The sequence below is a fragment of the Oryctolagus cuniculus genome, chromosome 3 (assembly GCF_051225735.1).
Source record: "Oryctolagus cuniculus isolate XC-2025 breed Fujian yellow rabbit chromosome 3, ASM5122573v1, whole genome shotgun sequence".
Lineage (NCBI taxonomy): Eukaryota > Metazoa > Chordata > Mammalia > Lagomorpha > Leporidae > Oryctolagus > Oryctolagus cuniculus.
This window is the reverse complement of record NC_142869.1, coordinates 22,799,942-22,942,126: the sequence shown is the minus strand read 5'-3', so window position 1 is coordinate 22,942,126 and position 142,185 is coordinate 22,799,942. Positions and strand designations below refer to the sequence as shown.

Genomic DNA, 142,185 nt, shown 5'->3' with positions numbered 1-142,185 from the left:
AAAATAAAGTATCTTAACAATATTTTGTTGTGAAGATTAAATGAGATAAAGAATATAAAGTGCTTGGGACAGTGTCTGACATATTGTAAGTGTTCGCACCATTATCAAATATAGCATGGTGGGACAGGCATTTGGCAGAGTGCTTAAGATGCCCCTTGGGATGCCCACATCCTATATCCTGGCTCCACTTCTGACTCCAGTTTCCTGCTAACATAAATATTGGAGGCAACAGGTGATAGTTCAAGTATTGGGTCCCTGCCACCCATCTGTGAGACCTGGACTGAGTTCTCAGCTTCTAACTTTGCCCTGATATAGCCACAGCTGTTGCCATCATTTCTGGAGTGAACCAGTGGATGAAAGATCTCTCACTATCTCTTTCTGAGTGTCTCTCAAATAAATAAAATTTTTGAAAAATCTGGTATGGTTCCTATAGTTTCTACTTGCTTATATAATTGGGAGAAGAAGCTGGCAGAGATTGGATGAAGAGAGAATAATTCTCAAGTCCATCATGCTTCCAAAGAAGGCCAGGTCCAAAAGAACAGGTGAGTGACCATTCTTTAGGCTCAGGGAGCACTGGGTATGATCAAGCCATGTGGTGCTCTGGCATGACAGTTGGGACTAGTGACTCTTCTGCCTGCCACCTGCGTGTTATATCAGTTAGGATCTGCATAGGAATCAGATGACACACTCAGAGACTTTCTGATGAAGGTAATATTTACAAGTGTGTAGGTAGGATTAAATGGAACCAATGGAAAGTATTCAGTTACCCAAGAAGATGCCGTTAGGAAGTTAATATCATCTCTAGACCTGAAGGAACCATGGGAGGAAGTGGCATTATGGGGAATCACCTAAAAAAGCACTAATCATGGTGAGATGCAGTCATTGTCAGAACTGTGACAAATTAGAGAAGGAGCATGAAGAAGAAATATTCAACTCTCTTCCCTTACTCTCTCTTATTCCTTGATGTCTCTCATTGGCCAAACACTACTGAGGGCTATAGATGATGGAGGCTTGGTCTTAGGTCATAGAAATTTGCTCCCAGGCAGACATCATCTGGAGTTGGGAGAAAACAGTGTGGCTATGCTCCAGCTCTCCCTCTCACTGCACTGTTCTCAGCTTCCACCTCCTCTTTTCCCATATCCTTCTCTGCCCATCCTGTTTTTACTTGGTTAGGTTGACTGAGCTTCATCTTAGGTAAAAAGTGCTGCCTGGATGGAAGCAATTAAAGCCACAGGACTTCCACCCACTTTGTGGAATAAGCAATTCACAGACACCAGCCCCAAGTTCCCCCAGGCAGTCTAGTGATCTGCTGCTGCTGCTAAGTTGAGTTGAAGGAGAAACACAATTCTATCCCATAGTTTCTCAGTAAGAGGACTGGAGTCATAAACATCTAAGGATTTTGTCACTGCCCAGCTGCCCCACTCTACTTATGTGCTTTAGGTAGTGTTGACTCAAGTATAGCTGAGGTGACCTAAGCTTAAGCCAATCATTGCATTCCACTTTCCTGTAACCAGGATTCAGATGGCTCAAAGCTAAAAATGTGATGCAATAAAGCAAAAGGAGATTTTGCTAGAAATGCCAGTGCAAAGAACGTTTCTCTCCAGGTCTGGCACTGCAGAGATGATGGTCTAAGCCAGAGCTTCTCAACCTCAGCACTACTAACATTTTTGACAAGATATTTTTTCTTGTGGGAGGGCTATTTTATGCATTATTGGCTGTTGATAAACATATTGATGTCTACCCACTAGAAGCCAGTAGCATCCCCCTGTACAGTTAGGGCAATGAAAAAGGACTGTGAATATTGTCAATAGATCTTACTGCAGCAACATCTCCCATGCCTGAGAACCACTGGACTAAGCTAACCATGTAAGTGTTGGCCAACTTGTCAATGGGTGGTTGAGGAATAGGCATATGATGCAATTCTATCCCATAAGCCATGAGGTCTACAGGGAAATTCTGAGAAATATTTCCTTTTTCCAGATAAAGAAGAGAAGGAAGATATCGTTTCACTTCTTTTTCTATACATTGAAGTGTCTGAATATGACACCTAGAATCTCAACAGTCATTGGATGACCATGAGGGAAACCTGAGAGATGACCTGACAATGAAAATAAGAGTGAAAAAAACTTGGCACCTTCTTGAGGCACTTAATTAACCACTCTGGATTACATTACAATCTTTGGGTTTCTTGTTTTGGGAAATGAAAAATTTCTGTATTGTTTAGGCAACTTTGAGCAAGATTTTCTCCTGCTTGTAAATCAAATTATCCCAGTTGACACAGACTCAATATGGATGTATGTAGCCATGGGAATTTCTGGAAGTTCTCTTCTAGTCATAAGGGAGATTCTATCTAAGAATTGAGAAAATACAGAGAATGTAGAGCAGAGAAGGGAGAAAAGAAGAGGATCATAGAGACAAAGACTCAGACATACAAGACCATGCCTTATCTTTGCTTGGCTTTAGTCCCTTCAAGTTGGGTTTTCAGGGCCCACATTGTGGTATAGCAGGTTAAGCTGTGACCTGCAACACCAGCATTCCATATGAGTGCCAGGTTCAAGTCCCAGCTGCTCTACTTCTGATCCAGTTCCCTGCTAATGTGCCTAAGAAAGCAACAGAAGATGGCCCAAGTACTTTGGTCCCTGACACCCAATGGGAGACCTGAGTGGAGTTCCTAGCTCCTGACTTCAACCTGGCCCAATCCTGGCTGTTGCAGACATTTGGGAAAGTGAACCAGCAGATGGACAATCTTTCTTTGTCTGTCTCTCTCGCTGCCTTTCAAATAAATAAATCTTTTTAAAAATTGCTTTAAAGTTGGGTTTTCTGTCTCTTGCAACAAAAAGTGACCTAGAGGATAAGAATATATCCTCAAGCATCAGGAAGTCCTCTCAGAGCAGAGAACAAATATAGAGACTTTGGATGTCATTCTACTCAAATTCATCTGAACCCTTTGGTTGTGTCCATATGAGCAAATAAAGTAGAATGAAACACAAGCAACATTCTCACTTTTCCAAAATACAACAAAATGCTTCTGTGTAAGATATTAATAGAACTAAGAAAAATGTAGGCTAAAATTCTGGGCACCAGTTGTAATTTCTTTCTTTTTTTAAAGATTTATTTTTATTTATTTGAAATACAGAGTAACAGAGAGAGGAAGAGACAGAGAGAGAGGGTTTCCATCCGCTGGCTCACTCTCCAGGTGGTTGCAACTGCCAGAGCTGAGCTGATCTGAAACCAGGAGCCAGGAGCCTCCTCTGGATCTCCCACATGGGCGCAAGGGCCCAAGGACTTGGGCCATCTTCTGCTGCTATCCCAGGCCATAGCAGAGAGCTGGATTGGAAGAGAAGCAGCCAGGACTTGAACCAGTACCCATATGGGATGCCAGCACTTAGGCCAGGGCATTAACCCTCTGCAGCACAGCGCTGGCCCCACTAGTTGTAATTTCAAACTTGATTGAATCATTGTAGGTATTGCATAGATCATCTAGGCAGACACTTGATGCACCCAAGTTGTCTGCCAGTAGTACTCATGGGAACACAGGCTTTCAAACCTTCTTGAAGCAGCCCTGGAAGGCCCTGGGATGAGCAGGACCATCACCATCAGCTGGGTCACATGGCCACTCTTCAGGCTGACTCAAGCCAGTTTGATGCTTCTGGGGCAAAATTGCCAGGGACAGCAGATTGGGAGAATGTTCTCTCCCAGTGGCAAGAGGCATGGAATTTTTGTGCCACCAAAAATTAATCTAAACTTAAAGCTGACACACAGGTGGAGTAGGCGGGCTTCTGTGATTTGATGGCTTTGTCAGCCTAAAATACCTCCTCTACCCACCTGCCCAGGATCGCCTCCCTTGCTATCAAGCCTACATTGCCTACCATTAGATTTGCTGAGGCTTTAGATGACAAAGGATGGGACGTGTTTCCCAGCAGATCACCATTAAAGCAGGTTTCCTGGGAGTGGAAAGGAAGCCCTTGAGCCTGCCCCCTTGCAACACAAAGAGCTAATACTGCCAGAACCTCAGAGAATACAGGAGCAGCCTGCTTTACAATTTTGCCTCTTGCTGAGACACAAGCCACTCAAGGCATTCATGCCCCTATGACCAGGGTCTTGAGAAATTGGGCAGCAGGCTACATAGAAAACAAGGCAGCAGCCCTGCAAGTGAAGTATCACATGCAGCCTCTCCTTTGCAATCACAAGGAAACTGGCTTCTTCCCCAGGGGTGTCTGCTTCTCAGGTAGAGAGCTCATCCATGTGCTTGGGGCAGATATCAGAGTGGTCCCAGAGTTCTGCAGGCCCTCCAAGCATTGCTGTTTCTTCTTAAGTTCTTCAAAACTTCTGGTCACCCCTTGGCCAGCCCCAGAAGAAAATTAAGAATCCAATGTGTCAGGCCCTGGCATGCAATTGAGGAGCAAAGGGATGAAATATCAGGAGCAGGGGTCAGCTGTCTGGGAGAGTCACAGTCCCATTGATTGGTTTTGTCTACCCCATTCCAACAGGTGGAAGCATCGACTCAGCCCTGTCAGAGGCTGGAGCAAAGTGGAGAGACTGACAGGGAGGGTCAGCAAGGGTCTGCCAGGCGGCAGAGTGATTAATGATCCTGGGCATGAGTTGCAGACAACGGCCAGAAGAGGGGAGAATAGTGTTGATGGGTTGTGTGTTGTGCTGAGAATTTATAAGCGCTGGTTCAAGGGGAAGCTGTCTGAATTCTTAACAAGATACTTGGTATAGGACTTGCCAGTCAGAATCAGATTGAGCACCTTGATTTTGGCCAGATCACTCATCTGTTCATTAACAAGGGACACATGGATATGACTGAAGACCCCAGTTGGAGGAACTGATTAACATTAGACTACTTTGTGATTATCTCATCTGGGCCAGAGACACCCTGGAGGTGGGATAAGTAGGCCTTGCTTTTGAAATCAATAGACTTCCCTCATTGTCAATCATCTAAGCAAGAGTTTAATTTGCTGTTGGCTATAAGGATATAAATAGGAGGGGCTTATGTTGGAAAGAAAAGAAGTATTCCTTTTCTCTAGAACAGGATGTCTTTCCAGCTGGCATTTGAAGGCCAATAGAGGCCTGGGTTCTCTCCTGGTAAGTGCAGGGGCAGGAGAACAGCTGTCCTGTTGTTAAACCTAAGCAGACCAGGAGCCTAGAAAGGAAGTAGAGTCTAAGGATGAGCCTGATATGGGGCAAGAGATTTTGGTTATTCTGTTTTCATTACTTCTTCTCAGTAGTCCCAGAGTTAGAGAGAAGAAGTTTCCTTAAGAAATACAGCTGTTTTATATATATATGTATATATATTAGAGAGAGAGAGAGAGAGAGAGAGAGAGAGAGAGAGAGAGAATCTCCCCTCAGCTGGTTTACTCCCCAAATAACCATAAGGGGTGGAACTGGGCCAGGCCAAAGCCAAGAGCCCACAGCTTCTTCTGAGTCTCCTATATGGGTGAAGGGGCCCAAGCACTTGGACCATTTTCTGCTACTTTCCCAGGCACATAAGCAAGAAGCTGGAAAGGAAGTGGAGCATCCAGGACTCGAATTAACATCCATATTGGATGCCGGTGCTTCTGATGGTAGCTTAACCTGCTGTACCACAGCACCAGCCCAAAATAAATAAATTCCTTTAAAACAAACAAAAAAAAGACTTGTGGTCAGCTTTGTTGTGTATCAGGTCAAGCCACCACCTGCAGTGCCGGTATCACATATGGATGCTGCTTTGACTCCCAGCTGCTCCACTCTGATCTAGCTCCCTGCTAATATGCCTGGGAAAGCAGCAGAAGATGGCCCAAGCACTTAGGTCCTTGTACCCATGTGGGAGACCCAGAAAAAGCTCCTAGCTCCTGGCTTCTGGCTTTGGCCTGACCCAGCCCTGGTCTTTGTGGCCATTTGGGGAGTGAACCAGTAGATATAAGATTCTCTCTCTCTCACTCTCTAACTCTGCCTTTCAAATAAATGAAATAAATCCTTTTTAAAATAAAAATATTTACAGCTACGTTTCAGTGATGCTATAGTGGGCAAGGGGGAAGAGTGACACCCACTTTGATCAAGCAACAGAGCAGTGCACTGCATCCGCTCTCTTGAGGCCACAGAAGTGGAGTTGGCAGCAGTGGCAGGGCAGCGGTACCCAATCAGAAGGCGACGAAAGTCAGTAGATGAGGCAGTGGCTAGGGGACAAGGCAGAGTGAGATAACCTCTTGTCCTTACTTCTGGACATGTATAAGGCAGCAATCCAGGGAACTTTCTGAAATGCTTTGAGAATCTCTGGGGGCTGAAGTCTCTGCTCAAGCCACTGTGCTTTGAGATACTTTCTCTTACACATGGAACATGTCCTGAGGGGCCTGACATTGTGTTGGCCTTCAGGACAAAGTGGATTAGCCATGACCTCCACCCTCAGAGACCTTCCCCTGCCAAATCACTTTGCTCTGTCCCTCCAGTGCCTGGAACCCAAACCTGCCGGGGAGAAAAAAAGGCATGCTGAATCCTGGCCTCAGAATGACCACTTGTTTTCCTGTGCACCTTTCATGGTGCCAGGCTGGTAGTTTGACTTCAGGAACTAGAGGCTTGTAGGATCTTGACAAGAGGTTAGACAGCATCTGGCTCAACTCTCTGATTTCCCAGACATAGAGATGCTATGATTGAGTCTGGTGGGAAGGAGGGTTTCAGACCTTCCCACTGATACAAGTGATACTTTCTGCAAGTTAATATCTGAGCATCAAACTCACTCAGAGGCATAGGGGAGGAGCTGAAGGCTGTGGCCAAGTGTGCAGGCAGAGACACCAGGATTCAAGTCCTACTGCCAGCTCAGGGACCACAGGCATGAACCTTCTAAAGACTCTATTTCCTCATCTATAAAATTGGGACAATGATGCATCAACTCTCAGGGAGTCAGTTGAGAATTAAATTTTTTAAGAACCTGAATCAAGGGCTTATCTCTATGTCTGAAATATTTTAAATACTCCAAAGATTTCAATAATAAAAAGAAAGCTTTTTTTTTTTTTTCAAAATCTGCAGGGGTTGGTGTTGATTTGCCTTTTTTCTGCCTCAAAGCTCATGTTAGCTATAAACTCTGCTGGTTTTAATATCATCAGTCATTACCAGTTGATGACAATATTCTTGTTGAAGTTCGTGACTCTTCCATTTTTCTGCAATTCTAGTGCTTTTCCTACATCTTACAGAGGATTGTAATTATGTTACAACACTCAAAGCAAAAGATAAGGAAATGTTCCAACTATCTATTGTTCATTACAAATGACCCTAAAAATCAGTGGTTTAAAAGAACAATTGTGTGTATTATGTCTCATGAGTTTATGGGTCAAGAATTTGGCAGGGCTCTGCTGGGTGATTCTTCTGCTCCACTTAATATTGACAGGGGTGATACTTGATTGTCAGATAAGCTGGGATAGTAAAAACCAAAAGTGGATTCACTTGCATTTCTGCTACTTTTGTGCATTTGATGGGAATTCTGAACTCAGTTAAGAAGGTCAAGGGCTTTTATGTAGCCTCTCCAGCATGTGGTTTAAGGTAGACTTCTTTGTTGGAAACTTGGGACTCTATATGCCTGTGCAATATGACCTAGCTTCAGAATTCCAGAACTTCAGTCCTACCACATTCCATTGGCCAATCAAGTTCCTAAAGCCACAACAGATACAAAGAGAAGAATTAGACTCCACCTCTCAAAGAGTAGCAAAGGATTTATAGCCACTTTTTAATTTATCAGAGGAATAGGAACATACAAGAACTAACTGACATTTTAAACAACAAAAAAAGAACAGTGGCTGAGAGTAAGAAACATACATGATTGCTTATCCTTTCTGTGGAAGGACCTCTCTGAGCATTATAGAATTGAAAAGAAAGCAGAAAGAAAAATTCTGATAGAGTTCAAACTTCATTAATTTTAAAAACCATCGCAAACAAACAACAACAACAAAAAAATAAAGCTTGTCACTCTTATAAAAAGAAACCCAGAAAGATAGGCTCTCCAAAGAAAAGAGTTTATTTGGGGGCCGGTGCTATGGTGCATTGGGTTAACACACTGGCCTGAGGCGCCAGCATCCCATGTAGGCACTGGTTCAAGACCCGCTGCTCCACTTCCTATTCAGCTCTCTGCTATGGCCTGGGAAAGCAATGGAAGATGGCCCAAGACCTTGGGCCCCTGCACCCATGTGGGAGACCCAGAAGAAGCTCCTGGCTCTTGGCTGCAGATCGGCACAGCTCCAGCTGTTGCAGCCAATTAGGGAGTGAACCAGCAGATGAAAGACCTCTCTCTCTCTCTCTCTTTGCCTCTCCTCTCTCTGTGTAACTTAATCATGTGAAGATGAAGGCAAGGATCAGGGTGATGTGGTAGAAACCAAGAAATTCCAAAGACTTCCAGCAAACACCAAAAGCCAGGAGAGGCATGGAATGCGTTTCAGCCCTCAGAAGTAACCAACACTATTGGCACTTTGGTTTCAGATTTCTAACTGCCAGAACCGTGAAAAAATATGTTTCTACTGCTTGAGCTACCTAGTTTTTGGTACTTTATTATGATGGTCCTAGAAAACTGATAAAGGTTTGTGATCCTATCCACCAAGCTGGCAAGGTAACAGTCTTCTTAGAACTTGGAACTGAGACAATGAATGACTGGGCCAGTGAAACTGAAAGATTACAGAAGCCCCAGGACAGACATGGGGACCACATGGGAACTAAATGGTCTGCGGAGAGCACAGTGGAAGACAGGATGCAGAAATGCCAAAGGAGGGAGGGCCTAAAGCCTAGAGGCAGAGAGAGCAGCCCCAGTGTCTGCTGGAATCTGGTCTCCTTAATCCCAGAGGCATTCTGTGCTTTGTGGTTCTCCCTAGAGTCCACTGCAGGCTTTCATTACTATCCCATTGTTAGGGTCAGCCAGAGTGGAGGCCCCTTCCTTGCAGTTCAAAGGGCACAGATGAAAGCAATCAGGAAGGATGCAGAGAGAAATGTTAGCGTTGGCATTTCCAGAAGGCGGTTCCTATTCCCTTCCTAAGCCTTATTGTTTCTAATTTGTCTATGAGGAACACATACCACATTTCTCATGTTTTAAGCTGACTGGATTAATTCATTGAATCAGTTACTTAACAGATAGTTATTGAGAGCTCCCTGTATGCTAAGCACCATTCTGGATACTAAGGAAACAATGAAGAAAATCCAAACAAACCTTTGCCCTCATGGAGCTAAAGACAGAGAAGTAAAATATTTAGTATGTTCACTGGTGATAAGGGTAATAGAGAAAATAACTGGGGGATGGGACTTGCAAATGAAGGAAAGGATTTTCATTTTCAAGATGGTGACTGGGGGAGGCTGCATTGAGAAGCAAGATTTGAATCAAGACTTGAGAGACGGGGCCAGAGCAGCGGCAGAATGAGTAAAGCCACTGCCTGCAGTGCCAGTATCCCATATGGATGCTGGTTCAAGTCCTGGCTGCTCTACTTCCAATCCAGCTCTCTCCTATGGCCTGGGAAAGCCGTAAAAAATGGTCCAAGTTCTTGGGCACCTGCACCCACTTGGGAGACCCAGAGGAAGCTCCTGGCTCCTGGCTTTGGATCAGAGTAGCTCTGGCCATTGCAGCCAATTGGGGAGTGAACCAGCAGATGGAAGACCTCTCTCTCTCTCTCTCTCTCTCTCTCTCTCTCTGCCTCTCCTCTCTCTGTGTAACTCTGACTTTCAAATAAATAAATAAATCTTTTAAAAAAATAATTGAGGGATGTAAGAGGCGCAAGTCAAATATCTAGGAGAATGGTTCAGGCAGAGAGCCCCACAAAGTGTCTGAGGCAGAAGTGTTTCCAAGAACATAATTGTGACGGGAGCAAGTGCCAAGGAAACAGGATGACCCATATATCCAAGGCAGAATCTAAGAGTGAGAGGACTAGGAGGTGACATCAAAGATGTAGCTGAAAGGAAGGGGACAGAACACCTAGGGTTTTGTCCGTCATTGTGAGGAGTTCAATTGTTATGTTAGGTCATTTCCTTACTGGACTGTAAATTTTCTCAAAACAATGCCTGAAAACAATAGCAACTCTGTATTATTTCACAGTTTCAGTGGTCCAGGATCTCTCAAGAGATTGTAATCAAGAGATTGGCCAGGAGCTAGATTCATTTCAGGGCTCTTGGCTAGGGATGGAGGATCTGCTTCCAAAAGGGGCTCACGTGCCTGGCAAAGTGGTGCTGGCTGTTGGCAGAAAGCCTTGGCTCCTCACCACATGTCTATCTCCACAGGGCTCCTAGAAAGTGTTCAGGACATGAGGGCCGTCTTCCCTCCCTGACAAGTGATCCAGGAGTGAACAAAGTAGAGGCCTCAAAGTCTTTCATATCAATGCAATATTTTATACTCAACATGCAATTTTTTGCAATATTTCATGAAGTGCACAGGTCATCCCTACTCACTGCGGGGGGGGGATGAAATAAGAATGTGAACAGCAAGCAGCGAGCACCACTGGGGACCCCTTTGGAGCTGGCTGTCACAACTATTCTATTCAAAGGACAACTTCCAATCTATACAGATAGAAAAGTTCAATCACATTCCCCTTTGTAGGGTTTACCTGCAAACAACAAGATCAGCAAGGTACTCCTGGAGACCTCAATACCTGCGGGACATGGCTCTTCTCCAGGAGCTGCCATCTGTGGGACTCGGTTCCCACACCCTGCCCCTCTCTCCTTTCACAATGCCAGATTCCAGTGAAGGGGAACTGGTGAACTTGAATTGGGTCGGGAGTGTCCTACCCCCACTTGGGCAATCATGTAGGGACAGGAGAGTAAGAGTACAAACTGTACAACTGAGGTTCATCTCGCACATGACCTTAAGAACACTCCCAAAGAGTGTCCCAAAGTGTGAGCTGAGCAGCCACCCTCAAGAAATATTTTCTACAAAGATCATGGGCATTCTGTACTCAGGTGGTCTACTACTGAGGTTGTACTGTGAGACTGACTTTCCTATTCGTTTATGCATATGCATGCAGGTTTTTAGGAAGCCATTTCAACAGTGGGCATTTGATCTGGTGGTTCAGATTTTGGCTGGAGTGCCTGGGTTTGGTACCCACTGTCGTCTCCTGACTCCAGTTTCCTAGTTTGGACCCTAGGAAGCAGTGATGATGGCTCAAGTGACTGAGTGCCTGCCACCTATTCAGGAGACCTGGTCTGGGCTTTGGCTCAGTTATTGCAGGCACCTGGAGGAGTAAACCAGCAGATGGGGGCTCTCTGTATCTCCAATAAATAAAAATTAACTTTAGACCATTTTATTATCATACCTAACAAAATAAACAATTGCGTACTCTCCATTAAGATGCAAAATCTCTTGATTTGTCAAAGTGGCTTTTTTCTTTTAATTTTGTTTGATTTACATTTAAAATTTTTAAGATATAATTTTCTTTATTTGAGGTGCAGAGTGATGGAGAAAGACAGAGAGACACATCCACTGGTTCACACCCCAAATGGCTACAACAGCTGGGAGTGGGCCAGGCTGAAGGCAGGAACCTGGAATTCTATCCAGGTCTCCCACATGAATGGCAGGGTCTTAAGTACTTATGCCATCTTCTGCTACTTTCTCAGGCACATTAGCAGGGAGCTGGATTGGAAGTGGAATGGCTGGGACTCAAACCAGTGCTGGTGTAAGGGATGCTGGCATTTTAGGTGGCAGCTTAACCCACTGCGCTACAATGCCATCCCATACATTTTAATTTTTAGTCTAGTAAGGCATAACCACATAGGGAGAATTTTGGAAAAATGTGGAGTGGTTTTGGTGGCAGGGGGCAGGGCAGGGGGCTCACTCCTGACAAGTAGAAGCTGGGACCCCAGGCAGCTCAATGTTTTGCAATTTGTGAGACAATCCTGCAGGGGACTTACCACATGTTCCACCCAACTTTCAAACCTCCTGCTAGGTATTGATAGAGGTGAAAATTTACTTACAGTCATCTGAGCTTTAGGATGTAACTTTATTTTATAGGTAAACAGACTTTTGGGAAAAGAAGTGTTGCAGTTTGGCACTGTGGTGTAGTAGGCTAAGCCTCCACCTGCAGCGCTGGAATCCCATAAGGATGCTGATTGGTGCCCAGCTACTCCTCTTCTCATTCAGCTCAATAGAGGATGGCCCGAGTGCTTGGGCCCCCTGCATTCATGTGGGAGACCCGGAGGAAGCTCCTGATTCCTGGCTTCAAATCAGTCCAGCTCCAGCCGTTGCAACCGTTTGGGGAGTGAACCAGCAGATGGAAGACCTTTCTCTTTGTGTCTCCTTCTCTAACAGTAACTCTGCCTCTCTAATAAACAAAATCTTTTTTGAAAAATAGCATTGCATATACATTGATAATGAATATGAGAATGAATGTACTGTGTAGTTAAGGGAAGATCACACATCCTTTGTTCTGCTCAGCTCTTTTTTAAAAAAAAAAAAGATAGATAGATAGATTTATTTATTTATTTATTTATTTACTTATTTGAAAGACAAAGAGGCGGGCACAGAGAGATATGCCACTGTGGACCACAGCAAAAATAGGACTGCAGGGATTCACAGGGAGGAAACATTTAGCAGCCTCCCTCAGGCTATCAATGCCACCATCACCCATCAGAGCTTGTCATTTATAGCTTTCAGATTCATCTCCCATTTCCCAAGCACCTCCTCAGTGCCAGCCACAGTGCCAGGCATCCCACGGCATTGAAGTAGACATTATCATCCCCATTTTACAGATCAGGAAACCGAGGCTCCACCTCGACAATATAGACAGGGCTCTGAAACGTCCTCCTAGAACCCTCATCCTGCTTTTGGGAAGTCAGCCTGACAGAGACCTGTCTCTTTTTCCATTCTCTTCATCACTTTTTATGTCTGTGCAGGCTTGGAGAGAAAGGGGGGCCAGAAGGAGTTCTGGCCAGATGGCAGGGTAATAAATGACTCTGATTTAATAATTTGTTGCTCTCCTCTTAATTAAAAGGCTTTTCCCTAAATGGCTTGCTGATCACACAAACAGCACACACGGGTTGGGCAAGGACTCGGAGCCCAGGGCAATCTAGACTGAAGGAGAGTTAGAAAAAGAGGTGCCAGATGGACAGAAGAAGCCCACCCTGTGTGTAGCGGGGTGGGCTCAGCTTCAGGGGCTCCCTCCTCTTCAGATTGGAAATGAGTTCAATCCAATGGCAAAGCCTTGGGGAACTGGCTCTTCTCTGGGGTCTGAGTGTGTCTGGAAGCCCACTTAGCTGCAGGCTTTTAAATTTCTGGAATGAAGATACAAGCCTCATTTCAACTGACACATGGCTTTGTCCTCAGTTTCTCCAACGCCCTGGATGGCCTTAGGGTGTGGCCAGGTGGCCTTTGGACCATTTTGCATATGTGATGTTGCTCATACACTTGATACACGGGGGCTGGGCGAGGAGGGACTGGAGGCACCCACTGTACCATCAATATCTGCATCTGCAATCAGATGATGCTACTAAGCTTCCTATTTCTTCTGTACAACTGCAATTTATAAGCTTCTACAGCTAGAATCTGCTCTGCAGCAATTATCATACTGAAGCATATTTTCAAAGCTTCAGATATAATTAGGACACATTATTGATAAAGTGCTAGCTAAAGATTAGGCTTTGAGTTTATGTATGACAGATTGGTTTTATTAGTATTGATACTGGGATGGGTGTTTGGCACAGTGATTAAGCACTACCTAGGCCATGTCAGAGGGCCTGGGTTGAATTCCTAGCTCCACTTCCTGCTAATGTGCACCTGGGGAGGCAGTAGGTGACAGTTTAAGTAATTGGGTCCCTGCCACCCACATGGGAGAATCATATTGAGTTCTGGATTCCTGGCTTCGGTATGGCCTACTCCCAGGTTTTGTGGTCATTTGGGGAGTGAACCAGCAGGCAGGAGATTCCTCTCTCTTTATGCTTCTCAAAAATTGCAGTTTTTTTTTTTTTAATGTAAAAACATGTTGTGGCTGGCACTGTGGCGCAGCCCTGGCCTGAAGTGCTGGCATCCCATATGGGTGCCGGTTCTAGTCCCAGCTGCTCCTCTTCTGATCCAGCTCTCTGCTATGGCCTGGGATAGCAGTAGAAGATGGCCCAAGTGCATTGGCCCCTGCACCCACATGGGAAATCCAGAAGAAGCTCCTGGCTCCTGGCTTTGGATCGGCGCAGCTTCGGCCATCTGGGGAGTGAACCGACAGATGGAAGACCTCTCTCTCTGTCTCTACCTCTCTCTGTAACCCTGTCTTTCAAATAAATAAAATAAATTTTTTTTAAAAAAAAGGAATATCTTAACAATAGTTTGGGGCTGGCGCCGTGGCTCATTGGTTAATCCTCCACCTGCGGCACCAGCATCCCAAATGGGCGCCGGGTTCTAGTCCTGGTTGCTCCTCTTCCAGTCCAGCTCTCTGCTGTGGCCCAGGAGGGAAGTGGAGGATGGCCCAAGTACTTGGGAGACCAGGAGGAAGCACCTGGCTCCTGGCTTCGGATTGGCGCAGTGCCAGCCATGGCAGCCATTTAGGGGGTGAACCAACAGGAGGAAGACCTTTCTCTCTCTCTCTCTCTCTCTCTCTCTCTCACTGTCTGTAACTCTACCTGTCAAATAAATAAAAAATAAAAAAAATCATAAAAAAACAATAGTTTGCTGTGAAGATTAAATGAGATAAAGCATGTAAAGTGTTCGGGTCAGTGTCTTACATGCTGTAAGTGTTCAACAAATGGTAGGCACCATTATCAAACGTAGCCTGGTGGGACAGGCATTTGGCAGAGTGCTTAAGATGCCCGTTGGGGGATCCGTGCTTTGGCGCAGCAGGTTAAAGCCCTGGCCTGAAGCGTTGGCATCCCCTATGGGTGCCGGTTCTAGTCCTACCTGCTCCTCTTCCAATCCAGCTCTCTGCTATGGCCTGGGATAGCAGCAGAAGATGGACCAAGTCCTTAGGCCCCTGCACCCATGTGGGAGACCCAGGAGAAGCTCCTGGCTCCTGACTTTGGATCGGCGCAGCTCTGGCTGTTGCGGCCAATTGGGGAGTGAACCATCAGATGGAAGACCTCTCTCTCTCTGCTCTCCTCTCTCTGTGTAACTCTGACTTTCAAATAAATAAATAAATCTTTAAAAAGATATATTGATACTAACTTTGTTTTAAGTCTTTGTCAAACAAATTGATAGGAATTATATACTACTGTGGTTTTAATTATTTTGTCATTATTTTAAAGTTTATAGGAGTGAAGTTGAATATCTTTTCATTTGATTATTTTTATAGCTTTTGCCTATTTTCCTGCTGGGCTATGGTCTTTTTTTATTTGTTGAACTCTTTAGTTAGTAGAGCCATTAAGCCTTTGATTAAAATGTAATTTTTTTCAATATTTATTTCATTTATTTATTTGAAAGACACAGAGAGAGAGAGACAGACAGACAGAGATCATTCAGCCCCTGATTCACTCCCCAAATAGATGCTATGGCCAGGCAGGGCCAGGCTGAGGCCAGGAGCCTGGAACTCCATCTGGGTCACCCACATGGGCGGCAGGGACCCAAGCACTTGGGCCATCTTGCACTGCTTTCTAAAGCACACTAGGGAGCTAGATCAGAAGTGGAGCAGCCAGGACTGGAGCCAGTGCACATATGGGATGCAGCTTCACAGGTGGCAGCTTAACTGGCTGTGCCACCATACCGGTCCTTATAATGTAAATAAAAAATATATTACTTCAAAAAATAATAAAGTGCTGTTTCCTCTTTATTTGCAATTGAGAGTTAGATGGGGATATCAAACTCAAGGGGCTCCTTGAGACAAAACTTTCTTTTCCTTTTCTGTTGCCTGTTTCTGTTGGCATTTTGCACTCAAATAATGAAGACTGAGTTGCAGAGGCTTCTTACTTTGTTCCTTCTGTCTGCATTGTGTTATCAAAAGCACATTGTTTCCCTTGCTGTCACTTTCTTTGTAGCATGTTCTAAATAGGAACAGTGAAATTACTTAGAGGTAGATGTTTAGCCTGGTGGTTAAGATGCCCTCCTTCCACATTGGAGTTGGAGTACCTGGGTTTGATTCCCTGGTTTAGTTCCCAACTCCAGTTTCCTCCTGATGCAGACTCTGGGAGACAGCAGTGATGGTACAAGGTGTTGGGTTACTGCCACCCACACGGGAGACCCTGGCTGAGTTCCTGGCTCCAGGCTTTGGCCTGGGCATAGTTCCAACTATTGCTGGCAGAAGGGACCTCTGTCTTTCTCTCTCTCTCACTCACTCGCTGTATTTGCCCTTCAAATAAATTTTAAAAAATCTTAAATAATAACAACATTTATCTATTACTTACTGTGTTCCAGGAAATGGGTTAGATGCTTTATATAATCTCATTTAATCCTAAGAGGAAGTCAACAAGAGAGTCACAATATGTCTACCTTGTAGATAGGGAAAGCAAAATTTAAAGAGATCGTCTTCCAGACAAATGCAAAGAGCAAAGTGCAGAACTGTGTGTACATCAGCAGGCTCCCATCTGAATAAATAGGAAAGGAGGGTAAGTATATGTTTTTTTACTCAAATGTGGCTAAAATACATCTGGAACATATGCAAGAAATGGATAGCATTTGTTGCCTGCTGGGAAGGGAATGGGACTGCTTGGGGACAGGGATGGGAGCAGTCTAGAATCAAGTTGTGGGTGTACTGAAGCTAATATAATTTAGGAGGCATTTTACAAAAACGCTAACACAAAATCATGAATACAAAGTTAGGTGCATGGCCCTGGAAGGGGTGTAAGCAAATGAGGGTCTCTGAGGCTGCAGTTTCAACAGCTTTATATTCTTCATCTGTTCCTGGCAGAAATGAGACAGTGCACCGTTCGTCCTTCTATGTGGACATGGGGTTTGAATCATGTAAATGCATTGCATACTCAAAACCATATGTTTTTTTAAGCTGATATTCTCTTAAGAGCCATTTCTCCAACTGACAGCATGAGACAGATCTTCTACATTTGTCAAAAATCAAGCGAGTAAATGTTTTCATTTGTCCACAGGCAGGGGAAGATGTGCCTGCAGCAAGCCGGAATGGGCCCAAGGAGGAATTCTGGAACTGTTTCAGAGAGCCAGGTAGTGGGAGGTGGGGACTTGGCTCCCTTATTCAGAAGTCTGAGGAGGTTGAATATGAGCTACTTGCTGGAATTTGCCTCCGTTGCTATACACACGAGTTAAGGTAAAACTAAGGCAGAGGGAGCTAGGCAGCTTGTTCAAGGACACAGATAACATGGAATAGAAACTGAAGCTCAAATATCTTGTTTCAGGGGTTAACATGGGAAAAATAAAATAAAAACTCAAATCTTATTGAACTGCTTGCTAAGAGGGAGCTGAGTTCCTGGAAACCACTGCTGAGAACCAAGGAGGCAGGCAAATAGGATGCTGATGCTCTTCCCAAATGGATCTGATGGCCACGGGTTTCTGTTACTGCAGCCAGGAGCAGCAGCACTGCCTAGAAGGCATTCATGCTCTCAGACACTCACCCAGGGTCATTCACCCTCGTGATGAATGGGACCGTGCCGTCTCCCTGATTTGGTCTGAGTGTGCCTCCATCACATGCAGGTGTGAATCACTGTGTTTGCTGTGGAAAGCCAGACTCGTGGCCTCACCACCCTCAGGCCTGACTCTGCAGCTGGCAGGCTGGCTCTCCACACCCCCCGGGTCATCATGGGCATAAAACAGCCCACAGCTCCCTCTGTGTATCTTTCTCTCATGGACAGGACAAAGCTGACTTGCAGAGAATTTGGAGTGGATACTAAGAGGAATATCCTGACACTAAGAAATCAGAAATTCTGCAGTGGGAAAGAAAACACTGCCTTTTCCCCAGATCCATAGAAAACCCATTCTTTGAGAGGTAACTCAGACGCCATCTTAGTTACAGCAGAGATAGGATGCAGGCCTCAGGGTCTCTTAAATCTTTCCCTACTCTTGAAATTCCTTAATAGCTGAATGGCTTTGTGTGCATGTGTAGTTTCATTCCAGACAGGGGGGGAGCCCCCATTTTTTTCTTTTGAAGACCACCTAGCTATAAGGGGGCGCTGCAGTTGGAATATGATTTGGCTCCTTACTCAGGAGTTCAGACCCCAAAGTCTGTGTTGATGGTCCTGAAAGTGTGGAACCTTCCTCCAACCATGGTGTTTAGAGGGGGGGCCTTTGGAAAGTGACTAAACTGGATCAGGTCGCTGGGTGGGGCCCTCATCACTGAAACTTGGTGGCTCTGTGAGGAGGGACACAAAGGCAGAGAGAGAAGACAGAATCGCACACTCCCTGTCGCTTCCCGTATCATGCTCTGGCCACTTCAGGACTCTGTCAGCAAGAAGCCAGGGACGGAACCAGTGAGGCCTGACTGAGCTTGGCCTGTGACCCTCCCAAACTGTTAGCCAAAAGAAACCTCTTTTCTTCATAAAGTTGGGCTACCCCAGGTATTTCATTGTAGTAGCAAAAAGCTGAGTAATACTGGGGGTGGGGCTTGATAGAATTAGTAGCCATATAAGTAAATATCAGACAAATTAGGATGGTGAAAAGCTGTGGGAGGGAAGACACAGTGTTTAACTTGTAGTTATGCTAAGAATATAACTGAAAACAAGAAGCACTTCAACACATACTACAACTACTACTAAAAATAAACTTTAGGGGCCAGTGCTGTGGCATAGTCAGTAAAGCTGCTGCCTGCAAAGCCAGCATCCCATATGGGCACCAGTTTGCATCTTAGCTGCTCCACTTCTGATCCAGCTCCCTGCTAGTGTGCCTGGCAAAAGCAATCACAAGATGGGCCAAGCCTTGGGTCCCTGCTACCCACATTGGAGACCTGGAAGAAGCTCCTGGCTCCTGGCTCAGATAAGCCCAGCTCCAGCTGTTATAGCCATCTGGGGACAGAACCAGCAGATGGAAGATCTCTCTCTGTCTCTCCCTCCCTATCTCTCTCTTTCTCTGTAACTCTGCCTTACAAATAAATAAATAAATATTTTTAAAAATAAAAACTAGTTTCATGCTGCAGCCAGGTTGAATATAGGGTTAGAAGAGAGACAGAGAATGATGGATGCAGGGTTGACATTGTGGCAAAGCAGGTAAAGCCATAACACGCAACTCTGGAATTCCATGCAGGCACTCGTTCATGTCCAGGCTGCTACACTTTCGATCCAGTGCCTTGCTAGTAGTCTGGGAGGGCAGCAAAAGATGGCCCAAGTGCTTATTCCCCTACACCCTTGTAGGAGACCCAGATGAAGATCTTGGCTTCAGCCTGGCCCAGTCCTGGCCATTGTGACCATCTGGGAAGTGAACCAGTGGGTGGAAGATCTGTCTCTGTCTCTGTCTCTCTCTGCAGCTCTGACTTTCAAATAAATAGATAATTTTTTTAAAAGAGAGAGAGGGAAAGATAAAAATAAAGGAATATACCTTAAAATGAAAAAGAAAGACATAAGAGACAGCACATAAACACTCCACAGAACCATGGAATAGAGAGGGGCTTTGCAGAGGGACAGACAAGCTTTCTGGAATTTTATTTGCCCCCTTGTGGCACTCAGGGATACTGCAGTCAGCCAGCCAATGGCCATCCAACATCACATTTTCACATCTGTATCACAAATGGGAAGCCACGATTGAGGCAATTTCCCAGGGGATCAGTGAAATCACATCAGCAGCAGACCACCAAGCAAAGGCGTGTGGCCCTCCTCCTGCTGTGGATCTGCAGAGCAGCACTGGGAGCAGCAGAAACTGGGACATTTGAGATCTAGTTCTGACTCCCATGGTTTGCTTTCTGTTTTTGTTTTTTAAGATTTATTTATTTATTTGAAAGGCAGAGTTACAGAGAGGGAGAGAGAGGGAGACAAAGACTTTCCATCCACTGGTTCACTCCTCAAATGGCTGCAATGGCTGGAGCTGGGCCAATCTGAAGCCAGGAGCCAAGAGCTTCTTCTGGGTCTCCTACGTGGGTGCAGAGGCCCAAGCAATTGGGCCACCTTCTACTGCTTTCCCAGGAGCATTAGCAGGAAATTGGATGGGAGGTGGAGCAGCCAGGACTAGAACCGGCACCCTGCTACACCACAGTGCCAACTCCTCTGACTCCCATGTTATATTTATACCCTTGAACAGCTGCTTAGCTCCCTTTGCCTTAATTTTATCTTAACAATCAGGAAAGAACATCATTTTCCCAATTCATGTTTCTGTAAAAAACAAACAAACAAAAAACTTGTCCAGTATCCAGAAAAAAATATTATGCCACATCCATTGCCACCAATGGGGAGGTGTGTGTGTGTGTGTGTGCGCGCGCACACTAGATTCAGACAGTCTGGATGCTGGGCTGGAGAAATGGTCCTTGGTTATAGTTTGAATGTGAGTTGTTCCCTTTAAAACTCATGTTCAAATTTAATCTCAGCCAAGATATTAAGAGGTGAGAGCTTTAAGGGGTGGCCAGGGCTCTATACCTCATGAAGGGATCAATCCAAGCATGAAGTGAATGGATTGGTGGGTTATCTGGGGAGTGGGTCTGTTATAAAAGCCAGTTGGATCGCATCTCACACAACCCCAGTCTCCAGCCGCTGGGTGCCCTGAGCCACCTCAGGACTCTGCCAGTGAGAACACCACCAGCAGATGCAGCCCCTTGATCTGGGCTCAGATCTGTCCTGAGCCCCGAGTAACTCTTTTCACTGTAACTTAGGCTATGGCATTGTGTCATTAGCAGCAGAAAACTAAGGCACCCTGCAAACACCCTCCCTTTCCATCTGGCTGTCCAGCCCATCTCTGCAATGGCTTCCTAAAGCCTCCTTCTGTCATGACTCTACTTCCTGCAGGCAGCCAGAGCAACCTTCTGAGGACACACATCAGATCACTCCATGCCAGTGGGACCCCTCTGGGTAGCTTTTCCCATCGTGCTCAGAACAAAACCTAAATTCTGGCCAGCACCATGGCTCAATAGGCTAATCCTCCACCTAGCGGCGCCAGCAAACCGGGTTCTAGTCCCGGTGGGGGCGCCGGATTCTTTCCGGTTGCCCCTCTTCCAGGCCAGCTCTCTGCTGTGGCCCGGGAAGGCAGTGGAGGATGGCCCAAGTGCTTGGGCCCTGTACCCCATGGGAGACCAGGAGAAGCACCTGGCTCCTGCCTTCAGATCAGCGCGGTGCGCCGACCGCAGCGCGCCAGCCGTGGCGGCCATTGGAGGGTGAACTAATGGCAAAAGGAAGACGTTTCTCTCTGTCTCTCTCTTTCTCTCACTATCCACTCTGCCTGTCAAAAAAAAAAAAAAAAAAAAAAAAAAAAGAAGAGATGTGCAATTCGGGACATGCTCAAGCTGACTTACCTCAAACAGTAGAGTTAGAAACATGCCAGGGGATTCAAATTCAATCCCATCGAGGTGGCATGTACCAATGCCATCTCACTAGTCCCAGTGATCAATTTCTGTTCACAATTGATCATAATGATAGGACTAAGAACCAAAGGGATCACATAAACAAGAATAGTGTCTGCAAATACTAGCTGATAGAATCAAAAAGCGAGAGAATGATCCAACATGGGAAGTGAGATACACAGCAGACCCATAGAATGGCAAATGTCCTAACAGCACTCTGGCCTCATAATCAGCCCTTAAGGCATTCGGATCTGGCTGAAATGCCCATGAGAGTATTTCAGGCATGGAAAGCCAAGACACTCTGGGGGAAAAAAAAAAAAAAAAAACCTAAATGAAAGATCTCCACGAGTGAGATCCCAGTGGAAAGAATGGGTCATCAAAGAAGGAGGTACCTTTCTCTGAAGGGAGGAGAGAACTTCCACTTTGACCATGGCCTTGTCTAAAAATGATCAGAGTCAGTGAACTCAGGGGGCTTCCATAGCCTTGGCAGCTCATGACAAGAGCCTAGGGTGATTACTGAGGCCATAAACAAGAGTGTCAATTTGTTAAGTCAACAACAGGAGTCACTGTGCACTTACTCCTCATGTAGGATCTCTGTCCTTAATGTGTTGTCCAATGTGAATTAATGCTATAACTAGTACTCAACAGTATTTTTCACTTTGTGTTTCTATGTGGGTGAAAACTGTTGAAATCTTTACTTAATATATGCTAAACTGATCTTCTGTATATAAAGAGAATTGAAAATGAACTTGATGTGAATGGAAGGGGAGAGGGAGTGGATAAGGGGAGGGTTGCAAGTGGGAGGGACGTTATGGGGGGGAGCCATTGTAATCCATAAGCTGTACTTTGGAAATTTATATTCATTAAATAAAAGTTAAAAAAAAAAAAACACTAAATTCCATGGCCCTGGAAGTGACTGTCCCCTTGCCTCTGCAGCCTCGTCTTGCGCCCCTGACTTCTCTTGTACCATCCTCCAGAGCACCTGCCTCCCTGCAGCTTCTCAAACTGGCCCAGCCCTCGCTGCTGGGTACAGCAGTGCCTATGTTGCCTCTGGCTTAGAAGTAGAGCATCCAGGACTCAAACCAGTGCTCATGCGAGATGCCAGCGCCGCAGGCAGAGGCTTAACCTACTATGCCACCATGCTGTCCCCCATTTGTTTCCTTTCTTCCCTCTTTGATCTGCCTCCCCAACTAGTTCTATGAAGAAATGGTGGCGTTTTTGGATTTTTATGCACGTCCGCAACCCCGCTGCCCTCGCACAGTGTGTTTGCCCTCAGTGAGTCCTTGAATTTAAAAATATACATTATTTATTTGTTTGATCTTATTCAAAAGACAGGAAGAGAGAGAGGGAAAGGGCTTCCATCCTGTGGTTCACGCCCCAAATGTCCACAACAGCCAGAGCCCAAGCCAGGCCAAAACCCGGGGCTAGGAACTCCATCTGGGTCTCCCATGTGAGTGGCAGGGACCCAAATACTTAAACGATCACCTGCTGCCTCTTGCGTATTAGCAGGAAGCTGAATCGGAAGCAGAGTAGCTGGGACTGGAATCAGGCACCCTTGTACAGGAAGTAGGCATCCCAAGCAATGACTTAAGCACCCAGCTAAATACAGGCCCCAGTCCTTAGATTTTTGTCAAGTGAGTATAGTCGGCCTTCTGTATTTGAAAGTTCTGAATCTTAGATTCAAACAAGTGCAGATCAAAAATAATTTTTAAGTTGCATTGTGGACCCCGGGAAGCAGCAGTGACGGATCAAGTAGTTGACTTCCTGTCACCCAAAAAGCCAACTTAGATTGAGTTTCCAGGTCCTGGCTCAGGCCCAGCACTGGCTGTTGTGGGCATTTGGGGAGTGAACCAATTGATGACAGATTCTCTCTCCCTCTCTCTCTCTTTAAGTAAATAATTACAAGATTTCATTACTCATCAACACATAGAGCCTTTTTTTTTTCTTGTCAGGTTTCCCTACATAATACAGTACACCACCTATTTACATAGAAATTGCATTAGATATTAAGTGATCCAGAGATGATTCGAAGTATACAGAGGATGCAAAGAGGTTCTATGTGAGCACTGTGCCGTTTTTTGTTTTTTTTTGTTTTTTTGTTTTTTTGACAGGCAGAGTGGACAGTGAGAGGGAGAGAGAGAGAGAGACAGAAAGGTCTTCCTTTGCCATTGGTTCACCCTCCAATGGCCGCCGCGGAGGCGCGCTGCGGCCAGCGCACCGCACTGATCCGGTGGCAGGAGCCAGGAGCCAGGTGCTTTTCCTGGTCTCCCATGGGGTGCAGGGCCCAAGCACTTGGGCCATCCTCCACTGCACTCCCTGGCCACAGCAGAGAGCTGGCCTGGAAGAGGGGCAACCGGGACAGAATCCGGCGCCCCGACCGGGACTAGAACCCGGTGTGCCGGCGCCGCTAGGCGGAGGATTAGCCTAGTGAGCCGCGGCGCCGGCCTGCACTGTGCCGTTTTACACAAGGGGCTTGAGCTCCTGTGCCTTTGATCCAGGCACTCCGACACGGGACACAGGCGTCCCAAGCAGTGACTTAGTAAGTGCTGAGCCACAAGCCCACCCCATCCTTCAATCCCCTGTGGACACCAAGGGACAACTGTACATGAATGAATGGATGAATAAAGTGAAATGTGTGAGAGTGGAGGAACAGAAAAGTGACATTTTTGCAAGTCTAAGAAAACTGGAGCAGGGTGTCGAGGGGGATGTTTTTGGCACAGGACGTGCATACAGAATCATCCCAGCAGGAAATGTGCCACGTTTGAGAGGGAGGCTTGTGAAGTAAGCACAGCCACCAAGCCCAAACAGTTGAGAAATTCAGACACTTGGAGAACCGGCACACCAAATCACAGAACACGGGGTAGAAATGCGACAGGGGGTCTGTCCTCATAGGACATTCAGCGTCTGGGAGAGAGGAGGGCGTGGAGAAGGTGGACAAGAGGAGGCAGGGAAACCCGACCGTCAGGCTCAGAGCAGTTAAGCCCATCAGAACGGAACAATCGCTAAGGAAGGTGAGTTTCCTGGCTTATAAACCTTCCCATTGCTCCTCTGTGCTTTGGGTATGCAAATGGCTTTCCCCACTGGCAGCATCCGAGGAGGGAACAGCCTCCTTATCCACCCAAAGTCTTGCGCTGCCCCTGAAGTCTACCCCACGCTCAGACTGTAATTAACCCCAGCAGTGACATGCCCATGCGCTGTCAATTCCCTCCCCAAAGGGAATCTGCCCGGGAGGGAGGAGGAAATCCCAGGGCTGTCATCACCAGCAGGGGAGCTCCCGGGAGAGACTGAATCTGCTGTAGACATCCAGACACCTTGTGCTTTGTGCGTTTGATTCCAGCTGTAGGGAGAGTGCAGTTGTGAGACTGAGACGCCCCCTTCCAGCCCCCTTCCAGCCTGGCGTGTGGCATCAGGCATAACGAACTTCCCTGGGAGGAGATTAACAGTCGCTAAGACCATTTCTAAATTTCACTTTATGGGTTAAGAAATGAAAACGAGAAACATTCTCTAGAAAAGTATTAGTCACGGAACAATTCAGAGCATACAAGCTGGAGAATTCATAGACTACAAAGAATATGTCTTAGAGGCAGCCCATATCCTCCAGGGGCCAGAGTCCAGGACAACCAAAGAGACAATACTATGGAAACCTAAGGAATTTGATTTGAACCTGAGAATGAAACACTCACACGGTTTTGGATCCCTTTGTAAACATTGTCATTTAAGATCATATTTGGAAGTAAATTCTGAGCTAAATAGTATTAGGAAGGAAGGCTGAAGGAAGGCAAGGAAGGGAGGGAGGGAAGAACCCTCGGACTTCAGAGAAGTCAGGGTTCTTTGGATGCAAGCAACAGAAACTGACCTTGGTTAAATTATGCTCTCCACTCCTGTCCCCACCTCAGAACCAAGAATACCCTGGAAGACCATAGGCAGGCCATGAAGAGAGGAATCAGGTCTCTGGGATATCAGGGTCAGGTCAGCTCTGGAAAGCTGGACAGCGGGCACTAAGCCATAACCTGCACTCAGAGTTGTGGCTGGTGTGTATCACCCCACTCCCATACCAAGATGAAAGGCGAGAGTCTGGTTGATTCCACTGAAATCCTGCACCCACCACTTTGCAGAGGGTCAAATCCTTTGATTAACACTCTCCAGAAGATGCATAAAATGGAAAGAGACAGTTATTCCCAAGAAAGATGAAAAACAGAGTCCTGGACTGGTGCCATGGCAAAGCAGGTTTAGCTGCTACCTGCAACAGCGGCATCCCACATGAGCACCCCCTGGAGGCCTGGCTGCTCCACCCCCAGTCCAGCTCCTTGCCATTGCATCTGGGAAAGTCGCAGAAGCTCTCTCAGTGCTTGGGCCCCCCATCCACATGGGAGACCTGGATCAAGTTCCAAGCTCCTGTCTGCAGCCATCTGGGGAGTAAACCAGCAGATGGAAGTACTCTCTCTCTCTCTCTCCCTCTCTCTCTCTTTCCTCTGCTCTCTCTGGAACTCTGTCAAAAAAATAAATCTTAAAAAACAAAACAAAGCAGAATCTTTCCACATAAGGAACTAGTGAGATCATGTTACCTATCGGAGGTGACATCAAGACTGCCAAATCTTTACCTAGTATAGAGTTGATCTTCTGTATATAAAGATAGTTAAAAATTAATCTTAATGAAGAATGGGATGGGAGATGGAGTAGGAGGTGGGAGGATTTGGGGGTGGGAGGGTGAGTATGGGGGGAGGGACTGCTGTAATCCAAAAGTTGTACTTACGAAATTTGTATTTATTAAATAAAAGCTTTCTAAAATAAAAAGACTGCCGGTTACACTTGACCAGCTTGTGTCTCCACAAGGTTCCCTCTGGGGTCTGTGGTGAATCCCAGGACAAGACTACTGCTCTGGGAGGAAGGGGTGTGCTTTTATAACTCACAAAGGTCCTGGGAGGAACTAAATTGGGTCTCCCTAAACTTTATAAGGTCAAGGCCTGTCCCTCAGATTAGTCAGCTTGTCATTATTTGAGCTCAGATACTCAAGAGGAGCCCCTTAGGAGAGCAGGTTTATTTCAGCTCACAGTTTGGAGGTGCACAATCCAAGATGAGGTGGCCGCATCAGCCTGGCGCCTGGTGGAGGCCTGGCCAAGGCAGTGCAATGCACAGGGATGAGCTCACGGAAAGCCAGGGGGCAGAGCAACTCCCCAAGCTCACTCTTCTTTCCCCGCCTCTTGTAAGGACTGCCTTCCCATGACAAGCCCCCAGGGACCTCAGGACCTCCCACTGGGCCCACCTTCCCAACTCCGGTAGTGAGAGCAAACCTCCTACCTGAATCCATTCACGCATCAAGTGTGAGACTGGTTAAATATCTGCGTGAGCTTGCAGAGCCAAATCTTGTCTAAACCGTAAAGCCCTCAACATGCCTGTATTTGGAGATAGGGCCTATAAAATGATACTGAAAGTTAAGTGAGGTCAAAAGGATGGGGCTCTGAAATGAAAGGAGAGACATCAGGGCCTGGGCTGTGGCACAGCAGGTTAAGCTGCTGCTTGGGACGCGAGCATCCCGTATGCGTGTGCCAGTTCGTGTCCTGCATGGTCCACTTCTGGTCCAGTTCCTTACTAATGTGCCTGGGAAGGAAGCAGAGGATGGACCAAGTATTTTGGCCCCTGCCATCCCCAGGGGAGACCCAGATGGAGTTCCAGGCTCCTGGCTTCAGCCTGGCCCAGACCTGGCTGTTGTGGCCATTTACGGAGTGAACCAGCAAATGGAAGATCTCACTCTTTCTCCACCACTCTGCCTTTCAAATAAATAATGAAATCTTTTAAAAAGAAGATATGGGCCCGTGCCACAGCTCACTTGGCTAATCCTCCGCCTGCAGTGTCGGCACCCCGGGTTCTAGTCCTGGTTGGGGTGCCGGATTCTGTCCCGGTTGCTCCTCTTCCAGTCTGGCTCTCTGCTGTGGCCCAGGAAGGCAGTGGAGGATGGCCCAAGTGCTTGGGCCCTGCACCCACATGAGAGACCAGGAGGAAGCACCTGGCTCCTGGCTTCGGATTGGCGCAGCATGCCGGCCATAGCGGCCATTGGAGGGTGAACCAACGGAAGGAAGACCTTTCTCTCTGTCTCTCTCTCTCACTGTCTAACTGCCTGTCAAAAATAAATAAATAAGGCCGGCGCCACGGCTCACTAGGCTAATCCTCCGCCTAGCAGCGCCGGCACACCGGGTTCTAGTCCCGGTCGGGGCGCCGGATTCTGTCCCGGTTGCCCCTCTTCCAGGCCAGCTCTCTGCTGTGGCCAGGGAGTGCAGTGGAGGATGGCCCAGGTGCTTGGGCCCTGCACCCCATGGGAGACCAGGAAAAGCACCTGGCTCCTGGCTCCTGCCATCGGATCAGCGCGGTGCGCCGGCCGCAGTGTGCCGGCCGAGGCGGCCATTGGAGGGTGAACCAACAGCAAAGGAAGACCTTTCTCTCTGTCTCTCTCTCTCTCACTGTCCACTCTGCCTGTCAAAAAAAAAATAAAAATAAATAAAAATAAATAAAAAAGATATCATCAGAGTTCTCTTGCTCGCATATGTGCGCTCTCTCTCTCCTTTTTCCCTCTAACTCTCCCTCTCTTGCTGTGTCCGGAGATAACACATCCTGCAAGAGAATTCCCACCATAAACAACACCTGATTTTAGACTCCGTAGCCTCCAGAACTGCAGGCAAGGAAGTGCTGTCCAGTCTATGCTGCTCGCTGATGGCAGCCCCAGCAAAGAAACACAGCAACCAGGTGGAGAAGCAGCTCATCTGGCCTCTATTCCCCCACCTGTGATGCCACATGGACTTCAAAGGGCTTTCTAGATTTAAATTCCAGTGTTCATCAACTATGTATCAATGCACATTTGCCCAATGTTCAACTCAGTCCTGAACCCCTGACAGTAGGAGTGCACTGTTTTCATTGTTGTCAGATAAAATACAGGACACCCAGGTAAATTTGAATTTTAGATAAAGAATAAATCCCTTTTTTTAGTATGTCTCAGGCAATATTTGGGACAAATATTTGGGACATTTGCTAAATCTGGCAATCCCAGCTATTTGTCTTTTGTTCTCCAAACATCAACCCTGTGGAAGAACAGGGATTAGATTTGACTTACCTTGGAATGTCCCCGACAATAACATTCGCCAGATTTTTAGATTTCACAAGTTAAACATTATTTGATTTTTTTCACATGGTTAACAATTTTTTATTTTTGCCAAATAAAGGTATTTAAAATCCTTGCCACTTTACTAAAGAAAAGATCTTAAACACTAAAAACTACAAACAAACTTACTGTGGTGTGAATCCAGCCCCTGAGTTCATGCAGGAGTTTAAACCCCAAAGCCATAAATGCATGGGACTAGGAGGTCCTAGGAGGATTCACGGCTGGTGGCTTTAGAAGGGGTGATTCAGGGCCAGTGCCTCGGCTCACTTCGCTAATCCTCCGCCTGCGGCACCGGCACACCAGGTTCTAGTCCCAGTCGGGGTGCCGGATTCTGTCCCGGTTGCCCCTCTTCCAGGCCAGCTCTCTGCTGTGGCCCGGGAGTGCAGTGGAGGATGGCCCAAGTGCTTGGGCCCTGCACCTGCATGGGAAACCAGGAGGAAGCACCTGGTTCCTGGCTTTAGATCGGCGTAGCACACAGGCCGTAGTGGCCATTTGATTTGGGGAGTGAACCAACGGAAGGAAGACCTTTCTCTCTCTCTCTGTCCAACTCTGCCTGTCAAAAAAAAAAAAAAAAAAAAAAAAAGAAGAAGAGATGATGAGGTGATTCAGATAGACACACCACTGCCTCTTGCCATGTCCTGCACCTCAGGACTCCCACCAGGTGAGGGCGCTAGACCTTGCACTTCCTAGAGTTTGAGCTAAAGGGAACTTTTTCTTTACAGAATTAGCATGCCTCAGGTATTTCATCATAGTGATGAAAAGCTAATACAACCCTCTGCAGATTTTATATTTAATCATGAAGATTTAGCTTGACATAAACATTTATCACATTGTCCTTTTGTTTCTTAGGCAGGTAAAGCTTCAGATCAGCTTGATAGTGTCTTGCTAGCATGTTTGGGAACTTTAGCCATCTGTGTTTAGTTGAAGGGTTTGTACAAGTTCTTGACAGTTTTGCTTTTGCTGCCAAGAAGCTCAGGATCAACCTGCAGATCAACTGCTACGGCTCTTCTCCTCTGCTATCATTCCTTGGCCCCTGAGCTTCCTTCCAGGTCTTTAAACTTTGTTAATGAGTGCTTTTTCATAGAATTTGCTTTTTTTTAAGATTTATTTTATTTGCTTGAAAGACAGAGTTACAGAGAGAGGTAGAGACAGAGAGAAAGGTCTTCCATCTGCTGGTTCACTCCCCAGATGGCTGCAACGGCCGGAGCTGTGCTGATCCGAAGCCAGAAGCCAGGAGCTTCTTTCAGGTCTCCCAAGTGGGTGCAGGGGCCCAAAGACTTGGGCCATCTTCCACTGCTATCCCAGGCCACAGCAGAGAGTTGGATTGGAAGAGGAGCAGCCGGGACTAGAACCTGTGCCCATATGGGATGCTGGCGCTTCAGGCTAGGGCATTAACCCGCTGTGCCACAGTGCTGGCCCCTAGAATTTGCTTTAAGAGTTTCTGAAGTATAGAGATTAAAAAATATAAAAAGTCTTGCAAACAGTAAGGCCTCAATAAACAATGCTGTTGACCGAAGCAAGTAATGTGTCTGTTTAGTGAGATCTGACTAGTTTACTTTCTGAAGATTGTTTTTAGATGGAATTCTTGTGGTGTTGGAGTTTGGCATAGCACACAAAGACATCACCTGTAGCACTGGCATACCATATGTGTACTGGTTCAAGTCCTGGCTGCTCCAATTCCAATCCAGCTCCCTGCTAATGTGCTTGGGGAAGCAGCTGAAGATGGCCCAAGTGCTTGGGCCCCTGCACCCACGTGGGAGACCTAGAAAAAAGTTCCTGGCTCCTGGCTTCGGCCTGGCCCAGCCCCAGCATCCCCACCCTCCCCCTCTTATTCTCTCTCTCTCCCTCTCCCTCTCTGTAACTCTGCCTTTCAAATAAATAAAATAAGCTTCTGATTTTAATTTCCTATCCATAGAATTCTAAAATGTTAGAACTGGAAAGGTAATCACATCTTCCAGTCCAATTCCAGATGTAGTGAATTGGGATTTGGGGGTTAAGTCCCCTGAATTTGTGGGAATTCTGGGATTCAAGACTAGGATCCGCCTGTCTTTTTGCAGGAGAAACAACTGAAGCCCAGCAGAACAAAGCCACTGTAATGTGAGCTGTTGGCAGACACCGGTGAAGAGCACCATACCCAGCTTTCTTAGCAAATTAACTGACCCTGCTGGGAGATAGGAAAAGCAGAGACAGGTGTTCGCTAATGAGTTTCTGTTCCCTTTAGATGGTAGGAAATGGGTGCTGGGTGTTGGGAAATGAAAAGACCTAAGACGATTTGCCTCAGATAAGAGCAACATCTTCTTCCATCTGTTCTGGGATTTTGCAGTTCACTAAACACTTTCCCCACATTATCTTGTTTCCATCCTAACAACAAGAAGATTTATCAAGGTGGGATTGTCGTCTACCTTTGCTTTAGACAAGAAAATAAAGGCGCAGTTACTGTGGTTGCAAGGCCAATAAAGGGAGGTGGAGTTGACATTTGAATACCTACCTATTGTTAAACCTCCCTTAAGTTCATAATACAATCAATGTGTTTGGCACTTAAAACATGATTCACTGTTTCAAGTCACACAGTTCTATATGATTATTAAAAGCAGATTCAGGGGCCGGCACTGTGACGTAGCAGGTAAAGTTGCCGCCTGCAGTGTTAGCATCCCATATGGGCACCGGTTCAAGTCCCAGCTGCTCCACTTCCAATCCAGCTCTCTGGATGGGAAAGCAGTAGAAGATCGCCCAGGTCCTTGGACCTCTGCACCTGCATGGGAGACCCGGAAGAAGCTCCTGGCTCCTGGCTTCGGATTGACACAGAACTAGCCGCTGCAACCATCTGGGGAGTGAACCAGCGGATGAAGATCTCTCTCTCTCTCTCTCTCCCCCTTCCTCTCTGCCTCTGCCACTCTGTGTAAATCTGCCTTTCAAATAAATACATCTTTAAAAAAAAAAAGCAGATTCAAATAATTTAGAAAATAGAGACTAAAAAATTTCAAAGTGTACTCTACTCTGCCATGCTTGCTCCCAAATAGTTTTGGGAGTTTTCAAGTTTCCTCCCCAGATGTTTTCCAGTAGTTTACATTCACGCAAAGATGAGAATTTCTTTTTTCTTCTTCCTCTTTTTCTTAATGGATCAAACTGCACACATTGCCTGGTTTCCTTTTTCTTAATTTTGTTTCCAAATGTACAAAATTGTTTATTTTTCTCAGCAATTTTGTCTCGGTCATGTTTACAAATCCTTCAGTCAAGGTCTACGTCTTTGTTTTTGAATGATTTATGTCTGAAAATAGGACAACAGCAACATTTGCACACGTATTGGTGGTAAAGAAATATGAAATCTACCACTGATCTGATGGTGCAGAGGAACAGATACTGGTGCCCAGAAGTGGGGTGGATGGACTCCGAAAGTCTCAGATACTAATTTTCCCTTCAGAGCAGTGTTGTGATATGTGTTTTGCCGTGTTACAATTTTTGTGGATCTAAGCAAATTGCTATTTTAATTATGACTAATGTCACTATGGTTTCGAGGTGGGCGAGGGACAGAGCCAGTGAGGGACAAGGAGCTAAGGACTGCCAAGAGCAAAGCCATCGGCACCACCCAAATCCTATCTCCTTCTGATTCCACATGGCTGAAGACTCGGCACACCCACTGCCTATCTGCCTCTCTTTCCCTCATGCTCAGGGCACCAGGACACCTTCTTGGAGATCCATGGGCAGTCCCACCTCAAACTCTGCCTCCTTTTGCGTCTTCAGCCAGGCCCTGCCCTGAGCATCAGCCCTACCCCATAAAAAGGACAATTCCAGCCTGCTTGGTGGAAATTCTCTCTCTCAAGGTTGCCCACACTGGCACTGAGTGTGTGCTGTCCCTTTGCCTTTTCTTCTCACCTTTATCTATCTCTCCTGGTTGAATGTTTTAGAGATTTATTTATTTATTTGAAACTCAGAGTTACACACAGAGAGAAGGAGGGGTAGAGAGAGAGAGAGAGATCTTCCATCTGCTGGTTCACTGCCTAGATGGCTGCAATGGCTGGAGTTGTGCTGATCCAAAGCCAGGAGCCAGGCACTTCCTCCAAGTCTCCCACGCGGGTGCAGGGTCCCAAGGACTTGGGCCATCTTCTATTGATTTCCCAGGTCATAGCAGAAAGCTGGATTGCAAGTGGTGCAGCCAGAACTTGAACCGGCACCCATACGGGATGCCAGCATTGCAGGCGGTGGCTTTACCGGCTACACCACAGCACTGGCTCCTGGTTGTATTCTTACATGCTGGAAGATAAGAATGTGGACTAATTCTAGTTGGGGGTCCGAGTCCAGTGGGAACTCTTGAGCCCCCTGGCGCGGGGCGGAGAGTCCCCAGCCCCACATATTTGACAGCACTGACTTCATTTTGAGCGTTTTCTTGTGACCAGCTGTAACTGGCTGACTGTTAGTCACCTTACATTGGCTGGCTGTTGAACCACACTGACAACTGTGCCACAACCTGCAATGACAGAGTTTGGGCTCAGGACATTTCCCACCAAGGCTGGCTTCAGCAGCTGAGATGATGCGCCTCCTGGGGTGGTACATACCAGTGCCTTGAAACTGCCATTTGGGCCACGTGTCACTGTGACTCCATTCTTTGTGAATATTTACTCTGCAAAGGCATGGACTGTCAGAGGCTAAGCTGGAGTCAAAAATGCTTTCCTGCAGTGCTGAGAGCTTGGCAGCCTCTGGATCCAGGGGAGTGTTACCTGGGAGGCACATAGTCCCTGGCCCGTTGGACAATGACTTCCTGGATACATTGTTCGATTAGCACTCTGCGCTGGAATGTTCTTTTACCTATTTCTTTGCCTACGTTTTCATATATTCCTTTTGCTTATTTGCTTCTGTGTGCAAGCAACCAATTAACTCAGGAACTACCTTTGCCTCATTTGGTTTGTTAGTTAAAAGAGAAAAGGACCAGCCCCTCTTAGAAAAATTATAATCCTTGAGGTAAAACTGTCACCAGCTATTGGCAAACCGGCCTACCCAGGCTGATCCAGCATGACGAGGAGCTTTGGAATCAGAGTCACAAACTAGCCTAACAAGGACTCAGTAAAGTTATTATCTAATAGCTCTTGCTCAGTTTTCCTACCTGTAAAATGGGGATAAGAAAACTCTGTTCCATCGATTGTAGTTCAACACAATAACTCACGAGAGCGATGATGGCGACAATGGCAATGATGACGACGACAATAATGGCGATGCTGAGGGAAGGTGGGAGTGTAGCAACAGGTGGGGTTTAAACTGCAAGGTTATCAACACCAGGAATGGATACCTAGGGGCACTTTTTATTAAGAGTTATCAAATCAGTCTGGCTCTCTGGAATGCCCTCTGGGGACGACATGGACAACCAAGCTCCTGTTTTGGAAACTTCAACATCCCAGGCTTTCAGGAGCCTACACTTGGTTAAACTTTTGGGGAAACAGAGAACTACAACTACCAGGATGCAACGGTTCAGGCTCCGCCCAGGACGTTGCGCCATCCTATTTTTCGCCGATCTGCCGGCCAAAACTACAAATCCCAGAAGGCTCTGCCGCAGCGCTCTTCCTAACCGTCTCGACACTCCCACTTTTTGAAGAGAAATTGAGCTCGCGTTGCTCATTGGGAAGTGTAGTTCGGTGGTGACCGAGCGCTCCAGGCCTGGGCGCTGCAATAAGGCGAGCGAACCGGCAGCCCTTGAGTACCCGCTACGCTCACTGTCCGCCCGGAAGAGTAATCTGGTTCGGTGGGACTCTGCACTCGGGGTTGGCTGCGAATGCAGGCTCCCGTTCTAGGCCTCAGCAGGTAAGGAGGAGGACGAGACCAAACGCCAGCCTGCGGGGGGGGGCGGAGAGCGCAGGGTGAATCCAAGCGGTGATAGGGGTGGGAGCGGGGCGTGGCGCCCCTTATCGCGGGGTCAAGGTAAGGCGTGCCCCGGAAATGGCGTGGAACCCAGGTTCCAGCCCAGAGGGGAAGAAGGGCATCCAGGTGGCAGGGTGGCGTTCTGGGTTGGGGCTGGCCGTGGGAGTTCTCGGCCCATAGCCTGGCCGCGCTGGCTGGTGGAGTCAGCTCCGCAGGCCTGGGCCCGGGGGAAAGTTAGCTGGGGTCCGCTGTGCCCCGGAACGGAGCCTCCCCTGCTCTCGGCCCCAGTGCTGGGGCTTGGAGGGGCTGCACGGCCTCTGAGGGTGGGTGTTTTGGGGGCCTTGGCCAAAGGGAGCCCCAGCCAGGCGGGGAAGGTTCACCGAATGCTGTTGGAGGACTCCCTGCCCACCGTCCCAATCGGTGCTTGGCGCTGGACAGGCCATTTACTGTGACCCACTAGCAGGGAAATCGGTGTCCTGCGCCCTGGGTCGGGGATGTGTTGAAAATAGCTCAGCTCGCAGGGTGCAGGAGCTGCAAAATAATCAGGTTGATCCTATTTTGGAGTAACTTCGTATAGGAAAAAATGGAAAACTGTACTGTGCTGAGTTACTACCTGTGGTTATTGATGACTAGTGTGGTTGCAGATCAGTTCTACTTTCCTTGATGTCTTTTTAAGATTCTTTTACAAACTTATTTGAAAGGCAGAGTTACAGAGAGAGGAGAGAGAGAGGATCTTCTTCCATCTGTGGATCACTCCCCAAATGGCCACAATGGCTGGAGCTGGGCCCATCTGAAGCCAGGAGCATCTTCCAGGTCTCTCATGTGGGTTCAGGGGCCCAGGTACTTTGGCCATCTTCCACTGCTTTCCCAAGCACATTAGCAGGGAGCTGGATCAGAAGTGGAGCAGCCAGGACTTAAATCAGTGCCTGTATGGGATGTTGGCACTGCGGAGTGCGGCTCAATCCGCTATGCCACAGTGCCGTCCCCTCCTTTATGTCTTTCTGTAGTGTCTGAATTTTGTACAGTGAGCATGTATTACATTTTCTTTTGTCTTAGCCTCCCAAAGGACTTACTTAAGTGGCATCATGGGGTTGCAGTTTGGAAGGCTTGTACCAGGCCATGTGCAGACTGGCTTACCAAACACAAGAGCACTGAACGAAAGGGGGAGATTTATTGTGTGGTCTGTGTGAGCTCATGCTTTTCTCCTTCCAGCTCGGGAAGAGGCTGTTTTCACAAGTGTCATGCCCTTGGAGGTGGTCTTTTTCAGTCTGTTCCATTATTTTTTCTGGTTTAGTGTTGCCTTTTTCATTATCTGGTGGAGTTAGGTTGCACTGCAGAACTTTCTTGGGAATCTAATAACTCAACTTGACTAGAGCATGGGAAGGAGAAAAATAGTACAGCTAAAATACTTTCTTTTTGTTTAAATAATAGTTTATTTGAAAGACAGAGAGGGAGAGAAATAAAGAGAGAGAGATCTTCCATCCACTGATTCACTCCCCAAATGGCCACAAAGGCCAAGGCTAGTCCTGGCTGAAGCCAAGAGCCAGAACTCCATCTGGGTCTCCCACGTGGGTGGCTGGGCCATCGTCTGTCTGCTGCCTTCCAGAGCACATTAGCAGGGAGCTGGATCGGAAGCTGAGCAGCCAGGACTGGAACCTATACTCAGGGCATGCCTTCTGGTAGCGTTGGTGTCACAGGCTGCACCACAACCCTGAGCCCGGGAACACCTTTCTAACTTGGAGTTGCTTTTTGCTTTTCGTCAGGATCATTATTTGAACATGTACAACTTACTGTCCCCGTGTGTGTTCTTTTCTTACAAAGGAAGCTTTACTGTGTTCTTCAGTTTTGCTCCATATGTGTTTCCTGGGACAAAAGCTTGTTAAATCAAGGCAGGAGCATGGTGAATAAATAAACAATGTTTATTTGAGTCTTCTTTTTTTCTTTTTCTTCCCAGCTTTTGCCCACTTTGCAAATAAAGGTTGAGATTGCTGCATAAGGATTTCCCTGTTAAAATGTCCTTGCCCCTTACAGAGGAGCAAAGGAAAAAGATCGAAGAGAATCGACAGAAGGCACTGGCTCGCAGAGCAGAGAAGTTATCAGCAGAACAGCCCCAGAGTGCAGGCGCGGGCTCCTCCATTGCCGCCGGCCCTTCCCAGTCCACGCAGGGCCCGTCCCAGGATCGTCCAAGGGAGCCTTCTCAGCCGCTGAGCCATGGTGTCATGTTCAAGCAGCAGAATCTCAGTAGTTCATCTCATGGTGACCAAAGACCTCAGAATTCCCCCGGTTTTCATCTCGGCACACCCAAGCTGGCAAAGGAGACAGAGAAGAGGCAAGAAGAGATGTCCACAGCCTGCCACAGCGCCCCAGATCCAGTGACCCTTGCTAGGATCTCCCCTCCGTTAGCACAGAGTTCTCCAAAGGTCCCTAAGCAGCAGCTCTTGAGTTATGACTTAGGTCAAGGTCATTCTCAGGGGACCCAGTCAACACCCTTTGCTAACACAACTCGTGAGCCATTGGCCAACATAAAAAATTTCCAGAAAACTCCAGCCTCTTCTTCCAGACAGCCTCCTCAGGATCCTGACCTGGGGACCAGCACTGTAATGCCGTCCGCCTCGGGGCAGAATCCTTCTGATCCGCATTGTGGTTCAGGGGGCATGACACCCAGGACAGAAAGACTCCAGCAGAAACTGGGGGCCTCCCTCCAAAAAGCAGTCACCTCCCAGCAGGGAACTTGCGTAAGGAGTGGAGATCGGTTCCAGGTGAAGATCGGGTACAATGCAGAGCTCATTGCCGTGTTCAAGAGCCTGCCCAGCAGAAGTTATGGTAATGAGTCTTTTGTTCTTCGGATTTTTTTTTCTTTCTAATTTTAGAGTCTCTCTGAATCTAACAGTTTCTCATAAATATTAAGAGAGTGCATCGGCACATTCTGTCCGTCTAGTTACCGTGTTTCTAGTTGAGCTGGTGTTTCCCGTTATAACAGCCCCTCGAACAGCTGCCGTGCTCGTATGGAGAGTGCACAACTCCTCTGCCAGGTGCTTTGTGTGCGTGACAGCATTTATGCCCCTCAACAGCTTCTGTGAAACAAGGAGACGTGATTTTTGCTTTCAAAGCCGTGGCCCTGGCTCAGCAAGGTTCAGCAACACAGTGAAGTTGACTGGTGTGGAGGTTAGAGCGGGGATGTGGCTACCCGTGCCACACCTCCTACTCCTCACACTGCTTTTCCAGACCGCCCTGGGATCGGGAAAACCCGCCTTCTAGTCCCAACTCTGTCCTTCGGGGCCTTTGTAGGTGAGGCCCATAACTTCCCTGGGCCCGAGTTGCATAGCACTATGTGGAATTTAAAAATTACTTCTGTTTACTATTTGTTCTCTATGGAGATTTCATAAATCAGTAGATGCAGACGCCTGCTGCTCAACTGCTTTGACCTTGGCATCCATCATTCACTCGGAAGACAAGCTCTTGTAGAGTGCCCAAGTACAGATGATAACAGTGCCCGCCTTTTGTTTATTTCAGATCCTGCCACCAAGACGTGGAACTTCAGCATGTCTGACTACAGTGCCCTGAGTGAGTAGGCCCACTGTGGCCCCACGTGCAGGGAGAGCCTGACTTTGGAAACCTCTCTGGAGTGGTGGGTGTGGCCTGGCTCATGGTGTGTTGATGTGGATTCGTTCTGAGAGGAGGAGCATGGTGGGGCCAGAGGCGCGGAGTCACCACACAGACCCCGGGAGCCGGATGAAAGCAGGCCAGAGGCGAGCAGCCCGCAGACTCATTTATTTCAGTTGGTACAGCAGCTTATATAGCCAAGGCAGCCAATCCGGTCAAGGGGCGGTCTATGCCCTAACCAGTCACACCCTGTTGCCAGGCAGTTTCCAAAGCCATCCAATCAGCCTGTTGTCGGTCAGGCTCTGTTGCCATGTGGTTTCTGAAGCCATCCAATCACAGCCTATTGCCAGGCAGGCTCCATTGTCATGTGGTTTCCGAAGCCATCCAATCACAGCCTGTCGCCAGGCAGTTTCTATTGCCAGTGGCCATCTTGGCATGGCCTTCTCATTCCACGACAATGGTGTGCATGATTTTCTAGGGAAACCTTGGAGCTCACCATTGTGATGCTCCTCCTACCAAAACAGCCTAAAGAGGTGGCCCCTTGGGCAAAGGTCATTGACATTATGAGCAAAAGCTCATGGCCAGCAGGGGCTGTCATGCTGCAGGTCATGCTTAGCCCTTGAGTTATGCTCATATTATAATAGCTGTTTTACAGGTGGGGAAATGGAGGCCCAAACAGGCTAAGTAGCTAATGCCCTAACCACCAATTAGATTGTCCAGCAGTGTCAGGCCCTGCTCCCATACCAATCCCCACAACACTCTCCTGTGACTTAGCATGCAAGGAGGGGTGCTGCCCCACAAGCTTCCAGCCATCGCCTCATTAGCCCCTGGGTGTACTGCTCTGTCTAGTGAGATTTTGTTGACTGTCTTAAGCCAAGATTCTTATTTCCTTGTCCTGGTGCCTCCTCCCATCCCCAGCAGCCATTTCTATGTCCTCTCTTTCCCGCCTATTCAAAAAGGGAAAAGATAAGGATGCATGTTTGGATCACTTCTCTGCAGATTTGGGCCTGGGGTCGAATTCTGTGGAGTCATAGTACAGTTTTGGGGTGGGCCTGGGGGGCAGTAGAACAACTGCCTGCAGAATTTCCTGGCTCCTCCTGGGCCTGCACTTCCTGAAATGTGTGGCATTAGGGAGGTATCCCTTTCCTCTGTAGCTGCTCTGGTGGCTTGCAAGGGCTGCCCTGGCACAGATGGACGTTCACTTTGTCACCGGCCAGGTATTGGCAGGGCTGCTGAGACCTCTCTCCAGGGTGGCAAATGGCCTTTGTGCGTGTGAGTCTTTGATGTTCTCTTCTTGTTAGGACCCCAGTCAGACTGGACTAGGGCCACCTAAGGACCTTGTTTAACTTAGCATCCTCCTTAGAGGCCTTATCTCCAAGGCCAGTTGTGTTCTGGGTGTTAGGTCCTAGACGTCGGAATTTTGGGAGGAACACAATTCAGTTGGTGACCTTTTCCAGGGAGACTCCTTTTTTCTTGTTTTGCTTTTTAAAGATTTAATTATTTATTTGAAAGGAACAGTTACAGAGAGAGAGGGAAAGACAGACACAGAAAGATCTTTCATCTGCTGGTTCAGTCCCCAGATGGCTGCAATGGCCCCGGCTGGGCGAGGCTGAAGCTGGGAGCCAGGAGCTTCTTCCAGGGGAGACTCATTTTTCAATCTATTTGTTCAGGGTTAGGAGGTGGAGACCCAGTGCTCAGCATTCTATGATTGCAGATTTTCATACCTGGTACTATTCTCATTGCTCATTTTATGTTTGTGTTGTTCATTTTAAAGCAGTTACTTTTCCACTGTCAGTTTTGTTTGTTTTGTCTTCTTTGCACTTCTGTTCTCTAACCACAGTACTTAGTGACCTTAGATAACTTCTACTTTTGCAAATTCATTTAGGTTTCCTATGTGATATGGTTGCTTTTTGTAATGTTTCCTATGGTTTTTGAGGACAGTGCACAAAACTTTGGGCACAGAATTCTTGAAGATGGATTTTACTAATGTTTTATACCCTTAATCTGATTTCTCCTGAGATCCCCTTGCAACAAATGTAGGATTGTGAATTTGTCCTTATTTCCCCAAGTTTCAGATGGGCTCGTGATTTTTGTATCTTAGATTGTACTTTTTTACCAATATAACGTATGAAGATTGTCAGTCTTTCTGTTATTTTGTTTTTGGTATATCTCTGGACTTTGCTTTCTTTAACCCTACCCCAGGCTTATTGTAGAGCATAGGGAGGTACATTAACATGTAAAGAAGAGAAATTGCCTCCCATAATCTCCCCACTCCATCACCTTAACATTTTGGGTTTGTTCCATGCATTAAGAGATACATGTTTCCTATATGTATGTAATTTTTCTCTTGCCTTTTTTGTTAGATTTTATGTTAATGAATGTTAATAGTTAATTCTTAGTGATGAAAATGTGGGTAACTATTAAATGGACCATTATAACCTTCAAAAATGATTTCATATTATTGAACCTAATACTGTTTTTTGTGTGTTTGTCTTTTCTAAAATTGTTCATAAGAACTACGTGGCTATATAACATTCCATTTTATGAATGGATCATAAACTGGTTACATCATCTTCTTCCTGTTTAACTTTTACTTGCTTCCATTTGTCCCATTTTAAAGCTGACACCTTTGTGCATACATTTTTGTGTTTTCAGTTGTTAGTTGGCAAAGATTCCCAGAAGTTGAATCACTGTGATCACTCCATTTAGAGCTCTTGCTATATGACTGTGTGCCAAGTTGTTTTCCAAAAGGTTTTAATCCCAATTAGCAATGTACTGTCTGGTTTTTTATTCTGCAATCTTGAGAAGTAAAAAATGAGTTTTTATCTCTCAATTCATGAGGCTGAACATTTCTCCAAATACCCACAAATCATTTTTCCTCCTATTGGTTGCCTCTCTATCTTCTTATTTTGTGGTCTTAATATTATTTTAAAACATGAGCTCTGTTTATATTTCTTATAAATATCTTTACTCAGTTGATTTGCCTTTTGATTCATTTTGTGTTTTTGACAGTTTAGATTTATGTGGTCAAATCTGTTGATTTGACAGTCTGGGTTGAGTATTTCTTATCTGAAATGCTTGAGACCAGAAGTATTTCAGATTTGAGATTTTTAAAACTTTTACATTATGAGATATGTTGGGGTTGGGAGCTGGCATTGTGGCATAGTAGGTTAAGCTTCTGCCTGCAGTGTCAGCATCACATATGGGCGCTGGTTCAAGACCTGGCTGCTCCACTTCCAATCAACTTCCTGCTAATGTACCTAGGAAAGCAGTGGAAAATGGTTCAAGTCCTTGGGCCCCTGCACCCATGTGGGAGACCTGGAAGAAACTCCTGGCTTTGGCCTGGCCCGGCCGCTTTCATTGTGGCCATTTGGGGATATGAAATACCTTTGGGCATATGAAATACCTCCATCTCTCCCTCTTTCTGTAACTCTTTCAGAGAAATATGAAATAATTGTAAAGAAAATGAGATAAGTTGGGGATGGGGTCCAGGTCTAAATACAAAATCCATTTATATTTAATATACACCTTATAGCCTGAATGTAATTTTGTACAATATTTAAGTGTACTTGCACTTTGACTGCAATCTGTCAGGTCAACTCAGTTGCGAATTTTCTGGTTTTTTTTTTTTTTTGGTTTTGTTTTGTTTATTTGAAAGGCGGAACAACATAGAGAGAGAGAGAGAGAGAGAGAGAGAGACATCTTCCATTCACTGGTTCACTTCCCAAATGGCCATAACAATCAAAACTGCACCAGGCTGAAACTAGGAGCCTGGGACTCTATCCGGGTCTCCCCCACGGGGGACAGGGGCTCAGGTATTTGGGCCATCTTCCACTGCAGGGAGCTGGATCGAAAGCAGAGCAGCTGGGACTCGAACCGCCAGATATGGGATGCTGACATCACAGATGGTGGTTTAACCGATTGTGCCACAGCAGCAGCCCCAGTTGTGAGTTTCCCACTTTGACATCATGTGAATACTCAAAATGTTTCAGATTTTAGAGCATCCCAGATTAGAGATGCTCACCCTGTAGCAGACAAAATATTGTTAAAAACTGTATTTGTGACTCCCCAGTCCCCTTTCTCATCCTTTCGTTCTCCAACCAGGAGACAGAGTAGGGACCTGGGAATAGGATTAGGTGAAGCTTTTTGTGGTTATGTTGACTTCAGTGGCTTCTGTGACACAGCATCAGAAGGTATCTGCTAAGTTCAGTCATCCTGGTTCAGTTCCTCCTCTCTGTGTTACCCTCTGAATCTTGCTTTCATTTGAAATATTAAAGTAACAGAGGCTTATATGCTATAAAAAAATGAAATTCTCAAAGTCCCAATTAAAGGCACTTGCCTGCCACACATAATTCCTCTCCCTACCCAAGCACCCAAGGCCTCCTAGAAGTCATTTCAAATTCGTCATCTGCCTGGTCACTTTTCCTCTTTCACAGTGAAAGCAGCCGAGCGCCTCCCAGCGGTCACCCTGCAGCCTTTAGAAGGGGCCGGAGGCAGCATGGAGCCCTCCTCCAGCACCAGGGCACTGGCCGGCCTGCCCTCTGCCCCATCCCTCGCCTTCGTCAAGGGGCGATGCATGCTCATCTCCCGGGCCCGCTTTGAGGCCGACATCGGCTACTCGGAGGACCTCATCGCACTGTTTAAGCAGATGGATTCCAGAATTTACGGCAAGTGATTGTTCCGTGTCTGATGCTGGGATGAGGGGCAGTCGGTCCGGGATCTTGGCACAGAATGTTTTATCTGTCTTTGAATATTCGAAAATGACTTTCTTATCCTGGTCTGCTTCTGTTACTGTAACATCTTGGTTGTTCCAGAGAGTGAACCCACAGTGGGGGCCTCCCAAAGAGAGCACCCCACCATTTTTCTCAGTCACCTGATCCATGTCTTTGCCATCCAGCCCCATCTGTTTTTATTTTGGCCTTAGCACAACAGAAAAGCAGGTGGTGGCCATAAAAAGAAATGCCTTTCCAAGGACTGAGACAATAGTTTCCAACCTGTGGGATGCTCTTGGGGCTGTGTTCAACAGAGATTGCTGGGCCTCACTCCCCGAGTTTCTCATTCTGTAGCCCCAGGATTGGAGCAAATGATCTGCTTTTTTTTTTTTTTTTTTTTTTTTTTTTTTTTTTTTGACAGGCAGAGTGGACAGTGAGAGAGAGAGAGACAGAGAGAAAGGTCTTCCTTTTGCTGTTGGTTCACCCTCCAGTGGCCACCGCGGCCGGCACACCGCGCCGATCCGATGGCAGGAGCCAGGTGCTTCTCCTGGTCTCCCATGCAGGTGCAGGGCCCAAGCACTTGGGCCATCCTCCACTGCCTTCCCTGGCCACAGCAGAGAGCTGGCCTGGAAGAGGGGCAACCGGGACAGAATCCGGCGCCCTGACCGGGACTAGAACCCGGTGTGCCGGCGCCGCAAGGTGGAGGATTAGCCTAGTGAGCCACGGCGCCGGCTCAAATGATCTGCTTTTCTCTCTTATTTTTTTTATTTTACTTTTGTTTGAAAGGCAGAAAGACAGAGACAGACAGAGATCTTCCATTCACAGGTTTACTCCCCAAATGCATGCGACAGCTGGGGCTTGGCCAGGCCAAAGCCAGGAGCTGGGAGCTCAATCTGAGTTTTCCACATGGGTCCCTGGGCCTCAGCACTTGGGCCATCACCTGCTGCCTCGCAGGGAGTGCATTAGCAGGAAGCTGGGATTGGAGGTGGAGCTGGGACTCAGTCCAGGCTGAGTGTGGGAGTGACCTGCTTTTCTGGGGGGTTTCCTGGTGCTGCTGCTGCTCTTTCTGGAGGCCAGCAGGGGCTCCACCCCTGCTGCCTGTTAGCATCACTGTCTGCTCTCACCCAGGGAGGCTGTTGGCATGAGTGAGGTGGGGCCTGGGCATTGGTGTTAACAAATCTTCAGATGAGACTGCTGATTGAGGACCACTGGCCAGAGCCAAGCAGTTTCGTGCTATTGTTTGTGAGATGCCTTAAATGCCGCCTGGTCAGAATATGTGGCAGAAGCAGCTTTAGAATTCTGAGCTCCTGTGATGAACATTTAGCTTAGTGGTTGGGACACTGGTTGGAGTGCCTGTAACCCGAATCAGGGACCTGGGTTCAGTGCCTGGCTGCTGACTCCAGACTCCTGCTGGTGTAGACCTGGGAGCCAGTGGTGATGACTCCAATAATTGGGTTCCTGTTACCCCCATTGGTGACCTGGATTGAGTTCCTGGCTCCTGGAGACATTTGGGAAATGAACCGGTAGATGGAAGTGCCATCTTTCCTGCCCCCTGCCACCCCCTTCTCTGCTTCTTCAGAAATTTTTTTGGGAGGAAAAAAAAAAGGAGTCTGGATTCCTGGGTTTTTGTCTTTAGCTTGGCCCCCTGGTGTTCATTAAAAATGGGGATCACTATTTCCTCATTCCTGATGATTCTGGTCTTTTCCTTAGGCAAGTAGAAAGCAAGCCCTTAACACTTTGTGCCTCTGAGATTCGCATTCAGGCAGCATCCTGAAAGAAGGCTCTGTAGAATTATTTGAGCTCCCAGGGGAGGAGTTGGTGCTGGCGGTTAATTATCATTGCTTAGCTGTGCCCACTGTCAGCTTAGGAGAGCAGGCTTTGGGTGGCAGATGCTTGGCCCAGCCTGGTGGTCAGTCCTTCCTCCCTGAGCTCTCAGATGTTTGGCCTCTGCTTGCAGTGTCCCTTAAAGGGTGAATGCAATGATCTGTGTCTGTCTCCAGTCTGAAATGTCAACACCCCATCCTGCCCACGCCCAGCCATCCCAACATCCCAACACCATGGTTGGATTGGCTACCATAGCCATTAGTCGTGGGTTTTCTCTTGTGCTCCTGGGCCACGGTCAGGGCCAAGCTGTTCCGAGGCAGACTCTTCCTAGACTGGTCGCGTCTGCTTCTGGTCCTGCCTCCACGTGGACTTCCTTGCTCTTTCCTGGAACCAACTCGCTGTGTCCACGATCCCTTCATGCTAACCACCTTGCTTTGGAAATGACCCCACAGTGAAGAACTGATTTTTGCTGTTCAGGTCGTATTTATCCAAGCCCAGGCTTTCTTGATTTTCCCAAAAGATACACAATGAGAGGAATGCTTGTTTGAATAATTAGCCACTGTTGGGTAGTAAGTGGCTCACCCTTCCCAGTTAATATTGTATGTCATTTATACTATACTCCACTAGTTAGCTGTTAACATCCTAACAGCCGTACGGATAATTCACGATAACTAGCCTTCTGTCAGTGCGTGCTGTTTTCTAGGTACACTATCACAAGCATTCTGTATCGAAATTCCCCGAAATCCTCAGTAACTCTGTGAGGGAGGAGCTGTAGTGTCCTCAGTTTTCAGTGAGGGAAACTGAGGTGCAGAATTGTTGTCCCAGGTTGCACAGTTGGTAAGAGGCGGAGCTGGGGATTTGCACGTAGGAGGAGTGAGCAGTCTGACCGCACACAGCTTGTTTCCCATGTACAAAATATGGCTGGTACCACAACCTACTTTCTGAGGCTGTCAGCGGCGGCAAGGGCCCCTCTTGACACAGTGCCTGGCCCTACTTGAGGACTGAACGAGTGTCAGCCACGTTGTTGCGCTGTTTTGGACATTCAGGGCATTTCTGGCCTGGGCCATCCCCAATCGTGTGTCCCCGCAGCACCTTTCATCACAACCCTTCAGGCCAGTGTCGTCACTGCCTCTGCCGCTCTGTTTTCCCTGTCTGCCGTAGAAGCCTTGGCATCCCCAGGGCCAAACACAGGACCAGCCACTTCGACTGGGTTTAGTGGAGGTTTACGAAGCCGGAAGTAGATGAGTGTGTTGTTTGCTTATTTCTTTCTTCTCATTGCAGATGTCAAGACCAGGAAGTGGAACTTTCTCTTGGAAGAGCACAATAAACTAAGTGAGAAGCCTGCCTTGCTGCTTTTACATCATGCTGTTGCTAAGCTGTAATCACCTGCCTTGAAATTAATGTGTTTGGAAAGAATCCCCTCCTGCCTACTCTGTGGTAACTGCAGGTGCAGGGCAGGGGAAGGGGGAGATGTTTTCGAACAGCTTATCTGTCTGCTCAGGGGGTGGCCTGCAGTAGCTCCAGCAGACACAGGCCCTCTTCTTCCTCAAGGGTGAGGTGGTGCTGGTAAAACCCCCACAGCCTATGAAACCTTTTTGCTGCTTCTTACCAGTACTGGAAGCGAGGGTCATGGGCTAAGCTAGAAGCCACCTTAGTCTGCTGCTGGCAACAGGCTGTCAGTTAACTTCTGTAACAGCAAGTAGTGCTTCATGATGGGCTGCACTCTGTGAGGTGCAGAGGTCAAGGCCAGTGGACGGAAGTAAAGGGAAGGGGACCTGTGAGCAGTCACCACCCACTGCAGGAACGGGAAGCCAGTTTTGGCTTTTCATTTCTCTTCTGTGCCCTCTGCTTAGATGGGGCGATTACTTCAGATACTCCCGAGAGTCACAATCAACCTGTCCTGCAAAGCCAGTCTCCCTCTGTCTTCCAAGCTATACTGGCTGTGTGGTGGGTATGCAGCCTACATGGGCTGTGTTCCTCCCACGTGACCCTCTGAGGGCTTAGTGGGCTCCCCCACAGTGGAGGAAGCAGTCAGGCCAGGGAGACCTGGCCCAGCCTTGGGAGCTCCATGTCACTGGCTTTCTTGCCTATGAGGCTGGCATTTGAAGGTAGAAGGAAAAGCTGGCTTCTTTCCCACTGTCTCTTTTTTGTGTGCCTTATTGTGTGGTGTCAGGTGGATAAGTTGACATTCTGGGTCCCATTTGGTCACGCAGCCCAAGAAGGGATTTGCAAGCCTTGTGTGTACTGCTGACACAGGAATAAAACACAAGGACAGAGCGTTTGACTCCTGCAGGACAGACTTGCTGTGAACTGCAAGATGAAGTTTGAATATGAGGTGATGCTCACGTAGTAGCAGTGCAAGCATTGATCTGGGACTCTGCCTGCTGCCCTTTGGTACTTCTGACTCAGAAGGAACTATTTGGCCCAAACCGAACCTTCGAGAAGAAGCTAGATCGAGCTCTTCGCTCTTGCTTTCTTGTGTCTGTCTGTCTTTCTTTCTTTCTTTCTTTCTTTTTTTTTTTTTTTTGACAGGCAGAGTGGACAGTGAGAGAGAGAGAGAGACAGGGAGAAAGGTCTTCCTTTTGCCGTTGGTTCACCCTCCAGTGGCCGCCACGGCTGGCGCGCTGCGGCCGGTGCACCGTGCTGATCCGAAGGCAGGAGCCAGGTGCTTCTCCTGGTCTCCCATGGGGTGCAGGGCCCAAGGACTTGGGCCATCCTCCACTGCACTCCCGGGCCACAGCAGAGAGCTGGCCTGGAAGAGGGGCAACCGGGAAAGAATCCGGCGCCCTGACTGGGACTAGAACCCGGTGTGCTGGCGCCGCTAGGTGGAGAATTAGCCTATTGAGCTGCGGCACTGGCTCTTGTGTCTTTCAACCAAGAAACACATCTAAATATGTTAGCTACAAAGGCTTTGTCTTCTTTGGAATGAAAAAAAGCATCAGCGTAAGCTGATGAACATGGCATTGGAAAACATGACCCATGACTCCCATGGTGTTATGTGGTGGTTCCTAATATTTGTGGGCCAGAGAATCCATGAAAACAATGAATTCTTCCCCCACATACCTCTCAGGTGCATTTTATGACCACATGTAATATGTCACTTTTGATGTTAAAATTTGAGTTAGGACTTCTAGATTTTGCATTTTTTTACATGCTACCTTGTCATTACAATGTCCTGTGGAAGAGAAGGCTGTATAGGTTGGAAAAAGCTTGGGCCTGGAGAAAGGAAGCAGTGGCTTTTCTTACTGGGAGCGTGACAGGGAGACAGTGAAGTCAGTAACAGACGTAAGGCTAAAGTTGCCCACCACGTTTGTCACCTGACCCGTCAAAGAATGCAGAAGCCAGCAGGGGCGGCATGGGTGGTATAGCTAGGGTCTCAATTTAATTCTGAGTCCACCGTTAGCACACTGTAGTCCCGGGGGTTTGCGTCTTGTCTCACCCCGGGGTCTCCTTCCTCATGTGTGAAATTAGCTCCTGACCCTGAGTGAGTGAGCCTGTATACACAGCAGTGTATACAGTGTATACTAAGCGGTGACAGTGAGGCCTGAGCGTGGGACTGCTTGGTGATGTGCTGAGAGCCATTCCTTCCAGCAAAGCCAATCTAAGAGCTTTCCTTTTCTCTCTGCTCAAGTGACTTGGGGCCTCTTGCCCACACTGGAGTTGGCATAAGGCCTTTTGTTTTCCCCTCGCTGTCACAGTCCAGAAGGGTTCTCCACAATTTGTTCTTGTCAGCTGCTATTTGAAAACAGTAGCATCTCTCAGCTGTGTGGCTAGCAGCGCTCTGCCAAAGAGCTGTTGTGTGGAATCCACTTCTCAGTGACTCACGAAGCCAGATGGCATGTGCCCATCATGTCCCAGCGCCAGGGGAAGGACAGTGGAGGCAGCTGTTGCCAAGGAGCGATGGCCTCAGCAGCACTGCCCGCTGACCCAACCGGCAGCATGGGAGCTTGGCGGTGGCGGCCGCTGGGAGACAGGGCGGATGCTGGTGCTTCCCCCTCGAGTGGCTGAAGGAGCACAAGGCCTGCAAAGCACCACGTTCCCCGCCAGCTGCATCCTTAGCCTCCTCTCTGCTTACATCAGGTGTCTGAGTTCTGAGGATGCCTGGGCTTGAAATGGAAATGATTTCTGGAAGTGCACAGGGTGCTGCAGCTCCTGCAGTGGGAGGAAATGAGCACGCTCGGGTTGAATTGCGATGCATGAAATGTATTTCTGCATCGGGATGGGCAGTTTATTTTATAGTAGAGCTTTCAGCCTTACCTCCTTTACCTCCGTTCTGTTCATGGAAACTGTTTCCAAAAATAGCAGGCGAGAGGCCGGGCTGGATTTTAAACATCCTGGAAACACAGCAAGTGAATGTGGTCTTAGAAGCTCCGCGCTGTGTGTTCCTACTGGTGTTTGCAGTTTCAGTACTTTAGGAGGATGTGAAGAAAACACATGGTCACACATGACCGTGTAGAATGGAGAACCATCCACTGTAGAATTTTGAATAATACTGGGCAGAAGAGCTCCTTGATTGGATACCCCTCAGTGGGTTACCGTGACTCCCAGGGTGCCCTTGAGAGGGTAGAGGGTAGAAGAGCAAGGGAAGAGCTGTAGGTCGTGGTTCCTGTGATGAGACTTTTCAGAGGAGAGTGGTGAGAGGGAAGACAGTGTTGGAGAACACAGCCTCCGGGCTGCAGGCTGTACCCAGTGGTTTAGTGAAAATTCTGACTGCAGGGATCTTTATGTCCATCATCTTTACTCTCACTTTTCAACGTTTAACTTGTCATCCTGCCCCAGTATCTCTGATTGGGCTCTTTTCTCTGTTCCTCTGCTGAATAAAGTTTTCTTTTTCTTTTCTCAATTTTAAGACCAGGTCAGACTCCATTCTTTCAAGAAGAAAAATCAGTACAGTTGATTTGCCTTCATTTCTGTAATTTATTTTTCCCACTTGGGTTGGTGGTCCTCACTGGAAAAAGAGATCCATCCACGCTTCGTGAGGTTTCAGACAAGCATGCCTGGCAGGAAAGTCAAGGCCCCGAATGCAATGGCAGGTCCAAGTAGCGGCCGCTCTGAGAAGCCGTGTAGATCCCAAGCTTAGCAGGGACTGTAGCGGGCCAACGAGTAGAATCTTGGGCTTCCTGGGCCTCGCGGTCTCTGTCCCACGGGTGAGTGAAAGCAGCTGTAGACCCTCCATAAGTGAATGGCTCGTGTTCCAGGAAAACTGTTGAACAAACCCAAACAGGCAGCAGGCCCACTGCTAGTGCCTGCTGTAGAGAACAGGTAAGGAGCTAAGTCACCACGGAGACACTGCTGGGAGACACCCCGCTCGTGGGCAGATACTTATCGTCATAAAAAGGGTCAGACATGCAGCTTGATTGGTTTGTGGCCTGCATGGCCTCTACCTATTTGTAGAGAGCACTGCTGTCCTCCAGTCTTTCCCAGGAGTACCTGAGACCCTCTGGACAGAGCACAGGGTCACTGCCATTGCCACTAGCAGCGCCACAGTCACAGAACCCATCGACATGAAGTTTAAGGAGAAGGAAGCAAGACAAGATTTATTCCCCTTGGCCAGTGCCATGGCTCAATAGGCTAGTCTTCCGCCTGTGGTGCTGGCACACTGGGTTCTAGTCCTGGTCAGGACGCCGGATTCTGTCCCGGTTGCTCCTCTTCGAGGCCAGCTCTCTGCTGTGGCCCAGGAGTGCAGTGGAGGATGGTCCAAGTCCTTGGGCCCTGCACCCACATGGGAGACCAGGAGAAGCACCTGGCTCCTGCCATCGGATCAGCATGGTGCACTGGCCGCAGCGCGCCAGCCACGGTGGCCATTGAAGGGTGAACCAACGGTAAAGGAAGACCTTTCTCTCTGTCTCTCTCTCTCACTGTCCACTCTCCCTGTCAAAAAAAAAAAAAAAAAAAATATTCCACTGAAGACTTGCTTACTTAGGGGTTGTTCTGGGCTGATTTTTTTTTTTAAGGAATTTGAGTCCTTATTTATTTGAATGGAACTTTTAAAATACCAGTTCAGGTTAGAAAAAGGAAACAGGTGCCAGCTCTTCCCAGTGTTTGTGCAGCCTAGCAAGGCCACTGCAGCACCATGCCCTGCTTGTTTTCAGAGATCAAGGACGAGAGGGGAAGGCAGTTCTCCAGGCTCACGGGCATCAGCCCTCGGTGTGCCCTCCAGTTAGCACTTTCGGAAGCTGGGCTGTAGCAGAATCTCCGCTTTTGCTGTGTCCCAGGGCCCCTTCTCCTCCTCCAGCTCTTGGGGCCATTAACAGGCTCCTGGCTCACCCACCTCTGCTCTTCCTTCCAGTTGAAAGGGTGCGCTGCCTCCCGCAGGTCCAGCTGGATCCCCTGCCCAAGACCCTCGTCCTGGCTTTCGCCTCCCAGCTGGAGAAGACGTCTCTCCATCCCACACCGGACGTGCCCGAGGCTGACCTTTCTGGAGTGGACGCCAAGCTCGTGTCTACTCTGATGCCCTTTCAGAGAGCGGCAGTCAAGTAGGTTCCTGATCTTCCTCTCTCTCTGCTTGGGTTGGATCACTCACCAATGACAGGGCTCTGATGCCTCTCTCATGGAAGCATGTAGGTGTTAACCAGGTGTGCTGTTGCCAAAGCCTTATAGTAACCGTTGCTTTCAGATTCCATGAACTAACAGACTCTGGGTTGCAGGTGAGCTTCAGGAAAGAGGCAGCTCCCAGCACGTGGTACAGGAAGTACAGAGCTCTTTCTCTCTCGTCTCTGCCCTCTTCTGAGTTTGCTCTATCCCCAGCCAGGTGCTGCTCGCAGGTGGTGGCTAGGTTTCCAGCAGCTTCTAGCTTGCATCCCATCAGCTCAGCAGCCCAGCAGAAGCACCCCTTTCCTGATGAGTTTGACACTGCAGTGGCTTAAGTCTGGTGCTGATGTCCAAGCCAGTCCCTCAGGGTTGGGAGCTTGAAGACTTGTTGGTGAGACCCAGTGACAGGCACATCCCTGGAGCAGAGGGCAGGGCCAGCCCCACCCTGGTTGGTAGGACTGAGAGTAGGAAGTGGTGGCTCTGCAGAAGAAAGCCAGGGTGCTCCTGGTGTCGAAAGAGGAAAGCCGTGTGCTGACCCGTCCTCTCCTGCAGCTTCTCAGAGAAGCAAGGCGACTGCTTTGAACTTGCTTTCTCATGAGAAGATGGGAGTTCAAGGAGAGGAAAGAGACCTCAGAAGTCCATCCAGAAACAGTAAGAGTAACAGCTGTTACTGGGCTGTCGGATTGAAAGAGCCCTGTTATCAGTGCTGCGGCCCAGCCTGAAGCCTCACGTGGCTGTTGCAGACAGTGGGATTTTGTTCCCATGTGCCTTTTGGGCGCTGCCTCCCCTTACCTCCCTCCTGTGGCCCTAGCCCTGTCCACCAGCCTTTTCTTCCCTTCCCTTCCCTTCCATCCTCCATCTCTCAGTTAATGCACTTGCTCTCGTCTTGCTTTGCCATGCCAGCCCTTTATCTGTTGAGATCTCTGGACCTCTTTTTTTTTTTTTAATATCTACTTATTTATTTATTTGAAAGGCAGAGTTACAGAGAGGCAGAGACAGACAGAGAGAGAGAGAGAGAGAGAGAGAGAGGTCTTCCATCTGCTGGTTCACTCTCCCAGTAGCCACAGTGGCTGGATCTGTGCTGATCCAAAACCAGGAGTCAGGGGCTTCTTCTGGGTCTCCCATGTGGGTGCAGGGGCCCAAGGACTTGGGCTATCTTCCACTGCTTTCCCAAGCCACAGCAGAGAGCTGGATCAGAAGTGGAGCAGCCAGGACTTGAACCAGCACCCATATGGGATGCCAGTACTGCAGGCAACAGCTTTACCCACTGTGCCACAGCACCGGCCGCAGACCTCGTTTTTGACCAGGCCCAAGGTGGCTGTTCCCTTGATCTTTCTTCTCGGGGCTCCTTCAGTAAAGGTGAGACTTGGACTGCCTAGCCCCAGCCCTCGGGTAGCCCCTGTTTTCTGTATCCAGGTTCTTCGTGGCTAGGGATAGACACCTGTTATGCATGCTGGTCTTGCCAGTTTGCCCCAGTACACTGAGGGGTGATATGTGAGGCACAGGCAAGTGGGCACAGGATGCGTTAGCAGCAGAAGCGGAGCACGGCCACAGCTTTCACCTCGCTCCGTGGCTCTGTAGCTACTGGTGGTACCTGTACCCCTTCTTCAAGCGTTTCTAATGAAATGCCCATCTCATGTTTTATCCTCTGAGGAGGTGGCAATTTGGAATTGGAAGGAATTTTATGTTTTGTTGAACACAATTGAGCACGCCCTTAAATTCTTGGAGCAGAGTCTCTTAGAGATGTCAGCTTCCTGCCAGACCCAAGTGGGCCCATTCAGCAGGTCAGTGAGTCAGGCATTAGAGGTAGCCATGTGCCAGAACTCACTGAGCTGGGGTGGGTGATTCCTGGTTATGAGTGCAGTGTGGTTCCCTTCTGTTCTCCTGGGATGGCCCGGAGCTGTTGTGTTTCTCTGTTACAAGTTTTGGCCTCTTTGTTCCCTAGTGGGGCTGCCTCAAAGCAGGGGAGAAAGGAAAGAGACAGCCTAGGGACCCATGGTGCTTTGAGAATGCCCCAGGGACCAAACCATGTGGAAATGGTGAGTGGGAAAGTGGAGGAGACAGACAAAGCCGCTCCAGGGGGGTGGCTTCTCTGTGGATGCTGTTGCTTGGGTGCTGCCTGTCCTGCCTGGTCACCAGTTCTGCCAGTCAGAGGGTGGGGTAAAAAGTACATCTCCCCACACCTGCCCTGCCCCATCAGTCTGTGGGTGGGTTGATCCCAGAACTGGTCTGGAAGGTTTCCCAGGGCCTGTGCCCAGTTGGAAGGGGTGACATAGCACAGCCAGATGCCTTTCCTCCCCATGGAAGGACCTCGCTGGCCAAGTCACGGGGCTGCAGGAAGGGACACGCCTGTCACCCAGGGGGCCACTGTGGCAGCTGGGGGGTCAATGAAGTGCCACAATAGCTTGCCCTTTTTTTCTTTTCTTTTCTTTTCTTTTTTTTTTTTTTTTTTTGACAGGCAGAGTGGATAGTGAGAAAGAGAGACAGAGAGAAAGGTCTTCCTTTTTGCCGTTGGTTCACCCTCCAATAGCCACCGTGGCTGGCGCGCTGCGGCTGGCACACCACACTAATCCAAAGGCAGGAGCCAGGTGCTTCTCCTGGTCTCCCATGCGGGTGCAGGGCCCAAGGACTTGGGCCATCCTCCACTGCACTGCCGGGCCGCAGCAGAGAGCTGGCCTGGAAGAGGGGCATCCGGGACAGAATCCGGCACCCTGAGCGGAACTAGAACCTGGTGTGGCGCTGCAAGGCGGAGGATTAGCCTATTGAGCTGCGGCTCCAGCAATAGCTTGCCTTTCATCTCCACATCTGGAGATCCACTGCTGGGTTTCCTTCTTTAGCAACAATGTTTCCAGGCAGTGAAAGGCGGAGTCCAGCCTGGAGTTACTGCAGGGAAGGAAGAGAGCTATTCAACAAGCATATTACCGCCAGGTTTCGGAACAGATTCTCAGTGTTGTCAGAGTTAGAGTGAAAGAGGGCTAGCGTTGGGAGCAGGGGACCGCACGTCTAGCACTCACAGTCCTTCTGGCTTCCCACGGATTCATTGTGTGGCTCAGCAGGTCGTTTTTACTGTTTGTGTCGATTCTTTTTCTCCTTTGCATGGAATGATAGTTACAATAGAGACACTTGCTTAGTGCTTGCCGTGGTGCCAGGCACTGTCTCAAGTGCCTTGAGCGATTGAGCCTTCCCCAGCAAGTCACCAGGGTGGGTACAGTTTTCCCCTCCCATCTTATTGTTGGCAGAGCCAAGGTGTGGGGGGCTTACATGGCGTGCACAAAGGCAGACAGCTACTAAGCGGTGGAACCGGGATGCCAGCCCCAGCCCATCTGGCTCCAAAATTGTGGAATCCACCCTCATGTAGCAACTATTAGAAGGGGTCATTGCCTGTGAGGACTTTAGGGTCCTGGAGGCTGCTGGCTGGCGAAGAACCCCTGCTGAGGTCAGTGCCCCCTCCCTCCTTGGCCTCCCAGGCCAACACCCTTGCTCCCAGGAGGCCCGGTCTGTCCTTACCAGTGTCCTGTCTTGGCGGCTCCCTCCCTCTGCCTTTGCACATGCAGTCTCCCTGCTCCTGAGAAAGCCTCCTGCAGTCGCACCAGCTCTTCTTTCCTCCCTGCCTTTTAGGCAGTGTCTGACGTGAGGATACCGCCCCGCTGAGCCCCACCGCGGACTCTGCGTGCTCCTCGTGCACCGCTGGGCCTTGCCTGCCTGGGGCGAGGCTGACTCCTCACGGAGCTTCCTCCCTCAGCTTCCATGACCTCCTCATTCTCTACATCTTCACCCTACCTTTTGGCCACCCTTTCACATTTGTCCTAGTTTGACTGTCTTTCATGTTAAAAAATATATATATTTTTTTAATGTATGTATTTAAGAGACAAAAAGAGAGACAGAGGCAGAGAGGTCCCATCTTGTGTTTCATTTCCCTAAATGTGCACGTCACTGGGGTTGAGCCCAGCTGAAGCTGAGAGTAGAACCGAATCCAGTTCTCCCACGTGGGTGGCAGGAACGCAGTGACTTGAGCCATCACCTGCTGCTTCCCAGAGTCTACTTCAGCAGGAAGCTGGAGTCAGGAGTTAGAGCCACGTTAGAACCCGGCCACTCCAAAATGGGACACGGTGTCGTAACTAGCATCTTAACTGCGCAGCTGAATGCCCACCCCTGCTTCCTTTTTTGTTTTTTAAGATGTATTTGCTTACTTGAGAGGCAGAGTTACAGACAGAGAGAGAGAGACAGAGGGAGAGATCTTCCATCCGCTGGTTCACTCCCCAAGGGGCTACAATGGCTGGAGCTGAGCTGATGTGAAGCCAGGAGCCAGGAGCTTTGTCTGGGTCTGCCACATGGGTACGGGGACCCAACCGCTTAGGTCGTCTTTACAGCTTTCCCAGGCCATTATCAGGGAGCTGGATCAGAGGTGGAGCAGCTGAGACTTGAACCAGTGCCCACATGGGATGCTGGCGTGGCAGACGGATGCTTAACTACTATGCAACAGCGCTGGCCTCGTGCTTCCTTTTTTTATTCATGTATTGCGCCCCTGGTTGTCTGCTGCTCTCTCCTCCTTGGGGAGCGAGTTTTGCTGTGAGGATGGCCCATGCTGAGTGGTGCAGTCGCTTACGGCACCCAGTGCTTACCCGCTTCGCTGAGCCGGATTAACTGACGCCCCAGGAGAATGGACCCTGCTGTTGACGTTCCCTCGTGTGCTTTCAGTTTTGCCATAGCCAAGAGAGGCCGCCTGCTGCTTGCTGATGACATGGGCCTGGGGAAGACCATCCAAGCCATCTGCATCGCCGCCTTTTACCGGAAGGAGTGGCCGCTGCTGGTGGTGGTGCCATCCTCCGTGCGCTTCACCTGGGAGCAGGTGAATTCTCTCTGTCTTGGGAATCTTACCGAGGGTTGCCCTCGGTGTTAAAGTAATAAATAAATAAATAAAAGTCTGCTTTTAGGGAGGAAAGCCAAGTAGTGACTGTCATAGAGACTCAGGTCCTTCTGTCAGCTGATCCCTGCAGCGCCCCTGCTGGCCTGCTGCCCGTACCCTCCAGCCGTACCGCACTTATTCTCAAGGTTTTTTTTTTTACCTCCTTTATTTCCCCTAAATCCCATTGTAGTCAGGTGCAGTGGCCCCCCTGACAGATGACCAGACCGACTCCCATGGGGCTCCACGCGTCCTGCGGGTGAGGTCCCCTTGGCTGACGTCTCGGCCCAGGGTTTGCTGTGGGTCAGCGTTCACTGGCTGCCGGATGCCTTTGGAGGGGAAGGGCCTGACATGAGCACTGAATTATCTCTCACCCTGGAGCTTTTCCTACTGTACATCCAGGAGTCAGAGTGGTTCTGTGACATGAATTGAAATCCCCCCAAGCTCACTCAGCTTAGGAAGACCTCGCTCGCTGGCTGGGGCCGTTCCAAGCTTTGTATGGCTGCCGTCGACCTATGACTCCCTCAAAGTCTCCCTAAGCCGCCGTGGAGAGGAGGCAGCTCCACCTGCTGCTGCTGAGCCTCCTGCTTAGACGTGCTACTCTGACCTAAGATAGACCAAACAGCTTCACGAGTGTGCATCAGAACAGTGCCTTGTTCTTTTCCTGACCTTGTAATCAGGAAGGCAGGCACTCAGTATGTGCGTTGTGTGTGTTAGAGTCCCACTGCACCTTCACAGATTCTGCGGGAGAGTCAGATAGGCACATGGTTACGAGCAGGCCTGGGACTACGAAAGGCCAGCACCCCTGGTATCACAGCAGTGTCAGCCAGGCGGGGGAGCAGCTGGCCACCTAGGTGCTGACATGGTACCTGGAAGACTCCTGCTGGCTCCGGGTCCTGGGTTTGACTAAAGAGGGTAAGATTGCTGGGGGGAGCAGGTGGCTAGGTAGAAAACATTGATGTAAACATTTCCAGTGTCATCAGGGAACACTCAGTTTGCCTTCAGCCCTTTATAGATTTCTTTCTGCTAAGTCGTTTAGAAAATTCTTGAGAAGAGTCGTGTTCTTTTACTGCAGAAGCCTGCTGTGTAGTCAGAGACCACTTAGATGGAACCCACAGCTGCCGACGGGGAGGGGGGTACCATCAGTGGCCAGCGAAAGAGTGGGTGATGGGGGGAAGGGCACCTGTGTGTGGGACAAGGGTTGTGGCAGACACAGGTGGACATGCACGAATGAAACTGGGTTCATTTTTCAGGGAAGGCTGAAGTTGGCCCACCGTGCAGGTGTCACTACGTGGGTTGTGGCTGCAGTGGCAGTTGCAGTGCCAGACCCTCATGTGGGTTTTGTTCTCTCCTGTCACCCCCAGGCCTTCCTACGGTGGCTGCCATCTCTGAGCCCAGATCGCGTCAACGTCGTGGTGACCGGGAAGGACTGTCTGACAGCTGGCTTGGTCAACATTGTCAGTTTTGACCTTCTGAGCAGGCTGGATAAACAGCTAAAAACCGCCTCTTTTAAAGTTGTCATCATTGTAAGTGGCTTGGCAAGGATTTTCTGTTTGTTCTTATTTTATTTATTGGGGGGGGGGGGGGGGGGAGAGATCCCATCTGCTGATTGACTTCCCAAACCCCAAATGCTCACAACAGCTGGAGCTGGGCCAGGCTGCAGCCAGGAGCTGGGAATCAGTCTGGTCTCCCGCATGCATGGCCGGGACCCGATCTCTTATGCCCTCACTGATGCTTCCTGGAGTTTTCATTAGCACGAGGCTGCAGTCAGGAGCCAGGCCTAGGAATTAAGATGCTGGGACAAAGGCATCTTAGCTGGTGTCTCAGCCGGCAGGCCAATGCCTGTCCCTTGGCAAAGTAATTTATCTCTGGAAACCTTTCGTTAAAAGTACTAAGAATTCTGATGTCTTACCGAGCCTCAGTCAGTGTCTAGGAGAGTAGAAATCACTGTGTTTATTTTGTGGGGAACTAGTGTTTCTTCCTCTCAAATCAGGGTTCTCAGCCCGCCTGATGTTAGCATATCCCAGGCAGCTTTTTCCAAAATATGATGAATCAGGCATGCTGGGACTTTCTAGCCCATCTCTTCCACCATGTGAGGTCCTAGGTGGAGCCCACACATGAACTCCAGGCTGCCTGAGGCTCCAGGGACCCACTGGAGACAGCAAGGAGTGGCTCAGACTCACAGCTCAAGCAGTTAATTGATGTCTTCCAGCCACTGTGGAGTCACAGCATCTCTCCCCCTGGGGGGAAAAAAAAGTATGTTTTGCACTAGTATTTTTATTTCTTTTAACAAAAGTCTCACAGATTTGATAGCACACCTGTCAGTTACTGGCTTTCCTTCTTTTAACTGCTCACACGCTTCATAAGGAAAGCACAGGCGGCCTTGGTACCCAGCCAGCTCTGCCAGCACTGAGGGTGTCGACGCAGCTCGCAGATGAAAGTATTGCGGCAGGAGGAGACACAATTGCTGCCCTCAGGGAGTCTGGTGTTATGTTTTGGACCTAAGAACAACACTGTGTTCTTAGCATAAGAAAATGTAAATGTGGACATTTTTTTTCAAAGCTAAAACATCTCTCTGAGTCTTACGGGGAGTCATTTCTGGTTTGGCACAAATTCAAGTGTGGCTTTTTAAAAATGTCAGCCGGCATGTGAAATGAAAAACAGTAGAAGGTGTTCCAGGATGATGGCAGGAGCTCCAGGGTGTGTAGGCAAAACAATACCTTCCTTTCGGGTGTGTTACCTTCCATTGGGTCCTTCATATATGATCGCAGATCCTCCCACCCCAACCCCCCGGAGCAGGTATCCTGCGTCCTTGTGAGGCATCCGCTCCACAGCTGGCGAGCCTGACTGTGAGAGAGGCTACAGGCAGGAGCCAGCAAGCTCGAGAGGAAAGCTGAGTTGCCCCTGGCTTCAGCATCCTTGCTGCTCTGGCTCTGGCCCCTCACCTACCCTGCCATCTGAGTTTGGGCCAGCTGCTTACCACCAGGGCTGGTTTATTCTGCAGCTGAGGAAGAGCCCAGTTCTCTTTGGAGGAATGAAGTGGCCGCTCTGAGATGTCCCAACTCTTAGAGAAGCTTCAGGTTCCGGCTGTTCCTGCAGCCTGTTCCAGTCATGCCCCGCTTTTCACCCGCTGGCTGAACGGGTCCGCTGCCTTCCACGTTTTGTATTTGCTGCAGTTTCTATCCGTAAACACTCTTCTCACAGCTGTCATGAGGGCTTGTCGTGAAACTGGAGCACAGATCTTAACACTGCAGGATTCTGGGGCTGGAAACTGCCCTGGCGTTTCAGGGTCATCATCTCACGTTCGCCCCCCGTCGTGCTTTTGAGGCCTCTTTTATTCCCTATAGCTGATATGGAACAGGAACTACTGGTTCACCTTCAGGGACGGAGCCGGGCCCTGTCTGGTAGCTGCAGTCATGCAGTCATACGATGCTGTTGAGTGCTGTCTGAGTGACAGGACTTCCAAGGGCTTTACATGTGTTAGCCCATTGAAGACATAACAACAACCTCATGCTCTGGAAACTGTTATACCCATTTTACAGATGGAGAAACTGGTACCATAGAGAGGCGATGTAGTTGCTCAGAGTCATTCACCAAGGCATCCGTGTACCAAACCATAAACTTGTCCCCAACGACTAATAATGTGTTAGATGTCTATTTGGGTTTAGCAGCTGTAGCGAACTTCATGTTTGCTCACGCACAGAATGCAGCTCTGTAAGCAATCAGCCTCTGGGCTCCGAACATCACATGCAGTCCCTTGAGGACAGGAGTCCTGTCATTGTCCTCCCAAGTCTGAGTTCCCACAGTGCTCTGTCCACACCCGCCTCAGTGCCAGTGCTTATGTCTGATCAGCTGTTGGTGTGTCTGACATCCTTATTGCACTGCAAGCCCCCGGGAAGTGGCCAGGCCCCCCAGAGCCTCACACAGAACAGGACGCTCGGTGGGTCTTCAGCACTCCACTCTCATGCCCCTCACAAGGCAGTGGGCAGGGTGAAAACCACCAGTCCCACTTCCTGGGTGGGAGAGTGTCCCCGAGAGCTGAAGGGACTGACCCGTATGGTAGAGAAGCTGCCCTCCAGTACCCTGGGTCCTTCCCTAGCCCACAGCTCTGTCCCCTGGATGATGATGTCCCCAGGGAGGCATCTGATACTCAACAAATGCCAGGCCAGCATCAGGCATGAGGTGTGCCCGCTCTCTGTCCACTCAGGAATGCACCTTGTTTAACTACATTGCTGTTTGCTTTCTAGGATGAATCCCACTTCCTCAAGAATAGCAAGACAGCCCGCTGCCGAGCCGCTATGCCGCTCCTGAAGGTGGGTACTGCTGGGAAGAGAGGGAGCCTGAATTTGGACCAGCTGCAAGACCTGCTGTGTTTGCTCGGGTTTGCCGAGGGTCCTTGGAGAGCAGGGCTGCAGTCCATGCCTGGGGCCTGAGACAGAACTCAGCATCGACTCAGGGCATCTGGTTCATTTTCCTCCTGATACCCTGCTAAGGAGCCAACAGTCAGTGCTGTCATCCCTGTCTCAAGTTGAAGACCTATTGAGGGTCACAGGTCGGGCTGGACTCCAGGATCCTCCCCTAGGGAGAGTCTCCAGCAACTCAGGAGAAACTGCCGGTCTCTAAGTCATTTGTAGTGGCAAAGCCATCGAGGCCCTGGGAGCCCAGAGGATGAGTTACACAGATTAAGAACCAGGCTGGGCCGGCGCCGCGGCTCACTAGGCTAATCCTCCGCCTAGCGGCACCGGCACACCGGGTTCTAGTCCCAGTTGGGGCGCCGGATTCTGTTCCAGTTGCCCCTCTTCCAGGCCAGCTCTCTGCTGTGGACAGGGAGTGCAGTGGAGGATGGCCCAAGTGCTTGGGCCCTGCACCCCATGAGAGACCAGAAGAAGCACCTGGCTGCTGCCATCGGATCAGCGCGGTGCGCCGGCTGCAGTGCACTGGCCGCGGCGGCCATTGGAGGGTGGTGAACCAACGGCAAAGGAAGACCTTTCTCTGTCTCTCTCTCTCACTGTCCACTCCGCCTGTCAAAAAAAAAAAAAAAAAAAAAATCTGGAGCTGGTGTCTCGTCAGGAAGTGCTGGCCACACTGAGACTTGTCCCAGTAGCCGAGACCCTTCTCCATGCTGCCCTAAGCCTTTTGGGTTAGTGGGAGGACCAGCTCCCTACATTCCTGTCGGTGATGGTGTGATGGTGTGAGCACTGGCCTCAGGGCAGGTGGGCATGGGTATGTGGTGTAGGTTCAAGTCTTTTTGCATGTCATCTGACGTGCAATCTAGGCTGCATGTGTCTTTTGTGTCTGCTCTGTGTTCCTGTGCCCTACCCCGGACAGGGGCCGGCCCCCAGCTTTTCTCCTGTGTTTGTAGAGTGAGTTTTTCCTTATATTGGGAAAAGGGGAAGTGTAATTAGAAAAGTCCCCGTTCCTCGCATGCCAAGTAAGAAATCTCCCACAGATGACTTTGGAGAAATCCACTTTGTTCTGTGTGGGCTGAGCAGAGTGTAGGTCCATCCTCTACTCTATTAAGACAGCATTTGTGTTGCACAAAGCTTTGGGAGCCATCATTGTGGAACAGTGGTAAAGCTGCCCCCTGGGACATTGCATCCCATATCAGAGTGCCTGGGGTCCAGTCCCACCTCCACTTTCTACCCAGCTTCCTGCTAATGTGCATCCGAGAGGCAGCAAGTGATGGTCCAAACACTTGGGGTCCTGCCACTCATGTGGGAGACCTGCCTGGTCTAGCCCGGCCTATTGTGGGTATTTGGGGAGTAAACCAGCAAGTGGGAGATATTGCTCCCTCTCTCACTCTGCCTTTCAAGTAAATAAATAAAATCTTTAAAAAAATATATATATAGCTCTTATTTGAAAGTTTAATTTTTACCCAAGCTTGGGAAACCAAATATGCTAAATGTTAGTGAAACTTAGTATTGGAAAATTATCTTAATTCTACTGACCACCTGCAAAACACATTTAGGTGCCTACTATTTCAAGCTTTAAGTTTTTTAGGGCTAGCAGGCAATATATCTCTTTCGAGACAGGTTGATGTCATAGGCTCCAAATCTGAAAGTAAAAGTCCTTTACTTAAAAGCTTGATCCTCTGCTCATATTACCTATAAATATTTATATATCACTGGCCATTTGGGGACCCACTAAAAGGAACTCATTTTCCTAGGGTGGTGACCCCTTCTTTTGGGAGACTTTAATGTGTTTTCCTTAGAAAAATATTCTTAGGCCTTTGTACTGTGGACCCAATATTAGAGCCATAACTAAAATTAAATCTAGACCCCTGATTGTTTAGACAAAAGGAATTGCTCAATAGATAGATTGTATCATTAACATTAGAATATGAAAGCTTCGAAGCAGAACCAGCGTCAGTGTCGGTGCAGCAGCTGCCTGGCCAGGCCCGCTGCTGCATGTTGGTGCCTGAGCTCTGTGCCTCTGAGCCTTTGGGAACAGCAGGTTCCTCTTTAATGTCTTGGCCGTATTTCAGAGTGACACATTTGAAAAAAATCTTTACACTTCTAACTAGTATGCTGTAGTCTGTGGTTGCTATAGAATCTGGATGGATTAATCTTTTAAAATAGGACCCATAGGCCAGGCTTGTTCTTCCTGCAGGTGGCTTGAGGCCACTCTCTTCTGTCCCATTGACTTCATGGAATGCTGGACCATGGCAGGGTTGGGATGTGGGAGTAGGATAGGGCATTTTATGCTACTCTGTTAAGTAAACATTTCGTCTCTCTGCTCTGTTTTCACCTAGATTGTAATCTTCGTGCTATTGACATTTTAGGTTGGACAGTTCTTTGTGGTGGGGAGCTGCCTGTGCACTGTAGGGTGTTTGATAGCATCCTTGGCTTCTTCCCACTAGATGCCAGTAGTACCTCCCAGTTGTGATAACCAAAATTGTCTCCAGATGTCGCCAAATGGCCCCTGGAGGGGACAGATTACTGCCTGCCCATCTCGTACTCCTCCACCCATGTTGAGAAGCGCTGATCTAAATACGGGTACACTGGGGAAATTAATCTGAATGTTTTTGGAATAAGAGGCTAATTGGGAGGAAGTAAAGTATGTCTTTGAAAAGCCACATAAGGGCCTAATTTAATACCACTTGATTGTTCCTCTAATGTGTACATCTCTTAGAACTATGTTCTGATAATTAATATCAGAAGATATTTTCAGCAGTATGCTTAATGAGGTAATTAGACTTTATGGTGCAATCTTTTTGCGATCGCAGGGCCCAATCCTGCAGCAGTTGGCATTTAAAGGATGTGTTGTTAGGTTATAAGAAACTGGTACCATTATCTCCTGGGAAATGTGACATCTTTCTTCCCCAACACACAGCTTGCCTAGGCTACTAATACTAAGTAAGGTGTTTGTATTTTTACATGCAGATGTGTGAAAGCAGGCAAGACTGGAAGTTGTAAGAAACAAGGTTAAAATCACCTTTGGTCCGTGCAGGGGAGGAGACAGTTGTTGGCAGTCTGGTTATTCTTCTAACATGTTAGTTGTAGGGCAGGATCATGCCCTTCAGTAGTCTGTCCTGTAGACACAGCTCCTGCACTCACCCCAGTGTCAGGTACTGGGTTGCTTCCCTTTTGTGCAGTTATAAATAATTCTAGAAGTGAACGTTGAACGTCCATATGTACCTTGCTTGCATAATTATCTATCAGAACAGATTTCTACAATCAGAATTGCTGTTTCAGTTTTCATTTTATCCTTTCCTGGAAGCCTCTGAAGTACAGTGTGGCCAGGCATAGTAGCCATCTTCACTCCCATCCAGCCCGTATTGGGGCCTCTCTTTGTGTACACGACTCCAGCAGTGCACATTTGAACAGTGAGGTGTGTTTGGGTTGGTTGGTTTGTTTAGTTTAATTGTGTCTTATTTACCTTGACTTCATTGTTACAACAGTGTAATGACAAAATAAGTCATTTGTTTTAAAGATTTTATTTATTTATTTAAGAGGCAGAGTTACCGACAGAGAGAGGGAGAGAAAGGAAAAAGATCCCCACTGCCTTACCCTCTTTTCCTAACGAATAGCTGTTTTGCTCTTTCTGTGAGTAGTGTACTTTTTGTGTGTCTGTTGACTTGATGAGATGGTATACACTATGTGAGCTTTCTCCTTTTCGTTTTTCTTAAATAGATGATGAATTCAAATGGTGCAAAAGAGTGAATAGTGAAAAATAATTCTTCCTGTCACCTCTGGATCCCCCATCCCTTGGTGTCTGTCCCTGAGGTAGCCATGGTTACCAAATTTTCAGGTTTGCCTCTGTGAAGTAGCCCACTCACATGTAAGTAGGGTTACGTGTATTTTCTTTCTCCCTCCACAGTGTCCTGTGACCAGTTTTATGTCCACCTTTTTCCCTTCACGTATCTTGGAAGTCATTCCATATCCTGCCACATGACTCTTCACTCATTCTTACAAACAGCGTTCTGGGGTCATGCATTGTGGTGCAATGGGTTAAGCCCTATATCAGACTGCCTGGGATCAAGTCCTGCCTTCACATCTAGTCTCTGCTAACGTGCACCAGGGGAGGCAGCAGGGGATGGCTCAGGTACTTAGGTCCCTCCCACCCATGTGGGAGATCCTGATGGAGTTCCCAGCTCCTGGCTTTGGTTTGGTCCAGCCATGGCTGTTTTGTGCATTTGGGAAGTGAACCAGCAGATGGAAGTACTTGTGTTCGCTCTCTCTGGCTCTCTCTCTTTCTGCCTTTCTAGTAAATTAAAATAAATGACTTTGAAGACCGCATCCTGTTGCATAAATGTATTAAAGTCCATATTTTCCATTTCCTGTTGGTAAATGTTAACTTGGCCTCAGCTGATACCTCCCACACAGCAATGACCATCTTTTCATGCAACAGGGAAGTGGGGAGCAGAAAACCTCATCCCCCTACATCTGAGAGATGGCTCTTGGCCTCTCCCAGGGCAGAGGGGAGGGAGTTGTCAACCTGTGTATTCCATTTTCTTCCCTGGTGTGATGACGCTATGGGACAAGAGCTCTGGGGTCCAGTAGTTCTGGATTAGTTCCCTATTTTCATTATGGAGTCAAACGTGAAAAGAAATTACTGGCATTTAAAACACACAGTAAAATAGTCTGTCTTTTCCAGATTAAAAAAAAATCCACCTGAGTATTTAATTTTAGTCTATGTGCTGTGTTAATTATGCCTATCCACAAGTGTTTTGCATGCCTTAAAGTTGAGAGTGGCATTAGTTTAATCAACTATAATTAAACCATTTGAGGTGTTCTTAAAACATTTTGATATTTGCAAAAAAGATTTATTTATTTTTTTATTTGAAAGGCAGTGCGACAGAAAGGAGATGCATTCACTGGTTTACTCCCCCAAAAGGCTGCAACAGCAGGACTGGGCCAGGCTGAAGCCAGGAACCTGGATGTCTATCTGGGACTCCCACGTAGGATAGGAGCCCAAGCACTTGGGCCATCTTCCACTGCCTTCCCAGACTCATTAACAGGAAGCTGGATCAGGAGCAGAGTGGCCAGGTCTCAAATCGGCACTGGCATCATGAGCAGTGGTTTAACTTGCACAAGGCTGGCCCTAAATTTTTATATTTTTGAACCTGTGCGCCTGTAGTCTCACTCTTCTTTCTGTCTGTTCTTATACAAGAATTCCCCTTGTATGTGCCATCTGAATTTTATTGACATCAGAGCAGTGACCCCCCACCTTGAAAGCATTGTGGTTATCCTGCAGAAAAACTTAGTGAAGTCAGCACCTTTCAGACTTTTGACTAGAACTGTCTGTCTTTTTGGAACACGAGCTAGAACCTAGAAGGAATTGTTTCTATGAAATACACTGACCTAATGAGAGACTCAGAAAGGCCGTTCCTCAAGTATCACTGAGTGGCCTCTAGTCAACAGTGGTCATAATTGTGCCGTTTGTCTTGGTCTGTCTTGTTTGTCATGGGGAGCGCTACTCAGGAATAGAATGAACAATACAACTTCGGTGTTCTTCCCAGACTCCAGTCACTGCATCTTTCCTCTTGTTCCTGTCTCTACATCTGCTCTTATTGCTCCTTGGGTAGTGTCTGTGATGTAGCAGTAGTTCTTTTTTTTATTTTATTTTTATTTATTTTTTAAGGAATACAAATTTCATAAGTACAACTTTAGGAATATAGTTACTGTTCCCACCATACCCACCCTCCCACCCACATTCCTACCCCTCCTCCCTCTCCCCTTCCCAGTCCTATTCTCCATTAAGACTCATTTTCAGTTAACTTTGTACACAGAAGACCAACTCTATACTAAGTAAAGATTTCAACAATTTGCACACACATGCACACACACACAAAATTGTTTGAGAACTAGCTTTACAGTTAACTTTCATAATACAACTCATTGAGGTCAGAGGTCCTGCATGGGGAGTTAAGGCACAATGACTCTTGTTGTTAATTTAACAATTAATGCTATTATGTATGACATCAGTGACAACCCAGGCCCTTGACATGAGCTGCCTAGGCTATGGAAGCCTTTTGAATCCACAGACTCTATCAGTATTTAGACAGGGACATAAGCAAAGTGGAAGCTCTCTCCGCCCTTTGGAGAAAGGTACAACCTTCTTTGATGGCCACTTCTTTCCACTGGGGTCTCCCTCACAGAGGTCTTTCACGTAGGACATTTTTTGCTACAGTGTCTTAGCTTTCCATGCCCCTGAAAGCAGCATTTTTTTTTTTTTTTTTTTTTTTTTTTGGACAGGCAGAGTTAGACAGTGAGAGAGAGAGAGACAGAGACAGAGAGAAAGGTCTTCCTTCATTTGGTTCACTCACCTAATGGCCACCATGGCCGGTGCTGCGTGGATCCGAATCCAGGAGCCAGGTGCTTCCTCCCGGTCTCCCGTGCGGGTGCAGGGCCCAAGCACTTGGGCCATCCTCCACTGCACTCCCAGGCCACAGCAGAGAACTGGACTGGAAGAGGAGCAACCGGGACAGAATCTGGCACCCCAACTAGGACTAGAACCCAGGGTGCCGGTGCTGCAGGCGGAGGATTAGCCAAGTGAGCCATGGCACTGGCCCTTATTTTTTTTTTTTTTTAAGAGATTTATTTATTTGAAAGTCAGAGTTACACACAGAGAGGAGGAGAGACAGAGAGAGAGAGAGAGAGTTCTTCCATCCACTCGTTCACTCTCCAATTGGCTGCAGTGGCCGAAACTGTGCCAATCCGAAGCCAGGAGCCAGGAACTTCCTCCTGGTCTCCCACGTGGGTGCAGGGGCCCAAGGACTTGGGCCATCCTCCACTGCTTTTCCAGGCCATAGCAGAGAGCTGGATCAGAAGTGGAGCAGCCAGGACTCAAACTGGTGCCCATATGGGATGCCAGCACTGCAGGCAGCAGCTCCACCCACTACGCCACAGCGCCAATCCCAGCATTTGTTCTTGATCTGCGGACTTTTGGCCATGTACCTCCAAATGATGCTTACCATTCTCCTTGTTTTTCAGGATTCTATGATGGCTTCTGAACAAATTAAAACAGAGCCTCAGTGTCGCTGCCGGGTCATGGTTAACGAGTGCTGGGACACTTGGGTGGTGTGGACTTGGCCTTGTTGCTGATGTCACCTGCTTTCTCCATGTCCTGCCTAAATTGAATATATTACATAAAATCTATTTAAAGTGTCTTTGGGAATAACACTGGGTATAAGATCTGAGCTTTTTGGAACATGATTTTTTTCCTAGTCTGGAGGTCTTGGTCAAGTATGACCAATTAGAATAGTTCTGTAATGCTCAGTTGGGGGAAAAATAATGATGACAGTGGAAACTGATGGAAAAAGTTCTGGACTGCTTCTTGCATGACCTTAAAACAACTTCAGCTGTTTTCTATAGCAGAGCCTTCTCTTGGCCCATTTCTTAAAATCCATGTGTAGTTTATCTCCTTGGATTACTACCCTGGAGTCTCCTTGACAGATGACATATACCAGCTTGTCCTGCAGTGGACCTGCTCTGCAGGGCTTTCCCACCTCCAGCCCGTGAGGACACAGCCCCCAGCCGTGTCTGCTCCTGTGAGGCACAGTCTCGGGGACACCGAGTAAAAATCATTTCCCCACATGGTCCCATTGCAGCTTTCTTTCCTTAACCAGAGGAGTTAACTGTAAAGTGCGTTCTGTTTAGTGTTGATTTGTGCAGTTGTGTGCATTTATATTTTCCTGGACTGGAAGTTCTCAGAGGTGGAGACAAAGAAGTCCTGTGAATCATTTGCAGCTGGGCACGGGTTAGAGGCCACGCAGATGACAGTGGAGACAATTCAGACATGTGGGGGCTGAGCAGGGAGCAGTCTAAATTATTTCATAACTGGGGAGGCACCATTCTGGTTTCTTCTCGGTGCTAGCTTGTTTGGTAGTGTTTTCTCTGCTTTTTAATGCCCACAGAGGTCCATTTACAGTGCTCCTGTCACTGTCTACCCTGGGAAGGTTATGGGAGAACCGACTTGGTGTTAACTACATCCTTTAAATGTCTGGCAGAAGACCCTCAGTTGAATTCCATCCCCTGATGTGCAGGCTGTTTTTGCCCAGGCTCCATTCCCAGGCGAGCACAGTGATGTGGGGAACAGGTTTGGGATGATGGGCAGATTTTCTCTTATTGATAAAACTTTTCATTTTGCCCATTTCATTGAAATGGTCTTACGTCAATGCAGAAGATGCTACAGACATCATTCAAGAAGCTCATTGTTATTTTAATGAGTCTGCATTAAACCATGCAGGAAATTAGAAGGCCTGGGTAATTGAACTGTGGAAAATTACAGCTGGAGAAATTCACAGCTCTCCCATCATAACAGAATTAGGTATCAGGGGTTGTTGAGAGGGCAGAAGCGCTGTATGTTGTATATTCATAAAGAATCATTTTTCTTCCCTCTGTTCCCCATTTATTTATTTATTTTTATGAGGCAGTGTATCCATTTGAAAGCCTAATTTCCTCTCCTAGGTGATTTACTTCATACGATTTTCTTCTACTACTATCATTAAGTCAAGGTTACAGTGGTTAATAAGCTCTTTCTAGACACCCAAGCTCCATAGTAGGAGACCTTCTCAGAGCTGACGAGGATTTTATCTCTAGTATTTTGTGATGATTTCTTGTTCCAATATAGCAGGTCTGTCTCCTTGTAAGTTTTCATGCTCTGTTCTGTCATTTGTAAGAGGTGCGATGTTTGGGTCTGAGCCTCTTTGGGTCAGGTTGGTGACAGGGTCGTGAAGAACCTGAAGTTCATCATCATTGGAACTGACCACTTACCTCCATCTTCCCCACTGCTGAGCAGGCTGCTACAGGCCTGGTCTGAGCTTCAGGTAAATGCAGCCGCAGCCCACTGCTCAAAGTCCTTGTCAGCTGCAAAGTGAGCTTGTGTCGGGATTCTCTCGGATCAAGGCCATGTGAAGCTGAGTCGAGGAAGGCTTTATTTTTCCTTTGAAGAAAATCAAGTGTGGTTTATACATAGGCAGTCCTGGCCCCTTCCTCCTGGGCGAGTGAGTGGGCTGCTCCTACATGTCACTGTCTGCTAGTGAGTTTAACTGGGATGTCGGAAATCCATGCTACAGGAAGTTCACGCCTGTTGCTTTCTCCCTCCTACTTCCTGTTCCAATCCATGTTCTTTGAGTTTACCCCATCTTCCCTGAATTATTTTCAGCTTACAGTGAACATTTATTGATTATTATTCCAGGATGCAAGTGCTACAGAGAGGAAATCAAAGGTGAACACAGCCCAGTCCTTGATCCCCCTGATTTTGTGGGGGAGCCAGAAAAGATAGAATTTAATGGCACATCTTATGTGCTAGGGTCGAGACTGGCACAGGGTGCTATGAAGGCAGCTGGGAAGGACTTGGAGAAAAGGAGATGGCTTTTAACCGCCTGCATCGGCAGCACCAAACCACTAGGTTCTCGCCACAGGCAAGGTTTTTTCTCTGATCCGTGTGTGGAGAGCCACAGAGAGCTCTGGAGCAAGGACGGCCTCCAGCGTTTTGGGAATTTGGTCTGCCTTTGGTTCTGACATGGTTAAATTTGAGAAGTGCCAGCAATGAGAGTGTCCAGGCAAGTGCAAGGTGGTCAGTAGCCTGGATTCCAGGGGATTTTGCTCTTCCTGGGGGCATCCAGCTCCTCCCGCATGGGGACATTCTGAGTTTGCCCCTGTGTCCCTCCCAGTGTTCACAGCACCTATGGCTGTTTATCTTCTAGGTGGCCAAGAGGGTGATCCTACTGTCGGGCACACCAGCCATGTCCCGGCCCGCGGAGCTCTACACGCAGATAATTGCAGTCAAGCCGACCTTCTTCCCTCAGTTTCATGCCTTTGGACTTCGCTATTGTGATGCCAAGCGGGTATTTATTCTTTTCCTTCTTCCCTCGCCCACCCATCCTCCCCCTGGTTTTGACACTGCTCTCTGCTGCTGCTCTGGCCGTGGTGTTATCAAAAGGATACTGGCTGGAGAAATGGGCCAAGATCAGTTCTGGTTTTGCCCCCAGCTCTGGCCCAGGCGATCTCAAAGGTTAGAGGAAATTGATGCACCTTCCTTCCCATCTCCCCACGGCCCCACCTCAGTTTGCAGTGATTCCAGGAAAGAGACTGGTGGCTAATGCTGGGTGTGCTTAGCCCCCAGAGCTGGCGCTCCCTTCCAAGGTCCCAGCTCCAGAAGCAAAGTCCAGCTGCCATCCCGCGAGAAGGGCTCTGGGGCAAGCCAGGGGTGCAGCTGAGCCCTTGGTGGAGGGAGACCGTAGATGCAGTGAGTGAGGTTTGCTTGGCAAGGGAGGAATTTGAGGAGGAAGAAACCATCTCTGTGCAGGCAAAGAGAAAGCAGAGGCTTGGGGAGCGAGATCTGGGTGGCCCCATTGTGTTGCCTTCAGGTAGCCCCTGCTCACAAGCACCGATCCCAGAGCCGGGCGTGCCCGCGGGTTGTCAGCGTGCACATGGTGCCTGCAACCTGCACAGCCTCGTTTCTGGGCAAGTCCATGATGTCACCAAGATTGTCTGCCTTATTGTTTAAGTACTTTTTTAAAAGAAAGAAAACACTTTTCAAGTACTTTAAAATTATCCACTAACATTCAAACATAGTACTTACAAATTGCAGTGCTTAGCAAAGTTAATTGCAAATCATTTTTAGCTGGAGTTTGAGGCATGGGCAGTTTCTCAATTGTTAAATGTATTTGAAAGCTGTGCAGTTCTGGAATCAGATAGGAAATTCTCTTTCCCATGGATCAGTGCGGATCAGATTGATCGAATGTCATTGTCATTGTCGTGGTGCGTCAGAGCTCTTCATGTGGGGTTTGTACCTCTCTCCTATTTGCAAATGATCCACTTCAGGAAAAGGATCGTCTCATCCTTGGTGCCTGGGACCTCAGCCAGTGAGGGAAGGGGCTGAAGACTGAATTCACTGCCTTTAGTGCTCCCCATATTGAGCTTTCAGTCCCCAGCCGCCGTCTCCCCCGAGTAGTCTCCCACCCAGAAACCAGGGCACCATCTTGAATTCTTTGCTTTCCTTCTTACCACCCCCGCCCAACAGTTACCTCCAAAAACAGATGCAAACCATGCCGCCTCAGCTTCATAGCCTTCCTCCCACCTAGCCCAGCGCCCGGTGCATGATACATTTTTAATCAGAGCTTCTTGAATTGCTGTTATTTCTGACATCCAGTTTAAAACCTTTGGTATGACAGTTTTTAACATACAAGGCTAAGAGGTGACAATTCTAGACCATAGGCGCATGATATGCAAATTAATTATCATGTCTACTTGTTCCCAGCATGGTTTTTATATAATGCAGCCCATAAGTCGGGGCTGCTTTTTAGCAGAATTTTCGCCAGCCCCATGCATCGAGAGAGGCTGCCGACGAAGGCACCCCTGGCTGAGCTCGTGTGCAGCCCGGCCCCACGGCTGGCTGAGGGCACTGTGGAGAGCGTCCATTCGGTTTCAGGGGACTTGTCAGAAAGACACAGCACTGGGGCATCCTCTTTCTCCACCCCTGACCATCTCCTTCTACTGTCAATTCAGCAAAGGTCTGAAGGACGCCATCCCTGTCCCCAGGAGTGTGTCAGGCCCTCCCGCCATCCAGAATGAGCAGGCCCAGCCCTGCCCTCGGGGGTGAGGCAGGAGGAGAGAGCTGCTGGGAGTGCGCAGCAGCAGATGTGCTGGGCCCCTGGGCTTCTGCAAGGCCCTGGAAACCAGGCCTGTGTCCAGTGAGACACAGGTGGGAAAGGACAGGGCTTTTACTTGCCCCAGGTGGCGAGTTCTCTGGCCATGTGGCAGGGAACCTGCCTCTGAGCTCGCCGCCTCCCATCAGCTGCTCAGTGAGGCCGCCGTGTTTGCGAAGGATGCCCAGGCCCTGCCGCAGGGGGTTATCAGCCGACCCCAGCTGCCATCACCACCAGCAGCAACACTGCAGTTGAGTTTGTCACATCACACCTGGCTATGCTGGTGTGGTCCACATTGAGGGACCGGTCTGTGAAATCCCCTGTAAATCTCATCAGATCAAGCTGCTCCTGGCATTATGTATCACGCTGTGCAGTGCACTCTATATGCCCTGGGGAAGATTCAGTCCTGTATCCGGCATCCAGGAGAAGTCTGACAAGCTGAGGGTTTTGTTTTTTAATAAAATAGACACCATGTTGCTCGCCTTTCAACGTGTGCCCTTGGAGGGCTGCGGCCCAGACTGTGGAATGCTAGGATAAGTGGTGCTGTGGTTTTGCGTTTTTTCCCCCGTTCTATTCCTGACTTTCTTTCCTCTCCTCATCCCTTCTGTTTGTCATATGTCCTCCTTGGGGGCCATGTATTCTCGCAGGGTCACTCGGATCCTATGAACAAAGCCAGGGGTGGGTGTGAGAAGAGCCCCCGCGAGAGTGGTAACGGGGCTGCGTCTCTGTTCCCTGCAGCAGCCTTGGGGCTGGGATTACTCCGGCTCCTCCAACCTGGCGGAGCTGAAGCTGCTGCTGGAGGAGGCGGTCATGCTGCGCCGCCTCAAGGCCGACGTCCTCTCCCAGCTGCCCGCCAAGCAGCGCAAGATGGTCGTCATCGTCCCAGGACGGATCAGCGCCAGGGCCAGGGCTGCCCTGGACGCCGCAGCCAAGGAAATGACCACCACCAGCAAAACCGTGAGTCCTGCGTGAAGCGGCCATGCGTACAGGTGTCCTTGCTGTGAGGGGCCCCACGGCAGTGACCCAGGTCACTGAAACTCACCCTTCCCGAGCTTTTCCCCAGTTCCCGGGGCGACAGCCTGCCCGCTCCCTTTCAGAACCCTTTGATCTGGGGTGCTGTGCTTGTCCAGAGCAGTGCTGATGAGTGGTCATGCAGGGAGCCCCAGCACGGCAGCAGGGTGGTGTTGTGTATTGTGATCCCACAAAAGAAATTGCAATGTTTGGTATACATTGAGAATTCCCTAGCCAGTTAGTCCTACATGTGTTTGATACATTTATTTATTTATTTTTTAAAGATTTATTTTATTTATTTGAAAGACAGAGTTACAGAGAGAGGTAAAGACAGAGAGAAAGGTCTTCCTTCCATTGGTTCACTCCACAGATGGCCGCAATGGCTGGAACTGTGCCCATCCGAAGCCAGGAGCCAGGTGCTTCTTCTGGGTCTCCCACATGGATGCAGGGGCCCAAGGACTTGGGTCATCTACTGCTTTCCCAGGCCATAGCAGAGAGCTGGATCAGAAGAGGAGCAACCGGGACTAGAACCGGCGCCCATATGGGATGCTGGTGCTTCAGGCCAGGGCTTTAACCCGCTGCGCCACAGCGCCAGCTCCTGTTTGGTACATTTATTAACCCTCTAATCATGCCATGTTATTTACATAAGTCAAAAATAACAAGTGGACATTTAAAACAAAGTTTTAGACCTTTTTTTAAAAAAATTGTTATTTAAAAGATGCAAATTTCATGTATGTCATATGTACAGATTTAGGAACATGGTGATACTTGCCATCCTTCCCTCCCTCCTGCCCTCAAACCTTCTAAACCTTTTTTGGTTTTTAAAGATTTACTTATTTATTTGAAATGCAGAGTTACAGAGAAGCAGGGGCACAGAGAGAGAGGTCTTCCATCCCCTGGTTCACTTCCCAGATGGCCGCAATGGCCGGAGCTCGGTCGATCTGAAGCCAAGCGCTTCTTCTGGGTCTCCCACGCGGATACAGGGACCCAAGGACTTGGGCCATCCTCTACTGCTTTTCCAGGCCACAGCAGAGCCTGGAGCAGCCAGGACTCAAACCGGCACCCATACAGGATGCTGGCATTGCAGATGGTGACTTTATCCGCTACACCACAGTGCTGGCCCCGGAAACCTTTTGAATCCTTATTGCAGCCATTTCTAGTTGACACCTCCATTTCACAGAGAGGGAAACTGAGGCTCACAGAAATTATGATTTGCCTGAAGTCTTATAGCTCCATGGTAGAGCTGAGGCTGAAACCAAGTCTCGTGCCCTTATGCTTTTCCCACTATGGTTATTTTATCTTTCAAAACATTTTAGTGTCAGACTGTACTAAGTACTGTAAAGTAATGCACACTAGCTCTGTTTCTGACCTCTTGGGATAAAATTTTGTAATTTTCACTGCCAAGAAAATAACAGTCATTGATATTTTTTGACATTATCATAAAGCATTATCCGGGCTTAATATTACCCCATATAAAAAACTTAGCTAGGGATGGCATTTCAGCCTTCTGGGAGATTGTAAGATAAATAAGACTGACAAGAGACAGAATGTGTGAGGTTTTTAATGTTATTTTACCTTATGATGAGCAAGACTAGTTGGTAACTTTTAAGAAACAGGGGTGAGATGGCCGATACCCTGGCCAATTTTCATCTTGTGTTTCATTTATATGTAATAATCTGGAAAGCCCAGAAGAGACGATCACACACAAAGTGTTTGCAATGAGGTTTTCAGACAGCTCCACAGCACTGGTGTGGATGGATAGAATTGGGTTTCAGTGGAACCTGGAGCAGAGACAGGGTGCTTGCTCTCTAAAATCAGTCTGGGTGAGCCTTTTCTGATTTCTGGATAAAAATTGAAGGAATGGGGAATTTTTTTCTCAGTTTTCAATTTTCTCTTAAATTTTTCTTAAACTTCTAATGTCTGCTGGCTCTTGTCTGTTAGTAAATGCCACCAGGCAAGAAAACCAATGGACAAGTACAGCAAATATGATGTTAACTGAAAAAATTCAGACATGCCTTATTTTTAGATGTAAAAACCTGGATGGTTATAAAGTGTTTTGTTATTTGAAGATTTATTTGTTAGAAAGGCAGAACAACACAGAGAATCTTCTATCCATTAGTTCACTCCCCAAATAGCTATTATAGCCAGATCTGGCCAGACTGAAGCCAGGAGCCAGGTACTCCATCCAGGTCTCCCACGTGGGTGGCAGGGGCCCAAGCACTTGGGCCATCTCCTACTGCCTTCCCAGACTGGATCCAAAGCAGAGCAGCCAGGACTCAAAATGGCACTCTGACACAAGCAGTGACTTAAATCCATGGTGCCATGGTGCTGGCCCCTGGAATGCTATGTGGTTATTTTTGTTTGTTTTGGTTCTGGTGGTTGTTTCTGTTTTTTGCTGTTGAAGTTGTTCCTTGTATGTGTGAGATGGAAGGAGATCTGTTGCTGTTCTGTGGGACTCCCCTCGTCTATGCTGTCCACCTCCTGAAGCTGCTTGAGAACAGCCAGTGTAGACCACTGATAAAGCAACTATGTACATTTGAACTGAGGAAGAAAGTCACATTAGTTGACTAAGGGGCACCTGTGAATTGTGTGGTCAGCAAAAAGAAAAAGGCGAGAAATAGCAGTTCTACATGTAGTAGTTCTATATTTAGTGCGGCAAGCTCTGGAAGCATGTTTTTTTCCTTCTTATAGATGTATTTCTTTATTTACTTATTTATTTAAAAGGCAGAGTTACAGAGAAGAGGGAGAGACAGAAAGAGATCTTCCACATGCTGGTTCACTCCCCAAGTTGCCACAATGGATGGGGTGGACCAGGCCGAAGCCAGGAGCTTTTTCTGGGTCTCCCATGTGGGTTGCAGGGGCTCAAAAAGTTGGGCCATCTTCTACTGCCTTCCAGGTGCACTAGCAGGGAGCTGAATCAGAAGTGCAGCAGCCAGGACTGCACTGGAGCTCACATGAGATGCTGGCATTGCAGACAGTGGCTTAGCTACCATGTCATAGTGCCAGCCCCTGAAAGCATTTTTAAAACTTCTACCAGCTGTGTAGTTCTTCAAGTTAGGTGAATAGCTCTCTCCAAGGAGGATTTCGGATGTAGCCTGAAGGTTTGATTTCTGCGTTTATTGTTGACGGTCTGGAATGAACTAGGATGGGCCATGGAAATTAGCAGTGTGTTCAGGGAGCTTCAGAAATTGCTTAAGTTCTTGGGGATGTTATTATTTTCTTACCCAGAGAAGGGAGCCATGACCTGTTGCAGGGCTGCAATAGTGCCAGTTGCTGGGAGTGCGTGCTGTTTGTGTGATTGTCGTCTTTGCTCCATCGCCACCCCATGAAGACAAAGCCTGAGCTGCAACGAGATTCTTCAGGAGTGCAGCTGGGCCGGCGCCCAGAGCCCTTCTCAGCTCTGCTCTTGCGACTTGCAGTCTGTTTCCTTGGAGGCTTAGGAAAATTAAGCATCTCTCCCTGACAGATAGAAACTGTGTTGGTACAGATTATCTTCAGTGCACTGCTGAAGCCAGACACTAAATTCTTTTAGCTAATAAGTCCTTGAGAACTTGATGCTCTTTTGTGTTCTGCAAGTTCATTTTTGTAATGGAGGATCCAAGTAGAAAACGAGTTTGTGTGCTGTGGGCCGTCAGAACCTTTCTCCTTCAAAGCCACTGGAGTGAGTGTGTGTGTGTGTGTGTGTTGGGGGGGGGGTGCATTTCTAAGCCACAGATCTGGTCACAAGCATCGCTGTCACGCCGCTCAGGAAGAGGAGCCAGTCCCACCTGGGGGCTGCACTCAGTGACCACAGACATTCCTGCCGAGCCCCCACCAGCTGTGAAATTCTGAGCTGACAGAGCTGAGATGGGGAATCGTGGTTTCAGTCAAATAAGGAGACCTTGTGAATCCCCGGAGAGTGATCCCCTCCTCGGTTCTTCTGGTCACTTTTTACCCCTGCAGTGTGGCATGTCCTGCTGGCTCCAGCCAAACCCTTCCGACCCACCTGTCAAGAATGGACTGTTTCTTTGTTCCTTCACACCGTTCCATCTGGAGAAAACATTAAAAAAAAAAAAGAAAAGAAAGTTTAAGTCTCAGAAACCAAGGCAAGGCAGCCAATTTATAAAATATGGCTTTTAATGAGAGCTTTTTTCAACTGAAATAATAGATACCTGATCACAGGCTGAGGACAGCTGCCTGGAGTCATCTTTTGTCTACAGCCAGTTTTGATTGGCGAGACCAGGAGCAGCATAATGGAACGAGTCCGTGCAGACTTCCTGGTGGCAACATCAGTTCCCCCTTGCCTTGGACAGGCCATTCCATTTTCCAACATAGAGAAGTAAATTTGAAAACTCCAGTGGCTCTAATTTAATGAAAGTCTAGGGAGTCAGGGACAAAGAACACAGGTTATTTAAAATTTCCTGTACCGTAGCTGGCAAAAGAAATGAGGTCATTCATGGGTGATATTATGCCTGTTGAGTTTGGAGGAGGTTTTTTTATTTATTTTTTTAAGGTAAAACTTGATTTTTTTCCCACATTAAAAATAGAATAGATGTCTATTGAACAAAATCTGAAAAACAAAGAAGTCATAGTTATTGCATACTTGCTAAGTGCAGGCATGGCGCTTTATGTGTATTAAGTCATGTAATTCCCACCATCAGGGGTCCAGGCCCAGATGCTTGGCTCCACAGCCTACACCTAACAAGTGTTACCAATTCTGATCCTGCCATTTGGTAGCAAGCAGTGAGACAAGTAAAATCACTTGAGTTTTTGGTCTGTTTCCTCATCCATATTATGGGCATAAATATACCTTCCTCCTAGTAGTGTTAATTATTAAATCAGAAAATGGACATATAGTTCTTAGAGTACCACCTAGCTCATAATAAGTGGTGTGTGAGTGTTAATTAAGAAGAATCATCTTTTAGATCACATAATTTTCACAGATATCATTTGGGTATTTCTCTCTAATATCTATGTATGTATATTTTACTTTAAAATACTTTATAGGTACCCATATGCATTTTAAAAGTAGAATTGGGATCACGACAAACATACATGAAATGGGGAAGTAAACAGGTGGTGCGATTACAAAGCGGACTTTTCCAAGTCAGTAAATGTTCTTTTGTAATCTAGTATTTGAAGGCCATATAGTGTTTTCTCACATGACTGCATCATAGTCTTGCCAGTCATTTTTAGTTGAACCTTACATTTTTTTCAATTGCTCGTGATTCCAGATCACACCACACTGGAAAAGTAGCTTACATCTGAATCTGTGTATATCTGATGTATTGTGAGGACAAATTTCAAGAAATAGGTTGCCGGCTGGGCATGTTTGAGAAGTTTGGGTACAAACTGCCACATCACCCTGGAAGGGGTCAGCCCAGACCCCCATTCCACCCAGCGTGTGTCATAAAAGCTCTTTGTCACAGCCTCGTCCACTCTGGACGAGGGGCCAGGGCCAGGGGCTCGGAAACTGCTTTTCCTTGAGTCTCCTTCTGTCTGTGTTGGCCTCTCCCTTTCTACTAGGAAGTGTGCAGCGAGGGATTGTGGGTAGCAAGGGTGGGCTGTGTCTCAAGGACACAGGTGTGAAGTTGTGGGTTGAGGACGATAGGTGTGGTCCAGCTGGGGTGTGTGTGCTGTGGTGGCCTCACCAGATGGGAGCCTGCCGTGTCCCGTTGGAACATCCTGCCAGAGTCCCACACAAGCAAAAGGTTGTGTGAGTGTGTCCAGAGCCTCATCACATGGTGAGCTGGGTTAAGACACACTCTGTGGAGTCGCCTCTTCCACCTGAGTTCCCAGGAGGTCTGAGTGGTTAGGTTGGACTGCTACCACCCAAATATGGGGTCAGCATCAGTGTCCCCAGGGAGTCCTGTGCCGCCGGCCCCCCCCCCCCCCCCATCTTGTTAAGGCCTAGAGAAAGGCACTGTTCAAAGCCAAGGAGCTGACCCAGGGAGCTTTTGCCACCATCTGATGAGTCGTTAGGTTCAGGTCAAGTCTGGCTGTGGCTGCTTCCCTGTTATGAGGACCCAGAAGCAGGGCTTCAGGGCCATGGGGGTTATCACCTTTGAGTCCCTTCTTTGTCCCGTTAGAGCCGTGGCGGTAGCCTCTGTCTCACAACCCTGCACCCTTACTCTCATGAAGAAGACGGTTGCCTGTCTTAGTCTGTTCCCGCTGCTGTGACAGAGTGCCTCAGGCTGGGTAATTTAGAAATGGCGGAAATGGATTGCTCACGGTTCTGGAGCCTGGAGAGTCCGAGATCAGGGTGCCAGCAGATCCGGTGTTTGGTGAGGGCCAATCTCTGCTTCAGACGGGCCCTCCACTGCATCCTCACATGGCAGAGGAAACCAGCCAGCTCCCAGGCCTCTTTTATCAAGGGCTCTTCATGCATCTGTGGAGCCTTTGCTCTTAGGACCCGGTCACATCCCAGACGCCCCCCTGCCTGCAGCACTGCCCTGTAGATTCAGTCTCAGAGTGTGGATTCGGGTGAGACGCAGACATTCAGACTGCGGCACTGTCCGATGGGTGACGGTAAAGCATCGTCTCTGAGAGGCCAGCATGGTGGTAGATGTTCTCGCGTGTCGCTATGAAACGACTTGACCGTCTGTGTTAGCACTCTTGGCTAAGATTAACTTAGATACAAGCCACGAAGAAAACATTACCGTAGGGGGAGACAGGCCAGAAACAAATTATGATTCTGAAATGGTACAAGAGAGACTCGTCAGGGTCAGTTGCGGTTCATTCAGTTACTCTTGAACAAGGAGGGCTAGGTAGCTTGTGGGAAGAAAAGGAAAGGGCAGGAGCTGGTGTGGTGGCCCAGCAGGTTAAATGCCGGTTCAGGTCCTGGCTGCTCTGCTCCTGACCTAGCTCTCTGCTGATGCATTGGGAAAGCAGCAGGAAGTGTCCTAAATTCTTAGGCCCCTGTCACCCATGTGGGAGACCCGGATGGAGTTCCAGGCTCCTAGATTAGGCCTGACCTGGTTGTTGTGGCCATCTGGGGAGTGGCCAACAGATGGAAGATCTCTTTCTCTTTTTGTCTCTCCCTGTTTCTGTGTCACTCTGCCTTTCAAATAAATAAATAAATCAAAAAAGAAAAAAGAAGTAAGAATGAAAGAAAAGGAGGGGGCATAAAACCAAGCCGGACAAACACAGTTGTCAGCAGGCTGCAGTAAGTAGGCGTGCTTGGCCAAGGCATTTCAGCCGGTCACATCGTTGTGGTGTGCACGTTCACCCCAAACACATTGCCAAAGACCTTTCAGCCCGTTCCTTGCATCTCTACACCAGTTCTTGGTGAGGACAGAGTACGTGTAATACTAACTCTGAGGACAGAAGCAGAGTCTGGCAGTTCCCATGACCTGGCCAAAGCGAGCAGAAGCGTCAGTTGTTAGGACCAGGGCCTCAAGACTGTGGTAGTTGGTGGTTAGGATTTGTGATGCTCACAGTAACAGTAATGGGATCAGCTTAGCCCAGCGTTGTCAGAGTGGGGACCGACAACACTCGGCTTTTCTTTCAACAGAAACGGGAGCAGAAAGAAGCCCTCATTCTCTTCTTCAACAGAACAGCTGAAGCTAAAATCCCATCTGTCATGTAAGTAGTCACCAAGTGTTAACCTCACCACTACGTGAGCCTGCCAGGATGGTATTACTGCTGTCTGTGACCAGAGATTAGAATTACAACTCCCGCCGGCTCCACAGCTCACTAGGCTAATCCTCCACCTTGCGGCGCCGGCACACCAGGTTCTAGTCCCGGTTGGGGCACCGGATTCTGTCCCGGTTGCCCCTCTTCCAGGCCAGCTCTCTGCTGTGGCCAGGGAGTGCAGTGGAGGATGGCCCAAGTGCTTGGGCCCTGCACCCCATGGGAGACCAGGAGAAGCACCTGGCTCCTGGCTCCTGCCATCGGATCAGCGCGATGCGCTAGCCGCAGCGCACCGGTCGCGGTGGCCATTGGAGGGTGAACCAACGGCAAAGGAAGACCTTTCTCTCTGTCTCTCTCTCTCACTGTCCACTCTGCCTGTCAAAAAAAAAAAAAAAAAGAATTACAGCTCCCTTGAAACCAAGGTGGAGGGCACTGTGGCCTCACCACCCACAAGGTGTAAATTGGCCTGTAGCTAGAGTCACTATGATGATGTACCTGGGACCCCTAGCAGACCCTCTCTTAGCCCACGTAGCCTGGAGCTGCTGCTGGTTAGAAGGAGGGTGTGAGTTTTTCTCTTGCCAGGAGTACCGTGGTCCTTTGCCTTCAGGGAAAAAAGTAGAAGGGGGCCGGTGCCATGGCTCACTTGGTTGATCTTCCGCCTGTGGTGCCGGCATCCCATGTGGGCACCGGGTTCTGGTCCCAGTTTCTCCTCTTCCAGTCCAGCTCTCTGCTGTGGCTGTGGCTGGGGGTGGGGGTGGGGGTGGGGGGTAGAGGTTGGCCCAGGTACTTGGGTCCCTGCACCTGCGTGGGAGACTGGGAGGGGGTGCCTGGCTCTTGGCTTCGGATTGGCACGGCGCCAGCTGTGGCGGCCATTTGGGGGGTGGGCCAGCGGAGGAAGGACCTTTCTCTCTCTCTCTCTCTCTCTCTCTCTCACTGTCTGTAACTCTACCTGTCAAATAAATGAAGAAAAAAAAAGAAAAGAAAGAAAAAAAAAAGAGAGAGAGAGAGAAGCTGCCCCTGCCCCATGGGAATGCTGTGTTCTTCCCCAGAGACATGAGGTTGCAGCCATTGTTGACCTAAATGAGAAGACAGATGTCAACATATATTTAAGATTCGACAAGTGGCCGTGGTCACACTTCCTGCTGTGTCCGCCTTGTCAACTAAAGCTAACCATTTCTATTCCTAGAATTATTCACTGACTTAAGAAACCTCAGTTGTCCGCCTTTCTTAAAGAAAGGAAAACCCACACATGTTCAAGGATCGGTGCAGTGGGAAGGCTGACGTGCAGACTGCCTAACTCACTGTTTAATGTTCCTGTGAGGCTCTGGCAGGATGATGGGCCGCATGATTACACTGCAGTGGGAATGGATGTCGTGCGGGTTGAGCTGTGCCAGACTGGCTGTGGATGAACTGAGACACGGGCAGCCTGCCCCAGACCCTCCCTCGGCCCCCAGGTCCCCTAGCCTTAAGCCCTTTTCCTTGTGGTGCTGTTATGGGACCCATCAACTCCAGCCTAGAAACTTGACTCCCAGAGACGAATCCAAGTTGCCCCACCGACCCACTTCTTGTGGGCAGCTGACTAACCCATGCCGAGGTGCTGGGTTCTTTCCCAGAGCCCCTTAAGTTTAAGCCTTCCTCTTTGGGTGTTGGGCTCCAAACCACCCCTTTCCCTTAGAGGTTTGAAGTGTGAGCCACTTTGCCACCTCATAGATAAACGTTGGTCAGACAGTGTGCATACTTCTTTGCAAATCTGTGATGAATGATATGCTTTGTAGTTGCCAGACAACTTTCAGACCTGTTAACTCACCACACGTGTGCAGCGTCTTTGGGCGGTCAGGAGAGTAAGTTATATAGGCCCCGTCTTTCAAACAAAACACTGAGTAAATCTCTGGATGTCCAAGTCACACAACTTGCAAGTGGAAATTAGATTGTAAATCTTAAGGACCTCAGTTTCCTCTGCTGGTTGATTTTCTTCCCTTTTTTGGGAAGGAGGGTACTGCTTATGTTTGTGTTGAGGGCACCTTTTAATTTAAAGGCCAAGGTTATTGTGGTGGGCAGCTCTGTCCAGCCTGGTGGCTTAGGAAGGCGTGGATGGGTAAAGCTGTATCTGAGATGAGGAAAGGAAGGAGGCCTCAGGACAGCTGGGGCCTCTGGTTTTTATGAGCTCACCGAGTTGACTTTGTAGGCTTGTGGCTTTTTGAGGCCATACCAATAAACTTCTTCACTTAATATCAGGGCAAAGTTTATGTCTCTCAGAATAATGAAGGTAGGTTCTGTTAACACGACAGCTCACACATCACGTGTTGAACTGAAGTCTGGAACCCTGGTTGGTCGTGGTGTTGTCTGGAAATAACTCTGGCATCTAGAGGACAGTCACCTTGTCCTCCCTTGCCTTCCATCCCCTGCCTGTCACAGGAAGCTGCTGAGACTCGCGCTTCTTTAAGGAAGAGACCATCTGTTCTGCTCCCGTCCAGGGGTAGCCTCATGCTGAGCAGGGACTTCCTGTGTCTGGGGGAGCTCACTTTCCTGTTGCTCAGGTGTAGCAGTCACCTGTCCAGGCCGCCTCACCTCTTTGGGATCAGGACCCCTCCCCAGGGTGCTAACTCAAGGGGAACCTGGCAAGGATCTGCTGCCTGGGTACCTCCCCGCCCTACAGCTCCCTAGGCGTGCCTGCCTACCTTCACGTTCAGGGCTGATGGTGAAGAGGTGGAAGCTCAGAAAAAAATATATACATATACATAAATAGCACAGTGGGAGAGAAAAGAAGTGAATTAAAGGCAAACCAAATAAATGACTTCTTTCACATCCTATTCCTTTGCCTTGGAAAAGAATTCAGTTACCACTGACTTAACTGTTGGCTCTGCTGTTTGAGATGCAAATTGAAAAAGAATGATTCAGTATTGATAACACAGATCTTCAGTATTGTTACTTACATCTCAAGATTAAGCTTCCAGAAATTTCCTTAGCCCCTTATCTGGGTATTTTCAGACCAACATAAACACTTCAGTTTGCATTGAAAGCACAATCTAATGATGATAGCAACCAAAGGGGAAACTGTCAACGATCTTCTATGATCCCAGATAAGCAGAGTGTTTCTGAGACATGTCAGAGACACAGAAAACAACAAGGACACTTCTGTGTCCTTGTGCCTGGAAAGCACACAGCAGAAGATGCCATCCCCACAGCTCCTAGTTTTCTTCTTCTGTTCCATATGACCTAGTGTCAGGGGTAAGGGGAGGGGCCAGCTCCCAGAGGAGGGCGGGCAGGCACCCTGGAGGTGTCTGTCACAGATGTGGTTGCTCTTCAGGATCAACTTCAACTGCGGAGTCTATGTTTAATCTGTTTTGTTTCATTGTCAAATGTAGTGAGTACATCCTGGACCTTCTGGAAAGTGGAAGAGAGAAGTTTCTGGTGTTTGCACACCATAAGGTGGTTCTGGATGCAATTACCAAAGAGCTGGAGAGAAAGGTAAGCTCAGCACGAGGTGCTGATGGGTCCTGAGCATGTGTCAGGTTGTGAGCAGGCTCAGGCAGACAGAAGCAAGGCTTCCAGAAATGTTGGCCGTGACCGTCTAAAGAATTCTGGCTTGTAGCTCCACAGTGAGGGGGTCAAAATGTACCCCAGCTGTGTCCTGCCAAGTTTCTTTGTGCTCGGGCAGCTATCCCAGGAGTCTGCTTCGGGAGCCTCTCCCACTGGCTCCTCCATCACCCTGCACACATAATTACAGAACAGGCAGAGGAGACGGAGGCCAGAGTCTGTGTGAACATCCTCCTCTTTCCTCCTTTTGTGCCTCGCTACTATCAGAGTGCCTTTGTAATCACCACGGCAGCGTGCAGACCTCAGTACAGAACGTTACAGCACTCAAGAAATTGAGCAAAATAGATCCAGAAGGATTTCTGAGGATGTCCGTTAGGACTAAACACATGCTAATTCCACTGTCTTTTAAATTTTTCTTCAGTTTAGGACCATACATTACCTCTTGTCTTCCTTCATCAGATACATTTATGTGGTAGTTATTTATTTTAAATATTTATTAATTTATTTGAGAGGCTGAGAGACAGAGAGCTCTCATTCACTGGTTTGCTCCACTGCCTTCTAGGGTTGGGCTGGGCCTGGAGCCAGGGGACTCAGACTGGGTCTCCCATGTGAATGGTAGGAATCCAGTAACCTGAGCCAGCCCTGCTGCCTCCCACAGGCAGTGTTAGCAGGAAGTTGGACTCAGGAGCTGGAAGCAGGTTTTGAAGCCAGGCGTTCTGATGTGGAACACACGCATCTTAACTCTTAGTCTGAACACTCTCTCCTATACAATATTTTTTAAAATGCTTATGCCATAGCAATGTATTTTTTTTAAAGATTTGAGGCAGAATTACAGACAGAGAGAGAGAGAGAGAGGGAGGTCTTCCATTCATTGATCCACTCCCCAAATGGCTGCAACAGCTGGAGCTGTGCCAATCTGAAGCCAGGAGCCAGAAGCTTCCTCTGGATCTCCCACATTGGATTCAGGAGCCCAAGGACTTAGGCCATCTTCCACTGCTTCACAGGCGCATTAGCAGGGAGCTGGGTCAGAAGTGGAGCATCTGGGACTTGAACTGGTGCCCATATGAGATGCTGGCACCACAGGTAGAGGCTTAACCTACTACACCACCGCACTGGCCCCTCTCCTATACAATATTAAACATATAGAAGATTACAGAGAAATATGCAATAAAGACCTATGTGTCATTTTCCCAGATTTAATTAATGTATTTATTTCAAGGTTTATTTTTTAAGTAATCAAACACTTAAGCCTCCACAGTATTTTAATTCCATTCTATCTCCTGCCTTCCCAGAGATGGCACCATTGTCCTGAAGCTGTCGTGAGCCCTTCTCCTCTGTGTTGTAATACTTTACTCAAGGGTGTATCCTTAGACAATATACAGTATCCCTTTGTGTGTATTGTGGTAAATTTACACAAGTGGTAGCCTACATTAGTATAAATATCCAGCAGTTTACTGTTTTGCCCAACATTATTTTGAGATTTCTCCATATAGTGTTATGCATGTAGTTTATTCACTGTGAATGCTGAATGGAGTCTCACAGGATGACTCCACTGTAGTTTATCCATTCTCTTGATAATGGATATTGAATTTTATTTGCAGTGCTTGCTGTTCTGTGAATATTTTTGTATATGTACAAGAGCACTTCAAAAAGTTTCTGAGAAAATGGAATTAAAAGATAATTGAACTGGGGTAGATGTTGTGGTGCAGCAGGTTAAGCCACTGCTTGGGATGTCTGCATCCAATCTGGAGTGCCTGGGTTTGAGCCCTGGCTCCACTTACAATCCCAGGTCCCTCCTATTATGTACTCTGAGAGGCAGCAGGTGATGGCTCGAGTATTTTGGTCCTTGCCTCCCTCATGGGAGACTCAGATTGAGTTTCCAGCACCTGGCCCTGTCCTGGATGTTGAGGGCATTTGGGGAGTGAACCACTAGCAGGTATGAGATTTCTGGCTGGCTGACTGGCTATCTCTGAAAAACAAAAACAAAGATGAATCTGAAGAAGCTCTAAAATTGCACTTCTTGTTATATGGTTGATGTGTAGGGATATAGGAAAATATCCATGATAAACTGTTAAAAAGCTATATGTACAATGATTTTTTGTTGCCATGTGCAGATAAAAAGCCTGAGTAATATATACCAAAACATTAATGATGATTATTTGTAAGTAGTCTTCATTATGTTCTTTGGTCTTTCTGTATTTTTACATTGAGTATATTATTTTTATAATTGGAAAAATCAAGTTTTTTTAAGCATAAAATAAGAGCATTTCAAAAACAAAAAAATAACATAAGGAAATATGTTTGAGAGACTGTTAGCATCTGATATGACCAAGCACTAATGGCAGTTACATGCAAAAGTGACACTAGTGGACAAAGTTGAATAAATAGTTCATCAATAGCCATTTAGAAGATTCAGTTCTACCAATAACCAAATAAGTGGAAAATAAACTAGATTTTTCTTTTACTCCATCCATTCAGCCAAGGTTTTAACAATGTGTGGTGCTCACTGCTGCTACCTGTGCACTGAGAGGGGCATGATTGTGCATTATTTATTGGAAAACAGTTTGGCAGTGCTATCAGCAGCCCTAAGCTCAGTTTATCCCTTTGCCACAGTACTTTGCTATTTAGTAATTCTAGTCTAAGGAAATAATCAAATGTTGGCAAACGCAGTTTTCAAAAGCTATGTTTAGATTTAGCAGCTTTGTTGAAATACAGCTGCCATGCAGTAAATTGTACATTCTGTGTACCATCTGATAGGGGCCAGATAGGGAACATACCTGTCACCCCCCACGCCAAAAAAGTTTCCTTGGGCCACTGTCATCATCCCTCCTGCCACTTCTACTCTCCCGTCCCTAGACAACTGCCAATCTACTCTTTGTCACTGTGGCTTTGTTTGCATTTTTTAGAGTTTTGTATAAATGCAGAATCATTCAATGTATACTTTTTTGGGGAACATGTTTTGTTTGTTTTTACTTATTTGAGAGCTAGAGAAAGAGAGATTTTCCATCTTCTGGTTTGGTCTCCAAATGTCCACAATAGCCAGAGCTGAGCCAGGCTGAAACTAGGAGCCAGGAACTCAATCCAGGTCTCCCGTGCGGGTGGGAGGGTCCAAGTACTTGAGCCATCACTTCTGCCACCCAGGGTGCACATTAGCAGGAAAATGGAATCAGAAGCAGAGCCAGGACTCAAACCCAAGGATGCAGATATGGGAAGTGGGCATCCCGAGGACTGGCTTGGCACTGCACCAAATGCCCAGCCCTCAGGCATATTCTTTTTTTTTTTATTTGGTTTCTATCACTTAACAAATTTTGAGTTTCCTCCACGTTGTACTAAGTATTATCCCACTGCTAGGCCCTCCTTTTTAGGGGAAATTAGAAGCCCGCTATATCTGCAGAAATGGCAGCAAGGTTGTTTTGTTATGATGCATAATGAAATATAGACATTAAAAAGCATATTCTAAGGGCAGGTATATAGTTCAGTCACCAAGATGCTGCTTGGGATTCCTGTATCACATATTAGAGTGCCTGGATTTGAGTCCTGGCACCACTTCTGACTCCAGCTTCCTGCTAATGCATTCCTGAGAGGTATCAGGTGATGGCCCCAGTACTTGGGTTCCTGCCACCCATGTGGGAGACCCAGAATGAGTTCCAAGCTCTTGACTTTGGCCTGGCCCACTGTTGCAGGAATTTGGGGAATAAGCCAGCAGATGGAAGATCTCTCTATGTCTGTCTGTCTTTGTCTCTCTGCCTTTCAAATGAATAAAAAATAATTAAATCATACTTAGCTTATTGACAATGATGCCTGTTGAGGAAAAACAAGATATAAATTTCTGTATTTAAAAGATATACACATTAAGAAGAGTAGCAGGAAAAAAAGGGTTGGTAAGATTAGTAATATTTTTATTTTCCTTATACTGTATATCAGTAGAAGAAATAAATATGAAGATGTTTTTTAAAAGTTCATAGAAAATGGAATGAAAAGGTAAGATAACTTTGATGCAAAAAAATTTTAAGGCATGTATAGTTTTTTCATTGTACACATTTTCATAAACATTTTGGAGATCTCTCATTAATGCCTCTTGAAAGACAAATAGCTCAACCAAACATGCAGTCGCCATTTAACCCAGCAGTTGTCTCCTAGGCATTTACCTCAGAAACATGAAGGCTTCTGTCCATACAGAAACCTGCGCACAGATGTTCACAGCAGCTTTTTTTTTTTTTTAAAGATGTATTTATTTTATTTGAAAGGCAGAGTTACAGAGACAGAGGCAGAGAGAGAGAGAAGGAGAAAGGTCTTCCATTCACCGGTTCACTCTCCAGATGGCTGCAAAGGCCAGAGCTGTGGCAATCTGAAGCCAGGAGCCAGGGGCTTCCTCTAGGTCTCCCAAGTGGATGCAGGGGCCCAAGGACTTGGGCCTTCCTCTGCTGCTTTCCCAGGCCATAGCAGAGAGCTGGTTGGGAAGTGGAATAGCCGGGACTTAAACCAGCTCCCATATGGGATGCTGGCACTGCAGGCGGTGGCTTTACCTGCTATGCCACAGCACCGGCCCCCACAGCAGCTTTTTTAAAAATTTTTACTTATTTGGGAGACACGGGGAGAGAGAAAGCGCCCATCTGCTGATTTACTCCCTGCAGTGCCCACAATGGCTGGGGCTTTGCCAGGCCAAAGCCAAAAGCTTAGCACTCAAGCTGGGTCTCTCCTGCATGGGTGACAAGAACCCAAGTATCTGAGCCATCACATGCTGCCTCCCAGAGTGTACAAGATTACCAAGGAGCTAGAATCGAAGGTGGAAGCAGGACTCTAACCAGGCGTTTTGATGTGGGATGTCGGTGTTGCAATCACTGCACCAGATACCTGCTTCCAATTGCGGTTTGTAGTAGCCCACACTTGGATCAACCCAGTTGTCCTTCAGAGAAGAAGTGAAACCAGGGTACATACAGACCGTGGGATACTACTCAGCAGTAGAAGGGAATGAACTACTGATACGGGCAGCACCTGGGGGGAACCTCCAGACAGTGGTGCAGAAAACCCCAGAACATTATGTAGCTAATGTTCTTGAAACACTTTAGAAATGTGGGAGAGGGGCTGGTGCTGTGCCCTAGCGGGTAAAGCCGCTTCCTGCAGTGCTGGCATCCCATATGGGCGCCAGTTCTTGGCCCAGCTGCTCCACGTCCGATCCAGCTCTCTGCTATGACCTGGGAAAGCAGTAGAAGATGGCCCAAGTCCTTGGACCCCTACACCCATGTGGGAGACCCAGAGGAAGCTCCTGGCTCCTGGCTTCAGATCAGCACAGCTCTAGCCATTGCAGCCATGTGGGCAGTGAACCAGCAGATGGAAGACCTCTCTCTCTCTCTCTCTCTCTGTCTCTTTCTCTCTGTGTGTAGCTCTGAATTTCAAGTAAATAAATGAATGAATCTTTTAAAAAAAATTTGAAAAAAAGAAGTACAGGAGAGATTAGTGGCTAGCAGGAGTTAGGAGTGGGGAAGGGAGATGAGACTGATTCTAAAAGGACCGCAGGACGATCTCTTGCATTGTTGAACTGTTCAGTATCTTGACCGTAGAGGTGATTACATGAATACTGACATGGGCAATAGAATTATGTGGAACACACACGTGGACAAGTGACATGGACATCTGAATGGATCCCTGGATTGGGTCAAAGTCAGTATCCCAGCTGTGATGCAGCATAGCTTTACAAAGCATTAGCATCAGGGGAAACTAGGCACCGTATGTAAGGAATCTCTATATTTTTAAAAATATTTTATTTATTTGAAAAGCAGAGTTACAGAGAGAAAGGGAAAGATGGAGAGAAAGAGGTCTTCCACCTGCTGGTTTACTCCCCACATGGCTGCAGTGGGTGAGGCTGAGTCAGGCCAAAGCCAGGAGCCTGGAACTCGATCTGGGTCTGCCACATGAGTGGCAGGGGCCATCCTCTACCACCTTCGCAGGCTCATTAGCAGGGAGCTGGATTGGAAGTGAAGCAGCCAGGATTTGAACTTGAACTGGAGCTCATTTGGGACTCCAGCCCCACTGTGTTATTTCTTAATCTAGCGTGTGAATATACAGTTATCTAAGGATACATTTCAGTGGGGGGTGGGGGGGTTGGGGAGAGCTCTGTGAGCAGTGGGCCTCTTGGCTGTGTCCTTGAGGCCATGACCAGGTGCAGCCTGCTCAGCAGGCCCTGGACGCTACTGCGGCTCACCTCCATTCCCTCCTGTTCTCGCAGCACGTGCAGCACATCCGCATCGATGGCTCCACGTCCTCCGCAGACCGAGACGCCCTGTGCCAGCAGTTCCAGCTGTCGGAGAGGCACACTGTGGCAGTGCTGTCCATCACGGCCGCCAACATGGGCCTCACCTTCTCCTCGGCTGACCTGGTGGTGTTCGCAGAGCTGTTTTGGAACCCAGGGGTAAGGAACCCAGTAGACTTGAACTGAACTCCCCCGAGGGAAGGGGTGAGGGGAGACGTAGTTTCTACGAGCTTTCCCCAGTGGTGTTGCATTTTCTTCTCCGTTTCTGTCAACCTCATAAACGTGTTGATACCTTGACCTATCAGATTGCACTGCTCTTAAACACTTGCACATCTGTTGACTGGATTTAGGTCTTCACTGAAACCTGTAGGATTACTGATTCCTTCTATCAGTGGGAAAGTTGAAGGTTTAGAAGGCTGGAAGGAATCCTGGTCTTCTCTCATTGGAAAAGGTTGGGGCCCAGGAAGCTAGGTGGTGAGTCAGGGCTGCACAGCGGTCACCTGAGGGGCCTGTGAGGCTTTGATGCTCCATTCCCCTGAGCTGCGTCAGCCCAGGGGCCTCCGACAGCACGTGGTATCCCTTGAACATCGTCCTTGTGCTCACTAAACCTGTCTGATCAACTGAGGGCTGTGACAGCAGATAGAAGACACTTGTTGATATTAGAAAATGTTCTCCTCAGCTCCAAAGAGAGTTACTTCCACCCTGATGCTCTGACATCGTGTGGCTTTGTTTGGCCACACATCAGAGATTGTTTCAATGACTTCAAGGTTGCAGGCTTTTTATAATTGAAACAGTGCCCTTGATTTTAGTTGTTTATCACAGGGCTTGCTGCCCTAGCCCCTTGTTGTGATGGACGATTTGATTTGTTTTGAAGGTGACTGTATTTCACAGAGAACACAGGTGGACAAGTGCCAGGTCTCAGCCATCTGCCCCAACCCACACAGCCTGAAGGCGGAGCCTGAGGCATTCTCCATTCACAGGCATGCATCAAGGTGCTGGGTGCCCATCCACAGATACCCAGCTTCAGATTCCAGTTCCCTCACTAGAGTTTCATTTGGCTCTCTCTCATTAAGACCTCAGGTCATTTGCAGGTCCTAGAGACACAGGGCTGCTCAGAGGAGGAGGAGCTGTGCTGGGCCCTGGGGCATGCAGCTTCCTGCTGTGGTGGGCTGGAACTTACCCAGCTGTCTTCTGATCCCTGGGACACTCAGGTGCTGATCCAGGCTGAGGACCGGGTGCACCGCATTGGACAGACCAACTCCGTGGGAATTCACTACCTCGTGGCGAAAGGCACTGCTGATGACTACCTCTGGTATGGCCTGGCTGTGTGGCCTGGAACTTGGAGTTGAGCAAGGCTGGACACAGACCATGTGTTTCCTTTACACTCCAAGCACTTCTGCTTTTGTTAAGACCTCCGGGGATCTGCCTAGAAGACCCATTAGTGATGCCCTCCGGCCTGCATCATCCCACGTTTGGTTTCTTTCGCCAATGTTCCCAGTGGCTTACAGGGTGTGGAAGGAAAGCTTGCAGGAATAAGGGGATGTGCCTTCTTTCCTACTGGTCTGAGACAGGGAGAAGAATTAATTATGGTGAAATATGAATAGAATTTAGTTTGCAAATCACTCTGTTCCCAGCCATGAAGACACTTGTTGGGCCAGAGACTGCCTCCTTCTCCCCTTCTGTGATAGGAGTTGGTTGGATAAGGCCACACATCATAGTACTGCTGCTGGACCATAGGGAGAAAGCAGCTCACCCTGGACCATGCAGTGCTTCATTAGCAGAGCCGGGATAGTCTTGAACCCTGGGGATTTGTGCCTATTACATTAGCAAAAATTCCCAAAGTGCTCTTTCCCAATCCTGTTTCCCCCTGCCTAACAGTAAGTTTCTTGAATGTCTCATTAGTTTCCGCCGCTGTCTCTGTTTCTAGCCTTAGAACCAAAGAGCCCTACCTTTACAACGTGTGTGGGCCACCCTTGTTTCCTGTTTTAGTGGATTTGTTAGCTGGGCAGCAAATGACATCACCAGGTTCAAAATTTTCTCATAAGGAGGCAGCATTTATTTCCTGCACATCTTCTGTTAGGATGAATTTTGAACCTGATATTATGAGCCCTAAATTGGAGGCGGTTTACAATGGGGAGGTAAGATATCTCAGAATGGGTGTGTGTGTCTCGGCAGATGCAAAGATGTGAAACCATAAACACATGGCAGCCCCATTGGAACCCAGAGGGTGGCCTCATTTTAATCAGCACGCTGGTTCTGTGCAGGTTGTATTCACTGCAGTTCGTTTCTCTCCGACAGGCCCCTGATCCAAGAGAAGATTAAAGTTCTGGGGCAAGCCGGGCTTTCTGAGACCAATTTCTCAGAAATGACAGAAGCCACTGATTACCTCTACAAGGTAACGCCAGCGCGGCTCTCGGTCACTGGGGCAGGGGAGGCAGTAAGCTGTGTTCTGTGCCCTTGGGTCCTGAGTGGGCAGGTGTGAATCACCCCCGGAACCCTCCCCCAACCCCAGAGCTGCAAACGACAGGCCTGCAATCCCTCTCCATTCTGTCTGTGTGTGCATCCCTTTATAGGGAAATGTGGGCAGTAACTCCTGCTGCTTGTAATGTTCCCCCATAGAGTCTCATAGCACCCAGGCTTGCAAACGCTACTGCTTCATCAGGCCATTAGAAACTGAAGGAAAACTCCCCATGGCAGCTGCTGAATTGTGGCAAAAAATCCATAGCAACACACCCAGCTGGGCTGCGGCAGGAACACGACCCCAGCACAGAATGGAGAGTCTATAAAGTCGGGATTGCTTTCATAGGACAGAATTTCCCTCTCTGTCGTTTCATTATATTCCCATTTTCTCGAGGGTAAACTGAGCCGTGGGAGAGCAGTAAGACTTGCACAGAATCACAGATGTTCCCAGCCCAGCCCAGCCCAGCCCAGTATTCCCCCTGTGGCATCAGCCCCTCTTATAAAGCAGTGGAAGAAGCAGAGAACATCCTTCCCTGAGCAGGGGCCCTGGTCATAGATGCTGGGAGGCTTGTTCGCCTCTGGAGAGGGCAGCCCCGGGCCCCCTATACCAACTGTGACCTTTCACCAGCCTTTCAATGGAACCCAAAGGCACAAAGACTCCCCAGCACTTGTCTTCACCTGCTGTGTGGTTGACAAGGCAGGTGAAAACCTGGGAGCTACTGCCCTCCCCACACACACACACACACACACACACAAACGCCTGGGTGCTCACCCTCTTGTCTCTGACGGAGGAGTTTGGAGGAGGCTGCAAGCTCAGTAGCTCCAGCAGCAAACAGCTGCCTCCTTTTCACGGTGGAACTGCTGAGCGTTAGTCGTTGAGTTAAAGCCACAAAACCTTGTTGGTGACGCCAAATCTGAGGATTTGGTTATTCATTTATGTTTACCTGACAAATAAATCCTTTCTTATTAATATAGTTATTGGGGACAGGTAAGACTCAGATCATATTTTTCAACGTAGACTATTAAGTTATCCTTCTCTGCATAAACAATAAGCCAATTTTAAGCTTCTGGAAGAACTCACTAATTCAGTTGAGTGGTAGGTTTGTTGAGAGAGCCTAGGTAATCTACAGGTGTGTGCAGGATTTCAAAAATGCTTTTGCATCAAAATACATTTAATCTTTAATTTCATCTTCCATAAACTTTTGAAGTACCTACCATGCTCTTTGAAGGGAAAGCCTTATTTTTGAAAGATTCTCATTTGAACTCCTGTATTCATCTTGGTTTTTCCCCCCAGTTACTCTGAATTAGTTAAGAATTTATGCCCAAACTATGAATGCAAGATAATAGAAATGAGATTTATTAATATTTATTATAGGTGTTAATTTTCAATTTTTTTTTATTAAGCTAAGCCTGAAAATTTCAACAACTAAAAAAAGAAAATGTCGCCTCCTGTACAGGAGACAAAAGCAAAAAAGGTTCTGTCTCGCTGAGATAGCCATCCTTCCGAGAGGGGAAATGAAATCTTAATCTCATCGTGGAACTGGCTTCCAGTTAATTATGCATGCGCCACAGTATCTTAATCAAACGCACGCTAGCAGGGGCTCCTGCTCGGAATAAGCTGCCTTGCAGGACGACATCTCGTTGGCATTGCTCTTGTCCCAAAAGAAGCTGATCAGGGTGTCCTGGAGGGGACATGTAGTTGGCATGGGGACCAACCTTAATGTTAGTGTCGTACCCCACACCAAAAGGCTGGGTGGTATGGGGCATAGGTTAATTGAATAACCTGGAAATCTTCAATAGTATGCTCCTGTGATCAGCGCCCAAGGCACTTGAATTCACCAATGCGGAGGGATTTTGTTAGGGAATAGGGAGGAAATCATAGCCACTTAGGGAACCAGCTCAAGGTTTGATGAGGCAGACACAGGAGAGCCCACAGGCTATCCTCTTGTTGGAGGATAGCCTTGGTGGTGGAGGGTCAGTCTAGCAGAGAGCTGTGGGCTGATGTACCATCCTTGGGTTCTTTCAAGACAATTAAGTTTCTTAAAGAAAGAAGGGTGAGGAAAGAAGGTGGGGGAGGGCAATCACCCTTGAGAAGTAAAAACATAGAACAGCCCTGGTCTAGACTGTTGAAGAGTGGTTCTCTTAGTTCTTATATTTCATTCTTTTTCTTTTTTTCCTCTCTTTCTGTTTCTTTTTCTTAGACTAAACAGAAGAGGGAGGAGACAGGGAGGGAGGAGAAGGGAGGGTAGGTATGGTGGGAAGAATTACTATGTTCCTAGTGGCATATTTATGAGATACATACAAATAAAATAAAAAGGAAAGAAAGAAATGAGAAGAAGACTGAGGCAGGAGCTGTGGTTGCATTATTGCAAGTTCTTGTAGGTACCAAGTGATGTGGCCCAAGTCAAGAGGGTACCTTGATGTAAAGGGGTGGGAACTGGTGGGAGAAGCACCTGGTAGAGGTGCAGGGAGACTGTAGGGGTGTTGGTAGCCTCTCAGCAACAGACCTGTTGGGAAGAGAAGCTGTTCTTGGGTGTAAGAGTAAGATGAGAGAGATGGTTTTGATTTTAAGCGAGTTTAGTTTTATGGAACTGTGTCAGTAGGGATGTTGAAAATGCACCTCTGGAGGGCTGGCGCCGCAGCTCACTAGGCTAATCCTCCGCCTTGCAGCTCCGGCACACCGGGTTCTAGTCCTGGTCGGGCACCGGATTCTGTCCCAGTTGCCCCTCTTCCAGGCCAGTTCTCTGCTATGGCCCGGGAGTGCAGTGGAGGATGGCCCAAGTGCTTGGGCCCTGCACCCCATGGGAGACCAGGAGAAGCACCTGGCTCCTGCCATCGGATCAGCGCAGTGCGCTGGCCGCAGCGCGCTGGCCGCAGCGCGCCAGCCATGGCAGCCATTGGAGGGTGAACCAATGGCAAAGGAAGACCTTTCTCTCTCTCTCTCTCTCACTGTCCACTCTGCGGAAGGAAGGAAGGAAGGAAGGAAGGAAGGAAGGAAGGAAGGAAGGAAGGAAGGAAGGAAGGAAGGAAGGAAAGAAAGAAAGAAATGCACCTCTGGATAGAAAGACGATAGGAGTGGGAAGTAGATACCTAGGAGAGATCCACAGAGGAGTGACAGTAAACCCATGTGTTGCAGTCGGTGTGATTTTAACACCAAACTGTTAACAACAGGTAGATGCAGTTGGTAGGCATTTTCATAATTTGTAGCTTTAAGATCATCAGAAACAGGCATAGGTGTCTACTTTTAAATAGTGTGAGTGTTAATATATTAAGCCCATTTTATTGACTTGTAATTATGTATAAATCATGGCTAACCACACTGATTTGGGAGTCAGGTTACAGCTTAATTAACCATTTGGAAGAGAAAGGCTTTGGAAGAAGTAGATGTTGAGCTATTTCAGTACTGAAGTTCTGGTTTGGAAAGTTAGAAGGGAGGAAACATTTCCAATGTGAATTATAGAGTGAGAGCAGCTGCTGTGTTGCTCTTACAGCCATTTCTTTTTCTCCATGGTAATTCAGTGAGCGGAGAAAGTATCAGACACAGTAAGGTCACATCAGTGACAAATCGTTTAATGAGATGGTCTCCACCCCTACCATCACCCAGCTCCTGATGACAAAGGGTGTGTAGTCTCTCACTTCTGTGCTGCTCGCCAGCCACAGAGGAGGTCCTCTTGCAGCCTGGCTTCTTCCTTTTATCTTTTCTTTTCTTCCTCTGATGCAGGACCCAAAGCAGCAGAAGATCTATGACCTGTTCCAGAAGTCCTTTGAGGAAGACGGCAGTGACACAGAACTCCTGGAGGCAGCAGAGTCTTTTGACCCCGGAAGTGCTTCAGGAATATCTGGAAGTGGTTCCCAGGACTTAGGAGACACCCTGGGTGAAGACACATTGACAGGCAGTCCACCAAAGAAAAGGAGATTTGAATTTTTTGATAACTGGGACAGCTTTACTTCTCCTCTGTAAAAGGGACCAAAAAAAATTAAAAATCATGGAGTTCATTAAAATAAGATAAGGTATTTTGTTTTGAAAGCCTATGCTCCTCTTGTCTGCAGCAGTGGCTATATCTGTTGGTAAGCCTGCAGTAGCTCCAACATTTCCAGTCCCCCATGGTTGGATGCAGGCTTGCTTTGGGTCTTAGTTCACCTTGGCTTTTAAGCTTAGACATGCAGGCAGTGGGTTGTAGCATGATAATTCATGTTTTTAAAATAATGAAGTGCTTCCTACACATCCCTTGAAATCTAGATTTTTTTTTTCAATTTAGTGACAACAAATATTTATAGAGCACCTGTTGTGTGCTTGACACCATTCTAGGTACTGGCAATAATTTTGATGAGCAAAAATGAAAAAATACATGCCTTTTTGGTGTTTACTCAGTGGGAAAGGCAATAGTTTTACAGCCTCTTTCCAATAAAAGTCTACTTATGGACGTTAAAATTTGAATTTCTCTGACTGACTGGTTTGATATTTTCTAACCATTCAAGGATGTGATACCATTCTAGCTTCCTGCTGTTCAGACAGAGACAGCAGGCTGAATCTTTGCCACTGCCCAGTTTCTAAATGTTGGTTTAGAGCAATAGCCTCCTCTGTGAGTGTGATTTTTTTTCTTCTTTTTTAAGATTGATTTGTTTCTTTGAAAGGCAGTTTCAGAGAGAAAGAGGGACATCTGCTGATTCACTCCCCAAATGGCCGCACTGGCTGGGGCTGGGGCTGTAGAAACCAGGAGCTCAGAATTCCACCCCACGAGGGAGCAGAGACCCAGGTACTCGGCCTGCTTTCTCAGGCCCATCAGGAGCTCAGAATTCCACCCCATGAGGGAGCAGAGAGCCAGGTACTCAGTCTGCTTTCTCAGGCCCATCAGGAGCTCAGAATTCCACCCCAAGAGGGAGCAGAAAGCCAGCTACTCGGTCTGCTTTCTCAGGCCCATCAGCAGAGAGCTGGATTGGAAGTGGGAAAGCCAGGACTTGCACTGGTGCCCATATGGGATGCTGGCATCACAGGGGGTAGCTTTACCCACTGCACTATGTCAGCCACAATTTTAACTTACCTTATATGACATTTGAAAGATTAAGATAAAATTCATAATATATTTTATTTAACTTGATATATTTAATATAGGAGAACTTCATGGAAATTTCACATTTTTTTCCTGCAAATGTATTCTTTGATGTACAACAGGCTCCAAGACAACACTTCATCCTGGGAGTCAGGGACAAGATGTCATGGCAGGGACACCAGATGTGTAGACAGGCATGCACTCATGGGTCACCCTTGACTCAGACACACACAGTAGCTTACTGGGTATCACATTGCTGGATTCCACCCGTGGCCCTGGGGCCTTCCCACAGCCTTTGCTTTCAGCTCGTGCGGTTCTGCTACTGAAAGCCTCCTCAACTCCACCTCCTCTGCCTGCTTCTTGAGCTGCCAGGGGCTGCTTCTTGCCATCTTCACAGCCAGATGGAGCACACTGCACTTGTGTTATCTTTTTGTTTTTTAAGTTTTTAAAAATATTTATTTATTTATTTGAAAATGAGAGTCACAGAGAGAGAGAGGGATTGACAGAGAGCCTCCATCCACTGATTCATTCCCAAATGACTACAACAGTCAGGACTGGGCCAAGCTGAGGCCAGGAGCCAGGAACTTCCAGACATCTCCCATGTGGATGCAGGGGCCCAAGCACTTGGACCATCCTCTGCTGCTTTTCCAGGCACATTAGCAGGGAGCCAGATTGGAAGTGGAGTAGCTGGGACTCGAACCGGCGCCCATATGGGATGCTGGTGTTGCTGGCAGCAGCTTTACCTGCTACACCACAGCACCGGCCCTGCATTATCCTTTAATTCTGTTTTCCCATGAGCTTTCTGAAGTCCCTTCCTGTTTATATATCTCAACATATAAACAATACTTTTTAAATATTAATGAGAAATTGTCTTTTTTCCTACTAAGTCTTTTTTTTTTTTTTTTGACCTATTGTCATGTTTAATCCCAGTGAGAGTCAAGTTGGGAATTGATAATTTCTTCTTTTTTTTTTTTTTTTACAGAAGATCAGTTTAGTATACATTAAGTAAAGATTTCAACAGTTTGCACCCTCAGAAACACAAAGTGAAATATACTGTTTGAGTACTCGTTATAGCATTAAGTCTCAATGTACAGCACATTAAGGAAAGAGATCCTACATGAGGAGTAAGTGCACAGTGACTCCTGTTGTTGACTTTACAAATTGACACTCCTGTTAATGGCATCAGTAATCTCCCTATGCACCAGTCATGAGTTTCCAAGGCTATGGAAGCCCCTTGAGTTCTCCAACACTTATCTTGTTTAGACAAGGTCATAGTCAAAGTGGAGGTTCTCTCCTCCCTTCAGAGAAAGGTACCTCCTTCTTTGAAGACCTGTTCTTTCCACTGGGATCTCACTCGCAGAGATCTTTCATTTAGGTTTTGGTTTTTTTTTTTTTTTTGCCAGAGTGTCTTGGCTTTCCATGCCTGAAATACTCTCATGGGCTTTTCAGCCCGATCGGAATGCCTTTAGGGCTGATTCTGAGGCCAGAGTGCTGTTTAGGACATCCGCCATTCTATGAGTCTGCTGAGTATCTCGCTTCCCATGTTGGATCACTCTCCCCTTTATTTATTCTATCGGTTAGTATTAGCAGGTACTAGACTTGTTTATGTGCTCCCTTTGACTCTTAGTCCTTTCATTATGATCAATTGTGAACTGAAATTGATCACCTGGACTAGGGAGATGGCATTGGTACTAAGTCTTTTTTTGTCCATTTCTTTTTTTCTTTTTATTTATTTATTTTTCCCAAAGAAATATTTTATTTAAGGAGTACAAATTTCATAAGTACAACTTTAGGTATATAGTGATTCTTCCTAACATAACCACCCCACTTCTTCCTCCCTCTCCCATTCCAAGTTCCATTCTCCGTTAAGATTTTTTTTTTTTTTTTTTTTGACAGGCAGAGTGGACAGAGAGAGAGACAGAGAAAAAGGTCTTCCTTTTGCAGTTGGTTCACCCTCCAATGGCTGCTGCGGCCGGCGCACTGCGCTGATCCGAAGGCAGGAGCCAGGTGCTTCTCCTGGTCTCCCATGCAGGTGCAGGGCCCAAGCACTTGGGCCATCCTCCACTGCACTCCCGGGCCATAGCAGAGAGCTGTCCTGGAAGAGGGGCAACCTGGACAGAATCCAGTGCCCCGACCTGGACTAGAACCTGGTGTGCCGGCACCGCTAGGCAGAGGATTAGCCTGTTGAGCCACGGCGCCGACCAAGATTCATTTTCTTTCTTTTTTTTTTTTTTTAGATTGATAAAAACTTCCTCTTTAATCAAGGCTTTAAACATGGAATAGATTTCTTGAATAAAATGGAGAGTTTCCAATACATTGAAACATAAAATCAGAAGTCACCATCCATACAATACTCGGCAGGAAAAAAACAGAACAGCAAGGTCACACAACCCCTGTGATAACCCTGGTCTTACTCTCAGATGCTCTGCGGGCTACAGAACACACCGTGGCTTCTGGGGTCACATTCAGGGGAGGCCGTGGCCTGCAGAGCACTCGCTGGCTGGGCTGTGGTGGTGTTGGCTTTACTCACGAAGCAAAGCAGCAGGTACCAGCATATGTGAACAGTGTATTGAACATCCTTGAAATATCAGAGTGAGAAGAAGGAAGGGAGGCAACATAATGTTATCAGAAAGATGTCAGAAAGGAAGAACAGCTGTGTGGAGCTCGAGGCTGGAAGTGGCTCGCCAGCTTCGTTTCTTTGGTTTCTTCGGTAGTAGCCGCCGGAACAGCAGGATGTGGGGTTCTGGTTCGTGGATCATATAATGGACCCATCCCTGACTCTGCTGAACGCCAAGGTTCCTCCATTCAGATTCAGACATCAAATGGGTTTTAGGGACCAGCTTGGCTATGTCCTTGGGCAACATAACATGCCGGTACTCGAACTCCTCGTCGTCGTACTTGTCCGAATAGTAAATCTGTTTGTGCGACATGATCGCTCTGCCTGCGGGCCGTCAGCCCCACGCTGCCAACCTCCAAACAACTCGCAAGATTCATTTTCAATTAACTATACACAGAAGACCAACTCTATACTAAGCAAAGATTTCAAAAATTTGCACACACACACACTGAGTACAAGTTTTACAGTTAATTCTCATAATATAACTTGAGGACAGAGGTCTTGCATGGGAAGTAATTGCACAGTGATTCCTGTTGTTAATTTAACAACACTCTTATGTATGAAGTCAGAGATCACCCGAGGCTGTTGACATGAGCTGCCAAGACTGTGGAAACCTTTTGAATCCACAGTCTCTGTTATGGAAGTTCTCTCCTCCTTTCATAGAAAAGTATGTCCTTCTTTGATGGCAGTTTCTTTCCGCTGGGGTCTCAGTCACATCCTTCATGTAGTACATTTTTTGCCACAGTGTCTTGGCTTTCTGTGCCTGAAATACTCTCATGGGCTTTTCAGCCAGACCAGAATGCCTTAAGGATTGATTCTGAGGTCAGAGTGCTATAAAGCAATTGTCATTCTATGAGTTGGCTGTGTGGACTGCTTCCCATGTAGGAACATTCTCTCCCTTTTAATTCTATTATTATTTCCAGACACTTGATTTTATTTATATGATCCCTTTAACACTTAACCCTATTTATATGATCACTTTAACATTTAATATGATCACTTTAACACTTAAGATGGCATTTTTAGCACCCAGCTTAATGGGATTTGGGGTTGATGTTTTCCAGATCCATCCATTTTGTTGCAAATGACCAGATTTCATTTTTTTTTTTACCACTGTGTAGTATTCTATAGAGTACATATCCCATAGTTTCTTTATCCAGTCTTCAGTTGACATTTAGGTTGATTCCATGTCTTAGCTATTGTGAATTGAGCTGCAATAAACATGGGGGTGCAGATAACTGTTTTACTTGCTTATTTCATTTCCCTTGGGTAAATTCCCAGGAGTGGGATGGCTGGGTCATATCATAGGTCTATATTCAGATTTCTGAGGTATCTCCATACTGTCTTCCATAGTAGTTTTACCAGTTTATGTTCCCACCAACAGTGGATTAAGGTACCTTTTCCCCCATATCCTTGCCAGCATTTGTTGATGATTTCTGTGTGAAAGCCACTCTAACTGGGGTGAGGTGAAACCTCATTGTGATTTTGATTTGCATTTCGCTGATGGCTAGTGATCCTGAACATTTTTTCATGTGTCTGTTGGCCATTTGGCTTTCCTGTTTTGAAAAATGTCTGGTTAAGTCCTTGGCCCATCTTTTAGTGGGCTGTTTGTTTTGTTTTTGTGGAGTTTCTTGATCTCTTTATATATTCTGATTATTAATCCTTTATCAGTTGCATAATTTGCAAATAATTTCTCCCATTCTGTTGATTGCCTCTTCACTTTCCTGAGTGTTTCTATTGTAGTAAAGAAGCTTCTCAATTGGATATAATCCCATTTGTAAATTTTGGCTTTGACTGCCTGTGTGTCTGGGGTCTTTTCCAAGGACTCTTTGCCTGTGCCAATGTCTCTAATTTTCCCAATGTTCTCTAATAATTTGATGGTATCAGGTTGTAGATTTAGATCTTTAATCCATTTTGAATTGATTTTTGTGTTAGGTGTAAGGTAGGGGTCCTGCTTCATACTTCTGCATGTGTAAATCCAGTTTTCCCAGCACCATTTGTTGAATAGACTGTCCTTGCTCCAGGGATTGGTTTTAGCTCCTTAGTCAAATATAAGTTGATTGTAGATGCTTGGATTGATTTCTGGTGTTTCTATTCTGTTCTATTGGTTTATCCATCTGTTTTTGTACCGGTACCAGGCTGTTTTGATTATAACTGCCTTGTAGTATGTCTTGAAATCTGGTATTATGATGCTTCCGGCTTTGTTTTTGTTGTATAAGATTGCTTTAGCCATTCAGGGTCTTCTGTGTTTCCATATAAATTTCAGCATCATTTTTTCTGTATCTGAGAAGAATGTTTTTGGTATTTTGATTGGTATTGTATTGAATTTGTAAATTGCTTTCGGAACAATGGACATTTTGATGATATTGATTCTTATAATCCATGAACATGGAAGATTTTTATATATTTTTGTATCTTCTATTTCTTTAATCTTTTGTAGTTTTCATCATAGAGATCTTTGACATCTTTGGTTAAATTTATTCCAAGGTATTTGATTTTTTTGTCCCTTTTGTGAATGGGATTTTGCTCTTAGAAATTCTTTCTCAACCATGGCATTGTCTGTGTATACAAAGGCTGTTGATTTTTTATGTATTGATTTTATATCCTGCTATGTTACCAAACTCTTCTATGAGTTCCAATAGTCTCTTGGTGGAGTCTTTTGGATCTCTTATAGATAGAACCATGTCGTCTGCAAATAGGGATGGTTTGACTTAACTGTTTCCCAATTTGTATCCTTTGATTTCTTTGTCCTGCCTAATGGCTCTGGCTAAAATTTCTGGGACTGTATGGAATAGCAATGGTGAGAGTGGGCATCTTTCTGGTTCCAGATCTCAGTGGGAATGCTTCTACCTTTTCCCCAATCAGTAGGACTGAATTCAGCTGGCCATGGTTTTGCCATAAATTGCCTGGATTGTGTTGAGGAATGTTTCTTCTATACCCAATTTGCTTAGAGTTTTCATCATGAAAGAGAGTTATGTTTTATCAAATGCTTTCTCTGCCTCTATTGAGATAATCATATGGTTTTTCTTCTGCAGTTTGTTTATGTGGTGTATCACATTGATTGATTTGCGAACTTGAACCATCCCTGCATACCAGGGATAAATCCCACTTGGTCTGGGTGGATGATCTTTCTGATGTGTTGTTAAATTCTATTGGCCAGAATTTTCCTGAGAATTTTTGCATCTATGTCCATCAGGGAAATTGGTCTGTAGTTCTCTTTCTCTTTTCTCTGTTGTGTCTTTTTTTAAAAAAATGCTTATTATTGATTATTTGCTTTGATGTTTTCAGTTTTTTTAAAATTTATTTATTTAATTTGAAAGTCAGAGTTACACACAGAGAGAAGGAAAGGCAGAAAGAGAAAGAGACATAGAGAGAGGTCTTCCATCCGCTGGTTCACTCCCAATTGGCCGCAATGGCCGGAGCTGCACCAATCTGAATCCAGGAGCCAGGAGCTTCCTCCAGGTCTTTCCATGCAGGTGCAGGGGCACAAAGACTTGGGCCATTTTCTACTGCTTTCCCAGGCCATAGCAGAGAGCTGGATCGGAAGTGGAGCAGCCAGGTCTCGAACCGGCATCCACATGGGATCCTGGCACTGCAGGTTTGAGATGTTTTAAAGGGAGAGCTGGGAGATTTGCAGATGGATTGACCTGGGGGCAGGGGCGGTATTCACAGAGGTAAGAAAGAAGAAGGAGAGAAGGGTAGGCTGGTTGCAAAATGAAATCCAAGGTTTGATAAGGAGGCCAACATGTGGCACAGTGGGTTCAGCCACTGCTTGGAACATATTGGGGTACTGTTTCGAGTCCCTGCTCTGCCTTTTTTAATTGTTGTTTAAGGTTTATTTTTTTGAAAGGTAGAAATACAGACAGAGAAGGAGAGAGAGAGAGAGAGCCTCCATCTCTGGTTCATTCCCTCAAATGGCTGCAATGGCCAGGGCTGGGCCAGGCCAAAGCCAGGAGCCAGGAGCTTTTTCTAGGTATCTCATGTGAGTGCAGGGGCCCAAGGACTTGGGCCATCTTCTGCTGCTTTCCCAGATGCACCAGCAGGAAGCTGGACTAGAAGTGGAGCAGCTGGAACTCTAACTGGCTCCCATACGAGATGCTGGCACTGCCAGCTTTTTTTTTTTTGACAGGCAGAGTGGACAGTAAGAGAGAGAGACAGAGAGAAAGGTCTTCCTTTGCCATTGGTTCACCCTCCAATGGCCGCCACGGCCAGCGCACCGCGCCTATCCGAAGGCAGGAGCCAGGTGCTTCTCCTGGTCTCCCATGGGGTGCAGGGCCCAAGTACTTGGGCCATCCTCCACTGCACTCCCTGGCCACAGCAGAGAGCTGGCCTGGAAGAGGGGCAACCGGGACAGAATCTGGTGCCCCGACCGGGACTAGAACCCGGTGTGCCGGTGCTGCAAGGCGGAGGATTAGCCTACTGAGCTGCGGCACCAGCCCCAGCTCTGCTTTCAATCCAGCTCTCTGTTAATGTTCCTGGGAAGGCGGTGGAAGATGGCCCAAGGACTTCGGGCTTGCCACCCACATGGGAGACCTCAATGAAACTCCTGGCTCCTGACTTGTCCTGTCCCAGCCCTGGCTGTTGAGAGTGAATCAACAGATGGAAGATCTATCTTTCCCTCTCTCTCTGTTGCTCTGCCTTTCAAATAAGTATATATAAAATATATATATTTTATCTTAAAGCGTTCAATAAGGACTTGTGGGGTTTGAGGGGATTGTCAGACTGAGAGACACACCCATCTCGCTAATGCAGTCACTCCATTCAGGAAGGGAAAAATCTTTGGGATGAGTTAAGGCCCAGGAAGCAAAAAGGTTTTTGGATCCCAGTCTAATCCTGAGAACATTTCAGAGAGGACTGTTTCTTCCCCATCTGCCTCTGTGCCCAACCACAGCCTCTGCTCTGGGTGTTTATGTCACATGGTCGGAGAGTAGCGAACCCTCACCCACAACATGTGCACGCCCCGAGCCACGTCTCCCTGCCTGCTGCACACTCAATTGTCTTGGAGAACTTTTGCTGCAGTTTTTCCATGGGCTCCCCTCGACTGAGGTCAAGTTCTTTAAATCTCTCAGGCTCTCACTTCCTACTTCTGTTAATAGTTTCTCCTTACTCCAGGGTTGTGGTTCAGGACACAACAAGTGGGGATTTGAAAGTCCCAGGGAAATGTGCAGGTGACATCGGAGATGTGCAGAGCCAGGTGTGCTTCAAGTCACACAGCATTTCGATGGAGGAATTCCTGCTGTGGTCAGCTCAGGCCTGCCGCACTGCAGGGTTGGGGCAGCGTGGCTGCCACTGGGAGGGCTTTACCGGCTTTCTTACAGTGTGATGCTCATATCTGCAACCCCCATTCCTCTGTGGTCTCAGGAAACAGGGGCTGTTGAGGCTTCCTCTGCATGCTACACTTGAACCTCATTCTAGCTGTTCTGGATAAAAACTCCCCCTCCCTTTCAGGATGTGCCTGTGGCCCTCCACTGCAAATGTATGACAGGGTATGACAATACCCTGTGGCCTGAATAAGGCTCACTTCAATTGTACTTCAGAAATTATTTTTTCTTTTTTAAAGATTTATTTATTTATTTGAAAGGCAGAGTTACACAGATAGAGGAGAAGCAGAGAGAGAGAGAGAGGTCTTCCATTTGCTGGTTCACCCCAATTGGCCACAATGGCCTGAGCTGTGCCAATCTGAAGCCAGGAGCCAGGAGCTTCTTCCAGGTCTTCACGTGGGTGTGGGGGCCCAACGACCTGGGCCATCCTCCACTGCTTTTCCAGGCCATAGCAGAGAGCTGGATGGGAAGTGGAGCAGCTGGGACTCGAACCGGTGCCCATATGGAATGCTGGCACTGCAGGCAGAGACTTAGCCTACTGCACCACAGCACCGGCCCTCTTCAGAAATTCTTTTTTAAGAGCTACCTACCTCACCATGTCTACAGGATTCAGTAAAAAAACACTGGGACTTAATCTACATAGCAATGAAAGAGTTGTCACCCTGGCTGCTCCTTCATTTCGCAGCTCAATCCAGACCCCCAGGACTGTGTTGCCCAGAAGTGTCCATTGAAATGAAGAAAATCTGGGCCCATCTGAGCCCACTCCCGTCCCTGGCACTAGTTGTGGGTCCCGTAAAGGCTGTTACTGAAAGTCACCTCTGGCCCACAGCACGTGTACCTGCTGCCCTCACCAGGACCCCTAACTGGTGTCGTGTGTTCCCCGAGTGACCCAGATGATTCTGCCTGTAGGGCTCTTGTCAGGAAGCCTCTGGGAGGCACCAGGGCTCTCTGGCCCTGATCCGCTTGGACTTGAGTTCATCACAGCCTTTTCCTGCTTGGCTTCCAGATGCACCTTTTGCTCTATCAGTGAAAGAGCCGAGAAATAGAGCCGGGGAGCCATCCCCTCCTCGCCAGCGCCTGGGTCTGCCTTGTCCGTACCTTCTTCTCTGTTGGCACCCTGATGCGTTCTGATGCTTTATTCCATTGGGTTTTTTGTTTGTTTGTTTTTGCTTGGGGAACAGGAAGAAGTGCAATCTTAGGTTTACCCCATCCTGTCACGTCCCACCAAGTTCAGGATCACCAACAGGTGGCTTGGAAGTCCAAAGTGGCTTGTGTTTTGTGTGGGTTTTGTGTTTTCCTGTGGAGTCTCAGTGAAGGAAATGGATTCCTAATCATAGCAGAGAACACGCAGGGCCTGTGAGTCACAGTCTTTCGGGTACTGTGACAGCAGCAGTTATCGGATTTTGCAACATCCTCTGCCCACGCTGCCCCCCACAACCCCCCTTCACAGGTTTTATTAAGTCCCAGGACCTTCCTTTTTTCTTTTTTTAGCTTCCTCCCTTTTGGAGCTGAAATATAAAATCCAAAAGAGATCATAAACAATTTGTAACTTAACAAAATATTAAAGAATACATTCCAGTGTAGCCATGAGCCAAGGACGTGAAAATGATACCTTCTAGAAGCCTTGCTGTTTTGCCTCTAATACGTAGCTCCACCATCCACCTGGAGCTTATTGTCATTCGGGGGTGAGAGAAGGTGGGGGTCAGTTTTTCCCATATGGAGATGGAGTTATCTCAGCACTACTGGTTGCAAAGACTGCCCTTTCACTCTAGCTCAGTTCTGCCTTGTTTTCAGTATTGATATTGATACAAAATTAACTGACCCAGGAATGTGTGAGTGGGCAAAGTGGGAAAATGAGAGTCCTCGTTCTCCTCTCTCGCACCCCTACCCTCCTTCCAGGAGGTAACAGTTAACATGGATAATTTGGAATGAAGCCATTTGTAACTTAGTCCCTATGCAAATATTTGTAAGCATACATAGAATTTCTTTGAACAAACAGCGTAGCAAATTCTTCATACACAAAACGGCTCATTTCCCATCACATGTCTGGGCAGCATTTCACACCACTCACCTTACCCCTTCACGGGTTCCGAGGGACTGCTGCCCACTCTGATGGCTGCACTGCCTGTGTAAACACTCCACCAAGTGTCTAACAACAACTCCAACAATCCTAGCTGGGTGCCTGATCCATTTCAGACATGCTGATTCGCAGCCTCCAGGCCTCACCTCCTCTTGCTGAGTGCTCTTGCCTGTGGCCCTGGGCCCACTGGCTTTTGGACACTGCTCTGCAGGGCTCATTCTTGTCTGTTTCACCCGGCCCTTCCATGAAGAGTGGAGGATGTTCAGTGACGTTCAGTGGAGGAACAGCACGGAGGCTGGGACTCGAGGCTAACCCTTTGGTCTCTGGGAACAAGGCTTGCACCCCAGATTTCTATCTTTTTTAAGATTTCTTTTTATTTATTTGAAAGGCAGAGTTACAGAAAGAGGGAGAGAGAGAGAGATCTTCCATCTGTTGATTCACTCCTCCAAATGGCCACAATGGCTGGGGCTGGCCAGGCTGAAGCCAGGAGCCAGGAACTCCATCCAGGTCTTCCATGTGAATGGCAGGGGCCCAAACACTTGGGCTGCCTTCCCAGGTGCATTAGAGGAGAGCTGGATTGGAAATGGAACCACTGGGCTAGGAACTAGTAACCTCCGCTTCTGATGGTCCTGTGATGGGGATGGAGAGTTATTGGCCCAGAGGTAAGACAAATGAAGACTTCGTGAGAGGCGCAGTTCTCCAGTCACTTGGAGCTGGTTTCATGAGTGCTCCTTGTACATCCTCAAGCTAGCTATTTAAAGAGAATTGTTCAGTTTTAACAAAATTGCTCTGAACATGAGCAATTTCCTCTATTATGGAGTGTCTCATTTTCAGCCACTCTACTGCATTCTTACTCATGCATGCTCTCCCTCTCAGAGCCCCTGAAGGCCAGAGACGTGGGAGGCTGTGCAGGGGATGATGTAGGGAGGCAATGCATCTGCTCAATGATGACCCGAATTGGACTTCGGAGCCAGCCGGGAGAGCTCACCTCAGCTCTGCCAGGGCTGCCCTGCAGGAGGCTGGCTGAACTCACCCTCTTCCCAAAGACCAGCTGCCTGGCCAAAAGGCACAGGCTGGAACAGTGATGCCACTAAGCAAGCTTCCTTCTTGGTACTCCTGCCACCTGCCAGTCCGTTAGCACCAATACGAATCCATTTCTATTTGAATGTATAGTTTTCTGGAGAGCTTTGCTGTGGATTCTCTCTCTCTCTCTCTCTTTTTCTCACATGCGTGCGCGCGTGCACACAGACACACAGACACACACACACACTGCATTTCCCCTCCAGGGAAGGACTTGCTCCCTTGGCTCCTGCTTCCCTTCCATCCTAAGAGGCATAAAGGGGCTCAGAGCCAATGATGAACCAGAGAAAACTCAAGGACACCTTGCATCCTTTGTGGGCCTCAGTGGTAGTCACTGTGACGGTAGAAGGTTCACTGTGCCTAAGCTAGATATTCAGGAGAACAAAGATGGGTATATTTCTAAGGAAAGCGGAAAGCAGATCTAAAAGAAGACTAGACAGGATTGCAAAGGCACCAAGAGGCTTTGAGATGGGCTGGCAGCAGCAGTAGCAGCGTCTTAGCAGTACCAATCATCATGGAGGAAGGCCCACTGGGGGCTTCCTGAGACTTGCTGTAGCCCCCAGGACCTTACCTGGTGCACCATATTCTCTACTCAACTTGCGGCTGAAAAACCAGACTTGGGGATAGGAGTCTGGTCATGCAGTATTGTTTTTAAGATTTATTTATCGGAAAGGCAGAGATACAGAGAGAGAAAAAAGACACACACACGTGCACACACACACAGAGACAGAGAGAGAAACTCCTCCGCTACTTTACTCCCTAGTTGGCTGCAACGGCCAGGGCTGGGCCAGACCAAAGTGAGGTGCCAGGAGCCAGGAGCTTTTTCCAGGTCTCCTACATGGCTGCAGGGGCCCAAGGGCTTGGCCATCTTCTATTACGTTCCCAGGCACATTAGCAGGGAGCTGGATCAGGAGTGGAGCAGCCAGGACTTGAACCAATGCCCGTATGGGATGCCAACATGGCAGGCTTAACCTATGCCACAGCACCAGCCCCTGGTAATGCAGTTAGACAAAGAAAAGAAACAAAACTCCAAACAACTCTAGCCTGGAAGTCACTTACTCGCTCTGAAACTTTGGGCAAGTCATTGACGTCCCCAGGCCCCAGGTTCTGGTTTGGGCCAGATGATAATTCTGACATAAGTGGGTTGACCTTATAAGGCAGAAAAATTCAGACAAGTAAAACCCTTTGTATGGATGGGCATTGTGGGGCAGCAGGTTAAGCCACATCCTGTGTCAGTGCTGATTCAAGTCCCTGCTACTCCATTTCCCATCCAGCTTCTTGCCAATGTGTGGCCTAAATGCTTGACCTCCCGCTACCCACTGGGAGACCTGGATGGAGTTCTTAATTCCTGGCTTCAGCCTGGCCTAGCCATAGCTGTTGCAGACATCTGGGGAGTGAACCAACAGGTGAAACATTCTCTCTCTCTCCTTTGTCACCATTATAGAACACTAGATAACAATTCCAAACTATCACCATTGATGTCCCAGACTCTGTGCTAGGCCCTAGAATGCAGAGATTGACAGCAGGGAGGCCCTGCCTTCCTGGAGTTCACTTGTAACCTTGGGTGGTGGTGGTGATGGTGGTGGTGGAGGTGGTTGTCTTAAATAGACTATCAGGACTGGCATTGTGGCACAGCAGGTTACGCTGCTGCTGCAATGAAACCAGCATCACATATGGGCACTGGTTCAAGACTTGGCTATTCCACTTCCAATCCAGCTCCTTGCTAAGGTGCCTGGGAAAGCAATGGAGAATGGCCCAAGTGCTTGGGCCCCTGCTATCCTCAAAGCAGACCTGGATGGGGTTCCAGGCTCCTGGCTTCAGCCTGGCCCAGCCCTGGCCATTGCAGCCATTTGGGGAATGAACATGTGGATGGGAGATCTCTGTCTCTCCCTCTATGTCTCTGTCACTCTGCCTTTCAAATAATAAATACATAAATATTTTTTAAAAAAGACTTTTTTAAGAGCATTTTTAGATTTCAAAAAAGATGAGGTGGTATGGTTCCTGTATACCCTCTCAAACAATTCCCCCTTTTATAAACGTCCTATGTTAGTATGCTGTGTGTGTAAGAAGTAATGAGACAGAATCGTCACATTGTTAGGTACTGATGTCCACAGTGTATTTAGATCTGAGTTTCCACCTGGCGTCTTTCTTCCAGGGTCCCATCCAGGAGCACACGTGACGTTTCCTCCCCGCCCCCTCGGGCTCCTGGCAGTGACAGTGCCTCAGACTCTCCTTGTTTGGGTGACCTTGACCGTTTCGAGGTGTCCTGGTCAGGTGTTTTGTAGATTGTCCCTCTTGTTGGAACGTGATGCTTTGTTTCATGATTAGCCTGGAGTTAGGGGTTTGGGAGGAAGACCGCAGAGGCAGAGGGACATCCCAAGGTCACAGATGGCCAGCACAACTTGTCCGTTGTCACTCCCCCTCTTCGTGGAGGAACGACACTAGACCCTGCGCTGTTCTTTTGTCTGCTCGGCCCTTCCCGGGTTTGCTGCTGGTTCTTCCTGGGTTGGCTGCCGTCCTTCCACCTCCGTGGATGTTCCCCTTAGATGTTCCTGGTGCATGTTGTCTCTCTCCTTCTTTATAGTCCTCTTCCACCAATCCCAACTCTGCTACCCACACGCCGAGTACGCTGCTCTCCTCCAATCAGGAGCAGGATCAGCTCCTGCAGGTTACTGGTTGAACTGGAGGCAGCTGTGTAAAAGTTGTTTTTACTCCTCTCCCAGCCCCACATTGTGGGAGAGCAGATGCATAGAATAAGTCTTAATTCCAGTAACTTAGTCTAGTCCGAGTTGCTCCCCACAGTCCGTGACGACGTTCATTTGGTGACCTGGCTGGGGCGGGGCGTGTCAGCTCTGTCCCCTGTAAACCTGCTCTTCTCCCCTTTCCCTGCTGCCCTCTGTGGCAGGAAATCCCTCAGCACAGCCCTGGCCTGAGGACCTGGGAGCTGTCCCCTCCTTTCTTAGGGGCAGAGGACCCATCCACAGAAAGATCTGCTTGTCACCTATTCATTTATTCAGTCAATCAACCGTGGACTCGGGGACATTTATTTTATACTTTGGGCTATAAATAAATAGTACCGTATCCACTGCTCAACTGTTTGCAGCTTTAGGAGGCAGGTGGTTAAGATGCTACTTGGGATGCCCACATCCCTACTGCACTGTTTTCTGTGCTTCCAATTCCAACTTCCTGCTACGTGTACCCTGGGAGGCAGCAGGTAATGGCTCAAGTAGTTGGGTCTTTGCCACCCAACTGGCTTTGGTCTGGCCCAGCCCCAGCTGTTACAGGCATTTGGAGAGCGAACCAGTAGATGGAAGATCTCTCTGTCTCTTGTCTCTCTGCTTTTCAAATAAATAAACTTAAGAAATGTTTCCAGCAATGGATACTGGAAGCTTGAGTCCTATGTCTCTTTGACAAACCCCCATCAAGGTAAGGTTTCCTGGCTTATTGAAGTTGTCCTTATTTTCTGGCAATCCCAGATGCTCCAGGCTCATCTTTCATGTTTCCTGCTGCAGTCCTAGAATCAGTCACTTCTCCAGGGAACCGTGGTTCCTTTTATGGAGTCTGGTATTGGAAACCAAGGTCTGGTTGCTGTGTATACTTGTTGCTACTGGAGTTTTTAGGTTTTTTATTTTTAATGATTGTTTTTCAGATTACAAAAGAAATTCATGTTTATGATAAAAGATAATTAGAAAATGCAGAAATGTATACAGAAACAAAATCAATTTATTCCCACTGCCATCAAAACGTAGACCTTTTTGCTGCTATTCCTCCTTTGGATTTACACAGCCAGGGCTGGAGCCACAGACTGGGAAGGACAATGGGAGAACTATAGATGCATCCCAGCTTGGTACAGGGTTACATCCAGATAAGCCCATTGCAAACTACAACCACCCTAAATCGAAAATGCACTGAATAGACTTAACCCACAGAACATCACGGCTCCGCCTCACAGCACGTGGCACACTGTCAATTGTTCCTCTTCCTGATTGCAGGGAGGATGGAGATGTGGCTCAGCATCACCCTGGAATTATGGTTTCTGCAAATGTGTGTGACTTCTGCACCACCATAAAGTGGCAACATTGTGAAGTTGAACCCTTGCACATCTGGAATCCTTTGTCCTTTGGTGATGACACAAATTGTATGGCCACTCATTGCCCCAGCAGCACTCGAAGTACAGAGGCTCTTCCTGGAACCACAGAAAAGAAGACCGGGATGGACTGCAGCGCTCACTTGCCAGCAGGCTGCAGACCTTGGGATGCTGGCAGCATGGTCCTGTCCATGTTCCAGGGCCTCAGAACGAGGGAAGCCAAGGGTGGAATTCTCAGCTGGAGGCTGAAAGCCAGGGGACCAGTAAGGGGCGGATGCTGCAAGCCCTAGATTCTAAACACCAGCAACTGATGTCCAAGGTGGGAATCAGTGTGTCCCAGCCTTCTCAGATGGGGGTGGCGGGGAGGGGGGCAGGGAGCCAGCACAATTCACTTTCTGTATTTATTCTTTTGAGACCTCCAGCCAACTGCAACTGATGGTCTTCCTACCTAATCCACTCTGACCCACCTGCTAATCTCATTTGAAAACACCCTCACAAATGCATCCAAAAGAATGCTTTGCCAGGTTTCTAGGCACTCCTTAATCCAGTCAAGCTGATGCTATAAAATTAACCATCACAAGAGAACACATGCAGAATTTTGAGGTAATTCATTTTAAGCTTTGTGAACTGAAGCTACTTGTGGCCAGAATTCTACTGAAAACATAGCCAGGTATTCCCACAATGCCTTTCAGCCTTCATGGTCTTTCCTGGCCCTTAAATCATGGATTCTCTTACACTCTTATTCTAAAAGTCTTTTTTATTTTTAGAGATATATTTATTTATTTGAAAGGCAGAGTTACACAGAGAGGGATCTTCCATCCTTTGGTTCACTTCCCAAGTGGCCTCAACAGCCAGGGCTAGACCAGGCTGAAGCCAGGAACCAGGAGTTTTATCTAAGCACTTGGGCCATTTTCTGCTGTTTTCCCAGGTGCATTAGCAGGGAGCTGGATAGAGAGCAGAGCAGCCGGGACACCAGCAGGTGCCCACCTGGGATGCCAGCATTGCAGCAGTGGCTTAACCCACTAGGCCACAACGCTGGCCCCTGAAATAATTCTCTGAGCATCTTCTCTTCTGTCCTAGCCATCTGGCAGGGTAACTTTCTAGTGAGCTCTCTGAATCCCCGCACTCCTCTTCTGTGACTCAACCAACCGCGGACTGAAAATATTGAGAGGGGAAACACTGCACAGTCGTTGTTTCCCCCCGTGACTATTTGCATAGTATGTACATTGTACTGGGAGTTATAAATCACCCAGAGATGATGTAACGTGCACAAGAGGATGTATATAGGTGAGTGCAAATACTACACTATTTTATAGAAGGGACTTCACCATCCTCGGACTTTGGTACCCAAGGAGGTCCTGGAACCAATTACCAATTACCACCCCTCCACCCCCCAAGGAGTGGCTGTGATGTCATTTGCCTGGCAGGAAGTCTGGCTGTCCTCTGCTGCCCCTGGAAGGGTGGACAATAGACTGTGGTTAGACAATAGAGTGTGGCGAGCCGCCCTTGGCGTGGAGCCTGGAGCAGGAACCTGCCTGACAGCCTAGGGTGATGCGGGGGGCGGGGGGCAGCTGGTGAGAACCGGGGGCCCCAGAGAGCGGTTGCAAAACGGACCGTGATGTGGACCCCTCCCCAGCCTTCGACTCTGGGACTTCGCTTAGCGAACCGCAGGCCCTCCCACGTTAAGCCCAGGGGACACCTGCCTTTCCCTGGAAAACTTGGAGCTCGTGAATGCGGTTACACGACCGTCTCCCGGCTGCCCTGCAACTTGTTCCGATCTTGTCACCACTAACGCCAGCATCCCGCACAGGGGCAGCTGCTCCCAGAAAGGATACGACATGGGGAAAGCAATGAGATTTGGAGTCACAAATGTCAAGCCTCTAAGCCTCTAAGCCACCTGACAGCAGGCAAGCCACTTAAGATCTGACTCCGGTTCCTTGACCGCAAAATGAAGAAAATGGTATTTCTCGGCAAGATTTTGAGGTAAGCGCAACACAATGTGGCTGCGCTGCCCGCTTGGGTTCCCCGTCGCTACAGTTTTTGAAGCGGGGCGGCTACGCCAAACATTTCCCGGCAGGCAGCGGGGAAACCTCCAGACCATAGAGATCGGTTCCTAGATAGGCCTCCCCGCGCCACTTCCGCTTGCCGGCCTAAAATCGCGCCTGCGCGCGACTTCTCTTCCTCTCTGGGCTTGGACCTAGGTGGCGGCGCTATGGTGAGAATCCTGTCTCTTGCGGCCTGGATCGCTATCCCCCGGCATCTGCTCCTTGCTGGGCTCTTTCGCCCTCTTTGGCCTCTGCTGGTCTGCCCTGTCCCATGCCCTCCCCGGAGTCCGGGGGTGCTGTCCCAGGCGAAGGGGCGGGGGCGGCCGGGGCCACCCAGGCCGGATTAATATGGGGCCGGCACTGGGCGCTGGTTTTACCGGGTTGATTTGCGGCAGTCTAGGTCATGGAGGGGTTGAGGTGGAGGGGCGTTGTGTGGTGGTGCTGGGACCTGGATCGCACCCCTGAATGTCGCGGGTTTGTCTGGCTCCTCACTTTGAACAGGCGAAACGCACCAAGAAGGTCGGGATCGTGGGTAAATACGGGACCCGCTATGGCGCCTCCCTCCGGAAGATGGTGAAGAAGATTGAGATCAGCCAGCATGCCAAGTACACTTGCTCCTTCTGCGGCAAAGTAAGGGGGTCTCTCGGGGGGCGGGGGGCAGGGGGCGGCCTCCGCCGGAGGCAGCTTGGGAACGGTGAGCGGTTAGAATTGCGGGTGCGGATGACTGTCAGTTGTGAGAGTGTCTCATTTAGAGGGGGAAAAAGGATAGCCTTGCGCCCCAAACATGTTTGGGAAGTGAATCGGTGTTGTCGGGTGGGTGCCAAGCCCCAGAGGTCTGTGCGTGTTGAGTAAGTGGAGGCTCGCTGTGGGCGCGAGTGCTGCCTCGTAGCAGTCCGTGGTTTCGGGGAGGGGTCTTTGATTCACTAGGATTGCAAGTTTCGCACTGGTGAGCTAAAGGGGTTTGGGAGCTTACCATACCCGCGTAAAACAGCACGAGGTTGGGTTGTCTCTGGAGGTTGAGGCTCCCGAAAGCCTCGAAGGCTTGATTGACGGTGACAATTACTTCTCCCCGAGTAGACCAAGATGAAGAGACGAGCCGTGGGGATCTGGCACTGTGGCTCCTGCATGAAAACAGTGGCTGGTGGTGCCTGGACATACAAGTGAGTCCGTTTCTGGCGTTGGGATGATGTGGGCCACGAAGGGGCGGTGCCGGGGTTGGCTGGGTGGGCCACTTTAACTTGCACAGGACTGAGAAAGTGGGGATGCCTTTAGTGTCTTAGGGGCTTTTAGAATTTCAGGTTATTTTCAGTTACTCTAACAAAACCCGGCATTGGGGTCATGGTCCGTTCGTTGTGGGGCTGAATCTTTACTGAACCTTGGCCTGCGCTGGGAATTGGTTTAAAAGCTGTAATTAGGAACTTGAGGCCGTTGGGGTCCCCACACCTTTGTGTTGTGGGGACCTCTTCAGCTTTGTGACCTGACAGCCGAGTGACATCACTCAGATGAGGCTGCCTCCGTGTCTGCTGGTTGTCACTGTTTTGACTCTTAAGCTTGCCCATTTCTAGAAATTGAAAGCCTCTTAGAAGTGTCAGCTGACTTGAAGTCTAGGGGTCTGAGGCTTCCCCTACCCAGTGCCCAGACCCACTTTATCTTACTTGCTTTAGAAAGGCACCGACAAGCAGAAATCTGGCGCCCACTGGTAGATCACTCCCCAGATGCTGGTAACGGCCAGATCTGGACCAGGCAAAAACCAGGAGCTGGGAACTCAATCCCAGTTTCCTGTGTGGAGGGCAGGGTCCCAACAACTTGAGTCCAAGTGCTGTGATAATGGAATGTGGTGTCCCCACAGGGGCTCTTCACTTGGCCAAACACCTGCTCCTGAGTAATAGCTGCAATTAAATGTTTGGCTTAATTACATCAAATTGTCAGCAGAGCAATCTGTATCTTGGTATAATTTTTCTTTTAGGAGAAGTTTTCAGAGATCCTAATACAAGCTTGTAACATTAAGGTGGGGCAGGTTTGCTTATTTGCCGTTTTACATTAACATGCTTAATTATGTTGGAAACTGGATTTGTCTTAACAGCACCACTTCTGCTGTCACAGTGAAGTCTGCGATCAGAAGACTGAAAGAATTGAAAGACCAGTAGAGGTGCCATATGAGACATCAGCAGCCTATAATAAATGGGTTAATTTATATAACAAAATCGCCTTGGTTGTTTTAATCAAATGATGTGATTTACATTGCGTTAGTGCTGAGATGGGTTACAATCCAGTCTTTTCAAAAGTCAGTGGAGACAATAAAGCCATGAGAATATACGAGCCTTACAAGTTAGGTGTGTGTCTTGGGCTTTCTTATTCTGTTCTTGCTAGGTTGACTTTTGAGATGATTTGTAAGATTGGTTTATTTATTTGAAAGAGTTATACAGAGAGGTCTAAGTGGAGCAGCTGGGACTCGAACCGGTGCCCATGTGGGGTGCCAATGCTTCAGGTGATGGCTTTACCCAATAGGCCACAGCGCTGGCCCCACATTAGCTCTTTAAATCATAATCTGACAGCATTGTTTTGTCTTCTTCAGAAAACAGATAATTGGAATTTTATAGCATATTTTGCACATACAGATTAACAGGATAGAAATTCAATTTAATATAGATGGCTACTTAATGAAATTCTTTGGAGGGATTAATTGGTTAAAGTTACGGCCTTTTTTAGGCACTTTTTATTCAGTTCACTAATTCTGATTTGCCTGTTAAGCTTTTCTCAACCATGCTTATGTACACATTTGTGATCTGGACTTAGGGTCAGCAATGTCAACGTCTGTGCTTTATCCACACCAAAAAAGGCAAGTTAATACGAACAGGTTTCCTTTACCATTAGGGGTTATATAAAAACCTTTGGCTCCTTGTGGGCTGTCCCCTATCTGCCCGTTACTGATTTTAGATTATACAAAGGCAAACATTCTCCAGCACTTGCTCTGTTGCAGACATCACCGCAAGCAGATAGCCAGACTTATTTATTTGAAAGGCAGAGTATCAGCTCCAGCCATTGCAGCCATTTGTGGAGTGAATCCATGGATGGAAGATCTCCCTGTTACCTCTCTAGCTCTGACTTTCAAATCTAAAAGCCACCAACTTGGCAAAGCTGCCTGGGTATTTGTGTAGTTTGTGCAATGGCTGGTGGTAGAATAGTGTCCAGGGGATCTTCAAAAGGCTCGTGGAGAGGCTAGTGCTGCGGCTTAGCTGGTTAGCCTGTTTATATGGAAATCTTAGAACATTCTTCATTGTTGGGGGCCCATTGTATCACTGAGCCAGCAGACATGAAAGCTAGTCACTTTTACCACCAGCCCTGGATTATCTGCCTTTTGTAGGCTGTAACCATTGTTTCCCTTGACCTGCGACTTCTGGGTGGGTGCAGTAAACTGGAGATAACCAATAGTTCTGGCAGATGAGGAGAAAGGAGGGTCATTGAGAGTAGCTGTGGGTAGACTTAAAAGGAGGCTACTGCTCCATCAGTGTACTTTCTGAGGCCTAGTAACCCTATTCCATTTGTGGCTCAGGCTAGTGGATAAGTCTCCCACTCATCCTGGAGAGCTCTTGATTTCTTTCCTTTATGCTGTTGTAGTAGCTCTTTTGTTAACCGCCCCTCGGTTACCCTAATTGAGTATATATTTTTTGCCACAATCATCAAATTGGGAGTTTCACAGCATTCTTTTTTTTTAAAGATTTATTTATTTGAAAAGTAAAATTAGGGATTGATCTTCCATCCACTAGTTCACTCCCCAGATGGCTGCAACTGGGGCAGGCTGAAGCCTGGAGCTTGGAACTCAATCCTGGTCACCCACATGGGTGGCAGGGTCTCAAGTACTTGTGCCGTCTTCTGCTTTTCCCAGGAGTTTTAGCAGGGAGCTAGATCAGAAGTAGAATAACTTGAACTCTAATCCGTACTCATGGAATGCTGGCTTTACAGGTTGTGACTTAACTTGCTATGCCAACCCCATGGTAATCTGACATTTCTAGAGCTGAGTTCATATCTTCCTTTTTTTTTTTTTTTTTTTTTTGACAGGTAGAGTTAGAGAGGGAGACAGAGAAAAAGGTCTTCCATTGGTTTACGCCCTAAATGGTCGCTATGGCCAGCGTGCTGCGCCGATCTGAAGCCAGGAGCCAGGTGCTTCCTCCTGGTCTCCCATGCGGGTGCAGGGCCCAAGCACTTGGGCCATCCTCCACTGCCTTCCCGGGCCACAGCAGAGAGCAGGACTGGAGGAGGAGCAACCGGGACAGAACCCAGAGTACCACCACCACAGGCAGAGGATTAGCCTAGTGAGCCGCGGTGCCGGCCCAGAATTCATATCTTCGAAATATGTTCCCCATTGTATGTCCGCAATTCTTTCCTTTTCTTTATATTCTATAGTAGCCATTATTTTTGTCTCTTGAAGTCTCTTCCTTTAACAGCTTACCTCCTATACTACATTTGGTTTTGGTGGGGCTGCCAATAGCAAGATCCTTTTCTTTGGCCAAAAGCAGGATGGCCATGGGACACAAATGGATAAAATTGACCACACAATTGATTTCTTCTGGGAATTTGTGAATTGGGCAGAGTTAGACAGGGAGAAGAGAGTTGGCTGTTTAGGATGGAGTCTTTGAGGAGACGAACTCTAAAGAAATAGTCCATGCATTTCTGCCTCTAAGATTCTCTTTTGCCTGGGTATTAGCTCTTCATTCAGTTTAGTTAAAGACCAGTATAAAGTGAGACTCCAGAGGGCTCCCCCCTAGGAGCAGAATTGAACACAGAGTAAACACCCTTACTGAGAAGATGAGTTCCAAACCATCTTGATCCATAGTTGGGTTTAATTAATCTGGAATGATTGGTTCCCTGTCTACAAGAAGCAAATATAAAAATCTCATTATAAAATAAATTCTTACACTGAAAATATTAATAACTAGGAGTTCCATGGATGGATTTAATAGCAAATTAGGTATAGTTTGAGAATCAAATAGCATAGAAGGATAAGCAAAGGAAAATATCCAGAAAGAAGCACAGAAAGCAAAAGAACAAAGTGTAAGACCTGGGGGCTAAGGTGAAGAGACAAATGTACATGTAATGGAGTTGAAGGGGAAAGGAGAGGTGATAGTGGCTATGAATTTTCTTAAACCAATGAAAGATTTACCCTACAGATTCAAGAATCCCTATAATCCTTAGGGAAAAGGAAAGAACCCTCACACCTAAGAATCTCGTAGTAGTATGGAATACCAAAGAAGAGGAATATCTGAAAGCTACTAGAAACAAGGAGCAACACTGAGACAGACTCAGTCAGCCTCTAACAGCAGTGGAAATCCAGAAGACAGTAGACATAAATGCTCACGGTCTTTCCTGTTCTGTACTTTTTCACCTTAGAATATACAAGTGGAATAAAGACAGTGTCCAGCAGCAACACAATACGAACAGAATTTATCATCAACATACCCACACAGGGAGTAAATGATCCATGGACTGACTTGAAGACTGACAGGAGTAAACAAAAGGGAAGTGAGTAAGGAATGCAGTGACCACGGGTGGCATACGTCTGCGGTGAATGACAGGATAATAGAATGTACTACACAAACTGCATATGGATTGGGAAAGAGGGTAAAGTGTGTTAACATGTTCTGAAGTGGTTGGATTGTTCAGGAAGGGGTTGAACTATAAATATATGTTGTAACCTCTGGTTATCACTAAAATTATGGAAAACAACGTATAACTAATATGAATCCTGCAGAGAGAGAATTCAAAGCACTCAGAAGAGGGAGGAAAAGAACTGGCGAGACAAATAGGACATAGTAAGGCAGTAGATTTGAACATACCTGTACCTGTATACACATACATGTAAATACATATATAAGTGTGTCAATAATATTGCAGGGGCCAGCACTGTGGCACAGCAGAACAAGCCACTGCAGTGCCAGCATCCCATGTGGACGCTGATTCAAGTCCCTGCTGCTCCATTTCTCATCCAGCTCCCTGCTAATGCTCCTGGGAGAAGCAGCAGAAGATGGCCAAATTGTAAGGCCCCTGCACGCATGTGGGAGACCTGGAATAAGCTCCTGGCTCCTGACTTCAGCCTGACCCAGCCCTGGCTATTGCGGCCATCTAGAGGAGTGAACCAGCTTATAGAACATTCATATTCTCTCTCTCCCTCCCTCCCTCTCTCTCTGACTTTCAAATAAATAATTCTTAAAAAAAAAAATACAACATGAAAATGCTAATTCATGGAATAAAATCTATGTTATTAGCTGACAAAGTGGATTTTAAGGTACAAAAATGTTAAAAGACAATGCAGGATGTTGATATTGTTAAACTTACAGAAAAATGTGTGCATGATTTTTCAGCATTTCTGGGCCATTGACAAAGGTATAAAACACTAGATAAGTAGGTGGTGATGGCTCTGAACATGTTCTTGAGGGGCGACTTGAAGAATTACTTGAAGAACATAGAGAAACACTGACGAGAAAATCAGGTGAGCTCAGAAGACCTGTGGACAGCACTGCCAGTGTACAAGGCGACCCAGCAAGCTGGGGTTGTTAGAAACTAGAAAACACATGAACGTCTCAACTTCTGTATCATAGTTATCTCTAAAACAAAGACTTAAAAACTTGAGAAATGTTTCAGTGCTCATGAGGAAGCAGTAATAGATGCGAAACACACACACGCTTGCACAAAACCCAAAAAACTCGCTGCACTGGAACTTCTGTCTGTGATTTGTTTTCTGTAACAAGCCTGCAGCTCCACTCTTTCCCGAATTGGCTTTAAACATTGATGGATTTCTAAAATGCCAACAGGGGAAAACAATCATCGTTGGTGCACATACCTCACTATATTCATAACTTGCTTTGTCTATTGACTTTGGAAAATTGCCTTCATGAGATGCCACCATGGAATCAATAGTTCCACTAGTTTTCAAAGATTTGTATAGTATGCTTTGGACTCAGAACCTGATGGGTTCACATAAATTCTCTGGGAACCTAATCTGTAAATCAGGAAAGTGTTTCTCTGCAGATTTTATTTGTGACGAACAAAAAATTGGCAAACATGTATTGGCTGCAAGTAACACATATAACGCTAGGGGGTGACAGAGTGTCAACAAGAGAGGCACATAGCCTGACCAGAATAAGTGCAACGCTTGGAGGTTCAGCTTAAGGGTACATGTGATAGGAGCTTGTGTAAAATTAAAGTTTAGCAGAAAGTTATTCTAAAGATTCATATCCATAATGTCACCATTAAAGCTAAGGCAAATTAAAAACAAAAGTAAATTTCAGGACTTCTGGGACAAACACACTAATACCTAATTAAGATGAACTTGGGTGTATTTTCTAGGATATGCTAATTAGAAACTCTTCGTGTTTTCATTTTATTGCTAATGTTAAAAACTATACTTGTTGTGAAACTGTAGCTTCTAGGACTGGCATTGTGGCATAATCGGTTTAAACCATAGCCTATGACAACGGCATCCCATATCAGAGCATTGGTTTGAGTCCTGGCTGCTCCACTTCCAATCTAACTCCCTGCTAATGTGCCTGGGAAAGTAGGGGAAGATGGCCCAAGTATATTTGGGTCTCTGTCACCCATGTGGGAGATCTAGATGGAGTTCCTGGATCCTTCTGGCTTTGGCCTGGCTGAAAGTTGAGTCCATTTGGGGAGTGAGCCAGTGGACGAAAGATCTTTCTCTGCCAATCTGCCTTTCAAATAAATAAGTCTTAAAGTTTCTACAGCAATAGAGCATAATTCGAGTATGTTTGAGTACACTTTTATTAAGGATTTCTTAAATTAGGGCATGCAGGTCTCAGCAGTTTCAGGATTTTCAAAAAATTTCCCTCTAAACATATCAGTTCAGGAGGAAAGTCTTAAATACACCTTCATAAACACTGAACTTTGAATTCTTTTTAAAAAAGATTTATTTTTATTTATTGGAAAGGCAGAGCAGCAGACAGAGCAAGAGCCAGAGACAGAGGGAGATGGTCCATCTGCTGTTTCATTCCCTGATTGGCTGCAACAGTCAGGGCTGGGCCCAGTTGAAGCCAGGATCCTGGAACTCCATCTGTGCCTCCCATGTAGGTGGCCGGGGCCCAGGCACTTTTCCAGGTGCATCAGCAAGGAGCTGGACTGGAAGTGGAGCAACATGGATTCTAACCAGCGCTCATGTAGGGTGCAGTGTCACAGGCCGCAGCTTAACTCGGGCCACAAGGCCAGCCCCTGAACTTTGTAATCCAATAACTAGAGAACGAAGACACAAACCAAAGGGGGAGGCCAAGTGACAGCTCAGACCCTGTAAGGGGAGTGCAAGGTTACACCGATGAGACATCTTTATGGTGCTACTCTTGGACATAGCTCCACAGACTTGGCAGAAGGCCAGTAGGACAGGGGCATCTTTCTGTCAGGTGCGGGCACTGTGCACATACGTGACGTGCATGCACACATATGCTCACACTCATGAAATGCTGTAGTTTGTTAGGGTCAAAGAGCTGTGTTATAGGGGAGAGTTGGGTTTTCACTTCTACTCCCTTCTGTTCTTTCTTCTGTGTTTATTGAGAGCTTCACCCTTGCCCAAGTAACTATTCTGTTAAATTGCTAATTCAAGGCTGTTCTGTTCAATATACTTTCCTTGCTTCAGGGTCTCAGTGGTGATGAGAACTGGAAAGTTTATTAGAAATATGTAGCATGGAGGGGGAATAGATTATGGTGCAGCAGGCTAAGCCTCCACTTGAGACCCCCTCATCCCATACCCAAGTGCCTGGTTTGAGTCCCCGCTATTCTGGGCTTCTGATCCAACTTGTTGCTAATGTGTCTGGGAGGCAGTGGACGATCGCCAAAGTTCTTGGATTCCTGCCACCCATGGGAGACCTGGATGGAGTTTCTGGGTCCTGGGTTTCGGCCTGGACCTAACCAAATGTTGTAGGCATTTGGGAGAACGGATGGAAGCTGTCTCTCTTTTTCTCTCTCCCTCTTTCTCTGACAATCTGCCTTTCAAAATAGATAAATAAATAAACAAATCATTAAAAAAAAAAAAAGAAAGAAACACCTAACATGTGCTGTGAGCCAGACTGAACCATTTAAACCCACTCAGTCCTCATGAGAGACCTGCTCTGGGAAACCGAGGGACCATGTTTCACAAGGAAATTCATGGCTTGGTCCCTGCTCAGCTCTGGTGCCACCTACGATCACATCCTGCTTAGGCACCGAGCACCAGTCACACTGAACTTCCCTGCGACTTGCTCCCTCTGTCTTTAAGTTCTCAGCTGGTTTTCGCTATGCTCTTTCACCTGCCAAGTCTCCTTTCCTCCCGCATCGTCTCCCCTTCTCTTTACACCAAACTCATGACTTTCCTATGGCTGTTTCCCCCATTTTGCAGATGAGGGAAAAGAAGCTTAGAGAAGCTGAATATTATACCTAAGCTGATACCCTTCAGAAAGGGATGGTGATGTGGGAAAAGGATGAGCTCTAGGTGCAGCAGCTATGTTTTCCTGTCTCTATTTTGATCTGAAGAGGACATTTGCTCTCTCTACAGAAAAAGAAACAGGGGCAGAGTAGCATACGGTGGAAGATTTGGGGGATGGAAGAACCGTGCAGGCACGAGATGAAAGCGTAACATCAGGGAGAAGAAGGATAGAAGAGCAGGGAGAGAATGCTTTCAAGGGACAGTGTTAGCAAAGTGCAAACAAGACTCCACCGATGGGCTTGGAGCACCCTGGTGCCCCTCTGCGTCCCAGCCTGATACAGGAAGGTGGATATGCAGAGCAGACAGCAGAGGGAGCGCTTGAGAAGTTTAGTCCTCCAGAGAATTTTCGGGACTTCAGAGAAAGAGAAGTTTTCTCCGTGCTCCCTGCCACGAGCTTATTCCTCCCCATCTCGCCTCCCTCTGCGACTTCAAATTATTTCCGTAATGAAAGCGGATGGGGGTGCCGGCAGCCGTGCCTGTCCTCACGGCACCCCTGGCGTGTGGCTGTGAAGGTCAGGAAAGCCACAAACTGGGACGCAGTTGGGTCAGGATTCTGGTTCCTGGGGCTCTTGGCTTCTCAAGCGCAGCTTGCTCAGGCTGAAGCCAGCGTCTCTGTGCGCCTCCATCTCTGACAGCCCTTTACCCTGCCAGGGTCTGGAGAGGGTAAAAAGATACTCTCAGAGCAACACAGTAGCAGTCATCTGGACAAGGACATTTCAGAAACACTGCTTTCGCTCAGAGGAGGTGTTCCCCGTGCAGCACAGCTGTGGGGGCCAGAAAGTGAGTTTATAATTTGCGTTCAGTATCTATCCCGCACCCCCTGACCATTAACAACGGTGATTACCTTAATCGTGTGGTTAAAGTTTTGCACACACAGCCTCAGATCTCCTTCCAGGCTGCCACCATGCCACTGTCTCTAAGGCTGCTGTGACCTTTATTGGCAGCGGTCAATGCCCCTCCTGTGAGTGATGGGGGGCCAGGCAGTGCTGTGTTTGGGGACCCCTAAAATGAAGGAGCTCCAACTCCATATCCTTAGTGGCCACCAAAGAAAGACTCCAGTCTTCTCTCTCTCTTGCTTTCTCTGGGACCCCCACCATGCAGCTCGGCATGAGACCAAGTCTTTAGGGGGCTCAGCAAAGACTTGCTGACAAGCTGATTGATGGACTCCCCGCCTCTGCCTGCCTTCTCGCCCACTCCTGCAGGCGCTGGCTGTGCTCCACGGTCCGGCTGCCTGAAGGGTCTGCTCTTTGTTGAGTCAGCACCAATGAGTCAGGGCCAAGATCAGCTGGGGGTGCAGGGAGACTTGCAGGCAGTTAGGGAGGGGTGAAAATTGAGTGGCCCAAGGAAGGCAGAATGCAGAGTGCCTAACGGAGGGCAGTGGGCGCAGTCGGGGAGGCTGACCAGAGTGTCATAATCAAGTAGACTCTCCATAACCAGTTGACGCCATTGACCATCAGTTGTTGATGGAATGCCTTCAAATGGAAAGACACAATGGGTTACTCAAATCATATTGCTTAGAACCCTAAAAATTCCTGGTCTTGTCTCTTCCATGCATTAACTACTGTTTCAGAGATGCCAGAATGGCACTGTGTTTCCCATGAACACTGCTAACGGAAGCTGGCAAATGAGTAAAATTCTCAAATGGACCGAACAGCCATGATACTGCTGAGCATCAGGACAAAGTGACTGGTGGCATTCGTGGCATCTCCTGTACTTCCCCACCCTCAGGTCCTACATGCTGATAGCAAGGGCTGGAGAGTTGGACATGCATGGGGGGAAAGGTGGAGGGACAGAGGTCGATATGCATCAGCCTTTCTAACAACATTTATGCAAGAGAGTAGATGGGAAGAGGTAAACCAATAATGTTGTTCTCACTAATGGTCTGGCAGGACACTTATGCCAATGCTGTTTCCAGAACTGTGGCCCTCACAGCTGCCTGGAACCTTGCTGCTGAGAGCACACACGGAGGTTCTCTCATCCAACGCCCTCATTTCAAACGGAAGGAGACGCAGGTCCAGGGAAGTGAGATGACTTACCCATGAAGATGCAACCAGATGAGGCAGAGCTCCAATTCAGGTGTTTTTCCATGACTCGATCGCAGGATCCAGGCAACAGGGGATATGGAGGGCTGCCCTGGGCACAGGTTTAAGGATGAGGGGCTCATTACTGGCCAGCAGATGAGAGATCCAGGTTCCCTTGGCGTGGCATTTCCATTCCTCTGAAAGAACTGATCTCTTCTAAGGTCAGTTGAACTCTTGGGGCTTTTTCATTCTCAAGAGATGCACCATCATCACTGGGACTGGCACTGTGGCACAGTGGGTTAAGCTGCTGCCTGCAATACCGCAGGCATCTCGTATGGGCACCAGTTCGAGTCCAGGCTGCTCCACTTCTGATCCAGTTCCCTGCTAAAGTGCCTGGGACAGCAGGAGAAGATGGCTCAAGTGCTAGGGCCCCTGTGCCCATGTTGGGGACCCAGACTGGGACCTGGCTTTAGCTTGGCCCAGTCCTGGCCATTGTGGCCATTTGGGGTGTGAGCAAGTGGATGAAAGACCTCTCTCTCCTCTCTAACTTTATCTTTCAAATAAATAAATCTTTTAAACAAACAAAAAAGGAGACGGATCATCAAGAGAGAGGGCCATAGAGAGTGAAAACATCTTGCCCCAAATACCTTCACTTCTGCCTAACAGAAGAAGGGTGGCATGGAGAGGTGTTGGAGGTGCTGCTTGGTGCAGGGTTGGATTGAGGGCAGGAGTATGTGGAGTCTTGCCTGTGTCCCAGCAGCACTGTTCTATGAAAGGAGCAAGACTTTCATTCTTGGGACCATTTTTATCCCTTGCTTCATTCTTAGGGGGCTGAGGAGCACCTGTTGTGAGGATCAGTAAGATAAAGTCAACCAAATTCCCATGGACCAGGGGCTGCAAACCTGAGTTTAGGGTCACAGGTGAGGCCATGAGGCCTTACTCCTGCACCCTGGCCTCTAGCACTTGCCACTAAGTGGTTTTTAATCCACTTATAAAAAGTCCCCTGGCAAGAGCAGGCCACACATTTCTTCATGATGAGGCTGCGGCTCTGGAAAGGAACAGCTGGGGCAGCCCTCTGCCCTCCCGAGCAAGTGGGCATGGCCTCCTCTGTGAGTCACATGCATTCCATTTCTCCAGAGCCTGCCTCCAAAACATTCAGATTACAGCACACACAGTTGCCTTCACCCTATGAGAGGAGGGCAGTGGTAAACGTGGGTCTCGATTTCACAGCTGAAGACCCAGGACAGTCATTCCCATGTGTTAGTGTCACAGAGTCCTAGTGACTCCAGATGGACGAGGCCTTGGAGGTGCCCTGGTGCTCAGGGAGGCCAGGAGGCTCTGCTCTCGGGCCTTTTGCTTTCCATCAGCGGCCATCTCGGCATCTTAGATTCTTCTTGGTGCCCTGGGGTGGGCTTCCTAACCTCTCCAAACCTCTATGTTCAGGTGTATAAAATGAGGATGATGGTAATGCCCACTTACTAGGGCTGTTATAAGATAAAATGAGAGAATTTTTCTGTGTGTGCTTTTAAAGAAAGTCCTTATTTTTTAATTTTAAAAATTTACTTGAAAAGGAGAGAGAGAATAAGAGAGAGAGAGAGAGAAAGAGAGAGAGAGAGACAGAATAAGAGAAAGAGAGAATCTCCCATCTAGTGGTTCATTCCCTCAAATGCTCACAATAGCCAGGGATAGGCCAGGTGGAATCCAGGAGCTGGGAAGTCAATCCAGGTCTCCCACATGGGTGGCAGGAATCTGACTGCTGGAGCCATCCCCTTGTTACCTCCCAGGGTGTGGGTTAGCAGGAAGCTGGAATGAAGAGTGGAGTCAGGTTGCAAACACAGGCATTGTGATTTGAGATGTGGAGTCCTAGGTAACATCTTAACTGCTGTGCAAAACTTCAACGCCAGTGAGGTAATTTTTCTAAAATGCTGAGCCTGGCATTCAATTAATGTTTCATTTTGTTAATAATTGTTATTCTTTCTCTTACTTTATAGACTTCAAAATTAAGGCCAAAAGAGGTTATATATATCTGAAAGTCACAAAGCCCACCTAGATGAGTGTGAACACGCTTGGCTTCACTGCTCATCTTCCCCTCACCACGGGACGGGTTTCCGTCTTCCCTGAGGACAGGGCTCTGTCCCATTCTCTTTGCTTTCCACCATCTACTCCAGTGATCAGCACTAACTCAGCAGAGGTTAATGGAATAAGCCACAAAGGGGATGGACTAGGATGGCATCCTAGTCCATCCCCTTTGTGGCTTATTCCATTAACCTCTGCTGAGTTAGTGCTGATCACTGGAGTAGATGGCTCAAGGACTTGAGCCATCTTTTACTGCTTTCCCAGGCCATAGCAGAGGGCTGGATTGGAAGAAGAGCAGCCAGGACTCGAACTGGCGCCCATTTGGAGAAACCACAGAGCAGCTTTATTCAGCCTGTGGTCCCTCCTGTATTCCTTCCCATCATTTCCTTCATCCCCATGCCCCCCACCTCATTTTAGCCCTTTCTGTCCCACAGGGGACTGTGGCTCTCCACACAGAAGAACCAGGGAGCTGCTGTCTTCTCTTTCAGGGGCCTTGTTTCTGCTTTGAGCACAAGGCTGATTTGGGGAGCTAAATAACAAAAAGGAGGAGGGGGGAGGAGGAGGAAGAAAAGAAGAGGGAGGGGGAAAGGGAGGGGGAATAGGAGGAGGATCCCATGAGGAGCAGGCAGACAGCCTGGGCTGGGAAGGAATCTGTTATCCGTCAAGAAGGGAGTGTCTATAACAACATATCATAAAAGAAGCAGCTTATAAACAACAGAAATTTATTTTCCACAGTTCTACAGGCAGAGATGTCTGAAACCAAGGCAGACTTGGTGCTTGGTGAAGGCCTGCCTTCTGCTAGCAGTCTGTACCTTCTCGCTGTATCTTTACGGGCCAGCAGGGGTCAGGTAACTCTGCAGGGCCTCCTCTGTAAGGGCGCCACCTTCACAACCCGGCCAACCCACAACCTGGGGTGTCACCATGTGAATCGTGGGGGAGCACACTCAGTCCAGAGCAGGGAGACTTCCAGAGAACTGTTTTCTAACCACAGGCAAGAGGAGCAAAAGCCACAGAACTAAGGACCCTACAGCCGCTCCTTGTCCTTGCGTGTGCTTTCTTTTCTGCAGTGCCAGGCCACGGCTTTGGGTTTAAAAAGCTGGGCTCGGATTCCGACTCCACCGGTTGAAGTCGCAGCTGTCCTTGACAAGTCTCTTCACCTCTGTTAGGTTCGGTTCCCCCATCTGTTGAGTAAAGATTGCCCTGCCCACCTCCTACGGTGGCTGCGAGACTCAGAGCTGTGCAAGGTTCAGCTGGCGACAGCTCCTGTGAGAGAGTTGTGCAGTCAGAATGGAGGCACTGAGTCCCTAAGCACAGGTCTTCATGGATGACACCCCACGGGAAGATTTCTGCTTCATCTTGTGATGAGGCTGAGCAGAGGTCACCAGCCAACCTCACCACAATCAGAAGACAGCTAAGGCAGCAAATTGGGACTAGTTCAGAGGATGGGCTCAGGCCAACCCCCTGCATTTTCCAGACTCTGGCTCTCCCTACTGTATGACTCTAGGAAGATATTAACTTCTCCAAACCTCAGTTTCCCCATCTGAAAAATGGAGGTAATAATGATCTCGACCTCAAAGAGTTTCCCTGAGAATTAAATGAGACAAGAGTAGAGTGCTTGGAAAGTTCTTGGCATGAGAAGGAAGCCCACAATGGCTGAGGTTAGGCTGGGGTTGAAGCCAGATGCTAAGAAAGCAATCCAGGTCTCCCACACAGGTGGCAGGAACCGAATCCTAGAGCCATCTCTGCTACCTCCCAGGGTCTTCAATGGCAGGAAGCTGGAGTCAGGAGCCGGGGCCAGGAATTGGACTCAGGGACCCTGAAGTGGGACTCCAGTGTGTTAACCCTAGGCTAAACTCTGCTCCTATCCATTCTCTTGTTTTCCTTGTGAGAATGCTGAGTTACATGCTTTATTAATTTCTTCTTTGTCTAAAAGTCTGGGAAGAGCAGTCTTGCTGTTTGTCTTCATTCCGCACTCCATCTTTCAACTTGTAAGACGGAAGGGGTCATCAGCTAATCAGCTAACAGGACCCAGACAGACTTCACTGAGGGGAAGCTGGGAGACTGGGATGGTGTCTCCCATCCTGCCATTTGCACCAGTCCTCTGTGACTTCTGTCATATCCACACATTACCTGTCATTCAAGTGAGTAATTTTCTGCAAGTCATCTCACTTTGGTTCTTTTTCTGATGTATTTTTTAAAATAACAATGACATTCACTTGACTCAAAAATAAGAGAAGAAATACCAGATGAGAGAGTTCCCCTGCCCTGACCCGCCACCCATTTCCATCCGTCTTCATTGCTGACCAGTGAGCAGTTTCTTACCTAACCTTCCCAAGTCTTGGTTTGTTCACATAATGAGGTGCAAATGTATTTATCATTCCTTCACCTTGTACTCCCCATGTTTTCTACACAAAAGTTTTGCAGATTAAATAGATACGTACCTGCACATTTTATTTAACCAGCTGCTTTGGAAGCATTTCCTTAGTGGTACACAGGGAGCACCTTCATTCTTGTGTTTTAACAGCAGAATAGCATTTTTTATTGTGTGCAGAATTTATTTACACCAGCCAACCTGTGATGAATATTTGGGTTTGCTATAATTCTTCGCTGCTGCAAATAGTGCTATGGTGAATGTATCTTTATCCGAAAATCTGTGAATAACCATGGTGTATTTTCATTCTTTTGTCATTGTTTTTTTTTTCAGTCCCCAAGGCTGACTTATCTTCATGTGAGTGACGTGGATAAAGTGTTTGTGTCCCCTCGAGCGTTGTGTGTTGGTATGCTGTCTCACTGTATTTGGACGTAGGGCCGTGAAGGGTACATAAGGATGAAATGAGGTCATAGTGGAGGGGCCCAAATCTGATAGAGCTGGTGCCCTGAGAAGAAGAGGAACAGGGCGCAGGCATTTGGTAGCAGTTAAGGCTCCCCTTAGCTGCCTGCATCCCATTTCAGAGTGCCCAGATTTGTGTCCCATCTTTGCCTCTGATTCTAGTTTCCTGCTAATGCGTACCTTGGGAGGCAGTAGATTATGGCTCAGATACTAGGGTTCTTGCTACTCACATGGGAGACCTAGTTTGAGTTCATGGCCCTGGCTTCAATCTGGCTCAATCCTGGCTATTGCAAGCATTTGGGGGAGTGAACCAGCAGATGGGACATTCTCTCTCTCTCTCTCTCTCTCTCTCTCTCTCTCTCTCTCCCATGAGGACACAGTGAGCAGGACACTGTCTATAAGACAGGAAGAGATTCCTTGCCAAGAATCCAATCAGCCAGCACCTTGATATTGAACCTACTAACCCTCCCAGACCCATGAGGAAACAGTTTCTTTCTTTCTTTGACAGGCAGAGTGGACAGTGAGAGAGAGAGACAGGGAGAAAGGTCTTCCTTTGCCGTTGGTTCACCCTCCAATGGTCGCCACGGCTGGTGCATTGTGCTGATCCAAAGCCAGGAGCCACGTGCTTCTCCTGGTCTCCCATGGGGTGCAGGGCCCAATGACTTGGGCCATCCTCCACTGCACTCCCGGGCCACAGCAGAGAGCTGTCCTGGAAGAGGGGCAACCAGGACAGAATCCGGTGCCCTGACCGGGACTAGAACTCGGTGTGCAGGCGCTGCAGGCAGAGGATTAGCCTAGTGAGCCGCAGTGCCGGCCAGGAAACAGTTTCTGATGTTCAAGCTACCCAGTCTGTAGTATTTTATTATGGCAGCTGGAGTTTACTAACACAATAAGGATATCAAAGGTTAAATCACCAGAAACAAAAGCACGAAGGGAGAGAATCAAAGGGTGCGTGCATTTACGAATTTCAGAGCTTCTGCTGAGCCCCTCTGGTGAGAGGCACCCACTTCCAGCCCAGCAGCCATACCCAATGGCACGTGACAGCCCACTGCCTCACCATCAAATTGTGTTTTCAAACTTGCATCTTGATTTCCCGACAGAGACAAAAGTGACTTTTTTCATATTCTTAACGAGATGTATTTGCCAAAGAAATGTTCTATCACTAAACTGACAGCTAGCATATTTTAAGCAAGTAAGATGTATTTGTCAAATAAAAACAAAAAAAAATTACTAGTACATCTGTGCTGAATATTGATGCCTACAGAAGAGTCTGAGCTAAAGATCTGTTCTCACTCATTAAAAAGAGAGAGCAGAGGTGGGTGTTTGGTGCAGTGGTTAAGACACTGCGTGGGATACTCGGATCCCATAAGAGAATGCTTGGTTCAAGTCCTGGCTCCTTCACTTCTGATTCAGTTTCCTGCTAATGTGCCCCTTAGTAGGCAGCAGATGATGGCTCAGGTGCTTGGGTCCCTGCCAACCCCATGGGCAGCTTGAATGGAGTTCCAGGCTCCTCTTTTCTGTCTGACCCAGTCCTGGCTGTTGTAGGCATTTAGCAAGTGAACCAGCAGAGAGATCTGTCTTCTCTCTGTATCTCTCCATCTCTCTGTCTCTCTTTCAAATAAATGAAAATAAATTCATAAATAAAGAAATAAAAAGAGGAATGATGAAGTTTAAATATTCAGACTATGTGTGGCTTAAGACTGTCCCTGCAGGGGCTGGTGCTGTGGCACAGCAGATAAAGCCTCAGCCTGCAGTGCTGGCATCCCATCTGGGTGCTGGTTTGAGTCCTGGCTGCTCCACTTCTGATCCAGCTCTCTGCTATGGGAAAGCAGTAGAAGATGGCCCAAGCCCTTGGAGCCCTGCACCCATGAGGGAGACCTGGAAGAAGCTTCTGGCTCCTGGCTTTGGATCAGCCCAGCTCCAGCCATTGCAGCCATTTGGGGAGTGAACCAGCAGATGGAAGACCTCTCTCTATGCCTCTGCCTCTCTGTAACTCAGCCTTTCAAATAAATTGATAGATCATTAAAAAACAAGACAAAAAAAAAAAAAAACAAAGAAAACCAACTTGTCCCTGTAGTTGAGTGGTGAAGTTTGATTAAAAATGACCTTTATACTTAATGCACTGTACCCTGACTTGGTATGTAAATAAATTATAAAATTAAGAGTGTACCCTTGTAATAAAGCAATTGAACCTCAGCCAATCACATAGTTGAGCTTCAACCAATCACAGGCTGCTGCTGATCAGACTGCATCCATATAAGGCAAATCCCAACTACAGCCAATCAGGTTGTTTCTGTGCGTCACTTCCTGTTTTCTGGCTATAAATGTCCTGCAGTTGTGGTAGGGGGAGACATTCTGAGCCATCTTTGGTGGTCTGGGTGCTGTCCAGTGCTAAAACCTTTTTCTTTTTCTTTTTGAAGATTTATTTATTTGTTTATTTGAAAGGCAGAGTGACAAAGAGAGGGAGAGACACAGAGAGAAATTTTCTGTCTGCTTGGTTCACTCCCTAACTGGCCACAACAGCTGTGCCTGGGCCAGGAAAAAGTCAGGAGCCAGGAACTCTATTCAGGTCTCCCACCTGGTGACAGGAACCCAAGGACTTGGACCATCACCTGCTGCTTCATAGGTATATTAGCAGGAAGCTGGATCAGAAGCATGGAGGAGCTGGAACTTGAACCAGGCACTAAGCGATGACATAACCCACTGAACCACAATGCCTGCCCTTAAAACATTTTTCTATGAATAAATTTTGTTAAATTTAACTGGTCTCAGATTTTCTTTTAAACAAAAGGATGTGAAAGACAGGCCCAAACTGGCTTCTTGTTGATATAATCATAAAATGCTCTGTGGTCTGACTCAAGTCTCAGTCTCTTGCCTCCTCCTCTCTTGTCAGAACTGCGGTTATACACTGAGGCTACACAGATTAGGTATCCCTTATCCAAAGTGTTTGGGACCAAAAATGGTTTTTATTTTCAAAATATTTGCATGTACGTAATGAGGTATCTTGGGGATAGGACCCAAGTCTAAACATGAAATTCATTTACGTTCCACATACACACATACACCTTGTACACCTAGCCCGAAGGTAAGTTTATACAATAGTTTTGAAGCACCTGCATTTGGGACAGGAGCCATCCCATGAGGTCATATGTGGAATTTTCCATTCGTGGCATCATGTTGGCTCTCAGAAAGTTTCTAATTTTGGAGGATTTTAGATTTCAGATGTTCTGACCAGGGATTCTCAGCCTGTGTTGTCAGATAAGCCCAGGGAAGCTGTCAGCAAGGTGGTGCCATGTGTGGATAAACAATCCTGTCCCTCGGCTCAGTGGGAAAAGGAGAGAAAGTTCCGGAGGCCCCCCACTTCATCCATGTAAGAAGAGGGGTGGGACTTTTACCATTCTCTGGGGTGGGACTTTTACCCTGACATCCTAACCAAGCAGCTGCCAATGAGTCACATCGCAACTTTTTGGTTTACTTTTTTTATTAGAAGATTTTATTTTTTAGAACAGGTTTAGACTTGTAGAACAACGAGGCAGCTGGTACCAGGGTCCCCCTGAGTCCCTGTGTTCCCCTTGCTCTCTGTTACTAGCATCCTTTAGTACAATGCTGTATTTACTACCAGTATTGAGCCAGTCTTGGAACACTGTTTTGTACTGACGTCCACAGTGTATTTAGATCTGAGTTTCCACCTGGCGTCTTTCTTCCAGGGTCCCATCCAGGAGCACACGTGACGTTTCCTCCCCGCCCCCTCGGGCTCCTGGCAGTGACAGTGCCTCAGACTCTCCTTGTTGGGATGACCTTGACCGTTTCGAGGGGTCCTGGTCAGGTGTTTTGTAGATTGTCCCTCTTGTTGGAATGTGATGCTTTGTTTCATGATTAGCCTGGAGTTAAGGGTTTGGGAGGAAGACCACAGAGGCAGAGGGACATCCCAAGGTCACAGATGGTCAGCACAACTTGTCCGTGACGACGTTCACTTGGTGACCTGGCGGGGGTGGGGCGTGTCAGCTCTGTCCCCTGTAAACCTACTCTTCTCCCCTTTCCCTGCTGCCCTCTGTGGCAGGAAGTCCCTCGGCACAGCCCTGGCCTGAGGACCAGGGAGCTGTCCCCTCCTTTCTTAGGGGCAGAGGACCCACAGAAATGACTGGGAATTCTTCTGTAAGATGTTTTCTTTTCTTCCCATTTCCTTATTAAATTGTGTATTTAATATCACTTAGTGTATCAGTGTGGATTCTTGGGTATTTGGGCTATCAATCAATGCGTTACCATATTGCTTAGATTCTTGGCTCCTGTGTCCTTACACATTTCCCCATGGTGGTAGGAGTCTGTATTTATTTATATATTTAATTTCTAAAAATATTTATTTATTTATTTATTTGAAAGTAGAGTTACAGACAGACAGAGGGAGAGACAGAGAGGTCTATCTGCTGGTTCACTCCCCAAATGGTCACAATGGCCAGAGCTGAGGCTGTCTGTAGCCAGGAACCAGGAGCTTCTTCCCAGTCTCCCATGCGGGTGTAGGGGCCCAAGGACTTGGGCCATTCTCCACTGCTCTCCCAGGCCATCAACAGGGAGCTGGATTAGAAGTGGAGCAGCCAGGACTTGAACCGATGCCCATATGTGATGCTAGCACCACAGGCAGAGGCTTAGCCTACTATACCACAGTGCCGGCTATTTAGTTATTTATTTGGCACTTTCTGGAATTACAAGATGCTCCAGGTTCATGTTGTGTGTTTCTTGCCACAATCCAACTAGACTCAGACATTCCCTCAAGGAGCCCTTTCAGCTCCTTCCATTGGCCCTTTTAATTCAGTGCTTGTTATAGTTCTTGGTATTAAAAAAAACCTGGGTGCTAGGTACGCCTGTTGCCACTGGGATGTGAAGCCACACTTACTTTGTGGAAAGCATTCATGATACCAAATTTCCAGTCTCTCCTTAACTCCCTGACAATTCCCACCAAAACCAACTGTGACCTCACTGCTTCCCCCAAAGGCCTTGGGGTTTTACTTTATTTTTTTTAACCTTTTCCTGCATTTTGCCTGAAGCCTTGCCATCCTTCATGCTCTGACCTTCCTCCTGTCACCCCTCCCTCCATCCCTCTCCCCACTCCAGCTTCCCACCTTAGTTACTGCTTCCGAGCCTCTGAAAACCCCAATGAGAACTCCTGAAAACCAGGCTGGCTGGACTTCGGGACAGGAGATAACACCTGCCAAACACCTCTGCTGTGCCCCCAAAGATGCAGTTTTGTGGCTGAAGCCCCTGAAGCAGGCCCACCTGAGCTCTGGGAGGGTGTCTCTGTCTTTCCACGTTTGTCCTGCAGGGCCCCAGGTGAGTTTTGTGAGTCAGGGTCAGAGCTGTGCCATGAATCCTGAGCACACACCTGGAATTTGTGAAGCAGAGAGAAGCCACAAGGGTGGGTGATGCCTGGGGATGCCTTGTCTAGCCTCTCTCTGGCTGTAGTTTTGCAGAAGAGAGAACTGAGACACAGTGAGGTTAACAAACCAAAGAACTCACCCTAGGACAGGTTGCTGACTGAAGAAAAGCCGTTTCCAGAACTCTGGATTGCTGACCCCATGCTCTTTCTGAGACGGTGTAGAGGATTTATAAGGATTTCTTTCTTTGAAAAAATTATTTTGGGGCCAGCACTGTGGCTCACTTGGTTAATCCTCCACCTGCGGAGCCGGGATCCCATATGGGTGCCAGGTTCTAGTCCCGGTTGCTCCTCTTCCAGTCCAGCTCTCTGCTGTGGCCCAGGAGGGCAGTGGAGGATGGCCCAAGTGCTTGGGCCCTGCATCCGCATGGGAGACCAGGAAGAAGCTCCTGGCTTTGGATTGGCACAGCGCCAGCCATAGCGGCCATTTGGGGGGTGAACCCATGGAAGGAAGACCTTTCTCTCTGTCTCTCTCTCTGTCTATAACTCTACCTGTCAAATAAATAAAAAGAAAAATTATTTATTTGAAAGGCTGAGTCAGAGAGAGAGAAAGGTTTTCCATCCCCTGGTTCACTCCCTACATGTCTGCAACAGCTTGGGCTGAAGTCAGGAGCCTGAAACTCTTACTGGGTCTCCCACGTGGGTGGCAGGGGCCCAAGCACATGGGCCATCATCTGCTGTCTTCCCAGGTGCATTAGCAAGGAGCTGGGTCAGAAGTGGAGCACCCAGGACTCCAACGACATCCATATGAGATGGCTGATCGCTTCTTGGCCTTTTGGCTAAAATCAAGTGTGTATGAGATGGCTGACAGGAGGCCGCTTAACCCAATGTTTACAGCACAATGCTGGCCCCTGGGATTTCTTTTTTAAGAAATTTGTCTTAGCATCCCTGTCCTGCACCTGCTGAGGTACCCAATGACCCTGGTGGAGGAGAAAGCCCAGTTTTTCAAAGGTGCCCAGGTTTCAGAATCCATGAGACCTTCAGGGAAAGCCTAGGTCATTCTTTCTGTCTGCCGGCAACTTCTCAGAGCCTCAGTTATCTTATCTTTAAACCGGGCTGGGCCGCAGGTACATTCTGTACGCAGGTACCTTCTCAGGCATAAACATTCTGAGGATATGAGCATGCCGAGACGCAGCTGGTGCTCCGAGTCGCACGCAGGGCAGAGGCTCAGAAATGTTCCTGGAGGGAGGCATGACGCAAAGGACAAAGCTTGCTCTTTGTCACCCCGCAGGGAGACAGCGGAGGGGCACGGTGTGGTGCGCAAGCCCCGGAGCTTGAAGAAGCCAGCAGCTGCGTAGGCCTCTTATCTTACCTAGGAGGGGACTGAAGGGGAGGCGCTGCAGGGCCTCCTGGGGAGGGGTCTGTCAAGCTGGGGCCTCTGCCCAGGTCAGGGTGAGGCTGGATAAAGGAGCGCGGGCTGTAGTCCCTGGGCTTTCATCCTTCCCGGCCTTGCCCGCCCCTGCGTGGGAGCCCCCGGGCAGGTTCACAGCCGAACAAGATGCGGCAGGAAACCGTGAATCAAGGGGCCGAAGGCATTAGTGGGGCCGAGCTGGCTTCTGGGTCTAAATCCCTTTCCCAGTGCGTCCAGGCTTGCTCTGGCCTGTCTTCCCCGCCTGGCGGAGGCTGGGGGCCGCCCTCTGCTCTGCCTTTCCTATGGCGCCGGGAGCGCAGATAGCAAGCATCCAAGATGGAGAATTATTGCCGCAGGGACGGGGCACCCCTTTGCTGCATGACTTTTATGGAAAGGGAAATTTTCTTCTCAGCGCTTTCCTCGTTAAGCATTGGCATGACACAGAGCTGCCGTGGAAAACTCGACAGCACATATTTTAGGCTTTGAGGGGCAAATACCCCAGCTCTTCCGTCACAGCACAAAAGCAGCCGACCTACAAATCAACACTCGGAGCCGCGTTCTAATAAAACTTTATTGATGGGCACTAAAATTTTGAAGTTCATGTAATTTTCACACATCACAGCATATTAATCTTTTTTATTTTCCCCAAGCACTTAGAAGCATAGAAACCCATCTTAGCTCGGTGGCCATACACAGTCTCCAGGCTGGAGAATGAAAAATGAAGTTTCACAGACCACTGGCATCTGGCATGGGGTCTGGGAGCCAGACAGGCTTGGGTTCAAGTCTTGGCCAAGTTGGACACTCAGAATCTGCCCTGTGACGGGTGATGAGCTCTCCGAACCTCCGTGTTCCCATCTTCACTCCCAGAGATAATAATGTGTACCTCACAGAGTTTTTGTAAACCATAAGTGACCAGTACAAAGAACCTGACATGGAGGTCATTGTCACTGCTTCTCTCAAGTGCACCCTAAAGAAGACCATCCCTCATGAGAGCCAAGGGTGACATTCTACCCTCCGTTTCTATCCAGGGACTTTAAAAAAAGATTTATTTATTTATTTGAAAGGCACAGTTATAGGGAGAGAAGGAGAGACACATGTAGAGATCTTCCAAACATTTTGCCGTAACAGACTGGGCTGGTCCAGGATAAAGCCAGGAGCCTGGAAATCCATCCAGGTCTCCCAGGGGACCAAGCACTTGGGCCATCTTCCACTGCTTTCTCAGGCGCATTAGCAGGGAGCTGGATTGGAACTAGAGCAGCCGGGACTTGAACCGCTTCTCCTATGGGATGCTGGTGTCACAGGTGGTGGCCCAGCCTGCTGTACCACAGTGCCAGCCCCCACTACCCAGAACCTCTGAAGATCATTTATCAAGGCAGTCATCACAGGTTTTTGTTTTTTTAACAAATACTAACACTCTTGTTCTCTGCTATCGTTAACTCTTCCTTTTCTGTGTCAAGCCCACCTTAATTTAGCACACACTCACGCAGCACTGGCTTTGTCCAAGGCTCGGGTGCAGCAGGAACGGAAAGAAGATGTGGTTCCTGCCGACAGATAAGTATCTCTTTAAGAAGGGGGATAAGATGTGAACCCAGACAACCATAAATCAAAACAGCAGGTGGAATAAGATCTCCCGGGGAGTCAGCTGTGTCTGCCATTTAGTGAGCGCCAGACCCTGTGCTGAATTCCTTCCGTGCATATGTTACTCTTATTTCTAGAACCCTGTGATGAGGACATTATTAGTATTCCCATTTGGTAAGTGGGAAAATAGGGACAGGGCGACCACAAAGGTACTTGACAAGGCTCACACCTGGGTGAGCAGAGTACAGAGCTCCAGGCCTGGCTGACGTGGTAGCCAGAACTTCTGCCACTCTTCCCAAAAGGGTCCCCCCGCAAGCCCCCCACCCCCGAAGCTCAGAAAAATCCCTTCTGGCTCTGAGAGCTGGAGAAGCTTCACAGAGCGGCCAGCTGTGCAGCTGTCCCCTGAAACCTGTGATGGGAGGGGTCCGGGAGGATACAGGCGCACCGGTCAGCGTGATCCCTGGCAGGAATGCGGAATATGCTAGGTGTGCTCAGGGGGACAGCAGCCTATTTGGAGGGTGTGTTCTGTACAAGTGTCCTCTCCCTCCATGGACCCTCGTCAGGCAGGACTGGGCGAGAGGCTCATGCTGAAGATTTGACCAGGCTCATAGAGTCAGAGATTGCCTTGCAACAAAGAAATATTGGCCGTGTAGCATGGCCACCTCCTCCAATCTGCTCCTTGAGCCATGGTTCCTTCCCCAACCTCCAGATGAGACTTTCCTGACATGAGGAGCCAAGCAGCTGGAAATGGTGCTGGGTATAGAAGTGGCACAGGTCCCTGCGGGGCTGCTGCCCTGGGATGCTCACTTCCGCTCTCTCTTGCCTCAGTTTCCTCAAAGGTAAAATTAGGAGTTAAGTGACCCCTGGGTCCTCCCAGTTCTCAGCTTCTGACTGATAGTCTGGTCAGCCTGCTTCAGCGAGGAAGGCAGCCCAGGCCCTCGTCTCCAGTGCAGGGGAAGGGAAGCCACTTCAAGTCAAGTGATCGACTGTGGTTCCTGGCCCTCGTTGGGGCTGGAATTAGAATCTGCAGCCTTGCAGTTGGTGATGTGCTGCTTCCATGACCTGCTGCTTGCTGAAGTCCTGGGCAACCATGGTCTTGGTCCACCCAGCCATCAAAACATCAGCGTTTCATGAATTCATTCATGGTTTCACTTGCAGCTTCTGGAGCCAGATGAGTGGAGTTCTACCAGTTCTGTGACTGTGGGGAGGTTACAGAAGCTCTTGTGCCTTGGTCTTCTTCTCTGTAAAGTGGGCTACCAATGGGCCCTTGCCTTACAGGTGGTAAAGACTGAGTCAGTTACTCTGTCCAAAGTGCCTATGACCATACATGGTGTACATAAGCCCAGGGTTAAGTGATTTAAAAAAAAAAAAAGAATCACCATTCAGAGCATTCCTCAAGCAGAACTAACGGGTTCCATGCTGTGTTGGGGCTTTCCCCGTGTAACAGATTGACCTGCCCTGCCGAGCCTGCTCTACATGCAGAGAGATGCCGGTCTGAAGAGTTTGCGTGACTGGGCTGCCGAGGACACACCAGCAGGGGGAGGGGGAGCGGGCAGGTCCCCTCCTGCCCCTGTCACTTAGCTTCTGCCTCATGTCCCCTCCCTGCTGCACCGTCTTGCTCCTTGCTTACTCCTAGCCTCCCGCTGACGTCTTGCGCTGAGCTGTATAACCTGTCGACACGTAAGACTCATCTGCAGCCACTGTGAGCAGCGTGTGTGGGGATGCAGGGGAGCGGGGAGCGGGGACAGCAGAAAGCTGCCACTCCAGGGCTTGTTTGGGAGCTGCTCCTCGGCCAGCCCAGATGAGAGATTTCCTGCCCAGGAACAGTCTGGATGCTCGTCCACAGAGGGGTGAAGACACACGTGTCTCCACCGACGTCCCTGGGGATCAGACCCCGTATGCTGTACTGGAGTGCAATTTCCTCTTGGTTTTTCTTTCTCTGGCTGGGATTTATGCAGATGGTCAGCTCCGCTTACTGGAAATAAGTCAGAGAATGATAAAAGGGAAATAGGAGACAGCTGGGTAGCACTTGAGCTGAAACCTGACACCACCACGGGTCTGATGGAAAATTCAGCAGACCCTGCATCCGGCAGGCGCCTGCTGCACTCTCCTGCAGCCCTCTCCAGACCACACTCCCCAGCTCACGCCTCCTTAGCCTGACTGCACCAAGAGATCCCTACTATGGAGTCCAAGCACCCCACATACACCACACACATGCACACGCATGCATTCACGGAAGCACACATTCAACATAGGTCACATGGCACATGTGCACACGTGTGCCTCTTGTTTAGCTCTAAACTCCTCCTCGCTGGCCTCCTCCTGCAGACCTCCGAGCTTT

At 47.9% G+C, this 142,185-nt stretch overlaps 2 protein-coding genes and 1 pseudogene across 5 annotated transcripts; 2 read left to right on the top strand and 1 right to left on the bottom strand.

Annotated features, from left to right (window-relative positions):
• Window positions 1-33,969: 33,969 nt before the first annotated feature.
• Window positions 33,970-97,254, top strand: SMARCAL1 (SNF2 related chromatin remodeling annealing helicase 1). 4 transcript variants are annotated; one of them, XM_008259123.5, is made up of 17 exons: window positions 33,970-34,221; window positions 36,233-37,101; window positions 37,792-37,842; window positions 42,318-42,548; window positions 45,699-45,749; window positions 50,707-50,893; window positions 55,647-55,797; window positions 57,216-57,377; window positions 60,099-60,164; window positions 70,004-70,144; window positions 72,686-72,904; window positions 80,451-80,521; window positions 83,935-84,037; window positions 90,333-90,515; window positions 91,568-91,668; window positions 92,655-92,751; window positions 96,538-97,254. In XM_008259123.5, exons 2-17 carry the CDS (start codon window positions 36,291-36,293, stop codon window positions 96,775-96,777), a joined length of 2,865 nt encoding a protein of 954 aa, XP_008257345.2. In that variant the 5' UTR covers window positions 33,970-34,221; window positions 36,233-36,290; the 3' UTR covers window positions 96,778-97,254. The 4 variants fall into 4 exon arrangements, with proteins under 4 accessions (XP_008257345.2, XP_051704168.2, XP_008257346.2 ...); XM_051848208.3 differs by lacking the exon at window positions 33,970-34,221 and adding an exon at window positions 34,235-34,338; XM_008259124.5 differs by lacking the exon at window positions 33,970-34,221 and adding an exon at window positions 34,325-34,404.
• Window positions 97,255-100,413: 3,159 nt separating this feature from the next.
• LOC108176940 (cyclin-dependent kinases regulatory subunit 1 pseudogene) lies at window positions 100,414-100,881 on the bottom strand (annotated as a pseudogene).
• Window positions 100,882-113,231: 12,350 nt separating this feature from the next.
• On the top strand, window positions 113,232-117,301 carry RPL37A (ribosomal protein L37a). Its single transcript, XM_002712466.6, has 5 exons — window positions 113,232-113,315; window positions 115,130-115,267; window positions 115,599-115,727; window positions 116,175-116,257; window positions 117,181-117,301. The coding sequence occupies exons 1-5, from the start codon at window positions 113,232-113,234 to the stop codon at window positions 117,242-117,244; spliced, it is 498 nt and encodes a 165-aa protein (XP_002712512.2). The 3' UTR covers window positions 117,245-117,301.
• The last annotated feature ends 24,884 nt before the right edge of the window (window positions 117,302-142,185 follow it).

Coding starts and splice junctions, on each gene's coding strand:
- RPL37A (XM_002712466.6), top strand. CDS start 113,232: ATGGTCCTGTCCATGTTCCAGGGCCTCAGAACGAGGGAAGCCAAGGGT. Junction 113,316..115,129: donor GGCTGAAAGCCAGGGGACCA/GTAAGGGGCGGA, acceptor ATTTCCCGGCAG/GCAGCGGGGAAACCTCCAGA. Junction 116,258..117,180: donor GGTGGTGCCTGGACATACAA/GTGAGTCCGTTT, acceptor TTGTCTTAACAG/CACCACTTCTGCTGTCACAG.
- SMARCAL1 (XM_008259123.5), top strand. CDS start 36,291: ATGTCCTTGCCCCTTACAGAGGAGCAAAGGAAAAAGATCGAAGAGAAT. Junction 45,750..50,706: donor GGAAGAGCACAATAAACTAA/GTGAGAAGCCTG, acceptor TCTTCCTTCCAG/TTGAAAGGGTGCGCTGCCTC. Junction 70,145..72,685: donor GCTATTGTGATGCCAAGCGG/GTATTTATTCTT, acceptor TGTTCCCTGCAG/CAGCCTTGGGGCTGGGATTA.